The sequence below is a fragment of the Pezoporus wallicus genome, unplaced genomic scaffold, assembly GCF_028554395.1.
Source record: "Pezoporus wallicus isolate ANWC-B61680 ecotype Strahan unplaced genomic scaffold, APGP_CSIRO_Pwel_v1 contig_6966, whole genome shotgun sequence".
NCBI lineage: Eukaryota > Metazoa > Chordata > Aves > Psittaciformes > Psittacidae > Pezoporus > Pezoporus wallicus.
Genome location: NW_026639746.1, coordinates 3,774,934 through 3,919,112, shown reverse-complemented (window position 1 = coordinate 3,919,112; position 144,179 = coordinate 3,774,934). Strand labels below are relative to the sequence as shown.

The 144,179-nt window shown below is 38.2% G+C and overlaps 2 protein-coding genes across 4 annotated transcripts; both read right to left on the bottom strand.

Annotated features, from left to right (window-relative positions):
- Positions 1-3,236: 3,236 nt before the first annotated feature.
- On the bottom strand, positions 3,237-16,556 carry GPR37 (G protein-coupled receptor 37). The gene is made up of 2 exons (XM_057415821.1): positions 15,833-16,556; positions 3,237-4,540 (listed from the first exon to the last, which is right to left on the bottom strand). Exons 1-2 carry the CDS (start codon positions 16,517-16,519, stop codon positions 3,722-3,724), a joined length of 1,506 nt encoding a protein of 501 aa, XP_057271804.1. The 5' UTR covers positions 16,520-16,556; the 3' UTR covers positions 3,237-3,721.
- A 41,394-nt stretch (positions 16,557-57,950) lies between these two features.
- On the bottom strand, positions 57,951-124,235 carry POT1 (protection of telomeres 1). Of its 3 annotated transcripts, XM_057415754.1 has the most exons (20): positions 124,079-124,235; positions 118,237-118,370; positions 113,957-114,029; positions 112,156-112,247; positions 109,536-109,646; positions 107,030-107,077; positions 105,788-105,902; positions 94,170-94,300; positions 87,502-87,792; positions 83,091-83,246; positions 77,031-77,191; positions 75,314-75,402; positions 74,177-74,221; positions 73,754-73,910; positions 69,818-70,023; positions 66,960-67,095; positions 63,838-63,935; positions 62,187-62,278; positions 59,882-59,987; positions 57,951-58,855 (listed from the first exon to the last, which is right to left on the bottom strand). In XM_057415754.1, the coding sequence occupies exons 2-20, from the start codon at positions 118,357-118,359 to the stop codon at positions 58,743-58,745; spliced, it is 2,343 nt and encodes a 780-aa protein (XP_057271737.1). In that variant the 5' UTR covers positions 118,360-118,370; positions 124,079-124,235; the 3' UTR covers positions 57,951-58,742. The 3 variants fall into 3 exon arrangements, with proteins under 3 accessions (XP_057271737.1, XP_057271738.1, XP_057271739.1); XM_057415755.1 differs by lacking the exon at positions 124,079-124,235 and having other exon boundaries at positions 109,536-109,633; positions 118,237-118,299; XM_057415756.1 differs by lacking the exons at positions 112,156-112,247; positions 124,079-124,235 and having other exon boundaries at positions 118,237-118,368.
- Positions 124,236-144,179: the final 19,944 nt, after the last annotated feature.

Sequence of the window (144,179 nt, the reverse complement as noted above, 5' to 3'; positions counted from 1 at the left end):
TTAACTCACATTTCATGGAATCTAGTTTGTCTCTAAATGCCATAAGCACAACATGACAATCTCACCATGTAGTTTACCATCATACAATTTCTTATGAGGAGATGCAGGACAACATGCTTGAAAATCTCTACATTGTCTTTAGAAGCCATCTCCAGAGCTGCTGGAGCAGCAACTGTGGAAGTTTACACATCTGGGTCCCAAAGACAGAACAGGAGCCAAGCAAGTCACTGAGGTCATTTAAGGACAGGAGTTATTCAAGGTTGGATACACGAATTTTATCTTTGAAGGGGTAAAATAAGAGATTTCTTCTAACTGAGCAATGTTTTTCAGTAATCTACCATCTGGACTTTGGCTTCCACAAAGATCGTGGCTATGAACCCTGATCTCACTGGAGAAACTGGAACTCATACTAGAATTTTATGTGTTTTAATTTCTTAATGAGACCTAGGCTGGGATGGTAAGTGTTAATGTATTAAAAGTTCACATACCTGAGAGGTATAAGTCTTTCCTGCCTCACAATTTTCAGTTCCACCACTCTTACGTTGATCACCATGTTCTACATATTTCTCTATTTTACATAAAGGAATTAAACCTTTGCCATAAACATTTCCAAATCCTCATTCATCAGTCTATTAAATGCCATCTTGTTAAAAGACAAACGTCTTACAGAAATGGATTCTAAACAGACAGAAATTGCTTTTAAGAATATTAAAGAAAATAAGAAAACCAAACACCAGGAAAATTTCAAGAGTTCAGAGCATCAGTACCAAAAACAGGAAAAGCAATGCAGTAGTCTATATTTAACTCTACATTCATCAAGACACACCTGCATCAGAATGGCTGCACAGTGCAAACCTGCTAATGTGGGATTAGTTTAACCAATTTAGAGAACAAATTAGAATAAAGGTTGTCTCACATGTCCAATTGCTATGGAGGTCCAAGGCAGTGGGAAGAACCAGCTGTGAAAAATGCTCTTTCAGCAGCAGAAAAGGCAAAGTTACACTGGGTACAAAGAAGCTACATTGAATACAAAGCTGGAGAAGGTTGCACCGCACAAACAGGAGGATACATTTCCAAACACGGTATTATTGATCTTCAAAGTCTACCTTCTACAATGACTTCCTAATTCTCTTTTTTGCTATTTGATTAAATTTTTTTACCCCCATATCCATATTGTGGAAATATTCCAATGGAGAAGCAATGCTCTGGGACACGGCATTTAACATGGGAAAGAGCAGCAGTCCTTAGCAGCGTTTACACATACCCAGTGTAGACTGGAAAGCTGGAAGCACCTAACATCCCAGGCAGTGATCATTTAATATTCCCATGTAATTTCTCTATTTTCTTTCTTTATATACAAATATATAGATAAAAGTTTTAACGTAAAGAACTGTTTCCTCCTATTCTGCTGTTCTTTTCCCAGCTCCTTGAGCCACTGCTCATGCTGGGACTGAAAAAGCACCTGAGAGAAACAATTCAGCAAGGAACAAAAGGAGAGGTTTTATTCCCATTCTTTATAAATACTGATACATAAAAAACAAAAGTACAAATCAAAATGCAGAGATGGGAATAAATATTTGAGGAGACACAGGCATCACAGTGAGGAAGGAGATTTTGATTTTATCTTTTCTCTTTAACCCCTTTCATAGTTTATTAAATGTAATCAAATATTAAGTCGATGAAGGGTTTATAAAGAAAGAACAGTTCCCCCATCTTCAGAAGTGACTAACCATGTTACAAAAGGATTAAAAAAAACTCAGGTAATTTAACAAGTCTTAAACAGAAATAACTATTTAAATTTAGGCCTGTGCTTAAAGCAGATTGCTTTGCTAGGGCACACTGTCAGATTCAAAAGTCAGAAAAAAAACTCAAGTGGATATATGTTTGGATGCATATTCAGATTAGTTCATTTCAACTGCTTTTCAGTTGAAACTGCTGTATGTGAAAATGGTGAAGAAAAAGAATTACTGCTTGCCCGAGTAGATACAAAGATTAAACATATTAAGTCCAGAATCTACAAATAATAATTAAAAAAGACTCCTTTCCAGAAGTTACAGAGTTCTTTCACATATTTAGAGGCAGGTATCAGGATGCAAGACTACATCAGTTATGATCACTGTTAATTTCAAAGGACAAACGCATGTGATTTTACTTCTGCCCGTACTATTGCAATTTTATTATTTATTTAATCATATTAAAATATAAGCTAATTATAACAAAATCAGTTCCTTAGCATGTGTCCACACTTCAGTGTGGTGCTCAGTGTAAATATAAGCCAGCTTTCCTGCCAAGAACAGCCTGTCTACTTCAGCCAAGAAGAGAAGCAAATAAGCTCTGCTGGTACAGATAGGCACTTTCCAGTCTCCAGCCCAGCTTGCCTATAACAACTTTAGACTTCACTGTATCACACTGTTGCTGGCAGCGTTGACATATCCTCATTTTAATAAACCTGTGGACAGCAAAAAGCCATCCACAAAACACACCGTAGTTCTCAAAACCAGCTTCAGAGCCGTGAGCTGCTCATGAATAGCACCCTCTGTGAGAGCAACGTGATTTATAATTGGTATACAGAGCCCCTGTGATTAATATTCATGCTACATCCCAGAATAAATAGGAGATGCCAGTCTGATCCAAAGCCTTCTGAAATTGATGGAAGCCTTTCCATTGACTGCAGTTGCTCCAGGTCAAACCCCAAGTGTCCAAGTTTGTTTATACCTTTTAAAAAAGAAGGAATTCACTCTCCACATGTTTCAGTCCCTCACATTTATTGTCAGCAAACCTCTGGCGAAAGAATGCTCTTCCCTGCAACGGGACTCTTACTGAAGGAGCTATACATACAGAGACTGAGGACATAATCTCAATGTTAAACCAATAGCAAATTGGAAAGAAACTTGATTTTGAAACCACACAAGACAAAACTGAAGTGAGAAAGTGATCCTTCTTCATAAGAAGTACAAAACAGCTCAGGTTTTTGTATACCTTCAGGTTAAGAAGAAAATTTTCAATGAGGCACACTGAACCTTCATAATATACATTTAAAAATTTCACTCATGTAAATCTAATTCCATTATAACCATCTTGCTTAAACACTGCAATTATAGCTCCCAAGGGTAAGTACATGAATAGTAAATTAAATATGGCCATTTAAATTACTGTATGCAAAGATTTTTTTTACTTTTTAAAAGAATTTAATACTACTTATAGGTGTCCTTATTAAATGCAGACTGGCAATGAAGTTAAAGAATAAAACCTCATTTATTTTTATGCTACTTTATAAATGTTCTGAAATCCAAGTCCTCTCACAATAGTGTACAGTAATTGGATTAAAATTACCTTCAAATAATTTCCACCACATCTTTTACATAAAACATCTTGCAAACCCCACAATGTCTATATAGTCATTTTACAGTGATTATAAAAAAAAATACTATGGAATTAAATAAAAGTGGATTGATATGGATTCTCCTTCCCAGACAATAAAATCCTAGCACCACACAAAATATCATGATTTAAAACTGAGTGCTGGCTCCCCTTCTCTCTTTCTTTCATTTTAATAACAAAACAAATTATTTTCCAAAGCATGACTGTTAATAAGCAGATTCGTTTCTAGAGCAGTTTTCAGTAATCATTTTGCTTCAAGAAGAAAAATATGAAGTAAAAAAAAAAAGGAACAAAAAGAAGAAAACAAAAAAAGATACAGCAAATAAAGTTCTAGGGTCAATTAACAGTGAGTCCCCACAGAGGCAAAAGTGGACATTTCGCGACGAATGGTACTGAAAGGGGAGAGCTCCAGTTCTGTGGTGTACTCATTGTCATTGTCATCACTTGTCACTGTTGAAGACTTCTGGATGCATTCATCGCAGCAGCAACAGCAACACTCCATAAAGGCCCTGCTGAAAGGTTTACAGAGGCAGAAAAGAAGAACTGGGGTAACACAGGACTTAAAGAACAAAAGGAACTGACTAATGAGATGGAGGAGGTCCATAGTCTGCCGAGAGACCCCTGTGGACATGTAGGCAGTCACAATGTTGCAAATGTTTTCAGGAATGATGCAAAACCCATACAAAATGGTCAAAGCCACCACTGTGCAGTTCATCTGACTTTCCAGCTGAATTTGTCGCTTGTTCCCCCTTGTGCTAGCCTTTTCTGCCCTCCTGATTTTCCTCGCGGTTACCAGGGAGCAGGTAATAGTGAAAAGGGTAGGCAAACAAAAATAGCAGCCAAAGTACCACCAAAGTCTTGCTCCATCGTAAGTGAGAGCGAGCACATAGATGGTGTCGGGCAGCGCGGTGGATATCTTGACCACGCAGCGCTCCCCGGGTGGGCTGCCGCTGTACTCAGGGTCCTCCTTGGCCAGCTGGCGCAGCACCACCTCTGGCAGCGCCAGCAGCAGCGCGCCCACCCAGATAACCGCCAGCTTGGCCGTCGTGGAGGTGCAGTTTTCAATCATCTCATAATACATCTGCACGTTGGTGGCAGCACGGAATCGGTCGATGCAGAGGGCGCACAGTGTGAAGGTGGTGACTCCCAAAGAGGCTACCTGGAAAGGAGAAAAGGGGATGCAAGTTAATACAGATGCTGTCATAGAATGGCTTGGGTTGGAAGGGACCTTAAAAATTACCTAGTTCTAACCCCCTGCCATGGGGAGGGACACCTTCCACTAGACCAGATTGCTCAAAGCTCTCTACATCCTGGTCTTGTCTGGGAAAAACAAACAAAACAATAAAAAAGGAAAAAAGGGAAAAAACAAAAAAAAGGACAGCTATAAGGATACAGTCCAATATTCAGTTGAGTGGGAAAACTTCCTTCATCTCCTTCAAAAGCCCCCTGGTCCCCTGTTGATGGCAGTCATCTTAGAGATGGAAGAAGAAGGCCTGAACTCACTCAGGCTGGAGAGGGATTTAATGTATTGTACACTGGGTGAAAGCTTTTACCATTGAGCTGTTCTCTGGAAGAAGGGACTATGCTCTTCCATAGTTAAGAGAGAGCTCAATTTGTACTCTGAAACATTAGTCAAGTTTAGCCCCTTGACTGCGACAGGCAAAAGAAAACCTAGTTTAGGGGCATTAGTGTAGTACACAGTTAAGCACCATGGTGCCAAGCACAATCAAAAGAAGCATCATGGATGGAACTTACATTCCAGTGTTTGCTGAACTACCCAGCATGCACCCCAAAAGAATACACCCTTCTGGTTTTCTGCCTGCACATATTGATTTCAGCTTGGGGACACCCTCTCCCGGAAGCCCATGCAAGAACCTGTGCAACACCAAGCAAAAAAAAACCTGAGGAACTGACCAATACGGAAAACTAAACCCCTTCTTCCCCCCATTTTTCTAAGGGGTGTTTTTCAGAAAGATCGGTTCCACCACAGGGGCTGGAATTTAAGTGAAAAGGGGAGAGATGGGAGAGTTTTCCTTCAGCAGAAGTATGGATTTAGGCCTCCATCACATGCTCATCAAGCATGCAGGGGATCATAACATCAAAATCTGCCGTCATCTACAAAATTTAGGAACCCTGTGGATTAGGCATCTTCTGAATGGAGTAGGATCCAACAGCTGTTTTTGTGGACTTAGGCTTTTAAGTGAAATTCTGATGGGATGTAGGTACATAAAAGTCATCCCGTGAGTTCAGAGAGACTGTATCCAAAAACTTCAGACTTCCAGAGGCTGTGCAAAACCAACCTTCACTATAATACTTAGGCTTTGAAATCTATCTTCAACATTTCCTTTAGGAAAAAATCTCAGGGAAATCTAGGTTTAATTTCACAGAAAACATCCTGTGGGGAAACGTACTGAAAGCCAGGAGAAATGGCTTTGTTGTTTAAATGATAATGCTGTTGAAATGGATTGGACAGAGCTCTCAATTATATACTGTTCAGGAGCAAGTACACTGCAATGCATATGTTCTCCAGCTTTAATAATAATCATTTTATGCATGAATAGAAATGTTGTACTGTCATGAAACATAATTTCCTATCATTTGTCCTATTTATAATTGAATTTCCTAAAAAGAAATTTGCAGGAAGACTATTTGCATTTTGGCCTAATCTTATTTCCAATAAATTGAGCTTCAGTTCAGATTCAAAGCAGAACTCCCATTAACTTCAATTCAAGAAAGATTTGGTGCCTTGTTGCATTCTAATTCATTTATTTTCTTGTGTTTGCATGCTTGTGTTGTGCTGAAAATGTGTTGATGCAAAAGAAAATAAACTTAAATAATACTCCTAATAAATGTAAAGAATGCTTACTTTTATCATGAATAAAACATGTCTGTGCAATTAACTGGTAAATCTAGGGTAATGTTAGGCAACTCACTATAATTTGGCTTACCCAAATTTGATGTGCAATGATGCATTAAAAAAATTGTAGAGGTAAATTTAAAAAAAATAAAATACTTTCCTATTTCCACCATAATTTGAAGCATTCCTGTTCATACATCTCATGTAAAAAGTTCTGCAATTATGCACAATTATATAAATATATCATTAATTTCAGCCTTCAATATTTAACAGCCATATTAGACTGCTAAAATTGAGTATCACTGAAAAATATTAGGCTCTTGGGATTAGAACTGTCAAACATTGGCTTAGCTGAAGAATTCTTTGAAGCAGCTTCCTAAAAGATGGAATGAGTAAGATCTCGAACTAATTAACTTGCAGGAATATTTAATGATGACAAAGCAGTACGGTAAACATTTTTAATAGACAAACCAATTCATTTAGGAGCTTACACTGTCTGACAAGATTCAAAGAAAGCTTGGTAAATATAATGAAAAAAATAAAAAACATTAAAGAAAAATTACAGTTACAGGGAACTCTTAATGAAATCATAAACTTAGAAAATGAAGATAATTTTCATGGATTGCTGCCGAGTCAGAGTTTTAAATTAAAGACTATTGACTTCATTGCAAAACACTGAAATGTGTGTGCAGTCTTCAAACTCCTTAGAGTGACAGCAACACTTTAGCCAGAACATCCAACATGAATAACAAAAGGGTCAGCTCTCTAAAGCTGTGGGAGACAGGGAAGTAACCGAGATTCAGGAATGAACAGGGACTGAAATAAAAGCCAGCAGATGAAAATTTGAGGTTTTTCTCTCTCAGCTCTCATGTGTCTCCCCCCCACCCCCAATGCACATGCTTTTGTTGCTTTAGCATTTCATTGCAAACAGGCTGCTACACGGTGGCTAAGACATTAAAACTCTGCAGCTGTTAAGGCTGGACTAATGAAAGAAGACATGTGTACTATGAACAAACATAACCTACGGGGTTCTTGTCACATTAATTGACCAACAATGTGGAGGTTTAAGACAGTGAAATAGAGCAAGAAGAAAGAACAGTGGAAGTGGGCTTTGAAAACTCCTCTGTGGATTTACTGATGAAACAAGCTAAACAAAACTAGTGTTTCTCTGGAACAGGCAAAGATTTCCTGTTTTCTGTAGATTAAGGGAGTTAGTGATGCTATGGAAAAACTTGCAAAAAACAAACAAATACTCCCGCGCAGATGAACAGGGATTCAATCCAGATGACTTGCTTAAAGGCAGTATATTTAAGGATATATACTGCATTAAAGGCAGCATATTTAAGAGTCTGATTACTTACTCCACTCCATAGACTATGAGTAATAGTCAGCAAAATCAACGGGTGCTGCTCAGAGCCTATGTGGGCGGGAATTGGGACATGCATTCTGCATGTTCACACAATTTCAGTTTAGGGGTGTTTCTTCATACCAGTCATACTAATAATTAGGCTTAAGCTGAAAACGTGGAAGAAGCCAGAAAAGTTTCCTTTTTAATCTGCTATACTGCCCTGAAATAACCACAAAATAAGGTAATTCATTTGATGAGGACTAGGTAAAGAACAAATTAACAAATCCTGAAGTGGTGTGAAGCTGGGTGGAGTTTAATGGTGCTCTTCTTGTTGTAACAGCTGAGTTTCTGATATGCTGATATGCTGTTGCAGTCTGAATTCCAACAACCTGGCAGGAAATGAGGCAAGGCAAGGCTCACCAGTTTTCGATCATCACTTAGTTGTCTGATTTATTTCCGTACAGTCCCTATGAAGATTCTACTTCAGACTCTATAGACACTAAAGATAATGCCAGTTTTCATCTTTTCCTTACTAGATGAAATCAGGAAAGTCCCCAGGTTTCTAACTGAATGATCACCAATCTGCTTTGAGGAGGTGGTGGAGTAACCCTTGCTCTGAGGAGATGCCCACACTATCTGGGCAGAGAAGGGCTTTTGAAAGGATTACCAGCTACAGCACATACACACAAAAGATGACATTATAGTTACAAGAGACTATCTTGATATTGTTGCTCCTTTAAAAGCATTGACGAGGATATTAGTGGGCACTGTCGTGCTCCTTCTAGACACTGCATAAGCCTTTGGTCATTAGCTTAGCAGCTGTTAGTCAACTGTGTCAAAACTCATTTGGGGAACTGAGACCAGAGAGAACAGTAAAATCATGAAATGCTCAGCTTAATTGCATCAGTTCTCTCTGTCCAACCAACATACCCAATTCCCCTTTCACAAACACTAACAATTACTGAAATGTTCTCAGGCCTTCCCTGACCTGTCCTACTTATTCTCCTGGCTGTGGTCCCACAGCTCTTGGCCCTGACCTCCAGGAGCAGAGCCTCTGGCTGAGGAGGCAAGCTGTGCAGATGCAGGATGGTGAGCAACACCAGTGGAAATGAGACTCTGAATTTTGTCTAATATCTGCTTGACAAGACAAAGGTAATGAAAACAAAACCAGAAACAAGATCAGAAAAGATGACTTGGGTGAAAAGGTTGAGGAAGACCAGATTCTGTGAGTGAAAAAAAAAGAGAGATTGGGTTACTCAATTCAGTAAGGTGAAGACCAAGAAGTGATATTACTACTATCTACAAGTAAGTCTACCTTGAGATATAAAATTGATTAAGCCAAAGGACAGTGAATATAACAGAATGGGAATCAACCAGCCATGACCAACTCAAAACTGGAAATGAGATGGACCATTAATCATCTCAGGCATCACACTCTTGAGCACACCTTCTGATGGAGGGGGAACAATGTAGACTGCGTTAATATGGAACATGATAAGAGTTATAAGAAATGGCTGCTTCTACCAGCTGAAGCTGGATTTTCTAAAACAGAATATTTTTTATGTTGCTTACAGTTTCTCAAACTACACAGCACTCTGCCTTCCTTTGTAACAAGCAGGATGGGTATTCACAAAATTTTCCCATTGTAATAGAAAAGCTGAACTACAAAAAAAGTTGATGACTACTAGCTCTAAGCTCTCAGTGATACCCTATAGAATCATAGAATAGTTAGGGTTGAAAAGGACATTAAGATTATCTAGTTCCAATCCCCCTGCAATGGGCAGGGACACCTCACACTAAACCATCTCACCCAAGGCTCTCTTCAACTTGGCCTTGAACATCACCAGGGATGGAGCATTCACAGCTTCCGTGGGCAACCCATTCCAGTGCCTCACCACCTTAATAATAAAGAACTTCTTCCTCATACCCAATCTAAACTTCCCCTGTTTAAGTTTGAACCCGTTACCCCTTGTCCTATCACTACAGTCCCTAATGAACAGTCCATCCCCAGCATCCCTATAGCCCCCTTCAGACACTGTAGACTCTTTATACTCATTACTATTGTATAAATGACTAATTTTTCCCACCAAGCCATTATACTCTATCATCTTGCTACAGTTGTTCTGTACCCACACTCATAGATTTAGAGTCTGTTAATGCAACATATCATGGTGGCTCTTGCAGACTTGTCAATTTTGCCTAAGATAAAGTTAGTACAGCCTGCAGGTTTTGTGCTACCCTACACTTGCAGTACAGCATCCAGTAGTAAGACTGGACTACCACAAAATATGAGGTCAACCCAATTAAAAAAAAAAAAATATTCAATTGTTTTTCTAGATTTCTGTTTTCTATTCTTTCAATTAAAAGCCTCCAAACCTGAGAAAAATGGTCATTACTATAAAAGAACAAAAATAAATAAATATCTCTACTTCTCTTACACAAAGTGCTATTAGGTTTATGCTTCAAAATAGGTAAGGTTCACTCAGTTAAAACACTCCTTGAAACAACCCAGTTGTGGCAGAAGTAATTCCATAGCTAACTAGTACAGGAGCCAGAGTATGCCTCTGACATTAGCAATTAGCTTAAGCATCCTGGATGAAAATCTACATCACCTTAATTATCTAGAAGACAAGATGGTAGTTCTTGAAATCTCTATCACAGAGATTACCTACACCTGTGGAGCAATGGGTACAATATGGTTGTTTCCATAGTACTATCAACACTCAAATCAGTGTTTCTTACTCTTATGTATATCTCAAGAGTGATAGTGTTCAGAATCAGAATCCACTTCCAAGAGCTGCTTTTGAATTTTGTTGGAAGCGAAAGCCAACTAGATCATCAGGACACTGGAAACACTCATAACTACACTATATTCTTATCCAGAGGGTTGGAAAACTCACAAAACACAAGAGGATTTAATTTTGGCTCATTTCACTATTTATAATCTACCATGTTATCATGTAAGCAAATTTCATTTACTTTTTTTTTTTTTAATAAATAAATGAGTCCCATTTTCCACTGAGTATCAAATTCCCATTAAGCTACACAAGGGACTCCTGCACTAATTATTAACAACATGGAACTACTGCTAAAAATCAGCCCCTTTCTCCTTTGCAAGAAAAATCCTGTCATATGGAGAAATGACATCCCAGTGCTCAGAGCAGAGTCAATGGTGCCGGGATAGCAGATGTTGCTTTTTCCTCCCCACATATGTAACTGAAATATTACTGACCCAATTTTAAACCTAGTCTGACACAAATTCAGTTCCATGCTGAAATGCCACATGCAAAGTTTAAGCCAAAAGCAAATTTTTATGGACAACTTATAAGTCCCTAAGAACTGGGTTTGCAGAGGAAAAGAAGATTGATAGAAGCACCATCATGGCAGCAACTGTCACCATGCCATTAATACCTAAGGGACAGAGGTATATTAACACTCCTGCTTTAAACAATTATTTACTCCCCAATAAGTGCTGAAGATATTCTGTACGGTAACAGACACATGCAGCCACTGCCCTACAAAACTCCCAGTATGAAGCTTTGAAACTGCGTACCCGTCTAAGGATCTCATCTACAATCCAGAGGACTTACTGGAGGCTCAGGAGCCTAGCTCTGAGTGAAGTCAAAGAAGAGACATAAAGAGGATACTGCACAGCAAAAGACAGAAAAGACAGATAATATGCAGCTTTTATAAACTCCCATAAAAAAATGTATTTGCTTCCCTAAAGTGAAACGTAAAATAAGGATCTCCTCTGACAGCCTTGGAACAGGCAGAGAATGGCTTCTCACTTGCCTCTACTCAAGGAAAAGAGAAAAAGAGGAAAAAGCCTCCCCTCAAATTGCCCTGGAGGTTCAGCTCCAGGGAAAGACAGTAATTCATATCCCAGGCCGAATCAATCCTTTTGCTTTCCACTAAAAATACTAATTGTGATGGCTTTCCTGAGCTGGAAGGTACCCACCAGGAAAAGAAGTGATGCCACAGACTGATTGCCAAAAGCACATGCAGAGACCGGGCATCAGATTTCAGAGGCTTTCAAGAGTCAGCTCCAGAGTCAAGGTCAAGCCAGGCCCATATGCATGACAAGGTCCAGACGAGGACACACAAACTTTGTCTTTCTCTTCCTTGTGAGGGGTATGAAAAAGGAAGATGCGCTCATATTTATTAGCACCAGCGCAGGGCTGAGTACCATCACTGGTCTCGAGAAATTGTTGCTCTGTGCTGGACTATACAGGATGGTAAATCAGCCTCTGCAAACCCTCATTCTAAACCATTCACCAATTCTAAATTCTTACTCCACTACAAGTAGCTTGTCCCAGTCTGCCAGCATAGAAAGTGATGCCTACTTTCATCAACCCCTCTCAAACTCATCAAGCTTCTAGTGTAACCTCTAAAAGCAGAATGCACACAACTCAAGCAAGCTTCCTTTTAAAGCCCAAAAGACCGTTTCTAGTCCTAGTTGACACAATCCATTTGTCATCATGAGCAAGCTGCTCTGGGTCTTGAACAACCTACTTAAACCTATTTAACCCCTTCACTACTGGCTTCCAGCATTGAAATAGAAAATAAAAATGCTACTTCACAGGACTGCTGTATTTAACAACTGTGAAAAACTACAGATTTTGTCTACATGTATACTTCTTTTTACTAAGCTGTAGCATAAATCTCTAAGTAGGCTACTGGAACTATATTGTTCTGTACTGTGTTTTTTTTTCTATTCCCCTTTATCCACCCCCCAACTCTTTTATTGGAAAGAGTGGATATGCTTGAACAAAAAGAAAAGGGCTCCACACTGGGAGGGCTTGTGGAACAGGAATTAGCTGAAGCCATTGTCTTCATATTATCATTTACCCTATATCTCCTGAGTCTGAACAACACTGAGCAAAGTGTACTGAAGACATCAACACAGTGTGCAAGTAAACACTTCAGCCACCCATGCCTAAAACTAGGTGGCTGAACCACCTGCAGAAAAGTGGCAAAAGGTTAAGGACTATTGAACAGAGAATTGAAACCGCAAAGGAGAAGCACAGCTCCACACATCCTTATGGGCTGAGTAGCTGCCCCAGTTGTCCTAATTCTCTTCTCGTTCCCTCTCAGTGCATTTAAAACTGCCCCTCCAAGACAGGGTCAAGTGAAGTTCCTGGTGGAGATAACTTCATCTACTTCTACTAACCATGTGTTTTGCTAGTTTCGTTCTCTGCCAGTTTACCCTCATCATCTAAAGAACTCATGAGAAGCACAGAAGAATTAATTTACTCAGTTTCTTCCTCAGTCATGGCTGAAATGACTGCTTAACGTGCTCGGTCACAGCAGATCTTTACCAGGTATGGGAAAACTGCCCTTTGAATTAAGTACTGGGGAGACCTTCTACTGCTGGAAGCTCAACATTTACCTACAGGAATGTGCTTGAAGATATCATAAAACATTTTTCCCAGGCCATATACATATGTGTTATCTATCACTGGCAACAGATGCTTTGTTGAAATTCTGCACAATACCCATCAAACAGCACAAATAGAAAAACAATTGGCCACATGAAGCTAAACTAAGAAAACTCACAGTTTCTCACTTGAAACCTTTAAACACAGTACAAAACATGCTTGAATAATGTTAAAATGTTGTGATCAGCGTATCACTTGCTCTGGATAATCAAACATCCTCTGTTGCCTAGTTGTGAAAGTACAGACTGTAACGACAGAGTACTCAGGCCAGTGTCTTTGATGTTTAAAAGGGAGAGGTTTCTGGATCTACAACTCTGGGTTTGACACAGCTCCTTAGACACAGCGCAGGGAGGGGAGAAGTGGCATGCAGAAAAAGAGATTCAAAGCACGGAACAAAGCAACACTTAACAAAACACTGGGCTAACTTACAGAAAACACAGATAACAGCTTAAAATTTGTCCATATTCTGTCTGTATTCCACAAAACTTTAGAAACCTCTCCTAAAGAGGTTAAGCTGTCTACAGCTTAACTCTCAAGGTATGAAGAGGACTTCATCCTCCTCCCACTGTGTGGAAGGGGCTGATCCTGCCCAGGTGAGTTACAACAAGGGAGAAGACAAGAGTTTTTAGCTGCCAGGTGAGCGTGCTGCTGTGAACAATCCCTGACAGAGCACGGAGGAGTAGCTGCTTGCAGGGCAGATTTCGTGACGTGCTCTGCAGCTTCATCGCTGCTGGTGGTGTCACTGTCACTGTGTAATGCCCGTGAGGTTAGAACATCACTAGGAAAGTGACGAACCTTTGCTCTACCAGCCTTCGCCATCTCAGCGGGGTCAAATCCTAATTTGTAGAACAGTGCCCTTCTTGCCAAGCTCGAGGCAAGCTGTGGAGGGTTGCAAACCAGCACTGGTGCTCAGTACCGCCACTCATGGCTACAACTTAGAGGGGAAATCCAGACTTTTACCTACAGCTCCCGGGGTGATGAATATACTTTACATACTTGAGTATTACATTTAACAACTACTGAATGAAAAATATACAACTCTGGGAGCAATACAGAACCCCCAAGGCTGCAACTTTTTAGATCTGTACCTTACATATAAATTAATTTCATTTCCTCAGGAAGAAGGAGAATTTTTCACTTTTACACCCCAGTAATAATTAACCCTAAGACCATGCCACTGGTCCATCATGACTGAATCGGTGCCAGTTCTTGAATAACGCTTCAACTCTAAGTATCTACAGGAAAAATAAGGTGTAATTGATGTATAAAGGGGGGGTAGCAGCAGCTGAATGTTTTTCAGATTACAGCTTTGGAAACTCCATTTTACTGAAACCACTTTCAGTTTGACAAAGTCTTTAGTGCCCAAAGCTGCACAGCATACGCAACTAATTCTGAAGAACAGCGTGGCCATGCACATAATATCAATTACTGATCTTTAATTAGAATTAGCATCCAAAGAATTACTTTTATTCTGTATGTGAATGCACCAAAACCACGTTGGGAAGTGTAAAGTGTCACTCTAGGAAAGTCCTGAGAACCCTTGATCTGCCTTACCTACTTTAATTGAAATGGTTAGACTGCAACAGAAACAGTGTTACTTATTTTATTGGTTAAAACAGTAGGAAGGACTAAATTCAGAAATTTTTAAAGCTCCTAGTACTACCTGTTTCTCAACAAACACATACTTACTACTTCATGTCTTCTTAAATGCAAATAGATAAAGTGGACTCTGAGTTTTTCAAATGTAATGTTATATTACTGGCCTTGCATACATCTAAGCGTAGCACAGCTCCACCCTTTGTCCGACACCACCAGTAATAAAGCACATCACATATGAAAGAAGTAATGACAACTTAGTGGCTACACACATCACACATCTTTCTAAACTCTAAAAAATATTGGTTCTCAATTACATATTACCATGTACCAATGTGCTGTTGAAACTGATATTCTGTATTAATAATAAACTGGGGTTTGTTTTGGGAGGTGGATTTTGTTTGTTTTTTTCCCTTATATCTCATTCTTGGAACAGGAGAATCAACAGTTATTTCCTCAGCTTTCAGTTACTAAATAATGTTGAACATAAGGTTTTGGGAATACAGAAGAGCCAGCCAGAATTATGGGCTACCACCCTGCAAATAAATAAGGTGGACAACCTGAATGCTGCCGGCAGGACTCAGGCCAGCTGGCTGAGAGCTTTCTCTGACAGAGCTTCCGAACAACTGCCAAGAAGCTGCCGCTTAAATCCTGCTGGGGTCTTTTTTATTATTAATATTTAAAATAAGCTAAATAAATAACTGTAAGATTTGAAGGCTTAAGTACAACTTAAGAGCATATACATCCCATTGCTGGTCCTGTCTGCAATTACCTTACAAGCTGTCCCCAGTTACGCCCTCCATCCGCTTTCCTGACTCACTTCACCTTAGGGAAACAGGAGAAAAAAACTAAAAAAAAATGAAAGCTCATTCTGAGAGGATTTTCGCCTTTCAGGATCACAAAGAGCAAGGAAAGAAGTTTGGCAGAACTCGCGCGAGTGGAAGGCAGAGCCAGCCGCGCTCAGCCTGAGGTTATAGAAATCCCCCGGTGCTACGGCCACGGCCGCCTCCGGTCCAACCGGTGCCTCGGGGATGCCCGGGAAGCCGAGACCAAGCTCGCGTTGGACCGCCCCCCCCCGGCTGGCAGCGATAAGGGCGGGCACCCACAGGCAGCGAAGGCCGGCGGAGAAGCTCGGGAGAGCAGTGCTCGTGGAGGGAAAGGTGCTCGGAACCACGTCCCCTAGAGCCATGCCCGCCCACCCACCACCATTACCTCGATGTACGGGACGATTTTGCAGGAGAAGTCTTCGAGGAGCCACTTCTTGGTGAGCTCCTGGAAGATGACCAGCGGCAAGCAGAAGAAGACAATGAGGAAGTCCCAGAAGGCCAGGTTGGCCAGCAGGGAGTTGGAGATGCTCCGCATGTAGTAGTTGTGGCAGACGATGCACATCACTGCCATGTTGCCCATGATGCCGATGCCGAAGATCACCACGGAGAGGCACATGACGGCGTAGGCGCCGTACGACTCCTCGGTTAGCGGGTAGAAGGGGTTGCGGAGACGGGCGCGGCGTCCCGTGGCGTTGCCGCGGCCTCCGGAGCTTCCCTCGCCTCCCGCCGAGGCGTTCAGGGGCAGCCAGCGGGGGCCGCCCGCCGCGCCCCTCCCCGCCGCCGCGCCAGCTCCGCGGTCGCTGCTCCGCGCCCGCCGCCGCCCGGCCCCCTCCGCCCCGCGGGGCGCACCGCTGCCGGCCGCCCCCGCTGTTCCGCCGCGCACGGGGAGACCCGCGCCGGGGACAGCCGCTGCCGCCCGCCGGCCCGCAGAGAGGGGCGTCGGGGCTAGTGGCGAGCGGGCGCGCTGCGGAGACGCGGGCAGCCCGACGGCCGCAGCGGGGGCCAGGGCGCAGACAGCCCAGGCACCCAGCACCTGGCAGAGCAGGGCGAGGGGAGTGCGGAGGGGCTGCATAGCCGCGAGGCGGGGGGGCTCGTATGCTTCCCTTTAGAGCCGGCGGCCGCGCCGCTCGGCTGGGATGGGAGCGGGAGGCATGCCCGCCTGGGTCCCGGGGACAGCCCGCCTCCCCGGGGCCGGGGCAGCCGCGACGCCGCTGCCGCCGGTGTCCGCCGCTGCAAGTGACAGGCGCTGCAGCTGCTGTGATCGGAGCAGCGTGGAACCTCTTCTTGCCGCCTCCCGGGGCAGACCCGGAAAGTTGTGTCGCTGTCTCCGACGCGCCGAGTTAATGTAGCAAGTGCAGCGCCGGGAGGACCCCCCTCCGGCGCTCCGCCCTTTCCCGGGACCGCTGCCTCCTCGCCAGCAGCCGCACCGGCCTCGTGCTGCCTCTTTACATCCTGCCTCCGCTGCGGACAGTTGGTGGCTCTATTGGTAAGGAAAGGTCCCTTGTGGAAAACACTTCCCCTCCTCGGGTGATCGCAAACACTAATTCCTCCTCTCCTCCAACCTCAGCGAACACAGGTTGCTGCGCGCAGCTTAAGGTGTTTAGGAGCTTTGCGAAACTCTTGCCGGGGTTATCACCGCGCTGTCAGAGCGCCCGCACCGCGCCGGAGACCGGTGACAACGGCCGGACCAGGGCGGCAAAGTTGCTGTTGAGCGCCGGGCGGGCGCAGCCGCGGGACAGGCCCCTCGGGGCTGCTGCTGCCTCCCGAGCCGTGTGGGCTCCCGCAGGAGCGGGGCGGCAGGGGCTGGTGTGGGGCGGACTCCCCGCCTGCTCCCGCTCCCCGCGGCTCGGGCTCCGCTCAGCCCTGCGCGGTGCGCCTCAGCCTGGCCCCACCGCGGCTGCCGGGGGCGCGCCGGGGAGGCGGGCGAGAAGCGCTGCCGCACGTAGTGCGCAGGCGCCGCCCGGCGGCCCGGCGGGGCCGATCGGTCCGGGGCTGGGGCTGGGGCTGGGGCTGAGGCTGAGGCGTCTCCCGCACGGCGATGCGGGAATGAGCTCAGCCGGCGCTCCCCGGCCCCCGCCAGCAACCTGCCCGTGCGGGGGTGCGCCGGCAGAACCCGCTGCTCCGCTGTCAGCGCCCTCGTAGAGAGGGGCCCGCAGCCCCCGGGCGTCTCTGCACCTTCAGGCGCTCCGCACGCTGCTGGCGGCGCCCTGGTCTCGGGGTCTGGCCCTCGGCACGCGGGAACCTCGCACGCCAGCAGGAACCGCTGGCGGTGGGAGCAGCTTCGGGCAGCCAGGTGAAGAGCAGCCTATGAGCGCACCTCGCTGCGGGACAGAGAGCGTGGTCTGCGGAAACGGACGATCCCGTGTGAGAGCGCAGCGTGCAGCGGAGTGGTGCCCTTGAGGAGATGGGGGTCAGAACATCAGCGCTGCACTTGAATAGCGTGAGAAGCACCTCCGCGAATTTTCGAGTGGAGAACATTCATAGACCTGGAGAGACAGGTCTGCGTTTCTTTGCTGTTTTTAAGGTTTGTGTATGGTCTAGCTTCGTGTCTTTGTAGTCGGATAAACTTTCTCCTTGTTTCTCTGGTTTTATTTAATTCAGGTGACTTCTCAGCTTGCCGAACTTGGATACAATAAATATCTCACTCCACATAACCTTAAAAGAGTCTCTATCACCCTTGTTTCCATTTCTAAGAGTTTTAGTGTAGCTTATTACCAACAGGTTTAAAAGTTTTAAACTTTACCAATAAAGCAGTTGGGGAAGCATTCTTTCTCCCCCTCAAACTCAGCCCTTTTGATGTAGAGATCAGAAATTTAGTCAAAGCTGCCACAGCTCCCCATTTTAGGGACTGAAGTCAGGACTGTGGGTCTAATAGTCCTGTAAATTCTTTTCTTGCAGGCCAGTTTCTAAAGTCTTAATATCCCAAGTACGAGGGATGTATTTGTAAGTTGGCTTACCATCTTTTTTTTGTGTGTGTGTTAATGATCAACAAAGAAAACCACATAAATCTACAGTGATAAAAAATACAAATACACATCACATACATAAAACCAACTTGTCAGATGCAGTCACAGAGATTAGTACCACTTTTTCTCAATGGGGTTGAACTAATCTGTAGCGTAAAAAGGATCCTTTCATACTGTTTATGTGTAAAAACACAGTTGTACAGATTCACCCACCTGGTGGAAAGGCATGGTCTACCTCAAGGTACTCACTAGGTTGGCCTTGATGTCAACAGAGGAAAAAGTTCCTTCCTGAGGTCATTTATGTGATGCTCATAAGTGTGGGGTAGAAATTACTGTCTGGAAGTGCTGCTCACACACACCTACCCTAGCAGGAGCTTAGAAAATTATTCTGAACGAAAATTACAACCTTTCAATGGCTAAAACCAGTGAGTCCTCTCCTATCCAAATCTAGGCGTTACCCAGAAAACACACAAACAGGACACATAGATAGCTTTCCCTTCACCATACACATATAGTTGAGGTATGATTGTCAGAACAGGCATTTTATTCTTTTTCTTCCTTAGCAATGTGTCACCTCATGAAGTTAAGTGATCAAGATAATTTTAAGACTTCCTAATAAATAGTAAGTTTTATGTAATAAAGGTATCTATGAATAAAAAAAAAAAACAACCCACACACAAAAAAAACCACCCAAAAAACCCCCCAACCAAAACACACAAAAAACAACCCCTACAACAAACCCTACCAGGAACAGAAAATAATGATAAATATATTCAACCATTTTTTCCCCTTGTATTTTTCTCCTATTTGTTTCTTCTGAGCTCAGGTGGTGTATAAAAGGAGTTAATGATAATGAGCTTACATTTACTGTGCCTTTCTTCCTGAAGAGTCCCAAAGGGCCTTACAAACAGATACGACAAATTCACTGCTTCTTCTTAAAGGATACTGAGGAATATTGCTTCTGGGTTTTATATGGAAGAAGCAGACAGCTAGCAGACATGCTGCACTTCTGCATGCTTCTGCAAGAAATCTGGATAATGAATAAGAAGGTTAAGCAGTGCTTGATTTACATCATTCATCCTTTAATGGTGAGATAAGGAACTATGTGGTACATAGGTTTTCCAGTGTCAGCATTCCGCCTGCTTTAGAATAGAGAAAATTGATTTCTAAACACAATAAAGTCTCATAAATTATTGTTCTCTGCTTACATTTTGTCACATTTCTCTTACTTCATTAAGTATTTGGCTTGTTACAAAGAACAGCACATCTCTCCCAAGATTGGATTTTTGTAGCTTGTAGCCATACAACCACCCTGCCTGGAATGGAAGAGCTTGTTGTAGTTGCACAGGCATAATGCAAGTGTTCTGGGCTTTTGTCTGATTAAAACATTAACATCAAAAGGAATCAAGGGAATGATGTTTTGTAGAGGTTTCTTACCTCAGAGAGATGCACTTATGTGGTAGGTGTATCTGCACCTCACCATAATTAATTCTGCCAGTCTAAAAAGGTCCTCTTGCTGGCTTTAGAAACACTTAATTCACATTATCATAGTCCCCTGCTTACTACTGCTGCTATCTTAGATGCTGAAAGTTAGTGTCTGAAGGTTGTGTTTTCCCAGTTTCTTTGGTCTCAGATATTTAATTGACATTTTGCTGCAGTCCATATAATTTCTGAGTTGTTGGGTTTGAGTGGTTTGTTGGATTTTGGGGGGGGTGTGTTTTTTTGTGTAGGTTGTTTTGTTTTTTTTGGGGGGTGGGGGGTTGTTGTTGTCTTTGTTCTTGAGTTTGTTTTTTAATATTTTTGTGGGGGGACCAGCACATGTCCTGTGTCTTCCAAATAATTTTGGTACTTCGTATGATAAGATTTTCCTTTAGGATAAAGCTCCTACTCTGCCATTTTCTGATACAGCCTCCAGTTCATTCAGGCTTTCACAACTCATAGTCTGCTTCTCTTCTAAAGGAGTTGTACATGTTTTGACAGTCTTTCTGCCAATTCCTGCATTATAAATAGTCTTACAAACCAGCAGCAGACATTTATATTTATAACACATAAAAAAAAAAAGCATTTTTCTCTTGTTAGATGAGGGAACTAAAATTCAGAGATGTTTTTTTCAGCCAAAATCTAAAAAAAGAAACTCAATAAACATGTTCTTACATGAAAGAAAAAAAAATATTTGAAAGGTTTCTAAATACATTTTTTTTTTGTTGGTGGTGGTGTTCTACAACATTTGATTATGATAAAGAAATCAGTAGGCTTTTAATGGCTGCAATTTTGGGGTTTTGACATCTTCAATATTCATTATGTGAATAAGTGATTCTCTTAGCCTGAACACGTTTTTGTGTTGCAGCAAGAAGGTTGCTGTGCATTTTACCTCTTCTCGGGGTTCATATTCAACAGTTCATCAATGAAGAAGAAAAAAACACAAATTAGTTTTGGTTTTAAACTACAGTGTGCTCAGATACCACCTTACACTCCACTCTCCTTCCTAGTTTAGGCAAATGTAATAGGACAGCTTTTTTCCTATAGGAAAAAGACTGATTTGTTTATGCTGTATTCTTACATCTCACTGGGTTTTGATGCATATAACCATGTCATGAAAATCTGAGTTCAGACAGAACATAATTTTTGTGCTGTGGTATCGTTGGGATTTTTATTTCAGACAGACCAAAATTCCCTAATCAGTGAAAGGACGTCTGTTGTTGAATTCAATTGCTTATATGGCTGGGTCAGGCTCTGTAATAATAAATAAATGTTGAAAAGTTTAAAATTGAAATTCAAGAAGGAATACAAAGTTTAATGATAATATTGGGAATTTCTTGTAGTTGCTACTCTGATTCTGCATTCATTGACCTCCATTAGGAACGATTACTATGGCTCCTGAGTATAGACTGCTATTCCTGTCCCGTTCCACATCTTAAATTATAATGCTTTTACTATTAACCTTTCTCTTTTTATGAAGTTTGAGTTCTATTTTAAAGGGTAAACATCTGTGCTTGTATCATGTAGTCCAAATAGATTTGTTGTTTGTTATCCTTGTTTTGAAAGATAACTTCTAGCAACCCTTCTATTACTATTAGAAATTAAGAGACAAGTGATCTGTATTACATGAAAAACTAAAATGTGGTTAATACTTGCATTGGTGCTTTTCTGTACTATTTTATCCAAAAGGCAGAATGATATATAGACTACCTAACAACATTGAAGAGAGAAGTCATCAATTGTTTTTTTTTAAGGTTAATTACCCAGGGAATAAGTTATATAATGTGGAGTTGTAAGAAAGAGTACCTGTTATTAGTGAGTATCCTTGATAGACCATAGGTTAAGACAGTGAGGGTGAAGCCACATGAGTCATGTCCATATACATCAAATTGTTCTACTTCAATCTCTCACATTGATATCATCCCTTTTACCTGTGAACCTCTTCACTATTTTTTGTGCAGAAAATGCTCAGACAGATAAAAAGTCTCAAAAATCTACAATACCAGAGGTGAGATGCAAAGACTTTTTTTTTTCCCTTTGCCTGGTTATGAAATTCAGATCAAGAGAAAATAATAAAACCTTTCCTTTTTAAAAGTTTATTCTAGATTTTCACTGTATAATCAGTAAGAAATGTAGAAGGGCAATACAAGTCTTACGGACACAAGTTAAATGTTGACAGACTTTTAAAGTGGTAGCTGGTGTCAGCTTTCCACCTAGCAGTGATTTTTCTGAAGTGTCCACCACTGTGAAATTTTTTTGATCATTGCATTTCAGAGAACTCTTTGATTCTGTTTGTTTGTCAGTTGGTTGATTTTTATGTTTGTGCTTGGGGATTTTTGTTTGGTTGGTTGGGGTTTGTTTTGTTTTGGTTTTTTTTTGATAGCTGCATTATGCAAAATATTTTCCCTATATTTGCCACAATCCTTTTAGTTTCCCCATGCAGAAAAATGCCCATGGTCTTTCTCACTTTCTTGATCTCCAAGTCTGACTATTTCAACTCATTGGGATTGGAGCCATAAACCCTGAAAAGCGCAAACTAGCGTTCAGAGCTTCAAGTCAGATTGCCCTTGTGATATTGATAATCGCCAGGAACCACTACTCCAGTTAGCCACTACTTGCCCTAGTTTGTTATTTAGTGCAAAGTGAAGTTCAGGGGAAACTAAGACCTGAACTGTGGTGACTTCCAAGTTGTGGACAATTAAATAAGGAAGATCTATGAGGCCATAGAATAGGTTTCACAGCTGGAGTGGAGAACTGGATGGAAGAATGAAAGCTCCACCATTTCCAGTTAAAACTGTGCTGAGAAATTCCCAAGAATTGGCAGTGGTTCACAGATCCAGACAGTTTTGGAAGCACTTTTGCCCTTGCTGCCAGACTTGTGCCAGACTGCCCAGCAAGCAGCACCTCTCCCAGTGCCACCTGCAGTGTCGTTAATACGTATCTTGGAGTGGCTGAGGTAGTCAAGTGACACCTCAGTTGCTGGTTTTAAGCAGAAGGTGCAGCTATAAAGAGAAATTAAATGAGGGCAAAAGGAGCTGAGAAAGACTGTCAAGGACAGAGAGGGAGAAGAGTCAAGAAGGCTCACAGAAAAAGTCGTGAGTGAGGAAGAAATGATTCTCTGGAGAGAATATGAAGAAAAGAGCAAAAGGAATAAAATGAAGAGTGAGAGTGTGGTGTAGAGGTCACCTCATCCCTTGAGAGCATGGAGCAGGCAGCTTTAGATCGTCTGTCCCTAACTGCTATTGTTATGTCCCAAAGTAGTGGTCTCCATCTCTGCCTCCCATGTGCAGTTCAAAACTTTTCTCCAGTTTGGAAAGCTAAAATGTATTTAATTGTAAACACTTTAAATCTTACATTTCCTGCATGTACAGAGGATTTTCTCCCTTCCTGTGCCACATTCAACTACTAAATATGCAGCCCAGACATGCATTAGCTTTTGTGTGCAGTGAAGAGCACTCCAAACCTTCTCATTTATGCTGCCCTTTGTTCACAAGGGCAAGTGTAGGCCATTGCTTTGTCTATGCAAGATATTTCTGCCATGGGCTCTCCTAATGCAGTAGCTTGCTGCTGTCCTTTCACTTCTATTTTTTAAAGTTAGGCTTAGTTTGTTATATTCTGCCTACAGTTACTTCAGCTGTAGTTTCATTTGCAGAGCTCATTTACACGGTGTTTACCTTTTCTTCCAGCTTATTAATGAAGTTATTAAAACAAGGAACATCTTTATACCTTGCAGTGGACCCACCACATACTTCACCAAAACTTAGTGCAATCCACTGCCATTACTTATCAGCCAGTGCTTGCGATCCTTCAACCTGTTTTCAATTTACATGACAGTGCTTATGTCCAAAGCAATTTGAATGCATTTTGGGAGATTTAGTGAGACACTGCATTAAATCCTTTATTAAAATCATGCTGTGTATCTTTCATCCAGGATTTCTGCAGTTCTATCAAAAAAGCAATCACGTTTCCTTGGCACGACATGTTCCTTATGAACCCATGCTGCTTATTGCTTATCGTCCCATTATCCTTTGAATGTTTAGAGGAGTGTTTTGGGGTTGTTTGTGTTTTTTTTTCTGTTTATTTTCTTTTTCCCCTCAGCAATTGTTCTGTTCTTTCACATTACAGAATATGCTTGAAATTAAACTCCTTGTTTAATAAACCACTCTTCTTCCCTTTATTGATGTTTGAGGGTATACTTGCTATGCTATATGACTTTTCAGAAATAACTTTTGAGGGCTTAGTGTTTTCCCTGTGTACTGAGGAATGCCTTTAACCTGACTAACAGGATGGATACAACTGCTTTTCTCACTCGTGTGCTATAAATAGCAATTCTTTATTTCTTGTTCACCTGGTTTCAGCTGAGATAGAGGTAATTTTTCTCCTACTAGCTGGTACAGTGCTGTGTTTTGGATTTAGTCTGGAAATTATGTTGATAACACACCGATGTTTTAGTCGTTGCTCCGTAGCACTTACCCCAGTCAAGGACTTTTCAGTCTCATCCTCTGCCAGTGAGGAGGGGCACAAGAAGCCAGGAGGGAGCAGAGAGAGGAAACCTGGCCCAAACTGGCCAATAGGGTGTTCCATACTGCAGCACCTCATGCCCAGTATATAAACTTATGCACCTTGGGAGAGACTTACCACTGCTTGGGTCAGTCTGGGTACCTGTCAGTGGGTGGTGAGCAATTGTGTTGTGCATCACTTGTGTTCCTTGGGTTTTATGTCTCTCTCTGTTTTCGTTATCTCCCTTTTCATTGCTATGATTATTATTGTTGCTGTTATTATATTTTACTTTATTTCAATTCTTAAGCTGTTCTTATCTCAACCCACAGGTTTTACCTTTTTCTGATGCTGTTCCCAGGCCCAGCGGGCTACTGTGGGGGGTGAACACATGGCTGCATGGTACTTAGTTGCTGTCAGAGGTTAAACCACAGCACTTGTTTTCTGTCAAACTTTCTACTTTCAATGAGAACATATAATAAACACATATATCTAGAATAATGAGTTTTGCCCACCTCTCTCCTACCAAATTAGCCCTACTTTTTTACTACGTTTGCATTTATTTCTTTCAACAGTCCCTTTTTGTATCAGTGACTTGTTCTTGGCTTTATCCTGAAAGCCATTGAGCACTTTGACCATGCTTCAATGAAATTGTAAGAATATATTTACTTTTTGTCATGCAGATTTTTTGGTAAATATTCATACATTCAGGTGAAGTACAAGATTTTATGCTTCGCTGTTGCTCATGCAAGTCATCTTCTGTGGTTCGTCTTGTCCTTGAATACAGGCCCACTTTGTATATTTTGTTTGCTTTCTTCTTAATAAGTAAACATATCGCTCAGGGGGGAAGAGTTATTTCGAACTGTAGGCTGTATTTCATACACATTATCCCCTTCATGTAATCTTTGCTCTCAGTTAAGCACAGATCCAGATTGTGTTCAAGTTGGTGAGAATATTCCAGTTCACTGCAGTGAATTTGTATCACATGCTTAGCTGTCAAATCTCATATTTTGTTTTAGTTGGCATCCTCTTTTCTAGTTATTGTTTTGTTTTTTCCTTCTCCTTTATTTTTCCTCTCACTTCTATATCTCATGATAAATTGATAGCTTCTGAAAGTTAGCAGTGAATAGGGAGATCTACTAACTGTATCTCAGCAGCTGGAGGGTTATTTCTTGTGCATTTCCATTTTATGCCTTTGTAAGGGACATATCTGTTACCTCTTTTAGATGCAACTCAATTTTCCATATTAGCGTAATTTTCCGTATTTGTTTTAAAGACTGAAATTCTTGCATTCTATACCATTGCTATATATACCATTTTGCTAGCATCTCTTTATGAGAACGTAGCATAAGGTCCCTGGTAATGTCAGCAGATCATTGAGAAGGGGCAGTCAGGGATGCCGGCTCTTCTGTCACTGGTCCTATGGATCACAGCTGTCTTGGACCTCACAAAGCTTCTGAGAGTGTTGGTGAAAGCTGCTTGTGGTCATGCAATATTAGGCTATGCTTTTTCTACCTAAATAGCATCATCACTCATGTCTCTTTAGGTGGTAACCTCAGCTTGCCGCATGAGCTGGTATATTCTTCCCTTAAAATCATCAGCGAATACCCTAATTTAAGCAAGGACCATTGTTACCAGAATGTCTCTGTCAAAAGAAATATCATCAGAAAGCCCCTGTTAGCCATTCCCATTAATAAATTGTAGGATGCTTTTTACAAGACTGAGGCTATCTTGACATTGAAAGTGTGGTCATTTCCCATACCAGAAACATCTTCATTTGAGTGGTGGGTGAATCACTTGTACAGTGGGACAAATTTTTGGCTGTGGCTGTTCTTTGCTAATCAAGCCAGAAAAGACACAGGGACAGGGTTAACGTTAATTGCCTTTAAGCTACTTTGATTCTAAAGCTTCTAAAAAACTGCTTTGGGGTTCAGGGATACTTACAGAAATAGTGCTTTGGGCTGTTACCGGCAGCCCCTTTTCCTCACAAGAGGTGTCACAGAGCCAATCCAGGTGACACTTGGCAGTCAGCATTTTTTTTCCTATTAGGGAAATCTCACTTGTCTTGCTGTAGCTGCTTTCTAGTATGTCTACTTCTTAGCATAAAGGGACCACCAAAAAAAAGGTCAAGGATCTAGTCTGGTCACTGTAAAGAGCTTTAGAAATGTACTATCCATTTCCCAAAGAAATTAATTACATAGGAGCCTGAACAACAGAGAAATGTTTTCTAGAAGGAAAGTATACTATTGTTGCAAGAGGCGATTAAAATAGTTTTAAAAATAAGAATTCAAAATCCATCAAATAATATAGAATCCCCTTTTAAATAACTATGGCTTGAAAGAAAGCTAATGGAATTTATTTTCCTCTCTAGGTTTACTTACAGTCTGTAAATTGAGAATTATTATATTCTAATCATGATATGAATGTTATCTGGTTTGATATGTTGGTTTTTTGGCGCTGAAGGGTTTTTTGGTTTTCTCTTAGCAGCCCCTGTCAAACTGTATTTCATTTGGGTGCTGGCAAAATGTTAGCTTACTGTATAGTGAAACATGTGCGTTCCATGTGAAACACACATAGACGATATAGCCTGAGCCTGGCTGAACTGTATACCTCAGTGTAAGCTAGGGCTTCTGTCACATCCCGTCCAGCATTACAAAGGTGAGAAACAGAAGGAGTGATTTATGTGAAGAATTAAAAAAAAAAGAATTAATATTTATATAGGAAAAGGCTGTTGGTATTTTTGAGACTGAGCCTCTCTGAAAAGCCCTCACAGTTCAGCTCATGTCACTCACTTGAACACTGCTTAAAATGAGGGGCTGCTCTTTTTAACCTCTTGCAGGTCAGGCTTTAGCTGGAGCGAGGAAACACAGAGCACAGCCAAAGCTGCCAGCTTGTTAGCGTGAGAATTCTGCCTTCACTGAAGTCTTTGGATTAATGACTTCAGACAGACAGATGTGAGACTCGGAGGCCATGCGTGGGGGAAGGGGTTTCTCGTCACAGGACCCTGCAGTGTTCTTGGTGGAGAGAATGGCTTTATTCCCTGAATATACAGGGTGGTGAAGGAGCAACTGTGAAAGAAAGCTGACAAAATACAAAGAAAAATACAAATATTGCAGGTATCATCATGCCGGGAAGTAATGCACAGCAGTTACCCTGAGTCTCTCCAAGAAAACCCCGTGCTTTCTTTATGCTCACTTTATAAATCCTAACCCAAGTCCCCAACATCTGAATACAGTAATGTTACCAGTGCATCATTGCTAATGGAAGTGATCTGAGTGAGTTTCCCATGAGTCATTACTGCAGAAGAACCGATTTCTTTGGGTTAGAAGATTTTATAAACCACTGGATCTGTCATAGCAAATCCATCAAGATTATCCCAGGAAAGCACACTAGCTTTCCTGTGATGCTATGGAAAATAAATAATATCAAGTAAAATCTAAATATCTTCATCAAGCACTTATAAATTATGGGATACCCTTTAGGTCACAGTATGTGCATATTACAATAAAATATTTACACACTCTGTGACATCTGTGTAGTACAGGAGAGTATGATCTTGAATAGCATTTGAAATGCAACTGTGCACACAGAAGAGTAAATAGAAATGTTACACATTATTTCATAGAGTGCTTATAAATTATGGAAATACAGAAATGCATAACACTGATATCTTGAAATCCATGTAATAGATTTTTTGTACAGATTGCATAGTCCAATTCAATATTAATTACATATTTATAATGCTCTATGTTGTAAATGCACATATGTACACGTAGTGTTCCACACAAATATATGCTCTGTCAAACACTAAAGCGTATATGTCATGCTTTCTATTTTGTATTGGATGGTAATGTTAAAACCAAGAAAATATAGGCATATTTTCTGTCTAAATTCATAATGCTGGGAATAGATAAATGGGAACAGATGTGATGTAGAAGGAATTTTATTCTGGAGGGCTGTCATAACAGAATTAAGCTATCCATCTGACTTCATTTTCAGTGGTAGAATCTTTCAGCAGTGGGTGGTGTATGAATGCAGGGGCACACCAGTTTAGAGCTCAGTGAGTGTTTCTTAAATATAGCCAAAGTAACGCCTGGTGGAAGATTTAGAAATAATGAGCAGCTGATGCAAAATAAAATTGCTGGGTGGACATAATGTGTCACAATAGTCCATCACACTGAGATAATGTACGGCTGCAATGACATTAACTGCTCCAAGAAGAGTCCTGTGATGGGGTCTTGGAATAACACAACTGAACAAAAATAATAAGCAAGTTTCTGTTAGCATACACTGGAGACTTTGAGTACCTTTGCCAAGAACACGGATCTTCTCAGGTTTGGGTTTTAATAACTCCTGATGTGTTCACTTAACAGCATCTTTCGGAATTTCCCATGGAGGAGGCCCTGCAGCTACAAGGCCAGAAAAATATGTCTTGCATCATCAGCATAATGATAATGCACTGTCTTGTGCTCAGTGATGATCTCACCAAGAGACTCCATATTTACAGCATGGGAAATGGGAAAGGAGCCTTGAAGGGTGCCACATTTCACATTCCTTTACTCTGACACATAATTACCCAGAAGAGCCAGTTATCTTCCATTTTTTAGACAGTTGGAGAAGGAAAGATGCTCTTATGTGTAAGACCTTGAGAGATACAAGCTCAGTAGCTGGCTTTGAGAGACCTCTTTTAGTGTACTCTTGAGTAAGTGCTTCAGCTGGCTGCTATTTGGTACCCCTAATTTACAAGAGGATCACTATTTCTGGTCTTCTAATTGTCTTGATACTTCTAGGCCCTTGACGATGTGACTGCATTGCAGCAAATACCTATAAAGTGTCAGATACACATTGCAAAGGACCTGTGTGCAATACCAAGCTGCAAATAATGAACAGTGAATAATGAACAGTGAATAATGAACACTACTGGAGAACAGCTTCAGAAACACCAGCCATTTCCTAAGGCTGCTAAAAATGAAACGTTATGGATTAGAAATATAATTTATTTAAAAATTCCAGGAAAGTCAAGATGATCCTAAACTTTTTTAGGGACAGAACAGGTAATCACACCTATAATTAATTCTGACCTTAAATTTAATTCCAGAGTTTTTCCATTTTCCTAGAAATGACCAAAATTGAGTAGGTTTATTTCCTTCAGGCCAAATTTTTGGGCTATTTTCTTGGAAAGTTCCCAGGTAGAGCATTAAGTAAACAATCTGTTGTTTTGATCACTATGAAATGCTGACACCTGTTTCCTTTGGAAGCTTTCAAGCAGAAGCTTGACATGGATTGCAAAAGGGCTGAGAAAGAGGAGGTTCTCTTTTATCGTTTCCCTGAAATGTTATTCCACCTGAGCTATTTTTTCTCTTTGCAAGATTCCTGGTGCACATCCTGTTTTCCCTGCAGATGCTTCAGCACTTTGACCAAGCCACTCATGTGCCATCACCAGTGTTGGTGCACTGAAAGTTCACTATCACAAGGAAACAGCACCAAATCAGGACTCTCCCTGAAATTGCTCATCCCAGTTGCAGGTGCCATGAAGATTTATCTGGGTGCAGAGACAGCAAATGAGAGGAAGGAAATTCCTTCTTCTACCATTCATATTCTTACTAATCTCCTTGCTCTAACCAGAGATCAGAAAAGAATCAGAGAAGAATCTCAGCATCAGAAAAGAAAGGAAGGAAGACAGGAGTTTTGCAGGGGAGGTAGCTAGGGGGTGGAGAATTGAGTGGAAGGGGACAGGAATGAAGATAAGGTTGAGGGAATGACGACTCGTGAGTCTGGAGAAGGGGGAATGGGACAGGAGGCTGGGAGCTGGCAGAAGAAAGAGGGGATGGAGAAGGCCTAGATGGGGTGGGAAGAGGCTGGGCAAAAACTTCTAGAATATGGAGTTGAGCTTGGGAAATGGGTTGGGCTCTGTTAGTACTTGGATGGGAGACCGCCTGGGAATCCCAGGTGCTGTAGGCCATGGCACACATACAGAGTGTGTTTTATCCACGACCACGTCTGATCTCAAAAGTTAAGCAGAGTCAGGTTTGGGTCTTTTCTAGGGTTAGACAACAATATAGGAGGACCAGGAGATTATCCCCAAGGCTGGACAGTCATGAGTGGCAGGGTGTGTGGGATAGTATGGACAAGTATCTAGGCCAGTGGCCCTTCCAGTGCTTTGGAATTTCTGGATTGCAAATTTCTGAACAAGTGCAAAATCCAGAAAAATTAGTAATACACTTAAATGAGGTATGTTGTCATCCTGGCCATACCAGAGACGGACAAATCACGGCAACATGTTGGGGCTTGGCCTATCCTTACAGAGCCCTGTTCAACACCATCCAGCACCTTCAAAGTGAAAAAAATTTCTCTGGGTCTGATGACAAAACAACTGACAACGCAGCTACTCCAGCTCCAAGCACAGCAGCTACACCAACCCCAGTGACAAGTACAGCAGCTACTCAAACTCTGGCTACAACAGACAAAGCAGCTACTCCAACTCCAAGTTTAACAATTACACATCTTTCTTTCCCTCCTCGGGTGGTCAACCTATGAAGGAGACTCCCTTCCTGAATCTCAGCAGCCATTCGCTATGCAAAACATTGCTCTTAAACCCCCTTTTAATGGGATAATGGCCTTCCACTGATGCCACCCACCCATCAAAGGCCAGAGAATTGTGCCAGAAGAGTAGTTATCTCCCATCAAGGGTCTGTCACAGGAAACTCCCCTCCCTACTCCAAACATTTCAGTGTCATAAAAATACTGTGGATGACATTCAGAGAATTTAAAAGTTGCAAGCTCAGAATATATTTCACTGAAGGCTACTTCCCCATTGTTAACTGCCTACCGACTGTGCATTATTGGGTTGCTTAATGTATTTAATTAAAACTAACTGGGCTTATTTTGACAGCAGCCTTCCATGATCTAGACCCTCCACATCTCTAGATCTCCTCTGAGCTAGAGATTTGAAAAGACTTGTTCCAAATTCAGTGCACACTTAAATGTGCACTTCCAGAAAGAGCAAACTACCTAAATAATGACTGCTTATCCATGGGCTTACCTCACCATATGTTCCATTTCTTATGCTAGGTCACTTCTGGAGTTCAGAAGAAGAATCCTGACCTTTCTAGAAGACACCTGCTTTGGATGTGAGACTATTTTATAGCACTCACATGGTCTTTCTAAAATGTACAGAACTTTGCCTGGCAGCAGCCACACATATTCCTATATTTCAGACGTATTAAACCACATTTGAAGTGAAATTTTGTTTTAAGCATGAGCAAGATGGAGCCAAATTTAGCATACCAGCTTCAGTCACGTTTAGTTCAGCCAAGGGCAAAGCTTCTGATCAGGAAATTAGAAGACTAAATTTTCAGGCTTGATTGAAGCAAAACCTGTTCAACTGATTTTGCTTTAGCTTTCCAGACTTTCTTATGGAGACACACCATGCAGATCTGAAATGCAAAGGGAGCTTGCGATAAAGCTCTGGGCAATCCTGGAGACAAGCTTGAGCAAAAGCCATGTCATAGTTAACAAGAACTGTTACAACATACACTGTGATGGTGTAGCACAAATGTAGCACTATGCTGAATAGGGATATGTTCAGAAGGAAGGCAGGGTGGTGTAATTCAGCATTTGCCACTCATAGAAAGGTGAATCATCAGAAGATAGCAAAGACGTGGGGTCAGGACATCACTTTCAGCCACCCACACAGGAAAAGGGAGCTGAGATACCAGGCGTAGAAGAGAATTGAGAAAAAAAAAAGAAAATCTGCTGCAATCTCAAGCAAAAAATACACAAAACCACAGAGGACAAAAGGGAGCTCCTAAATCTTCACCCATCCTGTGCCTTTGTTGTGATCCTACATCTTCACTCTATTCAGGTCTCTGAATTGGTCAAGAAAGGTGCAAGTATTTACGTTAAAAAGGTTCATGTAGAAAATACTCCACTTAGAAATTATTCCAGCCAAAAATATTGGTGGCAGCCCTCCACAGATACAGAAGTATTCCAGAGGCAACTCTCCCTTTGTTTTGGATTACTTACTATCAGTGTCAGTGTCAAGAGCCTGTTCTGGGCACAACAGGAATAGAGGAACAAGAAGAGTTCTTGCCGGGAGCTTCTGGTCTATGTGTACCTGCTGCAGGCAGGCAATGATGGACCCCGCAGGAGCCACTGGCAGCTGTTGCAGAGTACCAGTTATACCCCTAGGATCTCAGCAGTGCTGAAGGTCCATCATCAATACATGTAGCCAGACACTGCAGAAGCAGCCTGTGCCCTTTTCTCTTGCTGGTGTAAGGGCAGGACCTTGATGCACCATAGACTCATGGCAGGGCTGCAGTTGGAGTCTACCCCTCATGCGCACACATGTGCATACACACATGTGCACACACGCAGAGGGATACATTCTGTCTTTGGGTATGCTGCCTCTGATGTACCCTGTCAGGAAATTACTCCGTGCGACTGCTGGTGATGAAAGCAAAAGTATCAGTCACCAAAGATGGGTGAGGAGGAGCTGCAGGTGAAATCAGAAGAGGTGATGACAGTGAGCACTGCAGCGCTGGTATCGTGTGGCTGTTCTGTATACCCTGCTGAAACTGCAGCGTCCCCCAAGGGACTGCCAGCTCCTCTAACCCCGTACCTGCTGCATACAACGAATACACGCTGAAATGGCTTGTGAGTCGTGTGAAATAAAAGATCTCGCCTTTGCTTCTCAGCCAAATGTGCTGCTAAAGATCCTTTTCTCGAGTCTCTATGGCTGGTATTCACAAAGGGAAAGAGAGGGGAGTGGTCTTGGCTGTCAGCACAAAGGAGAAGCAGCAGGACCTTGGCAGCAGTGAGAGATATTTACAAACCTGAATGCTCACATCTCCTACAACACTGCCCTGAAACGATATGCTGGAGAAAATAATGAGAGCCCTGCTAATATTTTATAGACCCACCTGTTAAATGAGTGGCCACCTGATCAATGTAATGCATTTTTGTTTCTGAGTACTTTTTGATATATCCGCATGTTCTAGAGTGCCTTTTATATCAGACTAACATGGGCTAACAGCTTGGTAGATTATCAGAGCAAGCAGACAACAATTTAGAAAATTATTGGTGCCTATTAATACAAGAATATTAACCATAATGGCAGTTGTGTATTCATGAAAGAGCCAGAGGGCAAATATGTGGTACCTTCACATAACAAAGTGTTTCAGCTGATGTTATTACTGATTACATCTGGATTCATATTTTTCAGAACACCTGTGGTCTTTTACTCATGTGCTTGACAGCAGATTTCTAAAAATATATTTGATGATGCATGCTGGTACCAGCCATGTAATTTCTGCATTGATTTGTTATCATAGAGAGTCACCATCAAGCTGGATACCTCAGCTCAGTGTGGCAGAACTTTTAGGAATGGTAAAGTCATTTCATTAACATGTGCCCTAGTGCTTTATTTTTTGAGGACACTGCTGACTGCACACAATACACACACAGAGTTATGAATGCTGCATTGGTCCTATAGAAATATGTCTATCAGATTTCTGCTAACTATGACATTTTGTGTCACTCAGGGGTAGTGGTACATGGCTTTCTATAACTGAGATGCTAAGTTCCTAGTTCTTGGTGGTTTCCCCGGCCACATATAATCACAGGACGTGTAGGAGCAGCTTTTCTTCTTTCCTGTTACCAGAATGTTGCTACTTCTGGCATCTTAACATCTGGGTGTTGTAAGGGAAGACTAGACAAAGCAGTCGTGTCCTAAGCTGCCATGGTGAGATACCAGTATGGCATCCTCTTCTCTGGAGCTGGGGACTGCAGAAAGACTTGCAAAAAACATCATTCTCCAGGAACGAGGTGAGTTAAATAATGACTGGCTCCAGCAGACAACTTGCATAGCACGTTTCTAAAATTCTCCAGCAAAGATTTCCCAGCCTTTTTGGGAATAGCCTCAGAAAACACAGGATTAGTGCTTTACACTGAGATGTCAAATAAACCTCTTCTGGACTGCGTAAATTTAAAGGCCAGGTAAGGGGAGCAGTCCTGAGGGGACATAATAAACTTGCAGAAAAGTCTTTCCATTCTACATGCTTTTCTTTTCTTTTTTTTTTTTTTTTCCCTCTAGTGCTACAAGCAGTTGAAAAGAGATGACCTCTCTCTTAACAAGCAATCAGGGATGTTCAAGGGCTCCTGGAAGATGCTCCTTCTTGCTGACCATGCTGTTGAAATTTTTACCTGATATGATTTGGCATGGTTGAAAAAATAAGAAAAGAAGAGAAGTCTGACATAAAATTGCTCTTGAAATGTGAAAGGGGGAATGGGGAAACAACACATTCTTCTCTTTCCCTGAGGTCACAGCAATAAATTCACAAGGGTTTTTAAATCCCACAGCAGCTTAGTCAGAACGAGTGAGAGTTTTTATCCATTTCTGTTAAGATGTGGTTTAAAAAGAGAAATGATGTTTCATGGGATACTTTGCCAGTTCTAAAAAAATATGCTCACCTTTTTGCAAGACTGATGAAGTTTGAGTACCGTCTCTGAATATCCTCTGAGGATGGTACCCTTATTACCATTGAAAACTCAGCTATCCTGCTACAGGAGCTTAAAAATTAAACTGATGAGCTGCAACTGAAATATTTAACAATACGATATCAAATGAACTGCTCAAATATGCTGCATCTTAGCAATTCATAGCTGTAACTAATGGAAAATATAACAACAAGTATTGGAGAGATTAGTGAGCAGCATGAAGTGTGAGTACTGGGGAGGGCATATTGAATGGCAGGAGAAATGAAGCAGCAAAGATAGATAATTAGTGAAGGAACAAGAGACTTTGGGATCTCTAAAGCTGACAGCATTAAATGTGTGATCCAAACCAGTTGAAGTGGATGATATTGTAGTAGTAGCAGCCAAATTTTCTGTTATATTCTAATGGTTAAAGTGCTTGGACAGGAAGAGGACATTTTTCAGACCAGTGCAGTTTTTTCATTCCTTTGTGTAGTCAAGAATATAGAGTTACAGGAACAAAAAAGAAGGAAGAAAATGTGGCTCCAGAAATAAGGGATTAGACACTCATCTTTTGTATCACAGGCTAGCGACTAGTACCTTCTGTGGGGAAATAACAACCCTGTGTTCAGTTCCCTTCTTGGAGTCATTCAGACACCTATCTTCTGCTACTTCACATCCTAGGGCTAGGAATTTCCTGGAAAGCAAACAAACATAACCTCTACCTCTGCTCCCCAAGGCATTCCTGCACATTACATTACCCACTTGCTGAGGAGTAATCCTGAGCAGCTGGGTGAAAACCCGTGCTGTAGAAGCCTTCAGGTTATTGAACAGCAGTTGAACAGCTTGCTGCCTATCGATCTACTAGCAGGAGGAAGCGCTTCTTGAGCACTATTTGCAACAGAAATATGAATGTGGATATAAAAGGAAAATTATTTGGGATGGAGTGTGTGAGAAGCTTTGACAGCTGCACTCTGAAATGGGGAGCTGCAGTCCTGGCAGTCCAGAAACCCTAGGAATGACAGAGTTCTGCTGAGCCCCTGCTGTTCTGAGGACCTGAAGGCTCCATTCAAAGATTCAGGTATTCATCTCTGGCTTGAATACAGGACAGTACCTTAAATGGGCATTTCCCAGAGCTAGAAAAACACATAAAAATAGGAGAGGGATTTGACAGATCAGACACTTGATCTGACACTTGTTTGTTGTTGATGTTATTTATTTTTCATTGCCTCCAGGCTATTTTTGCTGTTTTTACTCAGGCAAATAACCATGAGTGAAATCAGAGTCAAACTGTTCAAATTTAGCCAAAGACTGTGGGTTTGCAATCATATTTAGTTATTTGTCCATATTGTGGAGCTCCCAAATTGATGTATGCATATAATTATTTATCATATTGCTATTATTGCTTTGACTGAGAGGAGGGGAGAAATAAAACTTCACACCAAGATCAAACAAAAAAGGCCCAGACATAGGTATTAGACAGCTTTGAAGCTCCTGAAACTCTTTTTTCAGACCTCATAAAAACTACAATACAAAAGTGAAATGCAGAGGAGTTTGTTACAATATATTTGTCATTAAACTGAGTGAATTACAGCAATACTTGCAGAAAAATACTGTACCAAGAATAGCACATAAATATCAATTTTAAAATGCAAATATTAGTCATGAATCTGTTTTATAAGAATATAACACTGCTTATCTTTTTTCTTTTTTTTTTCAGGAAAGACCTTAAAATGTAACGCTATATCAATTATTTGTATATTAGTAATAAATAGTATGTGCTGAACAACATTAGGTTCCAAGGCAGAAGCAAGGGATGGCTATTTCTTTAGCCTGAAGAACCTTTCTGTGTAATAATGAACACAATTCTTGTGTTTTTCTTCAACCCAATATAGACACAAATTGAGCATTAAAGAGTATTTTGCAGGCAATTTATATCGGGTTTTGTAGCTGATTTTGCAGGAGGAGAATTTGCAGAGAAATAAAAAGTCTGTTAACATCCATAAATAAAATTGCCCAAGAGTGAAAAAGGATTTGAAAGAGGAGAGTGTCATTCAAAATTATGACAATCACTGCAAAAATTGTTCTTTCTGTATGTTCCATAACAACTATCGCTCAGCATGAAAGTGAATTTGTTCTTTGTTACAATTCTTTTCCTTCAATTTGTGTCCAAGTTGGCTTGTCGAGTTAAACTGATGGGTTTCTGGCACCCACATTTCCACTTTGGAAACTGAAGAGAAAAAAACACAAAAAGAGTAATTTTAAAAAATAACTTTAACCTTACGTTAAGATTACAGAATAAAAATGAAAATGGAGGAAGTTGCATTTGTGTCCTACCAGTTTCAACAGTGTCTCCCTAGTCTGAAGTTGCAGTGTTTCTATGAACTTGAAGAGTGTTTAATTTTTTGCTTTATCTTTTGCATGAAGAGACACGTATGTGGAAATGAATATTTAGTCCCCTATGAACTTCTTTTACTAATGAACACAATGTTGGGAAGGGAAGACAAGAGTGGGGGGATGCTAGGGACCTAAAGAAGTTATTTTCCATTTCCTTGCTTCCCATACAGAAGATGTTCAGTGGTTTTCAGGAAGTGTTTAGCCAATGCAATCTATCCAATTGTGAGTTTCAATTTACAGTGCAGGTGATTGACTGATGTTGCTAGCTAATGTAGTGAATATGTTTCTGTGTATGTTTCATCTGTGTGGTTTAGGCTGTGTTGAAATCGCATCAATTTGCAGTGTTAACTGTTATGCAGCATAAATAGGGCCAGCATGGAAATTTGAATTGGGAATGAAATGAAAGGAGACAGAGATAATTCCAGCTGTCACTATCAATATTTCAAAATGTTGTTTCGTGGGGCTTTTTTTGTTGTGTTTGTTTTTTGTCCTATCAAGTGCATACTTCTCTCATTTTAAATACTAGAAGTCTAGTTTGGGGCAACATATGGATAAAACAGGAAATATTTTTTGACTCAGATGTGGCTCCCCCAGGTACCACAGGTGGATGAACTGATGTTCTGACAGAGAACAACCAAGGCTACCTGTATTCTCTCCCACACAGAAGGCACTTGCTGTCTGCTACTGATACTACAGATAAAGACATTACCGGTATACAAACAACTTCAGCACATTGTGACTTTCCAACTCATACTTTAAAAGCCTTTAGTGCAGCCTCCCTGTGGGAACAGATCTCTAAGTGGGCACAAAGCTTTTGCCAGATATCAACAAATAGTCAGGATTTGGGAGAAGAATTATGTGGTTTTTAACATTACAATTTATTTATATTTTCAGAAAAAGATTGTGGCATTAACACTACTAAATGTGTGCAGACACATTTACCCATAAAGGCACCAGAAGATTCAGGTCCTTCTCCCTAGATGAGGTGGGGATGTAAAGCAAGTAGCTGGAACATGCTGTTAGGCTGAAGGTCTGCAGAAAAGAGCATTTCCCCTGTTCTTATCATCTCTAGTTATCTGTTTTAATCTTGGAAACAGGAGAGAGCAAAACAATACATGCTTCACAGGCATCCCTAGCGTATCCAGCTTAGCTGCACTTGCTGCGTATTTCTCTTTAACACACTGATTTCACACATCCCCATCCTAAAAAACGCAGGTAATAGCTCCCTCCCCTGCAAAACAGAAGGTATTGCTGAAGCCATAAAGGACCAATCTTGTACCTATTCCTTAAGTGTTAAGGGAAAATCAGCCTGTTTAATTGGATTCCAGTGGTAAATTGTGCTTGCCGATCCATTTGTACAGTATTTCCTGTATTTACAGCATGTAATTTGTGACTTGGTTAGACATCTCAGTTGTAAATTCACTAACAAATGCAATAAGAATCTTTAAGAAACACAATTGAAACAGCTGATTAAGGAAAATTTTTCTTAAGAACAAATAAATTTTGCATCTCCTGGACTTCTCTAATTAGAGGGCTTATGCATTCATCCAGTAAAGAAATTATAAAAGAAGCATCAGTTTCATGTTTAGTATGTAGATAGCATAATAATGTAAGAATATAAATACTGTAAGTACTGCAGATGCTGGGTCAGTCCATCTGTCATGGACTTGTCCATCTATCTTGTCTCAAAAAGTATTTGGTGTCTCATGCTTCAAGAAGAGCATAAGACTTGCATATACAGACAACAATCTTTCCCTAAAAGAAAACCCCAAGCCCAATAAACCCCACTTTCCTGAAAGAACTTAAGAGTTCATTTTTATAAATTCCAACACCTCATGTGTTTACAATAAAATTTATGATGCAGTTTAACAGATTATGAATCCTCTGTAAGAAGTATGGACTAAGAAGTAAATTAATGGTTTTACCAAAGATGAGAAGTGGTTTAGGTAATATTTTCTTCTTCCATTTGCTTAACGGGTGTTTGGAAATATCCATACAAATTGGGACCCCTGGATGCAACAGCAATACAAATAATAAATATAGTGTGTGCATTGATAAAAGTCCCCCTCTTCCCTAGTGCTAAGATTAGAAGTATGAAATTACAAGAAAAACTAGAATGGATTAAAAAAAATACATGTATCTACAATAATAAACTTCTATGCTGTTATCCAGCAAATCTGTAAAGGCATTTTAATGCTCAGAAAAAGGTGCAGAGGCAGATTCAGAGCAGCAAGTGAGAGGAGGCTATTTCCAGAGGTTTGCCAGCCAAAATATGGCAATTCTTTTTCTATCTGTCCATCAGGCCACAACATATTTTGCATCTGTTTTTTTAAGGTACATCTGATTTGGACTGCTGCTGATGTTAACAAGCATCGCATTAAGAGTCCATTTCTCCTTCTACATGCATTGATTACACTGTAAGTAGCCCACTTCCAATTCAGGTCACCAGTATCTGGTCTGGAGTGGCCCAAAAAAAAGAGTTTGAAAGGTATTAACCAGCCACTTACCTAAACTATTCTAGTTCAGTTGTATTCTTGAGGCAGGCTCAATCCCTCACATCAGAAACATTTCCAGAATTATGAAGTTAAGAAGACTAGAATTTTGAGTGTACTCTACTCATATCTAGGGAAGTTTTGCCATTAGCTTCTTAGGATTAAGATCCTAAACAGCAAGAGCCCTGGTGTAAATGGGCAGGTCCAGCTGTGTGGTATGAAAGCCTGCTGACCCCAGAATCAAAGTGAGCCCCTTCTGCTGTGGAATGAGTGGAAGGAGGGAGACACTTGGATTTTAAAACTGAACAAAGAAGTTTATATGTTGACCTTAGCTAGAAATTAATATGAGTTTGCCAGATCCCCTGCATTTTGCAGGCCCACAGTTGTAGAACAGACTATTAACCTTGCTATACAGCACTTGCTGAAGAGCCCATTATTTTTACTCCCACTAACATGTTTCTTTTGATTCTGAAACACTGATTATAAAGAAGCATTTCTTTAACCTTAGAAATTTAAACATTGGCTCTGAAAACATCCTCCTCAGAGTTACACAAATGGGAATTGAGTCTGCTTTATTGAAAACAGTTACTAAATGCCAATTTCAGACACTTTTGCTTGATTTTCTGAAGAGAATCTTCACAGTGTTTATGCACATCATTCTCAACATATGCTTAATAATAAATAATGTGCTACCCACCAGTACTAAAAGAGTAGATCCAGACATATGCTATTTTAATAAGAAGCCACTAAAATAGTCTGTCAAATATGGATGACAATCATTTTCCAGCATCTGATTTGAAAAATACCCAGACATGTTTAATGCAGAAGCAAACTGCTAAGCTTCTGGGGTTTGACTGTGATGTGTGGCACAAGTGTCTGTGAAATCCTCACTCGTGCTGTTGGAAAACATACACATTTGTTTAGAAGTTGGCAGAAGGAAACTGACAATTTTAAGAACAGTAAAAAGATTGTGATGAGCTAACAGGATTTATCTCTATTCTCATTTCTATGAGAACTGGCTACTAGGCAGGGTGCAGGGTATAAAGCACTTTAGGTCTCCACCTGTCACTCCTGACGCATAGTATTCTTTGACTTTGCTTCCTGGCGAATCTTCCCAAATGACAGAGATGCAACAGGAATTAAGATCAGATCACAGTCATTACCAAAGAAACTTGGTGGAACTAGTAAGAGGGAGTTCTTCATGAATTTTTCTTTATTTCCTTTTTTTTTTTCATGCAGAAAATATTTTAAAACACACAATTTTTGCTGGTTTTTGGTACAGTTTTGGTGGGTTGCACATTGTAATTCTGGAGTCTAATTTGTTGGCCACAATAAAGGGCATAACCTTACTGAGACTGATTATGCTGCCAGTTTCTTTCAAATAACACGCTGGCCCATAGCTGAGAAGAGTATGTAAATACACAAATATATAAATAGCTTGTAGTGTGGCATATCTGATCTAGCAAAGACAAAATGGTAAGAACAGCTATTGATATAAGAAGCCAAACCCATTTTATAATACAAAGGAAGGCTTTTTTAAGAAGATTGAATAGATGGATGGCCATTTAGTTTATTAACTGTTGACTTAATATATATGGTATTTCATTAAAAAGAAAGACAGTAATATATAACTAAGAATGTTTTCTTCTTTTGCATTATAAGACCCAACAGCAAACTGTAATGGGATATGCTGAGATTTATGAGGAGTGGCTTGGTTTGTTTAGCTTGGACAAGAGAAGGCTGAGAGGGGACCACATTGCATTCTACAGCTTCCTCAAGACGGGCAGTGATGGGGGCACAGCACTGATTTCTCTCCGGGGGCACAAGGAAATGTATGAGGCTGCGTCAGGGGAACTTCAGATTGGATGTTAGAAGGAGATTCTTCACTGATATAGGCTTCCCAGGAAAGTGGTTACAGCACCAAACCTGTCAGAGTTCAAGGTGCATCTGGATGTCACTCTTAGGCACACAGTTTAGCGAGGAGCAGGGAGTTGGATTCGATGGTCCTTATAGGTGGGACCCTTCCAACTCCAGATATTCTATGATTCTATGACTGTAAGCAGTGTGACATAACAGAAGAGTTGGTACACTCGCCACAAAGTTACAATAGGAACTGTAAACTCAAACTTTTTCAGTTTTCCTCCAGATGTAATTGCAAGACAATTTCAAGTCAATTAACTGTAAAACTCTGGTAAGATATAGCCCTGTCTCTCCAACAAAAGCTGAGGGAGAGTACAAGAAACAGCGCTATTGAATAATGTTCTTTGATGTGCCTTAATGGTTTAGGGATGTGCTGTGCCAGAGAGTTCATATTTCTGATTAGTCAAGAATAGCTTGGAAGTAGGAACTGCTAAGCAATTAACAGTGAACATAAATCCCATCAGGAATTAAGACAGGCATGCTGTTGGTGAAATCCAGGCCTTCTTAAAATCGAAAGCAAAATACAACTATTGATTTCAGCAGCACCAGCAATTTATTGACTGCATCATTTACCAGCTCATCAGTGATTTTGTCCTCGATCTGTTTGCTTTTCTCATTCTTAATGCATCCAGTGTGAAATACACCTCACATTTCATGCTAGAAAGGTGGTGTGACCAGTGGCTTTTTCAATTCACGAGAGCAAAATGTTGAAAGTTTCAATCGATGGCCTAAAACCATGGCTAAATTCATGTGGTGTCTCTGAAAATGAGGTGGTGGTAACACCAACATTGGCTATGAAGCTATCTTTGTTGCCTGTGGCCTTTGGAACTGAAAAACATTAAACCCAGAGTGAACTTAAGAATTATTTCATCTCCTGTGTATTGCCTGAAAAGTCATTCCCTGTGATACTGCACAAAGAACCCTGGGTTGGGAATAAAACGAATGGTGGGCTTGTGTCATCACTGCATTCAGCTCAAAGCTGTCTTCTAATTGTTTTGTTGATGGCAACATCCAGAAAGTTCCTAAATGTTCAAAGGAAAAGTGAAACGTATTGTAGATTTTTCACAGGTCTTTACACTACGAAGAGTTATGTGCATCATTAAGCTTAAATTGATTTCCAGTGTTTGAGCACCAGCCTGGAAAGTGGATCTAATTAGTGTCTGCAGTTATTTAAATAACAGTATTGAATAGCTGGGTTGCAACAGTTACCAACTTGGTTCAGAATTATGCTTCATCATGGAAACTCTTCTTGTGCTCCTAAGACACGAACTTTGAACGTTGAACAAAATTTTATTTTGCTATTTAAGCTGTGATAGTTTTGTCTGAGTACTCAGTTTAGAAAGAAGCATTGAAAACAGAAGCTGAGCCACAGAGAAACCCGGCTGCTGAATAACACATCTCATAGGAACCATAAGTCTATATTTATAAAAGGCTTAATTTTGCCATGATGCTTTGTGAAAAAACAATGGTCTTTGGATGTTTTTTTCTGTAGCTTTGTGCAAAGCAGGCAGAAAACTGACCTGAGTGCTGCCTGTGCATCTCCAGGAAATGCAAATCCACTGTAGTCTAAATCACAACTTCTTTCTCCATCCTCAGTGAAGAAGGCATTTTGGGACATAAAAATTGGTAAGAGGGGCCTGGGAGAGCTGTGGGTCTCTGTGTTCAACAAAACAGTCCCACAGGAGCTGGCAAATATTATTGCACACACATTTCCTTTCAGAGTGACAAGGCAGATTTATAACTAAATATTTATGTCAGATTTCTTACCTAATCTTTCACCTTCTGAGTATCCTCAGTTCCTATTGAGGGCATGTGAGGTACAGGAGTGACCAGCCAATCACTCCCTCCCTGTCCCCTGCCCCAGCCACCCAGTGGGATGGGGAGAAAAATTGGGAAAAAGGTAAAATTTGTATTTTGGATAAGAATAGTTTAATAATTGAAATTAATAAGTAATAATAATAGTATTATTAATAATAATCATAATTAAGAAATAAAACCCAGGGGGAAAAAACCTTCCAGTGATGCAAAATACAATCTCTCACCACCCATTGACCGACGCCCAGCCCAACCTGAGCAGCAATCAGCCCCTCCTGGCCAGTTCCCCCAGTTTACATCCTGGTCATGACATGCTGTGGTACGGAATAACCCTTTGGCTAGTTTGGGTCAGGTGTCCTGTCTCTGGTTCCTCCCAGCTTCCCATGCCCCTCCTTACTGACAGAGTATAAGAGACTGAAAAGGCCTTGATAAGGATAAATGTTTTTTAGCAAGAACTAAACCACTGGCGTGTTATCAGCATTGTTCTCAGACTAAAGTCAAAAACACAGCACTGCACCAGTCGCTAGGAAGAAAATTACCTCTATCCCAGCTGAAACCAGGACAGCGGGTTGCAAGCTCAACAGAAGCAGCAGCAGAGCTTCGGTACAGGGCTAACACCAGGGGTGTCACACGTTTTCCTTGTGTTGTGGTTACGTTTGCTTTCTGAAAAATTCATATTTAGGTGGTTTTTTTTGTTTTTTACTCTCCACAAATCATTATGGAATTATAAGGCAGAAAAGTGTAATTTCAGCCTCTGTGCTTTGAGTGATGTTCATCTAATTTGCAATCACTTAATTAAGGTCTGACATGGCTCAGCTATTCTTTACACTTATAGTGGCTGGCCATCTGGGCTTCAGGAATAAATATGCACTTTAATGGCTGAAGTACTTAATAAAAAAAAGAGAAAATGAAAAAAGAGAGAAATTAAGTCAATTCTTTCATTATGAAAATATGCTGTGCCTCCTTAGTGCTCAAAAGCAGATGTCATTCAAATTCAATTAAGCTGTTTAATGACCCGTGTGCTTATTATTAACTTGACTGAAGGTTTGACACAGTTAAAGTAAATACAAATGGCTGGTAAGACTTTAGCTTCTCATGTTTCTGCTTTTTGCTACTTCGCCAAAATACCCACTTCAATCTGCATTTTTTTCTTATGATACATGACAAGTTTGCACTGTTTGGTCTGAAATCAGGGTTTATGCAAATTTGTAACAAACATATTTTTCTTATTTTCACTTCCAAATGTGTAATTCTGGTCTCACAAAGAATGTGTCAAATGATTCAAATGTGAGGCAATCATGAATTGTTATTGGTTAGATAGACAGTAAAGCTCCCCAGGCACGATCTTTGTTTAGTGATTTAGCTTTTTTTTGTTAGTGACAGATTGGGAGAGGTATTAAGGCTGCTTTTCCTCTGTAAACAATTTCTTATGCCAAGTTTTAGAACATGTTAATGAAAACAATATATAAGTTCCTACTGCATTATTATTAAAAAGACTTGCAACATTCACTGATTATTAAAATATTCAGCACTTCAGTTCTTATAATGTGCTTGCCCTTCCTTGTTTCTCTCATCCTCCAGACTTTTCAAAGTAGCTAATTATTGCTTAGTACTTATTACTTACACAAAATTCAGAATGGATTATCTCCGTGACAAACTTAAATCCATTTTGCAGATTTCATAGCCACAAATGCACTGTGAGGTGGCTCACCCAGTCTTTCCCAATAGAATGATGAAGTTGTGTTAATTAGATGTAGGTCACCCTGGCTATGCAGTGGCCTTCCACATCAGCATGTACATACTAACTGTGGCTGTGCTGCATAACTTAAGCTCACAGTGTTCACTGTCCAAGTCTTTTTCCTGACCTTGCCATGGGCACTAAGGTCAGTTACAGCTGGTCAAAGCAAACATTGTTAGGAAAGGTGTAGGCATAGCGAGTTCTGCCTGGGGTTGGGTGAAAGACTAGTTGAAGATGTCCCTGCTCATTTCAGGGGGGTTGGACTAGGTGATGTTTAAAGGTTAATGTCCCTTCCAACCCAAACTATTCTATGATTCTATGGTTCTATAATGTTATCCTCTTTTTCTCCACCTCCTCTGCTTTCTCTGTTTATACTTCTGTCAGTTTCTCTGATGTTTAGGCAATACAGTCCTACTGGATTATTCTAGGGCACAGTTGCTCCTTAAAAAATATGCTTTTCTTTCCTTGGTTACATTCTCCTTGCTCATCTGGCTGAAGTCTCCTTTATATGGACTCAGCTGGGTAAAATCTCACTCTGCCTACTTTGAAATTCAATATGACAAAGGTCTTTTCATAGGGCAAGGCTACCCACATCTCAAAAAGGATGATGCTTTGTTCACGAAACGCAGTAATTATTCAACAGAGGAATCAGTCTTTCACTTGGGGTACTTCATAGGAGAAGGTAAACGTGTCCTTCCAGTGGTCAGAGCTGAAAGAAATCCATGTTGGCATCGTTAGTACAGTTCTGAGCTTGGTCTGATCATTCAGTGTACTGATATGTTCCTGTGGCCTTTGGTCAGCTCAGTTAGGGTGATGTATGGCCCATGGAGCACTGTAAAACACTATGGTTTTTCAGTCTGAAGAGAAGGGCTGATATTATCTAAGATTCTATGAATCAATATTCTTTTGAATCATTCCATGATTCAATATTATTTTTTTAAACCACTCTGAAATTAATGAGACAATTTTGAAACTTGAACAGATCTCCAGGCTTCTTCCAATGCAACAGATTTTAAGAACTAACCATGAATTCAAACAGAAAATAAATCCAAATACTTTGTGGTACACTACTCAAGGATTGCCCTGTCTGCTTGGTCCTTCTAGCCGTGGTTACATATCACTATATGTTCATCAGCAAATCCAGTTTAAGAAGTTACCTCCACCGTTTCAGTTAATTATTACTGTTCCTTGGTTCTGGTAACCCAACATTTTGTGCAACTGTTCCCACAGCTTCACTTTTGTAATAAAGTGGTCACTATCTAACATTTCTTTTTAAGGAAATTTTTATTTAGGTCAAGACATTTATAGATTGCCTGGAGAGCTTCTATGCTTAAACCCAGAGGAGATGATAAACTCTTGGAGAAGGGATGTATAAGAACACAGGTGGGTACAAATATAAATCTGGAAGTGGATTTAGTGCCAATAAAATAACAGCTTATGTGGAGAGAAAGCTGCTTCCCCCTACCTAGTAATTCACTGTAATTTAAAAATTGAAAGTTCTCAGTTAAGCTCTCTTTTTATCATGTTTTGATGGAGAAATTCTCAAAAATCAGAAGGGACTTGCAGAACAGGACAGTAAGGAATAGCTGCCAGGCTCTTAATGGCCCCTGGAAGCAAGAAATAAGTTCCACTGGTGAATGAACCCAAGACTTATTAAAGACAAAACCTCTGCCTATTGTCAGGACAATCCTACCTAGGTAAGAGTAGATAATGAAAAGGAAAAAGAAGTCACATTTTCTATTCAACAATGAAGGAAAATGCACAGATTTTCAAAGTGCTACTTTGCCCTTCTTTGGAGAGAAGGAGAGAAGAGGTAGAAAGAAAGAGAATTTAATATGAAGATGTTAGAAGTCAGACGATAATGACTAGGTTTAATAAAGAACTTCAGCTCCTCAAGATTAGCCCTGTTATGGACACTTACATTCTTAAAATCTCAACTAAAAATGACTCATGGGGAAAGCAGAGCCAGGTTATATGTGACCTCCTGCTCTTGTAGGGCAGGACCAAGAGGGTCCTAATCTCTGCTCTATGGACTGTTTCTGGGTTTTATGAAATAGTTGCTCAACATAGATGTATGTATAGAATTAAACTTTTATTGAACTCAGCTGTAAAATATTTGTGTTCCTGTCTGCAGGTCAACATCTGAATGCAAATGTTTTCCCTGAAATCAGTATGAGGATCTTGAGCAAGTGTCTAACACAGCTTTTCTTTTGGCCTACAAGAAGACTTTATTTTTTTTTTTTTTTTTGTATTGAGCATACTTATTCTTTATATTTGTGATGATTTTCAGAAGGTTGCTCTTAAGGTATATTGTGTATATCTTAAGATGTTGTAGAAACTAATTCATCAATTTCAGTGTTGAATCTCTTGTGGACATCTGTCATCATCAGAAGAAACACCTTAGCAGGTTATGACACCATGAATGACCAGCTGGGACGGTAGTAAAAGATTTGCTGTTAAAGTAAAAGGTTAAAACATTCTCTGATTTTGAAAAGTATCTGTAAAACTGAAATCTTGAAGCTGTATGTGTACTGGAAGGACTGTAAGAGCATAGATGGTGTTTCAGGAATCTGTTAAAGCCATTGTAGGACATGGAGTTAATGTGCAATAACAAGGACAATGAAGAGTTTTCCTGGCTGTTATCCTCCAAAATTAACATTCTTCTCCTATCCCCAAAATTAAGTAGATGATAGATAGATAGATAGATAGATAGATAGATAGATAGATAGATAGATAGATAGATAATAAAGAAAATATCTAAACTCAGTAGTTGGGAAGCAGAAACAAGATGAATACAAAGCAGCACAGGAATTGCTCCTGCAGTCTGCAGGGAGACAACCTGAAATAACAGTCCCAAGACATTTGATATGCACTCATTTTCGCTATGACGAGTTGATGAAAACAATATATGGTCATCCTTTTAATGACTTTCCTGTTGATGAAATCACACTAGAAGGAGAAATCATGTTGCAAAAATTTGCACAGTCCACTGAAAATGGCAAATCTTTCTGGCAGTTAAGAGGAGGCAAGTCTGAGCTTTCCCAAGGAGCTCTGGAAAACCAAACATTAGTACAATTTTTCCTATAATGGCCCCTGCCTGGACACTGATTTCATAGGTGTTTTAATTGCTAAAAACCTAAGACACATAGTAACACTGCCAAAATGGATGGTTGCTCCCTACATCTACATAGTGTCTAAATCTCTTCTTTTTCTCTCTCCCTGTAAAAATTAATTTTTAGCTACATCAGGGATCATACAACCCTACTACTACCAGCATGAAGGAGAGCTTGGGAACTTACAAGCAGAGGAAAATGAAGGATTTGTCTTTTTGGTGGCATCATGGACTTGCTGGGGCTTAAGTGATTTATGAAGTTGCATCTTCAGAAAGAACTGTACCTGTGCAAATCCTGCTGATGCAGAGGAATTTCCATGGAGGTGTTTGTTAGAGAAAGCAGCCATTATTTCCAGGATCCAGTGGTGATATTTCAAAATATCAGTGGTCGTGCACAAGAGCAATGCAGCAACCTGGATTCACAGTACCCAGACAAAATTAGGAGGACCTCCCATCTAATATTAAGTATCAACTAAGCACTGTCATTATGGAATCCTTGAACCCATGCCGTCCTTACCAGACTGCAAAGTGACTGCTATATTTCCACAACATGAGTTTTCAGAGTGGGGCAGCATTTCAGAATGCAGTCAGGTAAACCAGAAACAGAGGCACCTTTACAGAGTCCGGTATCAGACCAAGGCTGTCAGCTCCTTTTTCTATTCAGGTGCACAAATTCCATCTGTGTTCTTTGCTACAGATGAAGCAATTTTAAATTAATTCCTGCAGGAGCACTAAACCTATTAAATATATACACACAAGCTCCTTTTTCTCAAAAAGGTAGAATGTGAAGGATAGCTTATCTGTTAAGTGGATAAATCTGTTAGAAGAATTCTTTTCCATGTATCAAACCAACACATAACAGACTACAGGGTTTGAGATATAAAAAATGGTTTCTACATTAGAAAAAATTGAGCTCTTGCCTTTTGCCAGTGAAATAAGTTTCAAAGTTCTTTTGCCTGCACCACTATAATAATTATACTTACTTTCCTGTGATGGCTTTGGTAAGTGCACCACTCTAACAAGATTAACAGTTATAATCATGAAAGATTTTTGGTGTGTTCACATAGTTTTGTTTTTAAGGCCAAATGTCTAATTAGCAATCAGTTGGAGCAGTTTGAGGCCAACAGTAAATCTTTGCTATAAAGTAAAGTATGTTTAGGTTTTCATTCCATTTTCTAAAAAGTCATACATCGGCAAATATGATTCACATCGTCCCGCCTATTGGTAGTGTAACTGCTTTGAAATTGCCATAATTACACAAGGGATGATTAAGGCTTATTGAGTAAGAAAGCAAGAAGAGGGCTTATCTCCATATTTCCAGAGATAAAATTATAATGATCACTCATCAGCATTCAAAGAAAGGCTATGTCAATCTCAACTCAAACTCTAAGAGTTTGGCATAAAAAGGTGTTTAATTTGCTTAAAAATGAAAACCAACACTGGGAAAACTTTCAAAAATTGTTTCCTGCTTTACTTGGATGTGCAAAAAGAATGACCATGAAGTTGTAAAGATCCAGTTCTTAGCTATTTTTCATATCCACAAAGCAGGATGCACGATATCAAGACTCTGGTGTATAATCTCAGAAGGTAGGAGATTTTCCTATTTGTTTCAGAAGCAATAAGTGATGAACTTCAATCAAACTTGGTTTTCTCCATATAAAATAATTTTCTTGCTATAGTTTTAACACAGAGGAAAAATCTATTTCATATCTCGTGCATGATGTCCTGTTGCTTCAAGTCTGTTTCCTTAGGAAAAGCAGTAATTCACTAGTGCTTCAGAGCTTTGAATGAAAGCCTCTAACAAAGTCATCTGGTAAAGCCCTTGCCACCTCTTCAAAAGACAAGATGAACAACTCAAAAGTGCTTTTAACAACCTCATTACTTTCTCAAGTGGGAGATGAGCAGTATTTGAACCCTTGGCCTGCAGCAAAGCTAAGAAATGAAACTAAATTTCTTGTACTTGGTGGACTTGAAATGCAGTGGCAACTCATCTGGGAAAATGGGTGTGATGAGCTGGCCTGTAGCTGCTACGTAGGTTCGCTATATTAACTGTTACCCTAACAACCTTTCTGTAACATCCCCCCCATTTTTCTGTTTCATTTATATGTTGCATCTGATCATAAATACACACAATCTACAACACAGAATGTCTCCATATGTGTGTCTTTGAGAGGCATAGCACACGATTCCCAGCTCTGCCTGTGATCCTGGCTTGACTGGCTTAAAAATGATGTCCATTAGTCATATGTTTTCTGTCCATGGAGATCAGCTAGCAAATGCTTCAGATGCACTCCTAACAAGATAACATGATTGCTTAGGCTGAGGTCTTGCTCTTTTAAGTAAATTACAATGAAATATAGTTGCAATTGTGATTGTCTAAAGGCAATTTTTCTGATTAATCCTTGCTCCCTTTCAGCTTGTTGTGTCAGAATTTATTTTTTCATTCCTGTTCTGTTTTAATCTCACTTGAAGGCCTCATCTAAGTTTGAAGTATGACCACAGTGAACTAAAATGCTCCTCTACAAAAAAACCCAAACAAGTATAGATCTTACTCCCCAAGTATAGTATCTAACACATTTTGCATTCAGAGCTGTCAGTGTCAGACATTAGTAATTGCTTCAAATACTGACGAGCAGTTTCACCCGACCGCTTGTTTCACTCCTATGTCCTGAATGAATATCTGAATTTACTGGTACACCTTGGAGCTTCTTCAGTTTCATAATGCTTTTTGTATCTCAAGTGGCTGCAGAAGATTATAGTTGAATAAATGGACTGAACTGCCCAGATGATAGCCACTGCCTCAAGAAATACTGCAAAGGTTTTGACTTTGGATTTTTTTTTTTAAGTGGACACATGAGCCTATGGCAAAATGTATAAAAAACAACATCACAGTCTTGTTGGACAACACTGCAGAAGGACTCACAAAAGGCTTACTGGGATTGTCTTTATGCTTGTTTCTTCTCTTCATCAGAGCCAACTTTCAGTCATCATCCTCAATTTGTGTATCTTTATAGTAGGTTTCCCTTTGAAAGCATCTTGATGCAACCAGAACAATAAAGGTAAACAAGAAAAGCTCAAACATCTTTCAGACGTTTGCCAAAGAGATTCTCATTACAGAATAAACGGAAGAGCAAAAGGCTCACGCCTTCTGTCATGAAAATTTTATTTACATGAAAACCCCTGTTCCACAGTATCTTCAAATAATAATAACATGAAAATTAGGAGAAATCTGTGGAGAATTTCCCAGTTCCTTCTTGTACACATTTATAAACGAAGCAGCATTTTGTCTCAATGAGTACATACCTTTGGGGCTGCAGCAGTTCCAGTACCATGAAGAGATGTGATAGTAATTTGCTCAATCATTTGAAGCCCTTTCTGTATACTTGCATGTCGCTTACTAATAGATGAGTTAATGGCTAATAGTGCCACTGCCTGAAGCACAGCTGGCTAGAAGTGGCAACAGGTTGACTGATTTCTAAAGGGTTGATTTAGGCTTAAAAATACTACTGTTCTGTACTGTACAAGACAGATGGGTTATTTGTACAATTAGCCCTTTAGTGTTAAGTTCTTGTCTTGATTAAAATGCACAAATCCTCTATTGCCAACTAGCATTTAAGTTGTGTGCATCTAGTACAAGGAACGATATACCCTATTTAATAATGTGTTTTTCAAGTAGGTGAGAACAGCTTATTTCTGTCCCACATTATTTCTGCTCTTAATTTGGGAAATCGAGCCATTTATGGATCGTAACCAAACTTACATGTGTTTACCAAACCCTCACATCTCATCAAGAGCCTGGCTTTGCTCCATCAGTGAACACGCTAGAATTATTCTGGATTCTGGATTAACAACTTTCCATGTGATTTATTTATTATGCTGTCAATATTCGTGCTGTTCTCTTTAACTAAAATCAGGATCCCTCCTTGTGGGTCATGGCACGCTGCATGATGCTCCAGTGGGTGGTGGGGCTCGTCAGCTCTGTGTTCACTGGCACTCTCAGGTACAGCTTCATCAGCCACTGACAGCTGCCAGGTTTGGAATCTGGACTCAGCTTTGATGAGTCCCTTGGATAGTGTGCTCCAATACTCTATCTCAATAAAGCTATGGTTGCCAAAGAGGTGCATATGTATTTGAAGTGCACAAGATAAGGCACTCTACATATGATTGAATACATATTTAATACATGCAAATTGGTTACACATGCATTTATTATGTATACCTTGATCAGTTATGCTGTTATATAAAGCAGTTGCATGGTATCCAGGGTACAGAGGCATACACATGAGTAATCATGGATTACTCTGCTGATAAGCATTCAGAGGCTATTTTGAGTACACCTGTATGCATGAGAAGGCAACAAGCTCATATATCAAAAACTCTTTGTACAAAAATCTTCCAGCCACCTTACTACAGATAGGAAAGACTTCATGCAGAACTCGTTCATGAATATTAGTGACACTTCTTATCACGGGGTATGTTCAGGATGGCCTCTTGGAGCCTAAAAGAATGACAGCCTCCAAGCAGTGGTGTTCTTCTATGCTGACTTTGATGGTTAGACTTCAGTTCCAGTAAAATAAGACTTTGGGATTGGGAACCTAAATATGCTGACTGGGAGGAGAATTGCCTAAAGAATGAAACACTCCAGGAAGACAAGTTGATCTTCCATAAGAAAAAAAAGTGCTTCTCAGTACAGTGCCTCTTCTGCAGTCCCTGCTCTATTTAAGCATTTTCATTATGCTTTTCATCAGATTTTTTTTTTTCTTATTAAGATTCAGACCAGAATTCCTTAGAAAAGATGAACTACCAAAAGCACTGAACTACCACTGTCACATTTTCCCTTGTGTTGGTTTCAGCTGGAATTGATTTCCAGTTCTGATTTGCTTTGGTGTACGTGCTCTTGACAGGAGTATTTGGTGCAGATCTGTGCTTTCCTGACAGATATTAGCTGATGACTTCAATATTTAAAATGAGGTTTGAGTACCTTTGCCATCGCCACTAAGAAATGGGTTAAGAATTCCCTTCCCCATCACATCAGATCAGCCACCTCTTTACCCAGACTGAAAAGTAGGCCAGAGACATTCACATTTTTCCAGGTCTCACAGAAGAGCTAAACGAGCTTTGAAAACTCATGCTATTTTTACAATGCTTTGGTAAGCTTGCTGTGAATAGGCACTCTTGCAAGGTACCATTGTGGAATATAGTCCTTGCCAGATAAAATGATCTGATGTGAGCAGGCCCTGGCACTTGGTGAAGAGCAAGAATGTATCTAGTTAATGAAGAATGCTGTAGTTTTGCCAAGTGGATTTTTTCCACGCAGTTTTTAAATGGAAACCAAACAGACATCTCTTATTTCTAATAGAAACAATTTCCAGTAGCTGAACCGAGAGGAATTAAACTTGTTCAGAGACATAATTGTGACTTGGTAGTCTAGTTAATCACTTACAGATTGGAATAATATTCAAAAGGTTAATCATTAACAAATCATATAGATAATGGCAGTCAACAGATTTGCATCAGGATTTTCAAGTTACAATACCTGATTTTCAGAAAGGCTCTGTTACGTCTTTAAGGCTCACTCCTTGTTTTTTACTGTCCCTTCCTGTGTAGCTTCTGACCTTTCTCATCTCTTCAAATTAAGCTTTTAAATCTTTTTTTTTTTTCTGCTGCTTTTTCCTGCAAGAAGGACCCAAGCTGCAGCATCTCGCTAACAAATGCACACTGACCTGTAGGGGAAAAGCAATTCTTCACCTTTTTAACATTAGTCGGTTTACCCTCGACAAAACACAGCAAACAGGGGAAGTGTAAAGTAAACATCTCCCTTTAAGAAAGATTTTGCACCTTTAGCATAGTAAATGCAGTAGGAAAAGAGTATCCTTCAAGATGGAGTATCATATGTTTGTATGCCAGAATAACAGCATGGAGCACTGCTGTCTGGTGCAAACATCTTACCCCCTGCTCAAAACAATAAAAATCCCCTCTGGTAAATACACATCCTGCCTGTGACTGATCATATTTGTCATCTGAAAAGTTGCTTCAGAGGGGCTTTGAGTTGCTTAAGGGTCATTTGTAGACAGGAGAAGAAAGAAATGAAGTCTGTACTCAAATCTGTCAGCAGATTTTAGTGTTCAGTTTTACCACTCTTTTAGTACAAAATTCAAGCAGCATTTCTAAACTGCCATCGTTCAGAGAATTGCCTTCAGGGAAGTTAACACATCCATAACTCAAATCTACCTGATAGCCAGTCTTGAAAATTACAGTTAAATTCAGACTCAGTTCTAGAGACGTAGCTTGCACTTCACAAAACTGTATATTTTAACAGCGGTAGTCCACAGGCTTTACACACACAGGAGAAGGTACAGAACAAATTTATGCTCAAAGCTTCAGATTTGTAATAGAACAGTTATGGGACAAAAAAGAAAAAGTATTTTTTAATTTTCTTCTCTTTGCATATGTCCACATTAAGCCCACTTCCTCCTCATTTACTTGCAAAAATTCAAGTTAAAACAAGTACCTACTAAACACAGATTTATTCCTAGGCTTTGATTTGCTTGGTTTATGGAGGCTGATAATGCTGCAGTAGTTTTACAGCATTACCTCGGCAGGCATGCCTGGAGCTGTAGCAAAAAGAAGGAAAAACGCACTGTAGCATGGCTCTGGGGTGAAGTTCACCGGTAGCTTTAGCACAAATATGAGCTCATTAATTACAACTCTATTTTTCAAGCACTTAGGACCTGGTAATCCTTCATAAGATGGATGTTTCAACAAACCATAGTTCTTATGGGAATTTCAGGTACAGGAAATGCTGTAAACAGGAGCTGCAGCAAACCATCTCAGACTTTCTAGTATCACTTCTGCCTTTGCTAGTGTCCTCTGAAATTGTTCTTTCTTTCCTTCCTCCTCCATCTTCTGCCAAATTTCCTTGTTTCAAATTCTTAATATTCACTGTTCACTACACTTAGAACAAAGTTTCCTTGTGGCAAATTCTTACTTGAGATTTTTTCTCTCCTTCACTGAAGAAAATTTGCTGCAGTGCTTCCATTCCATCTGAAGAACTTGAACTTTTATACTTGCTTTTTCACAACTTCAATATTTGGTCTTACCCCTTTTTGTATTGCCCCAGCTCCTGACACATATTTACACAAAGGCTTCATCCAAAAGTAACCTAAACAGAGTAAATTCTTGTGGATGTAAAATACTGTGGTATTGAAGAGCTAAAGCTTCATCCCTGCTAACACTATAAACTCTCTTCCTTCTGTTGCAAGCCCCAGCTGTTAGCCTGTGGGCTCTGTTGTCTTTCCTGCAATCCCCACTTCCTGCTGCTCAGTAGCCAAAGGATTAGTATTAAGCAAAGCATTTCAAAGTCTTGTCTTTAAATCTCTGGATCCTGTAACAGCAAAAGCTGATGAGAAAGTTCAATCACCACTGAACAGCAGGTCACATAAAGGAATGACTCTTTCCTTCTGCAGTATATATTTATTTACTTTCCGTCTTTCCAATTGGAGTCCCAAGAGAGTGTGAGGCATCGAAGATGTTAAATTCAAATTACGTTAGAGAGACTTCCAATCATGTGTTTTTAAACCCCATCAATACGACTTCAAAGAGCCCAATCCCAAAAACATTATTCCACATTTATGTTCTTGTTTCTTTTCTTCTGAGAACTTCTTTATTTTTTCTTATTTCAATTTCACCACTTTTATACACTTACCTGTGTAATTGATGGGGGGTGGGTTCCTGTTGCTTTACTTTTCTTTTATAGTCGTATAAAACAAAACACAGCCCTTGCCCATGGGGATGTTGCTTGCTGTTCGATGTAATTCACATACCGTACAGATTTACCATTTAGCCCACGTTTCTAGTAAGAAGCTGATGCTTTGATGCAGTTATCCTGTATGCTGGGATGTATGTGTGGATGGAGGAAGACAAGATACCAGCAAGAAAGGCCTGGATTTTTCACTGGATGTGAGTGTACCAATGTTAATGTGATTTACTTATGGTTCAACTTTTGAGTGTCTTTAAATGCATGATCATCTATTTCAGGCTGGGATTTTTAACTATTAAAACAGATATTAATGTTTCAGAACAGTAAGTCACGTACTTGATCAAGAAACTGAGCAAGGGAAACATGACTCTTGTTTGTACTGAGGAAGTTGCTAGTAATGGCTAAAAGTCATTGCTGCCCAGGATGCTCAGCTTTCAAAAACTGGAGTCTCATGGTGCTGTAAGTTCAAGACACAGTGATCTCAATATTCCATCCATCAGTCAGCTATTCACAGGCCTCAGCATTTGCCAGGGTAAGCACCTGAAGGGCTGAGTCCCATCTCTGTGACTTCCATCTTTCTCTATATAGGCTACCAATGAGACACAGACATTTTCAACTGTCTGTGCACTAATTCCCTTCTATACAGTGATCTTTAGTATTGCCAAATAAATAATTTTAACAACTAATTAGAATTATTTCTATGAATTATATTTAGAAAGAGAATTAAGCATATATGTTTCAATCCAACAACTATAAAAACATTAATTTGGAGCATTTTCTTAGATGAAAGCTACTGACAACAAAGTTTAAAACCTAGAAACTAAAAGTACAAGAAAATATCAATATTTGTAAAATCTTTACTAAACTTTTTAATACAATAGTCAAGAGTAAAAAGTGAAGTGACACATACGCAGGGTTTTCTGGCAGGGATTTTGGGCAAGGGATGTGGTGAAATTGATACAGTTTACATTGAAGCTCAAAACATTCTTATTTATTATTTTAAAAAGACTTATTTAGAAAAAATGTATAATATCAATATTTGAGTTAAGAAAAATCTTAAAATAAAAACATTTCATTCCAATGTTTTCATATACTACATACAAGAAAAGCAAAAATGATTGCCTTTAATTTAACCCCTAACCCCTAACTAATTTAACCCCCTACTGAAATAATTTGGATAGGGCCAGTGTCTATATTTTTATAATAACCTGTTTTAACTATCGTTTGTTTATCCATTAATTCACAGATTCAGGCAAGCTTTCATAAGACAGTGCTCCTCCTCTGTAAGCTGCTTCTCTGTAAGCTGCTTGGTCAATTCCAAAGCTGTTTTTTTTACTCATTCTTGAAAGGAAATACCCTCTAACCACTTTTGATATTGATTTTCCCCATACACCAATCAATAAAGAACAATCTCCTAGTTTATGACATATAAACCAGTATAATTTTTTAGAGTACCAGAAAATTATCACCAGATATTGAGATGAAATGACAAATTGCATAATTGAAACAGCCCTGAAAAATAAAAAATTAAAATGTAAGTAGATTGTTATTCTGATAGTAGATGACAAGTATTCCATCTTGCTTCTGAACTGCCTTAAAAACCAGCTGTTTTAAACATCATGCAATTTTGCTCTGATGGAAAGCATTTGATTTGACAGTGATTTCTACGCCAATAATCCTTGGAGAAACATGTCCCGAATTTGTTCTACAGACTTCTGAATGCAAAGTAAAACCACTGAGTAATTTTTCTAGCCCAGTAGTATTTTTAAGCCACTAGATCAGTTCTGTAACTCTAAATTTAGTCATATAATCTGATTATGTAAGACAGAAAAGGCAGAAAAGGCAGATCTGGGCAGTGTAATCTGACAATAAATTCAGACAGACATGTGAGAGCCTTTGAAAACACACACCCAGCTAATAAGCATGCTAACAACTCTGGTACCCAGTAGGGCCACCTTAAAAAAATCATTATGTTCTAGTGAATGTCAATATTCATTTTACGATTTTACCTTACTTTCATAGCTTGACTTTAATTTTAGTGATAGTCATTACACGGTCACATTCATATCTCCATCAAAATTTACAGTAACTGGTGCACACAGCAATTACCTTCATGATTATCAGGAAGAGTTCTGTCTAAACGTATGTATCGGTGCAAAATCAAATTAGTCTAAAAATGGCCAACCTCCCCATCAAACTGGCTGAGAACAGTAACACATGCTTGCACAAAGCTGTCTTGAGAAGTTTACTGAAGAGCTCCTTTTCCTTATCTCTGCTGACCTTGTTTATTTTAAAACAGAAATGAACAAAGCAGCAACATTCTGACTGTACTTTCTGAGTAAAACACAGTTTAGAGTAACCTTATCGCTGCCTTCTTGAAGGACAGGTGAATACTAGACTGCCTACCTTGGCCTGAGCCAAGCAGCTTCCACTGAAAAGCTTAGCACCTGCCCTTGCACTCAGATCATAAGGCTGTATTCCAGGAAAGTAGTAAATACATCAAAGCATAATTTCCATTCACATTAATATACAAACTGAAACTTCATATATACAGGTTGAATTCCAAGAAAGGAACAAATATTTTTCATACAGTCTCCGATCCCAAAACAGGAAGTAATCCAGTAAGAATCCAATTAGCAACACATCACTATATAACATCTTCAACAATTGTAGTGTCAAAAATTTGGTAATAAACTTGATGATTCATTGCATCTCTGACATTATAGGACTTGATGAAGCATTCCAGCCATGGCAAGTCATCTATAAACAGAACCAAAATTATTGTTGAATACTAATTTCTATTTTTTATAGGACAGAAGTATTATTTGGGTAGGATCTTTACTAGGATATCTAAATTTATACAACAGTTAATAGGAAAATATATGAATTACTGATTTTGAAATTCCAATTTGTACCTTAAAATTTCTCATGCCATCTGAAATGGTGCTCAGTGACAAATTCCCAAGCCTTGCCCTCCCCACCCCAGCACCTCCCTGAAGCACTTGGTACCAGTAGTTGTACCACAGCAAAGCGCATATAAAGACTTTCCAGTGATAAGACACATTTCCATGTGTCTCAATGAGACAATGTTATTGGTCTCAAAGGTAACATCCTTGACCCCCTTTACAGCAGGGCCACTTTTTATAGGTATGGTAAAGACCCTAGCAGAGTTATGGTGGTCATTGACAGCCAGGTGCTTAGAGGGAATACATTCCAAAGGTTGAAGCTGTGGCAGGGACATACAGCTACTTTGGGTATGTGCAGTTCATGCAGAGCTACTTTCTGCCACAAGTGAAACACTGCACAAAACCATCTGTGCTTGGGTTTGGATTAAGTTCTTGCTCAATTTCCATGGAAGTCTGCTGCAGTAAGGGATGCTCTAAATCAGATGAGCATTCAAAACTAGAACCTCATCCAAAGCATGTGCCATGTGCCAAATTCCTTTTCAGTTTTCCCTAATGTGTTGTGACAGTACGAGGGTGTTCTGGTTAACTTCCATATGAATACAAATGACACGTTGGTGCCTGCATAGTCATGACTGTATTCGCATATCGCTGCATGCTACATGTGAATTTACTGAACCACTGCTTTTGTTTCTCAAAAGGAAGTCCTACTATTATAGGAATGTACTGAACAAATAACTGGAACTTTTCTTACCAACTCCTGCATTTCTCTGTTCTGAGTTTTGCCCATGCGTAATATGAATTCTAAGACTTTGCATATGCAATAGCAGACTGAAAGACCCTTTCCCTTCCCATTCCCCTTTTAAAATATCAGCAAGCTGACCTAATTTTCCTCCTGGAGGACAGAGTGCATTCATGATCATCTGCATCTTCTGCTGAAGAAAATCAGTAGTTAAGATTTCAGAGGCAGGAATTTTGAAGAACTTTTCCTGGAGGAGAACACAAAAGTATGAGGTGTTGGAAAAGGGATAAGAAATCATTAGCCAGAACCCTCACTGCATGCTTTTTTTATAATTAAGAAACTTAAAATTATCCAGATAGGCAACACAACAGAAGAACAATATTATTTCTACAACTGTTCAGATACAGAAAAAAAACAAACTGTCATAAAAATTAAAAAAAAAAAAAAAATCAAGTCTGTATTTCAGTACCCCTGAGTATTCAGGGACTAGAGCCACCCAGAGAGCACACATATAACTGGCAAACATTTCTCATAAACCTCCACAAGCAAACAGTGTTATAGCCAGAGAGGATGTTCAATCCTCCTCAACAGTCGCTCACCGCTGTGAGTAGAGCATTTTGAGAAGAACAAAGTGACTTGAAAACAAGGGGGGACTGTAATCTGGCTTCATACAAGTGGAGCCCCCTTAGCGCAACTATCATTTTTGGACAGTTTTAGAAACTATGGAGAAAGAAAGGTATCCTGCAGTATAAGTCTGATTGGAGGAGTGAGATAAAGAATGGAACATGCCACATAAACCTTTTCTGTGTATTTTAAAAACATATGCAGTAAGCATGACTCACAGAAGTACCATTTTATTTTTTCTGTTTGTTACCTGATTTTGTATCCCTAAAGACTCAAAAACTTCTTTTCTCAAAGTGAGCTAAGGTTTTTGATGGCACTTCTTTTTGTTAAAAGATACAAATACAGAATTATCTGCCTTTGTGTAATTTTTCTGTGACATGTTTTTTGGAAGTGATCACAATTTAGCAGATAATCCAGTAGCAACCTTGACAGACAACTACTTTTTCCTCTTACTCTTCCAATTCTTCTTCTGACTATAAAACTTTTAAATTCTTTTCCTTCAATGCCTTTTCCTATAAAGAGGAGAGGAAAGAAAAGAACCGAGAGCATTCCAGCAGAAGCATGACTGGAAATTAGTGAAGTTGCATTTCAAAGTATCCCAGTTCCTTCTCAGGTGGTGCTGGAGGACCCAAGTTTAGGCTTGGAAGGTACTGGCTTGTCTTTGAAGTGCCACCACCAGGAAGGCTAGCAGCTGGCATTTCAGAAGAAACTCTGGTTTTATTTTTCCTGCAGCCAAGCTGTAGTACTAAGCATTTAAGAACCTGAGCTACCCTGAAATGGAGATTTTTAGAATTCTTCATCAAGACACGGTTTAAAAATCTTTCCCCCCACTTTCTTTTTGCAGTTTAGTTTCTCGATATAAAAAGAGAAAAGGACAGTAGTAGAAGGAAAAGTCGACTAGCTGAAATGGGGATTGCAGTCTTTTACCTCCTTGGCTGCTAATACACTGTATTTAAAGAAAACACACAGGTTTTCCAAATATTTTTCCTTACAGTCTTAAAATTAACGGAAGAGTATTCCCTTCAAAGTCTCTTAGCATAATGGTGGAAAACTTGTAGAGATATATATATATATATATATATATATATATATATATACACACATTAATTAGCATTGTTGTGTGAAAAAAATATTCCCACTAAATTGTTTCTCTGTCTTATTTTGGATAAAGTTGTAATTCTGAAGTGCCACTACACTATTTTCCATTTGGGTAGACAGATTACTCCAAAGTGTATTGTGAGATCCTGATATTCCCAACTATGAACTGCTGGAATCAAAATGCACTTATAGAAAGACAAAAGGAATAATATAATACTAATCTATTTTATATTATAATTCTATTCTTTGCCAAGCTCTTCTCACTTTTTTAAAATTATTGACATACCATCTCAAAATTTAGGGTAGTAACTATAATGGGCATATGCATGTGTGTATAAAAACCAAGACAAACCAACCAAGCAAAAAAACCATAAAAGGTAAAACAAAAGAGGAAAAAAAACCCACAAAGTACAGAGCAACAGATATTTCTACTGCACACAAAAATACATCTAAAGGAGTAAATTCCCTAAGGAGGATGCCACACATATACAATTCATCTTCAACCCCAAATTAGAGATGTAGGAAGTAATGACCAGCTCTGGTTACTAAAAATTACATTCCATATATCTTCATTGATGGACATTACAGCACTTGCACCTGTCCTTGCAAAACACTGCAGGTAACATAGAATGAATATTTCTGTACATACACTTGCTATTTTGAAAACCAGTAAAATCCAAAGCCACATAATCTGTACAGTCTACTTTTACCTATATTTACTTACATAGTCAAGAAGGTATGCATCTAGTGCTCCTGTTCCATCAACCAGTGTAAACTTCATAATAAAAACATACTGGAGTGGCTCAATGCCTAAAACTGAATTTAAAAGAAAAATGATCAATTTGTGTCTTAGAATCAGTACGCAAGACAAACTATAACAACTCAAGCTGACAATAGTCTTCCTTTAACAGAAACTGACTTTGAAGACTGCCATTAAAAGTATAAATTGAGAAGCCAAAAAAAAAAAAAGGCTCTGAATAGCAAGAAGTGGTTTGTATTTTGAGAGTGCATTGCAATCTGCCTAGAAACACTTCAACAGATCAGTCTATGAACACAGAGAATTTTTTTTTTAAGCACTTATTCTCATCCTAGTAAAAGAAATGCTAATATTTGCTTAGATCTTAGATACTACCTTGGTAGGTTCCTCCTCCTCCTTTTATCCACTGAAGATTAAAGGAGACTTGTTCTTAATTCAGTGATAGTAAGCTGCCATTCCACCTGAAAACATATCTTCTGAGGAAAAAAATTCTTTCATATGATGCAGTAAAAACTACCAGGCAAAGCCTTATTCAGGAAAACTGCTGGCAGTTCTGAAAACATTCCAACATACGTAAATGACTGTAGTCATTCTCTCACTGGCAGCAGTAACTGTCATGCTGCAAACACAGAATATCTTAAACATCCAAAGTTATTGCAACTCTTCATCAGTCTTTTCTGGGTACATCTATTTAAACTGGCTAGTCATTTTATGTTCAACTGATCTGATATACTTGCAGGTTACAATTAATCTGAAAATAGAGATGATAAAAGAGTACTAAATAAAAAATAGTTTAAATGCAGAAAGCATTTAATGAATATTGCTTTCATTTTGAGAATTAAATGTCAATTGCAGATGCTGTAACACTGCCAGTTATTTTTTATTTTTATTTAAGCAAATATAACAGTTCATTTAAGAGAATCACTGTACTGCTCGAATAGTTTTTTTCTTTAATAAAACTTCTACTAAGCTTAGATACTACTAGATATTACAAATTAGTATGTTAGAACATGAATGGATAAGCATGAGAACATTCCTTTTCTTTAATGTGAAGTTTTAAGCTCTATTTTATGTTCAGCATTTGAATGTATTGCCTACATAAAGTAACACAAAGCATGTAACACATGTGCTACAGTGTAATTCCTTTAATTTAAATATTATTTCTTGCAGACTCTCTGGAATATGCTTAGGATCAATTATGCTTACAGAAGAAAAAAACGTCTAACTTGCAATAGCCATCTTTAGGTCACAAAAAATATATCTTCAAAAGGAAAAGCAAGACTAACTTTTAGGACTGCAAGCATGTACAAGTTTAAAACTGACATCTGCAACCAAAAATTCATCACATTTGTGATGTGCCACAATACATGTTACTAGGGACACCTATGGTAAAGGAAACTAACATGTAAAATCATTTAATTAATAGTGTGACAGTTTCAAAAGGAAACATATTATTTTAACTGGTAAAGGTGAATTAATTTTACAGCGTCATGCTCAAACATAACCATAAATGACATACTTCCTGTACAAAACTGTAACCCAGAAACCAAACCACTTCACATAAACACTTCAGAATCAAGGCACAACAGTAGTTCAGGACAATAACACGTCAACTGACCTTGTGCTATTTCAGTTGGTTCCCATGATGGTTGTTGTTTTTCTGCTACCATGGAACTTAGACTCTTGATAGGCTTTGGAGTTGAACACTGCTTGCACCTAGCATTTAAAACAAGATACTGAGACTAAGCAAACACTGATTTGTTTATACTAGAAGTTTCTGCACAGGAAAAAAAAAAAAAAAGAAATCTGATTTTCTTTTTGATTTGCACTCAGTGGGAGTGCAAAAGTATTTTTATTGCTGTTTAAAATAACTGTTTTACCAGATAAACGAGCTTTAGACCACACCAAACCCCTTAATACTCCTTTTGAATTATCCCTGCAGAGAAATAAAATGTTGGTCTGGAAAAGATCACCTCGGTGAACAGGAGGGAGGAAAACTGTGTATCTAAGGTGAGAGAGTCAGGGTTGTTCAGCCTGGAGAAGAGAAGGCTCTGGGGAGACTTTAGAACAGCCTTCCATTACCTAAAGGGGGACGGTAAGAAATGTGGGGAGAGGCTTTTTACAAGGCTGTGTAGTGATAGGTCAAAGGAGAATGGCTTTAAACTGAAAGAGGGTAGATTCAGATTGGGCATTAGTAAGAAGTTCTTTACTGTGAGGGTGGTGAGGCCCTGGCACAGGCTGCCCAGAGAAGCTGTTGCTGCCCCATCCCTGGCAGTGTTCAAGGCCAGGTTAGATGGCGCTTTGAGCAATCTGGTCTAGTGGAAAGTACCCCTGCCCACGGCAGGAGGGCTGAAACTAGCTGATCTTTAAGTCCCTTCCAACCCAAACTATTCTACGATTATAAGATCACTACATTGCTAAATATACATTCATATGCCACCACTTTGCTGTTTATCAATACAAACAACACCTAACTTTGTAAAAGCAGGAACGAATCTGAATTTGTAGCACACTAAAAACACAACAAGGTTAGAAGAGAAATTTGGCTTTACGCATGTTAAAAAATATTAACTATGAGTTATTAAAACAATGTTTCTTATTACTTGTATTTACAACAGTAATTATAAATTTTACATGAGACACAGCAAATGTTGTAAGTGGATAAAAATGTTGGAGAACTGTATTTAACATTGTTCTCATTTGCCTCAAGGAATAAAATTACCGAACAACTATTATTTTTTCCAAATTAAGCTGTTGCACTAGTATATTACAGTTAGAACAAACCAGACATTTTTTACCTTTTAGAATTAGATGCAAAATGTGTCATAAAAATCAAAAGCACTGGTTTTGTTCAAGTGATATAAAGTCAAGCTCAATGAAGCTACTTTTTTTCCTTTAAAAAACCCACCAAACTTCAATACAGTAACTGAGCCAGGGAATTTTTTATATGCACGTGTGTTTATGATTTTTATATTTATATATGAATACGCATGCATATATGCACACGCATAAATACTTATACAGTTATCCAAGCTCACTGCTATAGCAAAAATAAATTTGCATTTCATTACACTATCCAGAATCTTTTTTAGACTTCGCTAAATATATGCTAGTGATAAAAAAAGCACATGGAACAAAGCTCTGAGCTGTCACCATTCTTGTGAGGCTCTTTCGTAAACATCCTATAAACAATCATGGAGTATGTTCTAGAGAGTTGGTTTCTACAATACAGCCATTTAAACAGAAAACATCTGAAGGCAAATTGTCCTTAGCTGGGAAAATACATGGATTATGAAAGTGCAAGGGGAAATAGTTTGTACTGGTGATCAGTCTCAGTAGGAATACCTATATATTGTCTTTATTTAAAAAAATACCTGTAAACGGCCAAAAGAGCAAAACAATATATGGCAAAGAGAAATAATTATATGCATTCAGTTTTATCAGGGCCTTATGGGAAACTTTAGGGTCATGTGAAACATGCAGTATTTCTGCACAGAAATTTTTTTACTGCTTACAGGACTGAAGTAGTGCAACTCTGCTCTGCTTGAACTTACTAGAATTGCTGGGAAGGAGGACTCAATAGCTTGCATGAAGTAGATTCCCATACCTGAGCTTGGTAAATGCATGCTGCTGTGTGTGGGAGAACATACTACTGCTAGCTCTCATTGAGCAGGAGCACCGTATTGCATAACATGGCTCCAATACCAGACCTAGATGGATGTACCATATTGCACAGCCTTGGATCTGTGGAATTTAGAACCCCCCTGAAGTTGTCTTACAGTGACTGATAGCCACAAATAGGTAAGGCACTTCATAGTGTTGTGGATCTCAATAAATGTCAAATGGTTAGAAAAGGCTGTCCAAAATCACAGAATCACAGAATGGTTTGGGTTTGAAAGGAGTTCAAAGCTCATCTAGTCCAACCTCCTGCAATGAGCAGGAACATCTTCGACTAGATCAGGTTGCCCAGAACCACATCCAGCCTGGCCTTGAATGTCACCAGGGATGGTGCATTTACCACCAATTTGGGCAACCCATTCCAGTATTTTACCATCCTCATGGTAAATAATTTCTTCCTCAAGTCCAGCCTGAATCTCCCCTCTTTTAGTCTAAAATCAGCACCCCTTGTCCTATCACAACAGGCCCTGAAAATCCCTTATTTCTTCCCAAACCCAAGCTTTCTCAACACTAAGAATAAGAGAGAATGAGATGTGGATTGACAGCCTGAAATTATTTCCTAGGTCTCTACTTAAATATCGTGCGTGTACAAAAAACCGCCAGCATACAATTTTAAACAAACAAATGTATTGACTTTAGCCTAATGTGTAAGACCAGAAAATGTATTTAATGTATTTTTCTGGCCAGAAAATGGAAGATATGGACTAAAAGTGGACTATTAAGGAATTCTGCAGCCTAAAGAGGTTCACATGTGTGTTTTTGTCTCTGTAGCATACTGCCGTACCCTCACCTCACAGGGAAGACTGAACCTGGGACACTGCATCATTAAGGTCATAAAACTTATAGAGCAAGATAAAGCCCAGTTGCAGTTGAGTCCTTTGAAACAAAGTAGTAGTATGGCACTTCATCCCTGAGCTTAGTACTGATGATCACATTATGTAATCTGCATCAAAGAATCTTTGGGTAAGTTATGCCTTGAGCACCGTGTTTTGAATTACTGAAAAAACCTGAATCTATTTATTACTGCTGCTACTAAAATATCAACAAATACTTTTAACCTACCCATAATATTTTATGTTCCCTTGGAAAAGAAAAGGAACTGAAAGATCTAATAAGTCAAGATCATGTTCTGTGGATCTCACAGGAATAACACATTTAAATTTCTTTGTAAGCTTCCAGATTTCTTTTAATGTTCCACCTATTAAAAAAAAAGAAAAACATAGTGGGTTTTTTGAAACTGTAATCAAGAATAAATCAAACAACTTGCAGTTCCTGGCTAGTAAGATACTGATTTCAGGACCTTCAACAGAAATTGAGATCCACTATTGAGAACTGAGAAATTGATCCATTACCTTCTCACTCCTACTCAACAACAGACTCAATAAAGAATCAAAGATGGACATTAATGAGAGCAGATACCTTAATATCTTCCTCATAGCTATCATTGCAACCATGAAGTTGTATTTAGTTAGCATCATCTTCATATAACTTCTACTATGATTTTACCAGCAACTTAGAGAGAAAAAAAAACAAACTATTTGCAATTGCTCCTAAAATCTATTAATTTTTAAGTAGCAGTTTATGAAAAAGTAATAATTCAACCATGTCATAACTGACATGAGGTGGGAAACGCAGAACAACCAAATTTCATGCTAATTTGAGTGCCACTAAACTGGGGCCATGCTATGAACACAGAAGAAATTTAACATACTAACAGCTGGTATCCTAAGATTTTCCAGTTCCAGTGACAGGAAAAGGTTCAAATTTATTGTAAGTCACAGAATAACCTGCCTTCTGTCTCTATAGTATGGACTGCAGAACTGATTAAAGAATCTTTTTGACATTTCAGCAATTCAGTGGAAATGTGGTTAAATTTATTAATTTAAAACATAGAGAGCAGTTATTTGGACGTAGTTTAATAAAAATATATGATTTAATCAGCTTGTGAACAACAGCTAAAAAAGAGAGCAAGCTGTTTTAAAATAAATGTATTCTACAACTGTGTTGTTTACCACTAACTATAAGGTGCTTCAAAGAATTTATGACAAATAATTAGGACACTGGATTGTAAAATATTTATCACATATACTTATTACCTGTGCAATACAAGTGACAAGAAAATAAAATCAATAAAATTGTATTATTACTGGTGATTGAAAAATGCACAGCAGGAAACATCTTCAATAAACTTAACTTCTAGTAAAACAAACAAAAAAAAAACCCAAAGAAAACAGAGGCACAAATATTTGAAATGGCTTCCCAAAACGTTATAAAATAAAGGTCCTCCAAGTACAGTGAGACATATAAAGCCTCTCATGTATACTTGAACTCTCATTCAAGGGATTAACATACAAAACTCAGTTTTAACTGACATGGCTAAAAGGTCTCTAGAGTTTCAAATTTGCTGTAGTAAGAAGCTACATCAAGCAAATGTATTCTGGCTTCTAAGAGACTGGCATAAACCACAGAAAATTGGCAAGGATTGATAATGGCATGAATCACAGCGATCTCACATACAAATAATGAGGATACGCAAGAGTGTTAATCTTCATGTTAACTGTAACAGTTCAACAAGTTTGTAGCAATGGTTATAGATTCCCCTCACTCCCTGTGGAGGGCCACATAAAATTCTGTCCATTACCCAACTATTTACTCAATTCCAGCCCAAAAGATGCCAAACACTCAAAAAGAAGTCCTTGCTTCAGCATCATGATTATAAGAAAGAATACTGTGTTACAGAAGAGCAAATTGCTTGTGTTTATCAAATGGGCAGAATCTAGACTACATCTGTCTAATAAAAGTCATATGTTTGGCATTTGAGGGTTGTCTGTATCTGGAAAAGTGCTGGGAAAATTTCTATGGGGACTTCAAAATCTCCACCTCAAAAATTTTAGAGATAAATATTAAAATGGCATGTGGCTTCATGACCAGTGCTCTGGGAAAAGCATGAAAACACTCATTATGCCTTTTCCTTGTGCTCCAATATAAAGCATGTGTATCCACATACAGAAATACTTAGCTGCTGGCACTTCAATACTCGAAAAAAAAATCTACCAAGATTTATATATATATGGGGGGAGGGGTATTTTAGGAACACACAGTAGAAATAGATTATTTTTTCTTTTGTTTTCACAAAGATAAGGTTAGATTGAGGAAAAAAAAAGGAAATAAAACAAAAATCCAGCTTGGAACATAAAATGTCTAAAACAAAGCAACTATCAGAAGTAGTTGACTCTAGAACAACTATAAAACAGAACTATAAAACAGAAGGGGTTTTGTCATTGACCCTTACACAAAGGGCCACCTGACATATTCACACCACCACTTCAGCACAACTGAAGACTTTGTTTTAAACTCAGAATGGTGCTATATACAATTGTTTTCTATTCAAAACATTCCTTATTACTGCTAAATTGCTTTGTTTAAACAGTCAGTGGCTATTTTCGTCCCCCGAGGAAATCTCATAAAAACCAAAAATACTTCCTGCTGCAAGAAGCTCTATTAGTCTGAAACAACACTGACATCCAGAGGCTGACAAAGTTAATTCTAGGCTTGCATTATCAGAAGCTTTCAAAAAACTTTTCCACATTAATACTAAAAAGTTGTTTTTTTTCTTTTTGAAGACTCTGAGTTCTCAAATCAGAACTGAGAAAACAGTAAGCACAGCTAGAAAAAAAAACAGAGATGTTAATTTTAGCAGAAACAATAGTAAAATTATTGGTATAAAGTAGATCATGTAAGATTTTCACAGATGACTTTTTGCTGTTTGCACAACAGTAACTTAAAGTTCCAGTTGTTTGGTTTTGAAGACACCTTTATGATCATCTCTACTTGAATACAACTTCAACATATCTTAAGTTTATATATGCTCAGAGTGGACACCCTGTTGTAGGAAGTGATATATTTGCAATTTGTCTTACCTTCTATCATAAGCAATGAATTTTTAGGATCTTGAAGAATTTCTTCATGCCTTACAAAATGGATAGCTATTTTCCTTTGTTTCTGGTCTTGTGTAGTCCACATTGCAGAATCATACCAGGATGTGTTGTGTAATTCTGGGTTTGGAGCAGGAATGGCAGATCCTTGTAAAATCAAGGCCAACTCATCTCCATGTGGAACATCTTGCCTAAAACAATTTCCAAAGTGAGTAAGTAAACTCTAAAAGCTTCTCCTTAGGCAATGTAGCAACAAGGACAATAGCACTCTGAATAAATATTAAAACATAAGAGTTAAAGTATATACAGGAAAAATAACTGGTTTATATCAGCTTAGACATTTGTGGTTGTATAGCAAATTATGACAAGAGAATTAATTTTTGTGTTAATAAATTCTCTAAGTAATCTAATTTTAAGATTATGGCGCAGAGGCAGCCTTGCGACTTCATCCACATGTATGTAAATCCATGCAAGAAAATAAACTATATAAGCTTTATATGATTTCAGTTGGGCCTGAATCCATATTAAAAGGGCCACATAAATGCATACCATTTCAGTAGAGTGGAAAGACTGTAAGTTCATATAATTTCAAGTTTTATGCTCTAGCCTATTTTATTTTGCATATCTGGTGGGTTCGGAAGGACAGGCACACAATAGCTTCATGTATGTCCTGCAAAGGGAAAATCTGCAACTCCGCACCACCACAGTTTCTTTCTTATTCCGTTAGAATGTACCATTTGTACATTTCCAGTTGTTACTCAGAGAAATAATGCAGGTCATTCAAAATTTTACCAATATTGCCACCAACAGGCAAAAAGCCAGTGGTTGGCACACAAAAATGCCTTTGAATGTTTTCTCCTAAGCAAGACAGCGCTTCAGGAATATGAACCGTGATAAAAAGACAATGAAAAAGCTATTTCAGAAATCACTGAAAGAAAGTAGGTGCCAAGCTTCAGAGTTGACTTCTGCAGATTATTCTGACAATTTCACTTTCAAACCTAAGAGCAGCTGCTTCCACCAGTAAGCAGGATAATTCCTGCCTCTGAAACCAGATGGTGATAATTCTTCTGCTGTGACTACAGAACTGGCACACAAGAGGTCTTCCGGGACCTGAACTTTCATTTCATGAACACAGTGCTGTTCATGTGAACTCTTTCCACTTGTGTTCCTGGATTACTATTTTAAATGCAACAGCATTAGACCTAACATAACAGGCCATCTTTCTAGATATACTCATTAAACTCTTCCAGCCTCTACAGCCAGCCTGTAGATTTCCTGCAGAGGCAGGAATGGAATGAATTGGTTTTGAACTAAGCTACACATGAGGGTGGAAACTTTCATAATGTGGACACATTAATAAAACTATCCACATATATTGATATTTTGCTATTTACAGAGAAACTTCCAGTCAAAGTCTAAAAAAACCAAAAATAAATCTCTCAAGGATTTTATATGCCAGGTGTTATGTGCATCTTACTGCACCAAGTGTTAAAGAATCAAACTTGTATTGAACGTCATTAGTTCATACTAACACAGCATACGCTAAAACAGGAAACAACTTCTCCCCCAGCAGAACATGTAGGAGAGAACTATGTCTCTAAATGTTTCCTTCCTGGGCCTCTTAACTCACCCAAATCCAGGCTGCAGTACAGATCCACTAATTTTCACTTTGGCATAAGGATAAAGTTCATACAGAACAAAAAAATTCTATAAATTGTATCTGCTTATTACAGAGTTGGCAAATATATCAAGAAAGTAAGGAAAGTAGGAGAGATAGTAATTTTCTCCTTTTTATACCTGGTAATAACGACCATGTATGCTGTGAAAATGATGAAGTATTTCCTCTTACATTAGCAACCAAGAGAATGTTATAACAACACCTGATAAGGACCAATATTGTTAAAGGGGCAAGCATACGACTTAGCATCCAGAGAAGGATAGTAGAGGCATTTTCTTGTCTCAGTAATATTTGTATGTAACATATTTTCACTGTACAAAAAATTTTAAAAGGTTAGGAGAATGCTACCATGCCATCTTTTAAGGAAAAGAGTAGTTTAATTTCACCAGTAACAATAAAACTGCTTGCTTGGGACAGATGCTAGGCTAAGTCAGGCAAAAATAGTGACACAGGATTCAGATGATCAAGAATAGGACTGTATCACATCACTCAGTAGTTTAATCAAAACCAGGCCATTTCAAACAGACTTAGAATCATAGAATCACAGAATAGTCAGGGTTGGAAAGGACCTTAAGATCATCCAGTTCAACACCCCCTCCCTGCCATTGGCAGGGAGCTCTCACACTAAACCATGCTACCCAAGGCTCTCTCCAACCTGGCCTTGAACACTGCCATTCACAACCTCCCTGGGCAACCCATTCCAGTGCCTCACCACCCTTACAATAAATAATTTCTTCCTTATACCCAATTTGAACTTCCCCTGTTTAAGTTTTAACCTATTACCCCTTGTCCTGTTACAACAGCTCCTAACAAGTAGTCCATTCCCAGCATCCCTATAGCCCCCCGTTCAGGTACTGGAAGGCTGCTATGAGGTCTCCACGCAGCCTTCTCTTCTCCAGGCTGAAGAGCCCCAACTTCCTCAGCCTATCTTCATACAGGAGGTGCTCCAGTCCCCTGATCATCCTCGTGGCCCTCCTCTGGACTTGTTCCAACAGTTCCATGTCCTTTTTATGTCGAGGACACTAGAACTGCACACAATACTCCAGGTGAGGTCTCACAAGAGCAGAGTAGAGGGGCAGGATCACCTCCTTCAACCTGCTGGTCACAATCCTTTTGATGCAGCCCAGGATACGGTTGGCTTTCTGGGCTGCAAGCGCACACTGAAGCCGGCTCATGTCCATTTTCTCATCAACCAGCACCCCCAAGTCCTTCTCTGCAGAGCTGCTCTGAATCTCTTCTCTGCCCAACCTGTAGCTGTGCCTGGGATTGCTCTGACTCAGGTGTAGGACCTTGTACTTGGCATGGTTAAACTTCATGAGGTTGGCATCAGCCCACCTCACAAGCGTGTCAAGGTCCCTCTGAATGGCATTCCTTCCCTCCAGCGTATCAACCAAACCACACAGCTTGGTGTCATCAGCAGACTTGCTGAGGGTGCACTCAATCCCACTGTCCATGTCAGCGACAAAGATGTTAAACAAGACCGGTCCCAACACCGATCCCTGAGGGACACCACTCGTTACTGGTCTCCAGCTCGACACTGAGCCATTGACCACAACTCTTTGTGTGCAGCCATCCAGCCAGTTCTTTATCCACTGAGTGGTCCACCTATCAAATTGATGTCTCTCCAATTTAGAGATGAGGATGTGGTGTGGGACAGTGTCAAACACTTTGCAAAAGTCCAGGTAGATGACATCAACTGCTCTACCCCTGTCCATCAGTTCTGTAGCCCCATCATAGAAGGCCACCAAACTGGTCAAACTTTCTTTCATTTTTAGAAAAGCAATGATAAAACGGTCAGTGAGTTGACCCAGGTCAGAAAAAAAGACAAAATACCAAGGTTAATGGTATTTCCCTGGTATTTTTGGATCTAGAAAATATGCCCTCTCTGGAAGATACACTTCAGTGAAAGATACTTTTTTCATTCATTTGGAGACTACGATACCTTTTTGCATATCCTATTTCAAATCTACAATATAACTTCAATATGGGAAAAACTGCACTGCTAAATCTGAAAAGAAAGAAAACTTCTTTCTTCAAAAGCACTCAAAGGACTCTGTAAAAAAGGAACAAATCTGATATTTTCAAATTTTCCTATTACCGGTGAGTTTCAAATCTTTGCTCAAAATGAAATACATTTACATTCAGCTCATGTTACACAAAAAAGATGAAAATACACTAAAAATTTAGACATCCCAAAACCTACAGAACAATTCATAATTGCTTTTATTGTGTGAAACACTTACAAAGAGTTGCATTTGGAACAACGAAGTTTAACAGCCTGATAGAGCTTCTGGGGTTTATAAGTTCCCAGCTTTGCTCTAATGCGGTACTGCTGAGGAGCCGCGCTGCTCAGAATGGTTTTCAGTTCTGTGTTATTCAGATCCAGATGACTCGTTAATACTGTAAAATAATGAAGACAAAACAAAAAAAGCTGTGCATACCTATTAAACACCATAATATGTGTAAGATGGGAAATGGCCATTCCAAGTATGCATTTTCTCTTACTGTCCAGCTTCCCTTCCCAGTTACAGCCTCAATTTATCAATATAACATGCTACTACAGTCTTTCAGGTAAATCACAACAAATGTTGTTGAGCTGATGTCTCAAAAATATTTTTGTTATTTAGTAAAAGTAAAATCTATGTTTAGGTCAAAATGTTTCCTACCTGTAACAGGTAACTGCTGATACCTCTTCAAGTCTGATTCAAAATCTAAAATAAAGAAGAATTACCTAATTATTTTCATTCCTTCTTTACCATGTGGGCACACAAAAACAGATAAGACAGGCAGACAGACACATATATAAAACCAAAAGCTGAACAAAGGAAAATGAAGATCCCAATAATGTATGGAAACAATACTGCAAAAGGAAAATGCAAAGTAAGCAGCAAACATTAATTATGAAAAGTTAATATATTTGAGGAGAAATTAGTGTATACATTAAAAAAGCAATGCCCATCAAAATGAACACTTTTCAAATGCATACTGTGAATGATACTGCTAACATAAACTGTATTTATTTCCCTGTAATCCCTCTGGACAAGAGCATAAACACATTATTCTAAAAGCACTGTGGACTGCCTAGGGCCTTCTCTGAGCAACCTCTACTACACATGCACAGTACAGTAAATATGTGCAAAATTATTTCTAAATTTGCAGTGTTATGGTCTAGACATCAGGGATTTATTCTTGCCTTTTTTTCAGAAATATCCGTGTCACAGTATGTTAATAATGGCTAAGTACCATATGATTTTAAAAGCTAGAAGCAAAGACGCAAACTATGTGCAAACAGCATTAGGTTTAATTCATTTTTAGTTATTCTGGGTTTAAAATACCACTAGAAGAATAATATGGGAACTGTAGAACTGTCTGTAAAATACTACTTTTCCATGGCATTGCACCTTGCAACTCTGCCACTGAAACAATTTTCCATCCAATGGCTTTACAAGGGCTCCTCAAACAAGCAGCTGTTTAGTAGTGTTTTCAGTGTCTGCCTCTGAGTAATCCCCCTTTAGAGGGAATTAATCAGTGCTTTATAATCTAATATAGTATGAATAAGACAACACCTGTGTTTAATAATTTATTCACTGCCTCCTATGAAAGTATTTTTCCATGTATATGAAAGGCTTCAGCTGCAAGACAGGTTAGGGTAATGTCAATTTCCAGTCCAATAATCCAAAAGAATCCTCTAAAGCTTTGTGTCTGAAACTAACATTATACACTTACAGAAGGAGTAACTGTGATCTTATCTTGACCATGTATGTGTTAGAAGAAACAGCATATCAGCTTTCAATTCTTCCTACCTGCATCACTGTAAAAATAGTCACGTACTTCAACTGAAGACATGCTTTCCATATCCTGACTGTCGGGCAGATCCACCGATTCTAAGAATCTATAAATAAATAAATATTTTATATTCTATGTAAGTCTCTCATATATATATACATACACACATATACTTATATGAAGCCTAGTCTTTATCAATACACAGGTGTAATGTTCAGATATAAATTTTCCAGCTGAGACATAAATTAAATTGAGCTGGAAGTTGCAGGTATGTATATTAATGATGAAGATCAGATACTCCTTTCCAAATAATTTCTGGAACTTTAAACACAATATAGTGTCAAAATAAATCCGTACAGCTGGAAACAGAATTTCTGATTTTGGGTACTTAGCCTTTCCTGAGGAGGGGGAAGGAAGGGAGAGGAGAGAATTTATGACCAGTGGAAGAAGGGGCAGGCCTCTCAGGAGGATCTCAGGATGCCATGAGGTTATGCAGGGAAAAAATTAGAAAGGCCAAAGCCCACCCAGACCTTAACCTGGCTACTGGCATAAAAGGTAACAGAAAATGTTCCTATAAATACATTAGCAACAAAAACAGGGCTAAGGAGGACCGACACACTTTATTGGCTGGAGGACAAATGTAGTGACAAAGGATGAGGAAAAGGCTGAGGTTCTTAATACATTCCTTGCCTCTGTCCTTATAGGAAGGCCAGTTGTTCTCCTGGTATGCAGCCCCCCAAGCTAGAAAACATGCTCAGAATGAAGCCCACATAATCCAAGGGGAAAAGGTCAGCGACCCACTACACCACTTGGATACACACAGGTCTGTAAGGCCAGATGGGATCCATCCAAGGGGACTGAAGGAGCTGGTGGACATGCTCACTGAGCCACTTTCAGTCATTTATCAGCTGTCCTGGCTAACTGGGGAGGTCCATTTGACTGGAGAGGCTGAGGAAACTGGGGGTGTTTATCCTGGAGAAAAGAAGGCTCAGGGGAAACCTTACTGCTCTCTACAACTAGCTGAAAGAAGATTGTAGCAAAGTGGATGTTGGTCTCTCTTCCCAAGTAAGACGTGACAGGACATGAGGAAATGGCTTCAAGCTGAACCACAGAAGGTTTTGACTGGATATTAGAAAGGAAGAATTTCTTCACTGAAAGGGATGTCAAACATTGGAACTGGCTGCCCAAGAAAGGGGCTGAGTCACCATCCCTAGAGGTATTTAAATGGATGTGATGCTTTGGGACATTGTTTAGTGATGAACTTGGCAACATCAGGCTAATGGTCTGACTCAATGATATTAAAGGTCCTTTATAACCTCAAGTATTCTATGATTCTTTATGCATATAACACTGTTCAGTAAAACATTTATATTCTATGACTCATTTTGAGTATCTTTAAGTCTCACCAATTTCAAATGTGCTCCATTTATTTGCTTAACCATAGATTTATCTCTAAAAGATTATATGCCAGTACAGAAGAGAATAAATGTGATAATTATTACAACACTATAGAACAGAAATCTCAATACCTACTGTATTTTAAATTCCAAAAATTAGCCTTTATTTACATAACTCCCCAAATACTCTTCATATCAGTGGTGCTAAAGATGTATGGTGTTCTAGAGCTTCCGGTTCTTACATATTTACATTTCTAATCTCTACAGTTGTTGCATTAGCTTAGAGTTTTCCAGAATCAGCTAGAGAAAAAACCCCACCCCTACATATAGAACTTACGCTTTTAGATCCTTAACATCCGGGTTACTTTCTGGTAAGACTCCTATTCCTCGACCATAACCAGTACCTCCATGAAGATGAAATTCTAGATGTGAGGCATCTTCATTATCAGGACTTGCTTGTTTTGTACGAATACTGTAAATTCTCAGAAAACTTCCAATCTGGGAAAAAAAAAAAAAAAAATATTGGTTGCTTACTTGGACTGAATCACATAACAGCTGAGAATTTCAGGGACCTCTGGAGAGTGCCTAGTACGACCCCCATGCCCAGAGCAGAATCAACTAGAGCAGGCTTCTTCAGTCTGTCTCCAGCTGGGCTTTGAGTGTTTCTGAAGATGAAGACCCCAAAACCTCTCTGGGTGATCTGTTTGCTTTGCTTTATCAGACAGCATTAGTGGCAGCAAAGGCTGATTCAGAACCAGCACAAGCGTTCTTACCGATTCCCAAGTAGACTTCAAAATACAGATCAAACGAGCCAATATATTCCTTTCCTGAGGGCACAATTTGTCTTCTATATTCACAACACAGCCCTCTGGAGACTGCCATGCTGTGATTTCTCCATGTATGCTCACACTCAGCAGTTGATCTCATGTCCATTACCATGCATGGGCTATTATCTGTTCATGTTTACATGCAAACACATCTGCTTACCCAGATTTCTTTATCTTGTCTTACATTACGGGTAAGATTTTTTTTCTACACCAGGATACAAGGCAACATGTTACAAATTCAAAAATTCTGGCACTGATCTTAACTCTGTTAGATTTTGTCCTTGGGTACATGGAGCACATCTTGTTTTGCTTAGAATCACTTTTGTGTTCTCTAAAACAGTTTGTCAAGTTATACAAATGGACTTAGGCTAACTTATACAAGTACCTATTAAGAAAGAAGTTATGGAGGCATGAACATCAAATACATCTTTAACTTTGCTTTTATTTCAAAAAACAACTCCCACTATGCCTCCCTCTCACCTCCCCGAAAGCCTAAACCCAAACCAAGGTTCTAAAGGTAGACAATCTGGAGACTTAATTACATAGTTAATTTTCCTTCAATGTGTCTTAAAAGCCTTTGAATCAAATTAACTAGCACCCAAACCCTTTTTCTAAAGTATAACCTGAGATCCAGCTGATAGATGGCAAGCTACACATTCAATAACCTGAATTTATGTTCACTCTAAGTATCTGTAAATTGCTCTATACAAATGATGAATTACTTTAAATTTAGTTCAATCAACATTAATATTACAGCAGAATTCTGTTAAATCTTACTTCTGTTTCAGCTCCTGCTTTAACCTGTAGAAACCTAAAAAGTATCCCTATTAGACTGGATTGGCCAGGCCCTAGTACGACATTTATAAATGAATATATATATACATAAAAGCAGTTAAGCAACATTTATTCTAGAATCCTTCTCTGCATCAAGGAACAGGCTATGAGTATATAATGCTGGTACCAAATTGCTCTTTTAAACAATAATCACACTGAAAAAGGCAGCATACTTTCAAACTGAGGCACCAGGGACATAAGAAGCACACTTCAACCTGCACCTATTTTGCTTCTAGCATGGAGCTCTTATAAGAGTTTTAGTTGATCTGCATCATTAAGGGGCTGCTCATTTTGTTCATTCAAAGTGTATCAACATGACAGCTTGTGCATTTCGGTGGCAGTTCAGAGGCTTATCTAAAGCCTTTTTTTATCTTACTCAGGTGTGAAATTTCATTTAATTATGTTGAATATTCAAAAATGCAAGGGACAGTTGTATTGTAAAACTGATCTGGTGACTATGATAACTGCATTTGGAGAAAGCCTTTTTTTTTTTTTTAAGTTCTTAGCAAAGTTCAACTTATCAAACAACCTTATGTCAATTTAATTGTGTCAAAATATTCCCCCCCCCCCCCCCAGTAATTTATATATAAGTGGGAAAAAGTTGATTATAATTGAAGAACTTTTTTTTTCAAAAACCATGTACGAAAAGTATTTACTATTTACTGTATGCAAAAACATAAAACATTAAACATGGGAGGAGAGAGTCCAGAAGGCAAGAATACAAAGTGCTGGGTTTGTCTTCTAGAGTCGTGTGCTGAAATTTATGCAAGAAGCCAGCCAAACTGCATGTCTTACTGTCCCGAGATTTATGACTTTAAAAATATCTTCCTAGTGCAGTTTCTGTGAGCTCCTTTGGGAGGCAGCATTGCTTACTGTTAACAGGGTGAGCAAATGTTACCGCTGAAAATGTTACCGTATTTCTGTTGTTTACAGAATGCCTGCAGACCGAGTACACTTCATCTACCTGACTGAGAAGAAATTATAACCTTCATTAAAGTAAACAGCATGATTTACAGAGCCACATCTAAAATCTACTACAAAACCAACTCCTTACTTGACTACAGCAGTTCTGCTTATGAATTACCCACCTCATTTAAAGCAAGTTCAGTTAAAATGAAATTAAAGCAGTAAGGACACATTTCTTGCAGCAATATGAAATAGAATAAGACTCTATTTGCAGTCTAATTCAAGTATGACTATTTTAAGAATAAATATTAAGGTTAAAAGAAAAATTAAGAAGTTGCATATGCAGTTCCCTGTAGTTAGTCAAATAAAACAACTTCCTAATTTATACCAAAAATTCCCTTAATTATTTCAAAAAATATAGGGTTGCATTAATTTTTAAGGCACTGATGAATTTGGAACAGTCATTTATCATGGTAGTTAAATGTTCACATCTGGCCACAAAGAACTCATGACAAGAGGCTGTCTTTATTTACAGGAATCACTTAAAATAATCTGTACTAATTTTATGCCTATTTTATGGCTTATTATATTCAATGACATTTCTCTGTCATAATTTCATCATATCAACAGTCTTAATTTTATTGACTAGATTGTGCCCAACTTTTTGCAAATGACAGGAAGCATATACACAGCACATGGGTACAGTCCTTTGTAATAAAAAATATCAATGTAAAACCATTAAAGGGTTTGGAGGACTTGGGGGTGGGATGGTGGTGTGGTTTGTTGTTTTTTTTTCCTCTTTTAATGAGTACAAAGACGGAAGAGGGGAAAATACCATGGACAGGTCCAAAGAATGCTATCCAGGCCTGAAAAGTAGGAAGCTAGAAGTTATTGCAGTCATGTAACTCATTTAAGTTGCATGTTGGAAACGTGACTCAGACACCTGAAAAGCAAACAAGGCTTCTTAGTCCAAAGTACTATCAAAAAAAGATATTACACTGTATACAGAAGGAGGAACAGCTGAAAATATTCTAATTCTGCATTTGAAGACACATAACATGAAGCAAATACTGTGGACCTATGAACTAGGATTGGTATGCATACTCAAGCTTAGTTGTTTTAATTGTACTCTACAGAAAATGCAAGGCAACACAAAAATGATGGTATCAAGCCACAAGAGGACAGGATCACATATTCAGTGAATGACAATACATAAGGAAATTTCTAAGCCACTGTAGACAGTTGGACCCCTGCAGTGCGCTGAGTGAGCACTGATGCTCACTCACCTTGATGCTTACCATCTAGCAAAATGCCACAGATGGAGAAACCCATGGCACAGTTCTGTTGCAATGCCAGTGAATCCTGAGACCCTCTGGAAACATCAGGATGAGAAAAGCTAAGAATAATGAACTACAGCCTATGAGGAGCAACTGTACCCTGAAGAGTTAGTTGCAGGCTGGGGTTCCTAGAGTAAAGAGAAAGCTTCATGCACTCCAGGTAGCCAGAGGAAGAGGGAAATTCAGGAAAAAGCAGTGATCATCAGTGTCTCTGCTTAGCAGCTCCTGCTGTTGTCTTTATGCCTCAGGAAATAATTTCCTTCAGAGATGAGATTTCTGAAAATTCTGTTTGTGTTCTGTTAAGGCATCAAATGTTGAAAGCCACAATCTTGCCCAGCAGGAAATGGAGGCAAATAAATATAGGGGACAAAAAGTCTACTTACAGTATCAACTCTAGTGTTCCTTCAGTATTACTAAAGTTCCCTCCACTGAAAATTGTAAATATTATTTGACTGTTTCAGAAAATGGGATGAAATGCTCCTGTCTTCAGTGTTCTCTGGATAGATAATCCAAAGAGTGAGCTTTTAACAAACTCTTGTAGGAATATCCCTGACACTGTGCTCCAGGATTTGCTAAAATTTCACTATAATACATTACATATGTTCTCTAGACTAGTAGTGCTTACTCAGATCTTCCTTGTCTGAATATTTTTTTTTCCTCTCCAATCTACTCTTCTTAGTATCAAGGCTGCGTAAAACTGATTGTTCCTACATAAAACATAATTTCAGAGCTGCAACTGTCATTGCAAATGGTACATGATAATATGGTAGAGTGTAACCTAACACTTCGATAACAATTTACATTAAAAAAGGCAATTTTAAGCTACTGTCAAATGCAGAAGAAACATGAAAAATAGTGTACTTTTATTATTTCTGAAGCCATAAGCTGGCAAAGCATTTACTACAGTTTCTGTCCACAGCGTTCTCTGCATTCACGTTCAGGAAGGTGCACATGCACACACCAAACACTCTAGCTTTATACACCTACATAAACGATTTCTTAAAAAATTTTCACATAACATGACCCTGGAATAAATATTAATCAGGTTAATATAGAGTATTTCAAATATACTTTCTCATGACATAACATTATTTCTACCAGTATTTTAAACCAAATCTCTCATTAAATTATCTATTTTAGGAAAAGCCACCCCAAATTCTGTTACCTTTAGATTATTCTGTGAAATAAAATTAATTGCACATATTGCAAGTTGAACATACGAAATCTTCCTGAAGTTTAACTGTTAAAGATCAGTGCTTTTTCTTTAATGACTTCATTAAGACAATCCACTAAAAAGCAGTGTTAAAAAATGATCTAACTTATACATCTTGCATGAGTGAAACTACTGCAACTTTGGACACAGCCAGGAGAACAGTCCATGTTGCTAAGTAGGTCAAACTAGGTTTGTTACTTTCCTTTCACATTAGAGCTTCTGCTACACAGTGCAGTATACAGCAAAGCCACAGATGCTTTAGAGGTAAGAAAGAAAAGGTTCATAGAAAAGAAAGACAGCTGATGAAGATATCCTATGTGAGAGATATTCAACAGGGATTCCTGAATACAAATGGGAGAGTGCAGTAAAGGGAGTATCACCAGATACTCAAGAAAATATGTTTTATTACTTTTTTCCTTTAGTTTTCAAAAGACACTGCTTCACTGGAATATCAGCTGATATTTATATCAATAGATTACATCAGATAGCAAGAGAAAAATTCTGGAAAAGAAAATGCGAGTAATGAAATACTTCTGTGACTGAGTTTTGTTATGAATTCTTACACAAGGGCAACTTATTTTGCTATCATTTACTTATGAACAAGCATTAATATATCAAATTGATTTCATGTCTGCTGATAGTCCCAGCCTAACAATGATTATCACTTACCTTTATTTTCTGGTAAACTCCTTAAAAATGATGCTTGGGTACACTGGGGAAAGCATAAAATGAAAGATGTATTCTTTGCTAATTTACTGTATTCATAAGCAAGATGGCAGTATTGTTGAAGATCAAATGTTTAATTATGTTGTTGTTTTCTCTATCTAAGCATAATCAGCATTACTGACACACTAAATGAAGATTGCACTGCAAATTGCAGAAGTTTATAGAACAGAAAATCTTTTATTGACTTTAGAATTACTGGCCTTTTTGGGGACTACAAGTTTAACCCCACTTTATATAATTTAAAAAATTAAAGCATAGAATACATTTTCTGAGTGCATTATTTTCACAGAATTCTATATGGTATTGCAGTGTCTGAAAAGAACTGCTTAATTGGAAGATTTTTTTTTCATGGCAATTTTAGGATAATGAGGCTGTTTCACACATGTTGAAGGGATTTTGCATTCAAACAAAAGGTATGGGAAATACAATGAGATATAAAGGCGAACATCTGAAATGAATTAACAGTGTAACTGAATTGATACATTTTCTGAAGTGCATTCTAAGCAGAAAATAGGCCACAAAATGAGAGTTAGAAAAATCAAACAGTACATTACCTTAAGTGATCTTGCCAGATGTACATGGTTGTCATAAACTAGAATGTCTACTGTTAGATTTTGCAGCCGACGAAGAAGAACTTTTTCTCCTTCCAGGTCCCTTGCTTCCACAGGAACCTTCCATGTTGGGTAGGGACATTTTGTGCCATCCCATACCTACAATGCAGAAGAACTATTTCAATATACCCAGAATACTGAAGATTGAGATTGTAAATAACTTTTTTTTGACAAATTTGTTGTTTGATTTGTAATTGATAGCAATAAGAAATCTTAACTGGAGTATTAAAGTCCTTAAATAACTTAAATTTGATTTTATTATTTTTAATTATCATTCCTTAGAGAGTATAAAATATCCCTTACAGAGAATCTGATCAAGTGTTAAGACCTGGGATTTGTTCATATTATTATTAATAATAAATAATAACAATAACAACAATAAAATCTGTGCTAGCAAAACCTCAATTGTTTATCCAGCAGTTACAACCATTAGAATTCTTCATATGCAGAACTGTCTATATTTAATATTTTAATCCTGATATAGGGTGTTTTTTAACCACTGTAGCTGCAGCATATGAAGACTGTGTACACAGCATGTACTCCCTTAATTACTGAATCTCCTGCATCACTATAAACTGCCAGTTATCCAGATCATGTTAGAAAAAAAAAAAAAAAATCAGTATTTAACATATATTTAATTACAAGCATTATAAAAATTGTTTGCCTAAAGCCAAGTTCTTGATACACTTAAGTACTGAAATATCAGTAAGAGTTATTTTTGAGCTATCAAAGTTATTGTGAAAAAAGTAAGATTACCAACAGACTGGAACCTGAATCTTAATACTTAAACCAGACATTAAAATTTCAGTGGTAACTGCTTATGGTTCTGTAAACTGTGGTTTCCTGAGTTCCTGATGATAGTCTCTTCTCAGAGACAAGATAAATAATGGTGAAATACTGGCACAGAAATAGAAAAAATCTAGAGGCATTTGGACTATAAGACTTCAGTGCTGCATTTCATAGCATTTCCTGCATATAAATTCAACAGAAGCTAATTTTCAGACAGTTTATGATACCAAGGCATTTTGTCCCATGAGTCAGGTGCTGTAGAGGGGGAGAAGAAAAGACAAAACTTCATTTTTAAAGGGTTTCTACCCCTTATGCTTAACTGCGGTGGATCAAAGATCCACAGGAAAAGACCTAAGAATCAGCAGAGTCATGTGCAAATACACTGATAATAACTCATGGTTGAAATACTCATCCAAATCAAGAGATAAAAGGGGAAACTGTTCAGTGAAAATGTCCCACAACATTAATTTAATGTTCCCAAATAAGAGTGTATTCTGAAGGACTCAGATGGTCAGGACAAGGTGGTACATGCTGCCATAGATTAAAAAAAAAAAAAAAAAAAAATCTATTATATTCTGATCCTGTACCATGAAATGCTTAAAACCACCTTTGAAAGACAGGTTGTCCACTGTTTGAACTATCAAACCTTCTCCAGAACTGGGCTTGAGAAACACAGACTTAGTGCACATGCATTATGAATTTAGTCACTTGGACAAAATAAAGAAGTTTGTTAAGTTTCCCATTATTTTTCAACTGGCTTTACTTGGGACACTTCGGTAATTTCACATTTAGGAGATCAATCTGACAAATGGATTGCTGAATGTTTCCTGTGAAATTCAAGGATGACTACTTAGCTTTAAAATGTCCTTTGACAGAGGAACTAACGAGGCTAGTGTTGGGGCACCTTTTGGTGGAATTTATAAGCCAGAAAACTTTCTTTATCAGAAAAAGAAAATCCTTAGGAAAGTATGTGGAGACAGTGTTCTCACGGGAGAATGGATAATTGGTACATAAACTCTGAATAATCCTGAAAGATACAGCAAGGCCGTGAGAGGTCCAAGGAAGCTTAAGCAAGCAAGATAAGAAGAAGCTAGAATTCACTGATGTAATGAGAACTGTGGACTGTTGGCAAGCTTTCGAGGTCAAGTTCCCACACCTGTGCTTAACCAATTATATGCTAGTTGCAAAGGGTCTTCAGGACATGTATCCAATCATAATATGCCAAATCACTGTAAGTGCATGTAAGAAATACTATTTAAGGGGTTAAGGCTTTGTAATAAATGGCTTTTTGTCTGATCATATTGATCTCTGACTGAGTCCATGTATTTTCTGCGGCAAAAGTAGTTGGCTTTGTTTTTTATTTGTACAATTATTAGCTCTCTACCTCAGGAACTTGCCAGCTTCACTGTACTCAAATTATGGATGAAAACACAAGAGCCCTGGCTTCAAAAACCAAAAGTGGTCTAAAAACCAACACTGATTAAGTTCATTCTGGATAGGAAACAGCAGATGGTTCTATCAGTAGTTATGAACAGACTGGAGCTAAGGAATAGTTAGTGGCAACCTTTGTCCATCACGGTGGGCAAAACACTGAAATGGGAGAGACAATGAAACCTGTTGCTCTCTTCAGCAGAGCAAGCTGTGTGATACAGCTTAATGTCAGCAATTTAACTGACAGACAGAAGGAAAGAAAAGACTAGTAGTAACACTCTTATGAAAGACATAAATGACAGAAGTATTTCTAGCATGAGTTTTTTAGTGTCCATCACTTTCAATAACAAATACTCAGAAAAAGGTAAGTACTAATGCTCTTTATGCCATGTCACCCCCAAGCTGTGCATATCCCAATTTATCAATAATAAAAGTTATGCTATGAGTGATGCACAAAATCACTGAAATTCATTTAAGTTCTTTGAAGCAATCCCCACTAGTTACATGAGCTCAACACTTAAAAATAATCATTATGTTTTATAGTATAATCAACCATTAATATAACTGATATACTTGGAATGACATAATAAATTTAAATCATTATTACAAAACATATAACCAAAATAATACAATATTTAATGACCATTTCAGCTGATACTACATTTGTTGTTTTTCTGTTTCAGTGGGTTTTTTGCTTGTTTGTTTGTTGGGGTTCTTTTTTTCTTTAGCAAATGAAAAAAATAGAGATCTGTCTACAATTTTTAAAAAGGCTTCTTCTATTGTGACCAACATTTGAAATGAGAAAGGGATGCTTGAGAAATGAGGAAATTACCAACAGCCTACCAATGTTAATATACCATTTTTAAGCTTGTCTGATGTATTTTAATATGGATTGAAGTATTAAATATCTTACACCACTAAAAAATATATGGTCAAAGGAATTATGTATCAGAGAAATTGATCTACTGTTGTCCGATATCAAGCTTTTACCTTCCTAAGCCTATCCTAAGTCTTCTCCCCAAGTCATTTATCTTTACTATACAAACCTAACAAAATTGACTTCAGATTTTACAAAGAGGGTAAAGCAATATTAATAATTTACAAAAGCACTTGTCTCTGTCCTTGTAAAGAGTCCTTCAATGCTGAACATATACTTATTAACGAACAACTTCATTACAGTCCAAAGTTCTGAAATTTTACTGGGTCTTATTAAACATCTATTTCATAAGGGATAACTAAATGGAAATGTTTGTAACAGCAGCAAAGCATATTACAGGATGACACTTAAGACTTGTTTCTACATAGTGCAAGCATTTTGCTCTGCACGAGAAAAATCTTTGCTGCTTTAATGAAGGAATAATGAATTGTGCTGTTTCTAAAAATGTTGTAGCAGTACAGCTTAATACATTAGAACCAATAAATAATTTTACGAAGTCATAAAATGAAAATAACAGCCTATTCTTCACTGATATTTTAACAAGCAACTTCTAAAAGAAAAAAAAAAAAGAATTTACAAAGGAATTTCAGAATAACACCAGACTCTTATACCTGGAGCTAAACCCAGGAAAATTACGCAGACCTCCTTTTTACTTAACTGATATTAAGGATCACCCTGGAAAAGATGTGTGGCACTTTGCATTTTATATTTTCAGTGAGCGATGATCCCCAAAGCATTTTTGTACGATTAAAAACAGCTACCCAAAATCAATCCACCAAAATAGGTAATATAATCTATTCCTTAGATAGTGCTACTTACTACATTAACTGTATCCAGCAGATCTAGAAAAGAAGCAACAATTGCTGCTAACTAAAACACAAGGTTGAAATTTAAAACTAACAATATTTTTCAACTTTAAGAAGTCTTGTTATATTTATCTACAAATGTTTGTGAAATGCTGATCCATAACAATGCCACCTTACAAAACCTCCGTAAAGAAATGTATCAGATGAAGAACTTTAAAGCGAAATGGGATTTCTATTTTGTTTACATGGAAATAAAATGGTCAAGGATCATCAGTTTACTTAACCTCAAAATACTTATCTACATAACATTAAAGCAATGAATATGTCTGGTTTATGAAAAATTGAATCACAATGCCTTAATAAATATAAAAAAATATTATTAAAAAAATACCTTTAGAAGAAAAGAAGATCCATCCACTTTTGCTTTTCCTACCAGCTGGCAAGTGAGATCAAAGAACAGCATTGGCTGAACACCAGACAATTTTACTGCAGGTTCAGAGATAGAAAGATTACTGGCTGCCCAAATACGTAAATCTTCTACTGTTTTGTGTTCTTCATCCACGAAACTGTACCCTTTGCTAGAGGTTCGAGGAACTATTGGCGCTCCTACACTTCCATCAAATGTCAAGGATGCAAATCCTCCACTGGTAATTCCCTGCATCTGTCCATTGTATTCCCTGATCTGTAACAACATATGAAGAAAAAAAGAAAATGGTTACATTGCACTGAAATATACATACATTTGTTTTATCACATGCATGAAGAACAGACCATTGATCACTTTTGTTCCCAGTGCTATTAGGAGAACAAAGTCAAAATAAAAATGAAATAAAAAAAGGAAATGAACAGTAACAAGAAAACAAAGTGAATAAGCAGAAAATACAGACTAACATGAAAGATTTTTTTTTTTTTAAAGAGGCAGACTACCTGTAAATACACAGCATTGGTAGAGAGCATTCACATATCTCACAATGTTTGTGTGGGGAACACATCAGGATTGTGTTTACAGATGGGAAAACTGAAGCACAATTTTTAGGGGTCATACAGCAGAGCGATGGCAGAGTAAAGTTATTATGGATTCCTCTTTCCTGCCTCTCACAATAGCCCCATTTCCTGATATTATGGAACTGAAAAAGAAAATACAGCTCTAGAAGGTTTTTTTTTTTTTCCCTATAAAGTAGCTTTCACAGACTGAATTATGAATACAGCTCTCACAACTACTCTTACGTCTACTACTGTGCACATGGCAGATCCCCTCTATCCTGATTTAGTTGTATCTGCTACCATATAAAACATGGTGTTTAAAGTCTGAAGAGTTCCTTCAAGGATCTAGTTTAATCTTCCTGTTCCCTGTACTTATATAAAAGCACTGCAGAAAGCAATCATCAGAAATCTCAAACTAACTGTTTTGATCCATCTCTTTAATTAAAATTTACTTACCAAAAAAACAAGACTTCTCCATATAGCACTTGTGAGACAATACAGATTAGGATTCCTAGTGCTCAATTTTCAAATGCTTGAAAATCTACTGATTTAAAAAAGCAGAATCTGAAATATGTGACAGAAGTTCCAAACAGCAATATTTTTTTTTACCAAAACATTGCCAGTTATTTAGGCCTACATTTTATAAGCACACTTAAATTTAAAAAGCACCCAAATCAAGTATTCCTTGGAAACAAAGTTCAGTCCTGGTGACAGGAATTCCTTTAATCCCTGCTACTTTAACATAATGCATAAATACATTAAAGACAATCTCTAGGACAAACTTTCATTTACTTAAGTATTCTCCAGCCATGAATAATGGAGCATATTAATTCACAGAACCATAGAATTACAGAATAGTTTGAGCTGGAAGGGGCTTTAAAGATCATCATAAATGATTTTTAAATTTTATTAAGCTAAGGGAAAAGAGCTAATCTAAGACTTGCCTATATCACAACTCCCCCTCAATAGATTTTGTGTCATTTCTAGAGGGCTTGGGGATTCTTTCAAAATAGGTAGATTGGGAAGAAAGCAGGGGAGGGGGCAGCAGGCGATTGCTTTAAAAATTCCCTGAGAATTTAAATAAATTCAATAAATAATGGTTCCAAACAAGAGTATCTTCTGGCACAAAACCAGAGCAGATACAATGTATTTGGCTTTCTCTAAGCAAGCAAGTAAATTCAAATACATATTGCAGGAGTGTTTGGCATAGTTTTTATGGACTAAAGAACAAAAGGTGAAATGCGACCTCAATAAACTGTATGGACAATAAACTCTAGTGATCTCTATGGGGTACAACTCTATCCTGAATATGCTCATTGAAAAGAAGCTAATCTTGAAACACTTATAAATAGGTTTACAGCAGCCCAAACCACTTGAACTATTTTTTTTCTTACTGCAGCTGGTGTTATTCACCTCACTCAATGAAAGACAAAAGTGCAATACTAAGTAATGTATAAAGCCGGAATAATAGCATCTTAAAGGTAGTTTTCCATCAAAACTGATCGTTAAATTGCAGAAGCAAAGGACTATTATGAAACCACTGCAGTCACCGATCATCTTTGATTATCAAACAAATGCCTTGTAAAACAACATATACTGAGCTAATGTACACATTCTTACACTAAGAAGAAAGATTTCCTAAAATAAATTTTACTACTGATTTGCGGATCAGGAATTCAAGACAATATTTTGAATTATGAGTACATTAAACTTAAACTTGACTATTATTTATACACATAAAATTATTTCAAGACATCTAGCTGTGTTGTGGCTTGCTTTTGGGTTTTCTTTTTGTTCATCTGTTTTTTGAATTATTTTATCATCTGAAATTCACTGTCCAAACTTCTATTCCAATGTGAGTATACATTCAGCTGATGACCTCATTGTAAGGCATCTTTTACCTAAGCAGAAGTCAAAATATATACTTAACCAGCTTAAACAATTTCTGTTCTGATAATAATTTTAAAAAAACAGTACATATTGTGATACTGCTTTAGAAACATTCGTCAGAGAAAGCAGAAGAGTGTATCTGACAAAATTCTAGTAAAGTAAAAAATGCATGATTTGGAATATTCCCTACATATTTAAGACATGACAAAACCTAGAGAATTAAGACTTGAAATTGCTGCAGAGACTGTATTATACTGAGGATGTCCTACAATAGTTTATAGTAAGAGGTCACTGCTTTGGTCTTCATTCTCAAAGTGTTCCAGATGAGTCATACATCTCCATAATGCTGTGTATTTGGGAAAAAGACCCACCAAAACACATTCTAGACAGTGACAGGATCAGACAACTAGTGTATGCTGAACAAGATGAACACCTAAAGAAGAATGTGCTTCACTTTTCTCTGATTCTCAAACATTAAAATGGAAATCAAATACTGATTCACTTCACTGAGAGTGAGGAAATAAATTTTTGTTTGTGAATCACTCAGAGGTAATAAGGAATATTAGAGAAAAGCCAATGAGGAAATTAACAATTCTATCATCATGGCAGGGTTCGAGTAATACAAGGCAGAATATATGTCAAAACTCCCAAGTCAAGTGAGGATAAAGTACTGCAGGTTTAGTTAGCACCAGCAGGTTGCCTCATCCCTCTCTTTAGTAGCTTAAACATTAGGCATTGAGTCTAAGATATTAAGAGCATCCACAGTTACCTATAGAAGAAAAAATGTTCCAAGAAAATTCCACTTGCGATTAACTCCTTCTTTGCCATGAAGATAGAGGGGGCTAGACAATCAGATCACAGGCTTAGCTTTTATACTGTTGGTTAGGGGGATCCCCCCCACTGTCATCTCTGCAGAGATGACAGACTGAGGCTGAAGGCCCAAATACAGTATTGTAAATGACTAAGTACTATAATTCAGAAGAAATCATCATAAGATGTCATAAAAACACACTTCAAGGAATATTAACTGGGATTTAATTAAAAGTGGGTAATCTTTCAGTTCTATTACAAAGACACTTAAAATTTAAATTCTCTTCAACAAACACTGAGCAAATAAAATTTTTCTCTACCAGAGTGATCCCAACAGAATCCTCTCCATTAAGTTCGTATTAGCCCTGAACCATCAGACCTTGCCAATACCTGTGTTACTAGGAAGATACTCATTAGGAGCTGAGAGTGTAGCTGAGAGCAGTCATTTTTAAAATGTGTTTGCTATCAATGTCAACTTCTTCAAAGACTCTCAAAAGCATATCTGGGACAGAGATATGTGAATTCATGCTGTAAGGACTATGTATTACTGTCCTCACTGGTAAGAACAGCTCTGGAAGGCTGTAGCCTCTAAAACCCTCAATTGCTGCCCATTCAGCAGGTTACGAGAAGGTGACAAGGCCTGAAGACAAAAGAAGACAGTTAAGAAGTAACTGCAGACAGTGTAATTAAAACTCTGACTTTTCTCTCTTTTTTTTTTTCTTTCAAAATGAAAACTGTGTGGCACAGCAGTCACAACTGCTATGCTGGTGCAAGACAGAAAGAGGTCACTCACTTGCAGCTCACTCCCAACAGCTGGCACCAGGCTTCTATGTCAGATTTTTACCTGCTCAGATCAGATATGAAAATTCCCAAAGTAGCTGTTTTTTAGCCTGGAATGAATGAAGACATTCTCATCCAGAAAAAGACAACTTAGTGACTTCAGATCATTCAAACTTAGAAAATAATTAAACAAGCTGTCAGTTTAAGCATCTGAGGAGACACAGATTGTGGGTAGCTGGAGGTCAGCTAGGGCTGGAAACCACTTAAAACAGCTGTGATGAAAAAAGCGTATGTGGGAGGGAATTGACAAACCCACCTTTAAATAATGAAATATCATCTTGGAGAATGAAGAAATACCAACTGACAGGAATTTTAGAATAATGTCCTCCAAAATGTAATGCCAAATCAGAACAGTGAAGTTGCTTACATGTGCTATTTCCATAAATTTCCTTAATAAGTTTATATTAAAAAATAAAGAGTGGAGTAGAGACACTATTATGTTTGCATAAGAAGGTGCACACATAACTTCTATGACAGTGATCTTCATGTTTTCTAACCTGTTCTTTCCATCTCGAAAAAAAAAAAAAAACGCAAAAACCAAAACAGTGTTAACCTACCACAGACATACAATGTTTCAATTCTTTTAATCTGGCTCCTTTTTACTTTCTCCTTTCCCACACATATAAACTTTGTATTTTTATTTAAGAAGCAATAAACATGTTTCTATCTCTACTGAATTTCAGAAACAGTATCTATGTAACACCCTCCTGGATAAAGAGATAATTTAAAATTTACCATAAGACTCTCTCATCTGAAGTCACAGAATCATAGAATCATAGAATAGTTAGGGTTGGAAAGGACCTTAAGATCATCTAGCTCCAACCCCCCTGCCAGGTGCATGGACACCTCACACTAAACCATATCACCCAAGGCCTCGTCCAACCTGGTCTTGAGCACTGCCTTTCCTAAAGAGCCTGTAACCTTCCATTCCAACACTCCAGTCATAGGAGCCATCCCGCCATGTTTCTGTAATGCCTATTATATCATCCCCCCGTAGATGTGCACACATCTCTAATTCCTCTTGTTTGTTCCCCATGCTACGGGCATTTGTATAGAGGCATCTGAGCCAAGCTCCAAATGAAGCCAGCTCACTGGCTAGAGCAGCTGGGATATCTCTACAGTGCTCCAAGCATTTATTATAGGTGCTGGCAACTGACTGTATAAATACTTACAATGGAGAGAGAAATTAACTAACCTGGTTTGGGCTAGTATAAGGGCTCTTTAAGGTCATCTTTATGTATAGAGTAGAATTAAACTATATTTAGATTTTGAAGCTTGTGTTGCTAATCAGTACCTGAGATGTGCAGTTAGTCTTGAGAGTTCATTGATTTGACTTTGATTTTATGAGGATTATCAGGGGACTGGAGCACCTCCCATATGAAGACGGGCTGAGAAAGCTGGGGCTGTTCAGCATGGAGAAGAGAATGCTGCATGGAGACCTCATAGCAGCCTTCCAGTACCTGAAGGGGGCCTATAGGGATGCTGGGGAGGGACTCTTCATTAGAGACTGTAGTGATAGGACAAGGGGTAATGGGTTAAAACTTAAACAGGGGAAGTTTAGATTGGATATAAGTAAGAAGTTCTTTCCTGTTAGGGTGGTGAGGCACTGGAATAGGTTGCCCAGGGAGGTTGTGAATGCTCCATCCCGGGCAGGGCTCAAGACCCGGTTGGACGAGGCCTTGGGTGATCTGATTTAGCGTAAGGTGTCCCTGCCCACGGCAGGGGGGTTGGAACTAGATGATCTTAAGGTCCTTTCCAACCCTAACTATTCTATGATTCTATAATATGCACAAATAACTGAATACTGTTTCTGAATCTTAAGTTCTTTTTAAATAATCTCAGTGGTACAAATCTCAATAACTGGCTAAATCTTAGCACTTCTTACATTTATTGTCATGGGGTTTTCTTTTTTGTTCTCCTGCTATGGCATATCAAAATGTACATGCTTAGCACTACTGATCTTTACCGCTTTCATCATCCTTTTGTATAATCCTCAATTTCCTTGATCTCTCAGCAGTATTTAAATATGCAATTTGTTTTTTCCCATCTGGCTTCTTTCAGGACATTTGCTTATTTCTGCTGTAATTATTTTAAGCAAGAATAAAATATATAATTGTATACAGTTACCTTGCAGATTAATATGTAACACTTAAAATCATGTCTTTGGTACTATTCTGCACCTCTTTAAGTACAGTCAAGCATTATAAGACTTCCGTTCAGTCTGTGTAGCATGGTCCCTCTTCCCTATACACTTGCAGCAGGCTTAAGAACAACATCCAGCAGAAGCAGGACTAAAGCAACAAACACCGTTTCCTTCATGGCCTTTGATACAGGTAAATAAGGTAAGGCAGGAAAACACCAAAGCAGCAACTAGACATTGTACACTAACAACCCCAGATAAGCTGTTTAATCGATCAACTGCTTCATCTAATGTCTCCATGTGTTAATTTCAGTACATGAAGAATTAAATTATTTTTACAATCCTCTCACTGCAACAAAACAAGCACACATACCCCCCCACATACTAGTACATACCTTTATTCTATGAAATCGGACAATATCTCCAACTTTGTAGATTTTTGGTAGGGAATCCAGATTTCCACTGAAAAGAGAGCATGTTAACTTCGCATTTGATGGGTCCACGAGTGTTACAACTGAGCAGAAATCTGTAAAAGATAAAAGTGAATAAATTATACGCATTATGGAGTTATTAATACACAGATATTAAACATGGGATAAGCAGGCATATGGCCATTTTTTTCTGCTATGACTTCCCAAGTCAATTTAGTCACAATAGCATAACAACTGAAGCGTGGTCCATCTTGCCAACAATTAGCCCAGACAACTGAAAATGAAATAGGTGATTAAGCTCAGGTCTGTGAGCCAGGAACACACAAAACTTTTCCTTCTGTCTGCAACAGGCATGCAATTTTTTCAGGTTTCAATTTCTTCCTCTATAAAATAGGGAGCATATATACAATCTTGTACAATCCTGGTCTCCTGAAGAGGCAATGAGTTCTGCAAGTTCTAAAAGTAAACTAAAGCATAAATGACTTATCTTTCACTTTAACAAAATATGCAAGATATGTACTCCAAGGATACAGCCCCACAGCAGTAGTCAAAGCACCGTAAGAATCTGAAATGTGCCCTTAACAAAAGGACTGAGGTAACGGAGGAACCCACACTGGAGAAGAGGACATCACACAGAAAGGTGCAGATGGGGAAAAGAGTAAGGAATAGAGTAGGTGCTAACCCCAACCTCCTGCACCACCGTTTGCTACCCCAAGAGACACAGTGTAACCTGCAACAGTAACACTGGAAGTGGAGATGAAGAGGGAAGGAGAGGTGCCTAGAGTCAAGCTGAGCCTGAGAGAGGTGGAGGGAAGTTGTTTTCCCTTAGTGTAAAACTATTTCTCTTTTTTGTTTCTCAATACCGGAACCAGGTATGAAATGTTTAACTGGAAATAAATAAAATTACCCATGTCAAATCTGTTTTGGCTGTGCCAGGCACCTTTTCAATGCTCAAAAATTAAAACCATAAACAAGTAACTCCCCCCCCCCCCCAACGTCCCTTAGCTGTAATTCTACAAGGCAGTTCGTGATAATGACAGCAAACCAGAGTTAACATATCTGGGAACTGAATAAAGGTATGATAGTGCCAAAACAAATTCAATAAAATCTTCATCATGCATTTTATAAAGATACAGACACAAACAGTTGCCAGACAGCTTTGAAAGAGAATACTGGCAGCCTACTACAACTGACAGATTCGCCTTGAATAACAACTACAGGAAGGCAGTCAAAAAAAGACAATTGTTATATGTAAATTTTGTGAACAGATTTCCCCACCACAAAGACAGGTTAGACTGGATGAAAATACATGCTTGTATGTGCACTGCCTATGCCTTCAAAAGAAATACTCTACCACTTCCAGCAAATATATTAAGTTTTGCTATCACTTAAAAGTTTAAATTCACCAACAGTTTGAGTGACTGAAGTGTTGAAAGAAAAAAATCAAGTGAAGGCTTACCAAGAAAAATAAAACTACTATTCCTACAGATAGAAAAGCCTCTAATATTTCTATAAAACCACTACTCTTCTTCAACAAGATTTTTTTTTACACAAATTCAGTAGTGTTAAATTCTCATCTGTTGCACTCAGGAGTTACTAAGTGTCGCTCTTTAGCATGCTTACACCAAAGGCATAAGGTCAAGTGTAATATAGCACCTATTCTGATGTTCTATGCTAGGATTAGCAGACATGAATAGAGTCTAGCCAGTGGCTGACAAAACTGCAAGTATTTACTACTGTAATCCAGAGATGGATTGGTGTATTTCTTTGGGTATGAATTATAAAGGTTAACTTAACAGGTCAGCTGCAAAGCAATATGAGTAAAATGAGAAATTAAGAATTAAAAAAAAATCCCATGCAGTTCACAGATTTAAAATCCTTTGAGGATACAGGATAACACGTTACACTGCACTGATATAATCCAACATGGCAACAAAGAGTGGAATAACAAAAACATTCCACATTTAAATTGTCCTTACTTTCTGATGCTGTGATTATCTATTCTAGTCAGTTTCCTACCTGCGAAGCTGCCTATTTAAGGGGGGAAAAATTAACACTCTCTCTCTATTTTCTGTGCAATTAGCATACTCAAAAGACTAATTATCACCCTACTCAAAGTATCATAAAACTGTTATACTTGGTTTATACAGTCACAGAACACCTTGTATGCAAAATAGGTTCTCTGTTTCTGTGATTTTTGCCTTCCATTCTCAACTACCACCTCAAAAAAATCATTCTACAATAATTCTAATTAAAATAAAGTTATTCAAGAACAAAGCATAAGGACTTATTTTCTTCTAAAGAAATCTTCATCCAGCAAGTCCTTTTTGAAGGTTAGAAAACAAAAAGCTACCTGTCTTTCCTTCTCTAGCTGGAAGGTGAAAATTGCTTTTTGCTTTCCATACAGCATTATAGTTCAGTGCTTGAATTCACTTTTCTGCACAAATAATGACTCAAACCCTAAACAGAATTGCAGAATTTAAGTAACATCCCAGTGTTACAAGAAACAATATAATAAAATGTCATTGGTCAAACTTTCATTTTTTTCACAATATACAATGATGCAATACCCTCAGTTACTCAGCTAAAAAAAAAAAATATATATATTTATATATATAAAGTTTACATACTGGAGTCAATTTTCCTTTAGTAGGTAAGCTTACTTCACTCATTATCTTTTCCTGTTGTGGTTTAAGCCCAGCTGGTAACTCAGAACCACGCAGCCACTTGCCCACTCCCCTCCTTTTCCCCTCACCCCTTCCTGGCAGGATGGGGAGGAGAATCAAAAGAATGTAAACAAGATGGGCTGAGATAAGAACAATCCAATAACTAAAGTATAATATAAAACTGCTACTACTACCACTAATAAGTAAAATAACAAGGGGAGAGAATGTCAAATTAAAAAGAGAAGGAAAAAAAACACCCTCAATAAACAGCAGTGATGCACACCACAATTGCTCACCACCTGCTGAGCAATACCTAGTCTGACCCGAACAATGGTCTGGACCTTACAGGCAACTCCCCCCAGTTTATATACCAGGCATGATGTACTGCGGCATGGAATACCCCTTTGGCTAGTTTGGCTCAGGTGTCCTGTCTCTGCTTCCTCCTGGCTTCTTGTGCCCTTCCTCACTGGCAGAAAATGAGACTGAAAAGTCCTTCATCAGGGTAAGCGCCACTGAGCAACAATTAAACATCATTGTGTTATCAGCTTCTCAGACTAAATTCAAAACCAGCACTGCACCAGCTACTAAGAAGGAGAAAAATAACTGTTATAGCTGAACCCAGGGCATTTCCTACCGAAGGGAAATGCTACCGCTGATAATTTTTACTTCCAATAACCTGTGTTAAAAAAATGACACAATGGATGCATGGTTTTCAGCAAATTTATATAAAAGTTTTTACTTTCATACTAGACTGACTCAGCAAAAGCACTGGTTTTAGGCTGACAATATACAGAATGCCAAACTGCACCTACCGTTTGTTTGGATTTTTTATATATACTTAATTATTCTAAAGAGGTATTCCCACTCAGGCTTAAGATTAACATCACATGAGGGACTATCAGCAATGGGCAGCTATCTGCAAGGATGCTTCTAACACTTCAGAACTGGCATTATATCTCATAAAAAAAACCCCACAACTATTCAGAGAAGCAGCTTTTTTAGAAAAGAAATTTATGCAACAACAGGAATTCTTTATTACTGCAAAGACTATCTTTAAGAAAGTATCAATAAAATTCCAAGTCAAGACAGAAGAACTTTACATTAACTACATGGAGAATGCTGACCTCCAAACTTCTAGGTCCTCACTGTAGTTTGAAATATCAATGTTCTATATCCCCATAACAGACATTGAGAAACTAAAGTTTCCTCCACTGTGATGATGGTTTAGGTTCATCCTTCAGATTATAGCTTTCTTTTTATAAATATCACAGCATTTCCAGTCTTTTATGGACTCTTAGGTAAGTCATCAGCATGCTTAGAAAGTCAGCATCTCTTCACAGTGTAGACACACTAACACACATATATATATATATTACAAAAACAAAACAGCAAAACCCCCAAAACACATGGATTCACAAATTTATTTTTCAGTCCTTGTAAGAAAACCAGAATTGCTGCAAAAGCTTTCCAGATCAGTAGTTACTGATTTCATGGGAAGTCATTTAATACTTACTGATTAAACATTTATTTTAGTTTTATTCAGCAATTCCTAACAAAGATGCTTATACAAATTTTTAAGGTACAAAGCATCAGTCTGATTATGACTCTCTTTTTGGACAATCACATATGTATTCCTGACTAACCTTTAAGTGAAAGCCCACTATTCTGAATCAATAACTCACCCCTGCAAATAGATAAAAAGGTTTTTGGCCATGTGTTGTCAATGAGGGACTCAACTAGAGATTGCCTTCTGTTTCTTTTATTTCAATGTACATAAAACAAGAGAGATCAGTGTAGCAAATTAATCTCTTTTCTAAACTTCACCAAACATTAATACTGTTTCCAAGAATTACTGAGGCTATTCAGTACTGAACTGGTGTTCAGTAACACCAGTTAGCAGCTGAACCAGCTAACTTATCAAATATGTTCAACAAAACACAGGAAGAAAAATACTACAAATGTACACACTCTCCTATGTGTGTATATACATATATCTGTACATATACACAGATACTGCAGAAGCCCAAAACAAAACCTCTAAAGAATCAAACTGAATTTGTTTTACTACAGCATGGTATTTCTAACATGGCTATGCATTTAAGAGATACAAACACTGAGTAACTACCAACAGCATCTACCTAAACAGATGCTTTAATGCCATGCCATCATTTGTAAATTGCAGATCAAAGTAACAGCCTTGAAATTTCTTTCTATTAACTATTTATTCAACTGTTGAATTTTTCATTTCCTTTTAAATTTTTTTAACTTTTCTTTATTTTTAATATTAGCTGATAGGAACTGGCAATTTTCTAAAAAAGAAATACACACACAACCCACTGTGATTAGAAGGGAACAGAACATTACTCTCATCTTTAGGCTCCAGAAAGGAAATCATTATCCTTACCTCTATAAGAGTTTTTATTTTGTTCTGCAGAATTCAAATACAACCTCAATATTTTGATTGGGGAAAAAAAAACCAAAAAAAAAAACCAAAAAAACCCCAAACAACTTTATAGAACAAAACTACTGCAGATTTAACTGAGTCTTCTTTCTCAAAACAGACCATCAAATACAACAGTCTGTGATTGGCTTGTTTTGCACTGTAAGGTTGGTTTGCTATTGCTTACGAAACTGTTTTAACTGAGACTGTCCACATGCTGTAACTTCATGATTTTTCAGCTACATAGCTTTAAACAAATGATGGGCTGAGAGTTCTGATGAACTTTACACAAGATCAAATGAAAATTGTAAATAAACATTAAGGCTTCAAAATAACCTTAAGAATCTGATATATGGTTCTTAAGTTGCATTTTGGCATGTAAAAAGGATGATTAGAATTGTTCAAGGTTTTTAGAAATCTATTTTTTCTGAAGTGCTACCCTTTATTAATTTCCATTCTAAGAAATATTTTGTAAAAATAAAATACCCTCCACCTGCATGCACAGGTAGGCTAAACTGAGATTTTACTTCAATATATGCCATAATGAATAAACTGCATATACCTGAGAGAACAAGCTAGGTGGAGGTTTCCCCAGGAAAACAGGTTTTTACTCATGACTTATTGTTAACCAGCAGCAAGGATTATAGAAAACATTGTCTATTATCTGCAAGAAAAAGAGACAGAGTTGGAAAAGCAGTAGCGTAATATTGCAATGTCCCCAAAGTTTTATGGTGAAGCACATAATCTTTATAATCGGATGCTACAAAAAGGCCAAAGCTCTTTTTCTTTTATATTTGCTGGTTTTACTCAGACTAAATACTTGACATGTCCTTGAGAGGGGTGAAAGGAGAGAATCACCTTTGTTTCAAAATTTAAAATACCTAAGACTTTTAAACTGTTTGGGAAGGAAAGCTAGAACATAATTTCGAACACTTCCAACCGACCTTCCAGAAGACAGAAACCCATCTGTCTGTTGTACCAAGCAGGACATGAAGCATGTCCTTGGACAGTTTTTAGAACACATAAAATTCTTATGTATAGGCATTCCAAACTAAACTGAGCAGCTGTCCTGGGTTCAGTAGTAGCAGTCATTTTTCTCCTTCTTAATAGCTGGTACAGAACTGTGTTTTTGACTTGCAGCCTGGGAACAATGCTGATAACACCGATGTTTTTAGTTCTTGCTCACTAATGTTTACTCCGACCAAGGACTTTCCGAGTCTCATGATCTGCCAGGGAGGGGAAGCCAGGAGGAAGCAGAGACAGGACACGTGACCCAAACTAGCTAAAGAGGTATTCCATACCACAGCACGTCATGCCCACTATATAAACTGGGGGCAGTTACCCAGAAGGGCTAGATTACTGCTCAGTGGGGCTAGGTATCGGTTGGCAGGTGGTGAGCGGTTATATTCTCTTCCCTTTTTATTTCCTTTATCATTATTATTACTGGTGGTAGCAGTAGTGGTTTGTGTTATACCTTAGTTACTGGACTGTTCTTATCTCAACCTGTGGGAGTTACATTCTTTCCATTCCTCTCCCCATCCCTCCGGGAGCAGGAAGAGAAAGGCGGGGGGAATGAGCGAGTGGCTGCGTGGTTCTTGGTTGCCGGCTGGGCTTAAACCACAACAGCAGCTGAAGCATGCTCAGTTAAAATAAGTTTCTCTGTAATACATGGTAATTTATTATCATACTGAAAATTTATTTCATCCATCAGTGTCTTAAGTTTTGTCTAAAGCAATAATAGTAATCGAAATGATGAATATTTAATTACAGATTACATAAACCGACAAGGCTTTAATTAGGTCCCACTTGCTTTCAGTGGGAACACAGTGCAGAACTTCAGCCTTAAGCTTTAATATATGTAAGAAAAAGCAATATTTCATATCTAGGTGCATGTCTATCTAGGGAATAAAGGCCCACATGGATTAAGTACAGTGACTCTCCTCCCATGCTTCCAGCAGGTGTCATTTTAAAGCTATATGATTCTATTAACAGAGAGTCAGAAAGAGAATGCATTAGCACAAGATTGTGCCATATGTAAGGAGACTACAGAATTTTCTGACAAGAGACATTTCATGCCCTGACAATTCAGAACAATCACTGAACATTTTGCACCCTCTCAAGAAGATGTAATTCTGGATCGGGGGGGGGGGGGGGGAGAAGGCAGAAACCCCACAAAACCAGCCAAATCCAACTCTGAAATATTTAACTGAGTAGTGAATAATTCAAAAACCCCAAATTTTTGCAATAAAGTAAAATCACAACTACCTTCATAAATAAGAAACTTTTGAAATTGTGTCCTTGATCTCCACTGATTCTGTTGTGTTAGCTTTTTTTAATGCTACCAACTGAAAATACATAGATATATTAGAAAGATATATAGTTATTAATGACATCTAGGCAAGAACTAGTTGTTAAGTAAATCATTTTCCCTATTAAATTTCTACTACTTATGAAACTGAAGCAATTAACTTGTCAAATAACTCAGTTGCAAAAATCTGTCCTAGCTGTTTCAGAGACATATTACCTTGAAAATCAGTACATTTAACTTTATTGTTTCTACTCATATGGAAAGAATGGCTGTCTTACTAATTTCCAGCAATCAGTGCTTCTCTAAGTAAGATGTTCAAAGTCCTTGTGTCCCCAGAGTCTTGTTAAAGCAGCTGGACAAATGACAGATCTAGACCACATGATCCTTCAGGAACTGCTCTTCCATGATTTACTCAAAGAGTAAAACTAGTACTTTCTACATTTGATTTATTTTCTTCTTACCCTTCTTATTGTCAGCAATGTGAACAAAGGAAAAAAAACAAAACAACTTTAAAAATGGGGTTTTGTTCACTTCTTTCCTTTTAAGCCCAAGTTTTAAACCTGCAATATTTTTCAAGAGGAAAGTACTCCTCTTCACCACTGGCAATATCCTGAATTACTGTAGATAAAGCTAATCTTTTCAGGACCTTATAAACACAGCTAAGAGATTTTTAGAATTGTAGGCTGGGAATTATCAGTGACAGCTCAAATTCTTAAGTAAATAAATGTATATATTATATACTAACTATTGTAAGACTGACAGCATTTGAACAGATCTAACATAAGCAAGCGATCACTAGACATCACCACAAAATGAAAATTTTGAGAAGCTTACTACAGTGACAGATGTGCTGCTTGACAGCCTGCAGAAAAGACCAAATAGAGTAACTTAATATTGAAATAATTTACCAATATTTTACGTTAAAAACAAAATACTTATCTCTACTGTGTACATATGTCTAGACTATACTTGCACCTTTACAATGAAGTCTTTTACAAATTTTAGTGGCACATCAGGCAGGAAAAAATATCTGTGATGAAACCTCTCACCCAAAGGAAGGGTTTTGTAAAGTTTTTGGTTATTCCATTTGAGAAGACATAAAGACTGTCTGTTATTATTGTTCTTCTTAAGGTAAAGAAATTTTTAATTCCACTAACAATCATATCTTCACAAGTTACTTGTTTCTCAAGATTCCTTCATAAGATTTATCCTTATTTTACTGTAACCCAAAGAACAGAAAGCCTGAAATATCCAGAGAGTCCCAGCATGTGTGCTGGGTTGACCTTGTCTGGCTGCCTGGTGCCCATCCAGATGCTCTCTCAATCCACCTCCTCAACAGGACAGGTGGAGAAAACAAGATGGAAAAGTTCATGGGTTGAGATAAAGACAGGTTTCCACCATGGGCAGGACAGACTTGACTTGGGGAACATTGATTTAACTAGTTGCCAATAAAAATGGTGAGAAACAAAGATTAAAATACGTATTCCCCCCATTTCTTTTTCCCAGGCTAGACTTCAGTTCTTCACATCCTACATCTCTTCTTCCCCCAGGTGGTACAGGAGAAAAAGGGAATGTAGGGTTATGGTCAGTCCACAACAGCTCCTCTTCCCTCCTATACCTTACTTCTCACACTTTTTTTGCAGAAGTTGCAGTGTAGATAAATTCGCTCATCTGAGTTCTCCTCTGCAGGCTGCAGGGGAATCTTTGCTTCTGCATGGCTGCAACTTCTCCCCTTCTTCTCCAGCTTTGGTGTCACTGGGCTGTTCCTTTCACGTTTTCCCTCACTTCTCACTGCCATGCAGTGTTTTGCCCTTTCTCAAAGGCACCAACACCTTGTTCCAGGGTCTCATCCATGCCCTGCAGTGGATCAGTTGGAGCCAGCTGGAACACCCACCTAGCTGGAGCACAGACACCTAGCATGCCTTGCTTTCCCCTTTTTGATCCTTTTTCATGCCCCACAGCCTCAAATCCTTTTCCTCAAGCCCCTAGCAACCTAACATCACCCTTTCACACCTATCTGGGTATCTATCTCTGACCTTCAAAAGAGATGCCTCTGTCTTTGTTTTAATCAATAGTTTTCAAATATTAAGTACTCTTATTACTATTACTTCTAAGCTAAGAGCATGACTCGATTTGCTGTACATGTGGCAAACATTCACACACTTCTTTTAGTATTTTATGAATGTTTGTATTTCTAATTAGATGCAAGAACATACTTCTGTTTCCAATCTAAATGCATTGAGTTCCTGCACATATTTTCACTTACCATTATTCCTCAACTACATCTAGGAATATCTGTTGTATTGTAACATTCATAATGTAAAATACTTGGAATTTGTACTTAAAGATTTGCAATACATTGTTTAACAAAAGCCTAATGTATCAGTGACTACGTAAAATATTGTAATATTCACTTTAAATCTCAAGAGTAAAAAATAACCCCAAATATGCACTGTATTTGCTATAAAAACAGATGGATCGTTACTGGCTCGGTTCTCAACTTAATGACATCTATTTTTAAATGTTAATGTTTTAATTAGATGATTCCATATTCTTCAGAATACTGTTTATGTTTCAGAGTTATTCTGGGAAACACTACTGCCCTCTCAACACTGAGTAAGAATGTAGAGCAGAAAGGTTTTCTAGGGGCAAGCCTTATCATCTATGATAAACACGAAAGGGGACACATTTTGACAACAAACTGCATCGAAAGCACAGAACTGCCCTGCTGCAGACACCAGAGCACTGAGTCCAAGTGGATTGGGTACATGTTTCTTCTGGTGACAGGGTCAACACTATGTACAAATGCTGATGAATTTCCAAAAGCTATTCATTAGCTTGTGGATCCAGTTAATCGAATACATTATTGAAAAATCCTATGTTGCTCTGCATAACAACTCTGAATGCTGCCTTTATGTCACCTGACACTTGGTGTACCATAGCCCAGAGAGCTGCACATATCTGTCTTGCCTTTTCTGTGGATGTTTGTCCACACTTGAGATACAGGTACAGCAAAGCCAGACTTCAGCTACAAGTGAGAGCAAATATTTCCTATCAAAATGATCTTTCATAGCAGTATATCTGTTCATCTAGAATACTACTGCATCAAAGGGAAGCCATTAAGCATGCTCACAATGCAGACTATCAATATAGTTCAGTTGAACATACTGAAACCAGCACACACACATTTGCACTGCCCTCCGAGATGTTCCTCCAATTCATACACTGTAAACTGACTCAAAACCAAGGCTGAAGATTGCTTCATCGCCAAAGTTGAAGTTATTAGCTGAACCTTAGTGGGACTTGGAAATTTTTTGGGGTGTACCACCATGTTTGCACAGCTGTCAGCTATTTCACTTACATTTCAAGCTACCTAACTGTAAGCAAACCTCATTCTAGGTTTCTGAGTTTTTCATGCTCACTTCTTAAATTTCTGCATTTAGAAGCCAAATTCATGGCTATTGACATTCAAGAAATTTGCATAAGTAATTTAGACCATAAAAACCAACAGTTACCATCACGATAAAAAAACAAAAAAACCCAAACAAAACCAAACCAGCACATTAAAATGCACAGTAACTTTACAATAAACAGAAAATATTTTGATTAATTCTGAATCTGAGTAAGAAATTCTACTGCTTAATCAAATTCATCAGGGATATCAACTAGCTGTGTACTTACTAAGCACCTAGTGAAATAGTATAGTCTTCTATCAAAACTCGTACAATCAGTAAGTGTTCACAGAGAGAAAAATGATTCAGTTGTACTGCTTCTACATTAACAAATATGCTGGCAGCACATTTATAGGCTACCATAGCACATCCTGTCAAAATCTCAAGGAAGAATTGCACTTAGTTACACAACAATCCTTTCCCACAGGACAGGTGCAGAGATTTTGCACCTTTTTTTTTTTTTTTTTGCACAGGTCCTTTTCCCTGCTTTGTACTGACAGTATTAGCTTGATAAATACTTTCTTCATTTGCTATCTCCACCAGTGTGCCTAAACAAACTTCGATACCCCTTACCTATTTGTTGCTCTGTTTCCTGGATGTTAGCTGAGAGCCATGACTAAAGGATCACCTCAATTTGTTCTGGTTTATTTATAATAAACATAGTAAGAATAGTTCTGTTTAGAGGAGATTTTAAATCTTTTGTATATAGTACATACCAGTTCCTTTGCTTATATATGGAGGCTTGAAGAATTTCACAATGCCATACAAATTCACTACGGTTCCATGTTTAAGATGATTCAGAGGAGTGTACACATATTTGGGTGCAACAGACTGGAAAGGTGTGATACAATTAGGGAACAAAAGAAAATATTATTCAAACCTTCTCCCCCAGAATTTTGTCTTTTAATACCACCCACCCTCAGATATGCTTTATCTGATCATACTTAAAAAAAAAGAAGTTATTTCTTTCTATCTTACTTAGACTCTCTGAACATAAATATATTTACAGGCAATAAAGCACAAAAAAATCCAGACTTATTACCATTTCCTTTTGAGATTGCATCTTCCTTACAATAAACTAATCAGTTAACTAGTTTCAGTACATGAAACAGGTGAATAATATGGATGGAAATTTTTTATAGATAGGTTTTAACATGTCCATTCAAAGGGCTTTTTAATGCACATAAATAATTTTGTAATCCTTATTGGCAGTGTCACTGCACAGAATCATTGTCTTGTGGTGGGAAGTATCTCCCTCAGTCACTGGGTAAGTCTTCCTATTAAAATAGCACACTTGTTGGATTAAAGAAATTAAAGACTACCTTCTATTGTTTAAGGACTGCTTTCCTGACATCTTAAGGTTACATTATATGCTGATTACCTTGTCTTTTAAGAATACGAGTTCTGCCAACCTGACTGAAAACTCTTTATAAAATTAACTCAAATCCAAGCTGTCACTGTCATTACTGAACAAACAATAAAATTCCATACACTAATTCCTATGCCTTTAATACACTTTAATACACCATTTTCTGTTGAATCTTTATTTAGACATATAAAGGTTTGTTCCAAATGGTAATCAAAAGTACTGTTAAGACCAGCACCTGAATTCTGATTTTAAATCAAAGGAAGATTTATATTTCCATTTTTTTAAAGCACAAGCATACAATCTTTCTTAGAATGGTTACCTTTCTAGTTTAGATATTCCTAAACGAACATGCAAACCATTCTGAGATAGAGAGAACCTGTAAGTATAGAAAAAGTACTACTTTTTCACACTTTATTCTTTTTTCCAGGCACTTTATTTGCAAAATTAAAAGCTAAACAAATGACTGCTGGGATGAGAGTACGGAGTAAAAAAAAAAAAAAAACAAAACAGGAAAGAAAAAGAATTTTACATTCTCATTTATATGCAGTTAGCCTCACATGGTTTAAAAACATCCTGAATATAAACTTACCACCAGTGCAGTTTTTGAAGCAGCAGTTGTTGTTTGTCTATTGTAAATCTGAGGAGAAAAAATAGCAAACTCTCTGATTAAAAAATTGAAGGCATTGGAAACGTAACAATATTTGATAACTCTACAGCAAATATAATGCTAAGGCAAACACAAAGCAGCAGTACAGAGAGTTTTGCTGTGTGAATCACCTATGAAACTAGTAATATGTTTTTATAATGAAAAAAAGAAAACATTTACTCCAATTACACTCAAACAAAGCTACTTTAAGCAACATATGCTTTCTAAAGCAGAAATGTACTTAGTTGAATATAGGTCAGGTCACATTAAAGAGTCAGCATCTGAAAGTCAGAGGCCACAAATTTAAAACTGTACTTGCTTAACAGAGAACTTAAATGGATTTAGGTTCTGTACATGTCAATGCTTAGAGCATTAGATCTACTTTTAGTGACTCATTACCCTCCTTTGGGGGAAAAAATATATATATTAAAAAAAAAAGAAAAAGAAAAAGAAGAAGGTCAAGGCAAATTCACCAGAATGTGATAAATTCTATTTTCTATTTAAAGGTGGTTCCTAAGCTTCTAGAGCCATACTTGTAAGCCAGACTTATCTTCAGTGTAAGGTCTTTTAAGGACCCTATTGTGATGATTTGACAATACTAACACCTAACCACCCTATAATGAAAAACACTGGGCTCAGATGACACCCTGACGCAACACTGCTGTCTGTCTGCTTGAAGCAGGGTCCCACTCACAGCTGCATGTTGCCTGCTAGGGATACGGTTTTGCTCTTCACATTCAACTGCATTTCTGAAGTAAGTTTTACTTTCATTTATTTATTTTAAATAGCTGAGTGAACAGTTATAATTGAGAAAGTAAATCATGCAAAAATTCAGACAATTCATACTAATTTTAAACATTCAATGAGTGTGTCAGTAAATTAAGTGCCATAGGTTCCATTCTGTGGTCAGTGATGAGACAAGACACCTCCTCCGCCTCCTCAGCACAACCTAGACATTCAGTGAGCTGCACATCTTCCTTCGGATTGTTTGTGAAGATGTGCTGCCAATACTCAAGTTGTGCCAAAATTCAGGTGCATTTAGACACATTCACTCAGACTCAGGGCATAGCTTTACTATCCAGTATCTTCAATGACATATTTTCTCTACCTTTACATAATCAACAGACAATGTCATGAAACAGTCTGCATTACAATATGAATTAATTTCGTTTCTCATTGAGCTGCATTCCAAGCTTTAATTATCTGTAGAGGTAAAAAAATTCCTTTCTGAACCAAAAAATGTATTTTCTTAAGTGTAAAACTGCCAGACAACAATTACACAAACATAAGTTCAAACCTTGATATGAGCACAGGATTTATGTTAATAAGAATTTTTATATGAGATTTCTGTGTTTAAGTTTTCATAATTATTTCTAAATTTGTTTCAAAATCTGATGGATAGGCCCAAAGGAATCACCATAAAGCCGTATTGCTCTCCAGTGAAGGTGCCTATTCTTTTTCACTGACTACAGAATGGAGTTCACAGGACTGTCACCAAGAGCTCAGTTCAGTGCTATCACCCTTCTTTTTAACAGCAGTAGACAATTACAGTGATCAAAATTGTGCAACACTTTCTCACCAGATGTCCTTAGCTGTTGGGATAATTTTCGTAAGACATATGAAGTGTTTAAGCCCACTTAAGTGTTCAACAAAGTTGTTGCAACTCTATTACCATTCCACACCTCTTTCCCTCCACTACAGGTTTCCAAATGTAGAATAATATCCTAAATCCTTTGGTATTTAAGCTTCTGTGATTTTTTTAAGTCCTGTAACTTTTAAAATACTAATGATTAGACTTAAAAAGGGTAGGAAACGTCTCTTGAAGCAAAGACACAGTAGCCACAACAAACATGCACTGCTGATTCATTATCACAGGCACAGAAGCAGAACAGGGTATCTCCACTCCCATATCTCAACAGATGGAAGCATTTAAGATGAACAGTACTGATATAAGAATAGTACAAAAGAACTATTTTTCTCCTAAAAAAAAAGAGGTGTAATTTTCCTTTTTAAAAAAAAAAGAATCTAGGAATCCCTGTATTTCAAAGGCAAGGAGTAACAATGAGAATTAAAGCAGTACAAACTCATGACAGACCTAAGACCATTCTTGCACCCTCTACCTTGCCTGCATTGTTGCAGCGTATTGTGCATGAGAATGGCTTAAACAGCTCTAGGGATCTATCTATAAGCCAACTAAGGTCAATTTTCTGAACTCAACAAGTAGAAACTTACCTGGGAAGCCCTAAGACAATTTAGATCTTGCATGGTTAGGGTAATTATAAAATTGGATGCACCCACAATATGTCCCAGTTGTTTCATGATGAACATCCTGAAATAATCTGTAGCATTTCAAATTCTAATAGATTTTTTTTTTTCCTACTGTAATGCAAAACGTTTATGTTCCTATTTGCACGAAAAAAAGGTAAAAAAAAGTTTGGTACCCACGTACATAAATGGCTGATCCAGATTCTTCAGACACCTCCAGGTGGCAACCATGTCTACCATCCTCTCGTGCTGTAGGCGATTTTGCCAACTTAAATCCTGCAACTACAACGGTGTCCTATGGGGACAGGGTGATAAAACAGATGATTACACAGGCTGTATCACGTACTCTAGCAATGTGAAATTTCCCCCTAAAGTCTTAAGACATTCAAGAAACAAAAATGCTGAACAAATTTTAAACACTGCCTTGAAGTTTTTTTATTTAGTTCTTCTACCAGCAGAATTCATCTTTTTCAGACAATGCCAGAAAATAGTGTTGTGGGTTTTTTTTTTTCAAATTCTGCTAAAATTTTCACACTCTTGATGTTACTGCAACTGACTGCTAATTTTGACAATGGCTAGATGGGAAGAGTCATGGCAAATAAAGCAAAAGAATCATTCCCCTTCAAATATACTCCTATCTGGGTAAGTTTAGCTAAGCTAGAGAAGGAATCACACATTGGATCAGCAGTAACAAACATTCTTTTCTCAGAGCTTATTTCCTGAGCCATAGCTGCACTTTGAAGAGACTCTCCTTGTAGTTATTTTCTGGTTTGGCTGGATCACCATCTTCCAATTTCTTCCTTAAGGGCCAAGCATGTCAATCAATAGGTAGGTTTCTGCTAGCAAACAAGACATTTCTGGCATCACTCCTAAGATTCCAGGGCAAGAAGCAATTTCATTTACACCTGCACTTTCACTTTGGTATAAAGTTCCTCAGATACTACGAAGTGAACAAGAAAATAATGACTTAAGGAGTAAATCATTCAATGCCTGCAGCAGCTCACCTTTTAGTAGCAACCAATTTAAAAAAAGAAAAAAAAAGGGGGGAGGGGAGAGAAGATAGAAAATATATTTAGAAGACAGAGATGGTAAGAACGGTATGTGATCAAAGTGCTGGGAACTCAGATGCAATGTAAAGCTCCTTTATATCAACTCATTTGGTACCAGAACAGTACAGCAGGGCTGTACCAGTATGACCCATTCCAATAAGCATATTAGACTCAATTTCTAGATGACTTCTAACAAAAGCTCTTCCATAAGCTTTTACTGAAGGACTCTGCTCATGTGTTAATTTGATCACAAAGAGTCTTCTGATTAAAGTTGACAGTGTTGGCCAAATATTATGCTACGATGGCTCCTTTTTGCTATTTCAGTAATCTGACAATGCTACTCTAAATGATTCAAAATCCAAAACCTTTGTGTTCTGTACAAGAAAAAGAAATGCTGTTAGCTTAAGTGACAGTGATGTATTTAGCTATTAAAGGGTTTTGGAAAAAAGAAAATACTGCAGAAAAGAAATTTAATCAGTCAGTTTAATACGTAATAAATCTGCTTTGGGCATGGTGATTTTCAGGTAGTGTCATAAATAGGAACACAATATATGTTTTGATTAAAATATAATATGTTAGTCAGATAAGTGTAAGCCATACTCAGAGCTAGTAAGTTAAAATAGGACAAAACAATTACACAACTCAATATTCCTTACAAGTGGAACACACCGCCCTGCTAACATACATCTCATTCTTTCCAGACAAAAACACACTCAAACACAGGCTTCAGGAAACTCAGCTATTTTGCAGAAACCAGGCATTAGCATGTGTCTTTCCTTTCACTGTACTGATGCTACTCGTGTTCCTTCAACAGTGGAATCAACCTTCAGCTAAAAAGCTATGCCCTGCTATATGTTATTCCCATTTCAGCATTTGATTAGATTGCAGGCTGCACAAGATGCTGGGACTTGGCTGCTGAGTCAGGATTGGAGCTCTGTACAGATGACTTCGTCTTGTTCTCCTGTGCCAGAGGAACTTTAGAATTACACAGACTCAAGCCTTTACACAGGTTGATAATTAATGGAAATGGTTTTTGTTAATAGTATTAGATCAGTGGTGATTACTAGTGATGTAATTTTGACTAGTGATGTTATTTTTGACATTCAAAAATATCTGTGAAAGGACTGTGCAATTTCAAGGAGGAAAAAATCCACTAACTTCAAAGTCTAGTTTTACACGTGTAAAGAACAGGTATATTCTCAGATTTCTTGCAAATTCATAGTCAGCTTTGGCAGATTGTAACTTGCAGTTGCTAAACATGCCAAAAAATTACAGAATTTGCACAGCACTTTGAGATTTTATGTTTATTGGTGAATATTCGTGTCAAAGGAAGACTACTACATTGCATACATATAAGCACTAGGATTTGACCAACATTTTTAAACAGCAAGAAGAAATCCCACTCTCCTCATTCAAAATAAGTGAGAAATAAAGGAAAGACAGTATTTTCCCTGATTATTATTGTTATAGAATCAGAAGACTCTCAGGAGAAGGAACAACATGGCTATTCATGTTTTTGGGATGACTTCTCTATCATCCATATTCATGATCCTTTACTTGCTAGGTAAACAGCACTGACAAAAAGAATTGCTTCATTTCAACATTAATGTTAGAAGTAATTTACATAAACAAGTACTTTGGGGGTTTTCCTCTAGTTCATATTTATATATTTGAACTGATCTATACAAAAACAAGAAGTCAACATACATCTGTGAAAAAAAATCCAAAAATAAGAAAAAAATATATATATTTTACCCCAGGGAGTACAACTTGTGCACAATCCTCTGCCATTTTTCCATATATTAAAATATTGATGCTGTTGATCCGTGAACATGAGTTATCCGTATCTACAGAAAAGAAAAAAATCCAGAAGTGATTGCCATCACCATACCTTCTCCAAAACAAAACAGTAATGATAAGTGATTTACAAAAGAAAAAAAAATGAACCTACAGTCCAGCACTTTTCATTCAAATTAATATACAAAATCATTTCAAATAGCTATACAACTTCTTTTATGTGCTAACTATATATATGTCAAGCAGAACATTCCTCATAGGGATGCTGGGGATGGACTCTCCATTAGGGACTGTAGTGACAGGACAAGGGGTAATGAGTTAAAACATAAGGGGAAGTTTAGATTGGATATAAAGAGGAAATTCTTTACTGTTAGGGTGGTGAGGCACTGGAATGGGCTGCCCAGGGAGGTTGTGAATGCTCCATCCCTGGCAGTGTTCAAGGATGAAGCCTTGGTTGACATGGCTTAGTATGAGGTGTCCCTGCCCATGGCAAGGGGTTGGAACTAGATGATCTTAAGGTCCTTTCCAGCCCTAACTATTCTATGATTCTATGATTCTAAGAGGACCATTTAAAAGGGGAAAAAAATTCTACACCAGTGTACATTAAGAAGAAAGTACAAAGATTTCCACTTTGACACAGATCATATTGTAGAACTATATAAACTGGAGATACTCCAGGCTATAAACATATCAATAAACAGCCTTACAGCAAGACTGATGCAGAAATTATATTGCTAAAAGAGTTTTCTACCTTTTACTGTTTCAGCAATAATACAAATGATTTAGACGATTTTAAATTTTTTGGGCTGTGGAAAACGTACAGAAACTCTTGGCCTTTCCAAACAGCAAGATTCACGGAAGTTTTAGGTCCCTCTCTGGGAATCCTGAAACCATCCAGGAAACTGACTCTGGTCCCATCAGCCTCATTTGCCTCCACTAACACCAGTCATAAGTTGTATCACCAGGTCCGATCTGCACCCCCAGCCTGCTATTCAGTCACAGCCACAGAATGTGTAGAATCAGAAAGGCTCAGAGAGAGCAAGTGATGATTCCCTAACCAGTGTAAAGAGGGAGTTGAGAAGGAAACGGAAAGATGTGGAAAGTCCCTTGAATCCAACACAGGCTGCTGACTAATGACATCCTCCTCTTTCCTGGCTGGAGATGGTGATGAGCTTTGGACTTAAGAGATATATTATTTTTTAGTATCATTGATTACATGATGAACAACTTAAGTCTTTCAACGTGTTAATGTGTCTACTGATATTTAATACCCAAGTAATCAGGTGAAATTCCATTTTTTACTGCTTAGATTGAAACAGAATGAAATACAAGTATCAACTTACTGACCTATATTAAATGTGCACTTACATAGTATATACTGTGTATATACTATATATAAGTATAGATGGTATATGGTAACTATTAAGTGTTCATTTTTCTTAGTCCTTCCTTATGATAAGCAATTTAAAAATACACTACTAAATCTGCACATATAGCTAATGCACTTTCAGAACAGTACATTAAAATTCTGCAACAAGAAGTCTACCGATATATGAAGACTGTATTGCTTCCATTAACTTACACAACATAAATTTAACATAATCTATTTTTGTAGAGAACAAAAATTTTTTGAGAGTATTTTAAATATAACATTTTACTGAATACTAAAAAGCAGGTACTAGTGATGTAAGAGCATATGTCACAAAGGTGTCAAGAAGTTTAATAAAACAAATTTAAACCGTATACTTAAATGCAGTACCTTGAAGAACGACCTTGAAAAAGTCTGTCCCATCTCTGAGTTTTGTTACCGGGTAGGAAAGAATAACTATTCCCTAAAAAGTTAAAAATAAAATAAAATACAAGTGTTATGAACTAAGACTATGTACCTCTAAGTTACTGAAAGACTGATAACAGCTGAAATACCTGCAAGCTAAAAAGGTGGAATAGAAATAAGTGAAAGTTACCATCTGAATTCCAAAAAAAAAAAGTTAAAAAACCCCACCTAAAACCTGCTAAAGACAGCACTGAAGAGCAATATTCTTGGTATTTAACAAATGAAATATTACATGTCTGTATTACTTAGATGTTGCTGATTAGATGATAAGCTTAGACTAAGCAATGAAACAGTAGCTATGGAAGTACCTTTTACTGGTTACAATAGCACAAAGGGTACAGTTTAGCACAAAACCTGAAAGGTAGCAAGTACAGCCATTTCTCAAAAAATACTGGCAAAGGACTACAACATATATATGAAAATGAAACCACAGTCAAGGTAGAAAAGATGCATATGAGGATAAATAATCTGTGAAAATAAAAACCTGTACAGCTGAGGTAACAGTAATGTAATGTTCTGAAGCTATAGTGACCTATATAATTTGTCAGTAATACAAATGCTCTAAAAGACACAAAGGTTCTATTAATTATGTAAAAACACTGTCTTTATAATGAAGTTGAAGTTACAATGAAGCAAAAATCATGGATCAGTGCCTTCAGTGATATTAACACCTCTTTGGAACAAGTACATTTTGTTAGAAATATGGTAACTCATCAAAAGAGCTTTTCCTTCAACAGCAACAAAATGTCAGACAACTTTGCTCCTCCACAGTATGACACGTAAAACACTGTATCCCACTCAGGAATAAAAACACAGAAATTGGTTCAATAAGGGAAAAAAAAAAAAAAGACGAGAAAAAAAAAAAATAAAACAGATTCTGTAAAGTATTTAAGAGAACTACATAAACAGCACCAGAAATAAAAGGTTTCTGATACAGAGACTGCAGCAGCAATCTGTATAAACGCACAAAAGGAACATTAAGAGGAAAGTCAGGTAAATCATAATTTTACAGTACATATATTCAGTAGGAAGTTTGACTTAAATGTTAGTAACAACTTCTTAAACTAAATATGCAGCAGTGAATTGTTATTGTAGAGGCTTTTCAGAGTAAAATTAGTCCTACAACATGTTGACTAGGAAGAATCCAAATCAAATCCAACAGTTTATTTTACTGTTTTATAAAGAAACAGGCTCCACAGAATATCCTTTTTCAACCTAAAGTATATTTTAATTTTATTACGCTAAAAAACCAGCCATGTTTACTTAGATTTAGCATGTACCATATTATTTCTTTTGATGCAGTAGCAATGCTTCATTTAAAAGCAAAATGAAGGTCAAAAATCTATGACAAGTTTTTAACAGGGAAGTTCCTACTTTTCACAGAGAAGTCTAGTGCGATTTGTAAGGAAATTTAAGTATCAAATACTTATTTTAAGAATCGGCATCCACAAAACACTGTTCTGAGATTTGTCTATGAACACTTACAGAAAGGTTTGCCACATGTTTACAAAATTCAACTTTGTTTAAAATGTCAGGTATTATATATAATTGTTCTTGCTGAGATTGTCTTAAACTGTTCTCACAGGTTAATAAACTACAGACTTTGTCTTGTAATAACGTCTTTGCAGTGAAACAAAATCACCTAAGGAACACTGTATTTACATATTTTCGTGGGGTTTTTATTTAAGAAATGTCAGTCAGCACAGATATAGACTGTTTTCTGACCATTTTTTACTTTGTATTTTTTCTTTTACATTCTGGCATCTTCCAAAGAGTTTTCAAATTAAAATAGTTTGGCCCCATCACTTTCCTTTGTATCTCAAACACCTATGCTCTAGCTCTCTTCCTCAGCGGAAATACCACTCACCTCTTCCTCAACATGCTTGCAGCTCGTGGCTCCAAGCTTCAACAAATCCTACCTTACCAAAACCTGCTCAAATTCACTCTTCTCCCACAAATCCTGCACTGTTTATTAAGCCCATCAACAAACTTCTTCCAAAGCCCTCCAAATTCCATATACCACTAGATTTAAACTGACAATGTGCATTTCCTCTAGCAAATCCATCTCCTTCTTTGCAGTGGCTTCCTTCCTCAGTCAACTTCAACAGCTGATTTGACAGCTGATTTTCAGGTTTGGGTCAGCTTTGCCACAGGAAAATCCAGAGAACAATGAATTAACCGAAAAGGCATCAGGTTCAGTTAACGAACACCATGACTGAGGATGTATGACATTGTTTGTGCTGTATTCCTATAAACTTAAGTTAAAATTTGTATTATTCAGAGGGATGCCAGAAAGGCAAAAAAGTTTCAGAAGAATATAAGGACTTGAGGCACACAAACCAGACAGGAGCATCGTGGATGATCTTTGCTTTTTTTCCAGAACACACTTCATAAAAAACATCCCCTTCCCTTCCTCAAAGCAGAACCTGATCCCTTTTTTGGCAGGTCTAGAGTGACAGTGTGCTGTGCCACAGATAAGATAAATTAATATCAGTGCATTCTAAGGTTGACTTCAAGCTCAGCCTGCAGAACTGGATTTTTCTACATATTTAATGGTGCATTAGCACCAGCTTTATTAGCTCTCCAGTTGCACTGGTTTTATGCCAAGCTTTTAGCTACCTACTAATCCACATCAGCAGCAGCATGAAGTTCTCTTAACATAGGACAGAAATCAGAGAAAGAGACCTCTTTCAGCAATCAACTGTAACACTGCATGTATGTTCTAATAATGGTAGCAATTGTTCTGCTTTCCTAGTGGAAACATTTATTTTGGCAGAAAGATTTTCTAATTTATAATCCATTTCTGTCTGCTTCAACATTTCCTTTGTGAACAAGAATCCCTGCTCTTCCATGTGAGGGGTGCTTGCAGACATAGCTGTTAAAAGCAGGAAAGCCTATACGCCCTGCAGATGAGTGGGGACAGAAAACTACACTCTGAGGAATAAAATCCCATTTACCAGAAGCACTAGTTATTGATATTTCCATTTGTTCCTTTGTAAGACCTAAGGGAGGCTGGATCATTCTTGGTCAAATCACTTCCTATCACACTCTACTGCTGCCTGCTTCCTAAAAGGACAGTTTTGCTCCTTTGCTTTACCTAATTGCATTACTCCTGGCATCTCTTTGACACCATAATGAACCAGCCCAGAGTGGGAGTAGGAGCAAACTACCCTCTCTCTATTAATATGGATAGTCTTCTGCCAGTATATTTCCAATGAATGGACTCAATCACAGGGTTAGATAAGAAGCAGAGCTGAAACTGGGAATACACAGCTGGGGAAGCAAACAGGGTTTCTGGATACAGAAAATCATTAGCCCAGTTCAGCTCATTTTTAAAGGATCTGTGCCAACTTTTAAACATTCAAGCCACCCAAGGTTTTCTACAGAATTTCCTCTTCTTCCCTCAGCTTTTTTTTTCTTTTTGTAACAGACTGAAGGCAGGCACAGGATGATGCTGACTTCTTGCCACTTACCTGTCAGGAATTAAAAAGATTTTCAGAACCATTCATAAAGAGTTAAACAGGTTAAAAAAGAAAACCCTCAAGAACTAACACTCCGTTTTACACAACATATTTAACGATGTGAAAAAAAAATCTATTTCATTACTACACTAGGATTGTAATTCCAATCTGAAATATACTTGGGACTACTGTAAAATAAAAATACACACTTGGTAATGCTAATAAAGCATAATTCTATCTTGATGCAGATAGTTGCTACAGAGTCCTCCTTCCACCAAAGTATATACTGAATTGCTTCATACAAGAAAGGAAAACTGCTTCAGAAGTCATTACTCTGAAATCTGATCTTTAAAAAGACAATGATGCTTGTTGCCTTTTTTGTTTGTTTGTTTCAAACAAAATGCCACTGAACCTTCCCCAATGCCTCCATTTTCAGCACAGCTTTCTGCATAGCAATGGGGTTTTAAATGGGTTAGAAGCTTAGCAACTAGGAAAACCTCTCATAAAATTTAAGTCTGACCATGTAAAACGGAGAGGTGGAACAGTAAATCAGTGAAGTCAATAAAAACATGCAACAAAGTTCAACAGGGTCATAATTCTGCATAACTTAGAGATATGCAACAGATGCACACAAAGAGACACAGCTGCAGCAGGTCACCAACTGAGCTGAAATATGGAGTCCCCTCATAAATACACCAGTAGCTATTTCAAAGTAAACCAAAATTCTTTTTATTAGTATGTTACCTGAAAATATTTGTTGGTATGATCAAAGCCTTCTTGCAAATGTTTCAAATCCTCCTTCTGCAAATGGCTTGGTAGCGGAGGTTTAGATCTTCCTTTGATGATCTTCAGCAACTGAACAGGCATAGCTGTTTTATCTAAACAAAAATAATAAACAGATTCCTGAAGCTACTCATATTGTTCAAATTAAGAGTTACTGGAAGTTGCAATTTACTCAGAAGCAGAGTATTTATCTATTTTGTAATAAGAAAGTTTAGCTATGTAAGACAAAATCGTCAGAGGGACTGGCCTCACCTCTTAGTACCATCAATAGCAGGAAGAGAGAAAGTAACATTTCCTTAGCAATAGACAGCCATCCAAATTACTTTATTTTGCAAGCATTCCATAACACTGCAAATGGCAAGAAAGTGCTACTTTATATATGAATTCAACAGGTAATACAATGTGAACATTTTATACACAGAAAGGCATATTAAAACCCAAGCACTTTGAATGACTCCTTCCCCAGCATGTCATGGATGAACAGTCTCTATATTCAGCTGTTTCCCTTAAAGCCAATTTGACTGCTTTGAACCCATGACAACATACAATTTGTTTCTTTGTAACATCCAACCCAGTATACATAAAATTAGGAGGCCTTACAACATTCAGAAGACACGAGAGGCTCCAGGAATCACTATTACTGCACAGATTTTGAGCAACAGAAAGATCTTACCAAGTACTGTTAAGATCTTGACTACTAAGAAGAGATGATTCAAAAAGTTTATTAGCTGGGATATGCACAGAAAGAATTCATATAGGTTAACTGGACAAGAATTAGCTACAGTTACAAACCTCCATCTCAGTAATCATCTGTGTACCATGTTAGTCTGTCTCAAATGCAGAGTACGTTAGCTTACACCTAAATTGAACAACAAATTTAAGCCTAATTACTTAAGCTTTTGAGAGTCTTTTGTCTCCTGGAGAATTTTACTTTTCTGAAAGGAAACCAATAACAAGGAAACAAGAACAACTATCTGGAATGGACAGCAGGGCAGGGAACTTTAACACATCACAAAACAGAAACACAGTCTCTCACAAGCAGACCAATACCCTGATGGTCTCTAACCAATGGCTCCCTTGGAAGACCCAATGAAAAAGCCTGTTTTTTCATTGTTGCATGTTTTTATTGAGCATGACTCAATGGTATGGAATGTCCTTACAGCCAATTCATGTCAGCTGTCCCAGCTGCATCACCTCCAAACCTCTCTCAGCCTACTTGCTGAGAGGGAGAAAGCCTTGGTGCTGCTCAAGCACTGTTCAGCCACAGCTGAACTACTTGTGCATCATCAAACCTGGTTTAGTCACAAATCCAAAACACAGCACTATGCACGCTGCTATAAAGACAGCTTCATCACAGACCAACCCAGTATATCTCTAGAACATATCCACTAGGATACAATGACAACCCATGGAAGGGACCCACACTTGGAGCCATTTGTGAAGAACTGCAGCCTGTGGGAAGAATCCACATCAGAGAAGTTTGTGGAGGACAGTCAGTCGTGGGTGGGACCAAATGCTGGAGCAGGGAAAGAGCATGAGGAGGAAGGAGTTAAGCTAAGCTCAAGAAGATGGGAGAGGTGGAGGGGAGGTGACCTGAGATTCTTTCTTATTTCTCATTCCTACTGTGATTTGATCAGCAACAAATCAATCTAATTTCCCCAAGTTCAAGTCTTTTGCCTACGATGGTAAGTGGTCAGCCCACCACAATGCAGAGCTGGGAGGTACATCACCAGGCAGGGTTCAGTTTCCACTTGAGCGGAAGGAAAGGTAAAAGCCTGATGCAGAGGTGCAGACACTGTTCCGTCTCTGTTGACTGCTTTAACTACTGAAGTATTAGGAGCTAGAATTTCTATAAAATATCACTAACTGATGCCAAAATGATGGCTTGATCTCCACATTTTCAAACATGAACCAGAATAGCCTTGTCATTAGCTTACTAGGATTTCAAAGCCTCCAGTGTAAAGAGCTACTAGAAGTGTCACAAAGCTTATCAGTTTAAAGACTCTTCTACATTCTCTATATAATTTTATATATTATTCTATATATATTTATAAAGACATTATATTCTAGCAGGCTAAGAAGCTGATCTTTTCCACCCAGAATCAGTCAACTTCAAAGTTAATCAGTAATGTTGATCTTCATCCAGCAACACCACAATGAGCTACGGAGATATACAACACAGCAGATTAACACTTTTACGTACTCCTCTCTGTTACAGTACTTGAGCAATTAAGACTTTCTTGTTTGGTTGGGGGGGTTTCCCACAAAGATGTCTAACAGCAAGATGCATTCTGTTACAATGCAAACATCATACTTAAAACAAAGCAAAGACACGAACTGAAGTTTTAAAACTCTCTCTGATGACTACCCTCAAATTCCACAGCTCCTTTGCTTTCACTTAAAAAGAGCTTTTGCCATTTATTTCAATGGAACAAATATTCCACACGTGCCTTCAAGTTTACCAAGGGAAGTTTCTAAAAAGGAGCCATATGTGGGCTGATGCAGTGGGACCTGCCCATATTCTTTACTTACTATATATTCCTACGACTTGACATTTATGTAAATACCATTCAACTAGAAAACAATTTTTTTATTTTTTTTATAGATCTTCAGCTTCTGTACATATAAAACTAAGGTCATGTATTCTAACTGCTAAGCACTGGAACTCCCACATTCTCATTCTCTGCAATTGAAAAACAAAGATGTGAGTACCCAGCTCTTAAGAGCCATAAAGGTAAATTTTCCAAAACCAAACTTATACAGCACTGGCTTCCCAAACCTATAGGAAAATATGTTTAGTGTAGTGCTTGGTGTTCACAGCTCTCCTGAATAGTATCTAAGTGAAAGTAAGCGTGACATGTAACATCTTGTGTTACAAAGGCTGACTTTGTAACACACGTTCCCACTTCAGTCTTTTGAGCTTGCTGTTCAAGAAGCCTGTGTCATAAACAGAGCTATTCATAGAATCACAGAACAGCTAGGAAAGGACCTTAAAATCACCTAGCTCCAACCCCCCCTGCCATGGGCAAGGATACCCCACATTAGACCACGTTGCCCAAGGCTCTGTCCAACCTAGCCTTGAACACTGCCAGGGATGGAGCATTTACACCTTGCACTTGGCTTTGTTGAACTCCATGAAGTTTGCATTGGCCCATTGGTTTAACAGAACTAAAAAAATAATAAATAAATAAATAAATAAAGGCCTGGAATTAAGATAGACAGCATTGTGGGACCCTCCTGGAACAGGAGGGACACACAACACACACAGTAAAGGGAAAAAGGCAGTGTAGCACCCTAAAGAGAAAACTACGCTACCTACTTAAGTTATTTGAGGATGGTTATGGGTTGAAATTTTTTTATGCTGCTCTGTCCTACCCTTGATTTTCTACCTTTTTTTTTTGTAGATCCTCAAGTTTCTGAGAGCAGAACAATCAACTAGTTCTGTCTTAATTGCCAACAGAACATTAATATGTATTCCAACCCATCTTAAACACCAATACACCAGAAAACAATTGCCTAGCAGAAATCACTTTGAGCAAGGGTTAACCTTCAACAGAAATAAGTCATCATTTTATTTTTTATTTATTTTTATTCTGGAATGAGGACATCATTCCATCGGAATACTGCAGTCACAGGATGCCTCTATCTCTATGTCCAGAAGCAAGAGAAAAATTCCTATATCTGAAGGACTTTACCTTATTCTTCTCACTTGCAGCTCGAGAGTTTAAACATCCTCAGACCTGAACTAGGCAGCTAGGTATGCTCTAAGGTATGTGCACAGAAACAAGAAAGCTTTCAGTTTCACAGTCTTAAGAGTTCACACAGAAAATAGAATAATTACCATTTCCTTTTTAGGTACAGTACAACCCAGATACAAGCTCTGAGAGCCTGGTAACTTCAATGTTAAAGACAAAGCATACACCCACAGGTTTATGCACATACAGAATCAGACAGTGGCTCTACTAGAGGTTTAAAGACTGCAATTTTGGAGCCTTGCACTGCAAAAAAAAAAAACCACACCTGTTCATTTAAGTCTTGTGATAGCCTCATATCTTTTTTTCTCTAGGCTTTTTAAGCTTTCATAATAATAATAATTAAAAAAATCATTATCATCTTAAATTATGTTTGGAAAACCACCAGAATTTAAACTCTCAGATAAGCTGCATCACTCTTCACTGCACTTTGAAAATCATTCAGAAATGACAAGGTGCAGTTGCAAGTGAAATTATCACCACAGATCCACAAACAATACAGAACTGTTGACATGAACAGCAGCGCAACATGACCAAAAGACAGGAACAAAGGAAAATAGGCCACATACAAAAGGCAAATTTGTTCTTATCATCAAGATAATGCACCACTGTTTCTCCCCTTCATCCTGCTTCTCCAAGCAACACGAAATAGCTAATCTTTGTATGGCAATAAGCATAGTAAAGCAGTATGAAGATTTTAAAGGATTTCAGAATAAAAAGCTGTAGGTAGCAAGCTCAGTATACAAAAATGTTCCTATATACTGTCAAAGTTAAACTAAAGGTACCAACATGCCTTATAATAACCTAAAGCCCCAGGGAACATTCTAGCAGTGGAAAACATTTTATTAGCCATGACAGGCAGATCAAGTAAACCTCCTGTTAGGCCCAGGAATCACTCCACCTACAGTTTGAATATACAAGTTAGTGAATTCTTTTGAGCAAGAAGAATCACTAGCATTCCGTGAATATCTATTGACTGTTCACATATGATAACAAATCAGAAGAAAACTCATTTTGCTCATAATGGAATGATGTTCCATAGACCTCATATATGAGGACAGATGTGGAACAAGTAATATAAGGAAAATAGGGTGACAGTCAGAGTTAATATCTTGGGTTTTTTTCCTCACATATCAAAAGAAATAAGCATTTTGTGGACAAGGAAAAGAGATCACAAACCCCCATTGTCTTTATTTGCTGAATTAGTCCACCATATTGGTCATCCATGTCTAGTTCTCTAAAACATTACAATTCTGCTATTTCCTTCAGCAAAAAAATTATCAAGACATATTTAAAAGAATAAAAAAATAAATAAAAATCAAACTCGGCCTGTAATAGCACCCTAATCTGTAAAATGCAAGACAAGCTTTACCATGTTTAGTTCACACTGCCAAAAACTAAACATATAAATATCATAGACAATGGAAGCCCGCTGTAAAAACTTCAAACCCTTAATCCTGAAAAAAACAAGACTGAAAAATAAGCATATTAATATTCTCCATCTGGGCTCCAGCATTAACTTCATGGAGGAGGTAGTGAAAGTTAGATCTGTTCTTCTGTTATGGTTTATCATCACAGTGCAGCCATCCAGTGCACAGGATAGGAAGTAATTAACAACTTGCCTGGATTATTCAGATGCAGCCAACATTTGAGCCTTAACACTTAAGACAAAAATACTCACTACTGAGTCCTGACTCTACCTCTTACATGACAAATGGGCTATTCCACTGTCGTCTCCTCTAGAACACAACTTTTCTTTAAGAATTAATGAGAGGTTAGCTTTGGGGCAGAACAGTAAAGAAAACACAAAAAGTGAGAGGTAAATTCGAAAGATTACTCCCTCTCTACAACCAAAAAATACTTCAGTGGAACATGAAAATGACATACAGGGAATTAATGGCATCTGGGGAGAAGAAAGGTGCAGTAGTCAGAAGCATGAGGAGATTCCACATCTATCCAAGCAGATGCTATATGCAGAGAGACATATAAACTCATTCTACAAATCAGAGAATAAAACAGAGGATTGGCTGGACCTCAGGAGGAAACCTCACCAAAGTTTCAGGAAGAATGAAGGAATAGCCAAGAGCATCAGCATCTTATTGATGTAGTCAGTCAAAACGGTAGATATCAGAAGGCCCTGCAAACACAAACACTAGTCAGTGCAATATTTGGTATAAATATGTAAAAATTAAAACATACAAAATAGACAATGCCTCATTTTAAATATGCATACTTATGTAGATACTGATATACACTCATGACACAGTTTATGTGAAATTTTCTTATAAAAATGAACACTTATACCATTGAACAAAACAGTACAGGACTAGCACAAACTCAACCTGCTATCAGTCACAACAGAAATCTTTCATTTTATAGCAGTATTAAAGAAATCCAGAGGACCATTCACAAAGAACAAAGTTTGGAAGAGTCTAGAATTTTTCTAATAGCCTAGAATTTTGTAACTTGTGATTTCTTTGAGAATTCTCAAGAGAAGAAAAGACCATGTCAGCTAACTAAAACAGAAGAAACCAAGTCAGCACTGTGACACATCTTATTCCCTTAGCTATAAGGATCTAGCTTGCTGTTTCTGCAGATCTTCAGGAACTTACATTCTGGAAACAAGTCTTAGGCTATTACTCTTAACCACAGAGCTGGTACTTATTTTCACTAGAATACAACTAGAATTCTAGCAAAAACAAAACAAAGGAAAAACAAAAACACAAAACCCCAAAACCCCAAACCAAGAAAAAAACCTCGCAAAAATAACCACCGACAACCCAAACAAAAAAATCTCCCTTATTAATTTTAGATTAAAATTTACTAATCTGATATTGTGCAAAAGAGGCCACAACCAAATGTTACCCAAGAAAAACAGCCTATTATACTGCCATTATCTGAACAATGCTTCAGCTATCACTGAAAAACAAACAGACCTCAGGAAGACAGGGCCACAAACAGTGCAACTAGAGTCAACCCAGCAATTACAAAAAGCTGAGATCTTTAAAACTAAGAGTTTAGATGCATTAGCACATGCGTATTAACAACAAAAGTTTGTATTTTTTTTTTTTTTTCTGTACACTCAGTACTTATGAAGGAAAGAAAAAAGGAAAAGCTCCTAATCCTAGAAGCACTGCGTTTGTCAAAGCTGGGGCTCAATCCCCGCAGCAGAGGCCGCTTCCAGGCCAGCTCAGGGACAGAAGATCGGCGCAAGGTAACTGCAGGTCTCACAGAGAAAAGGCAAACCTAGCAAGACGCCAGAGCCACTTAAGGCCAGGGCGCGGGCTCTACCTCTCCCGTGCAGTGGCCAGCGGCCAGGCGGAGTCTCAGAGCTACGACAGCCCCTCTTCCACAGCCGGACCGCCCGGCCGCTCGCTCCCCTCAGCCCCAGAGAATGGGCAGAGCATCCCACGGCGCCTCACTCCCAGCCGTGCAGCCACAGCACCAAAGATACCTGTCTCTGAGAGAGGAGCGCCCGTCACGGCTGTCAACAACCCCACTTCCGCCCGCTCGTGCCGCACAGCGCGATTTGCGCATGCGTACCTGCTGCGCTGGACGGGGTGCCTGCCGTTGGGCGCGCTAGAGGGCGGAGCAGGCATGCGGCCTGGAGGTTGGGGTGCGCTGTCTTCCCCGGCTGCGCGGCTAGGGGCGGGGATGGTGGGAGTGGAAGGGAAGGCGGGAGAGAGAAAGTATCCCCTTAGCAGGGCCCGCCAGCCTGCCCCCGAGCCCCGCTGTGCCTCCTTGAGACCCATCAGCAGTCGTGTGGGTCCAGGGCAGCCGGCGAGCAGAGGGAAGGCCCGAGGCTGCTGCGCACCCCACCTTAGGAGGGTGCCCTGCGCCCGTAGGAGGCGGCCCGTTATTGCGGAGCTGGTAAAACGGGGTCCTCGACGGAATTCAGGAGCACTTAAAACTCTCACTTGCAGGAGGTCAAAAAATATGGGGGAAAAATGCTCTGCTTCCTGGCTGTGTTTGTTCGTTGTTTAAATGGCAGGAGGCATCAGGTCAGGCTTTGAGCAACAGCATTTGTCTTTTGTCTCTACACGGGATCCCTCAGGCTTACTGATGCATGTTCTACGAGCTGACACCATGCCAAGATGCCGTTTGCAGTACTTGCCAATTCAAAATTACAGCACACATGGCTCAACATCGCAACAGCAAGGCTCCTTCCTTTAGAGACTGCAGCTTTCTCTCCAGTACCTCGAAGAAATGTCTTCTGCCAGCCAGAGCTTGCTCTCCCCTTTCTCCTCTCTGCAGCTCTGGGTATCTGGGACAGATTTCCTTTTCTTGTTTCTCATCAATTAGTGACTTTAAAAAAGTCCCACTGGAAATAATTTTCTCCTTTCTCTACCTTTAAAACTTTTCCTTTACAATCCTCCCCCTATTTTGCCACTGTTCTAGTTAAGTCTCTGAAGTGTTTTAGTTGAATTTTGAATTCAAATTCGCTTAAAAATTGGAACTTAAATTCATCCATGTTCAGGAAGCCTCTGGAGGGGGATACACTGACATTTATGTTTTGTACTTATTTCCATTGTTGCCAGCCTTTTCTGGAATAGATTTCTTTGATCATCACTGTTTTCAGTAGATCTTGATCCTATGCCTTCCATTGGGTATTAATGTAGCATGCTTGGTTATAAGCAAAGAATATTGTTAAGACCTTGTTATACACACATGATAAAAATAGCACACAGTTGAGCTAAGATGGGCCTGGGAATTTAAGCACACCTGGTTTTCTGGAGGGTTAATGATCTGCTTGTCTGAAGAGCCAACTACAGTAAGAGTACATAGGCTGAGAAGACTGGTGTCACTCATCCATGTCCTTTGCTTCCATCAAAAGATTTGGAGAAATCAGCCTTACTTGTAGACTATTAAGTTACGTCAAGTGAGTATTCCTGGTGGGGTATTGTCTGTCCTGTCTCATGGCTTCTGTTTTAAATCTACATTTTGAAAACAACAGTTTTGATCACAGTTAAATATTTATCAGAAAATAAGTTGATAAAGCAGCAAAGAATACAGTCAAGAATAAAACATTTTTAGAAACATTAAGTAGAAAAAAAAATAGTGTAAAATTTAAAAGAGGGCAATGTGAAGGAATTCTACTTTAGCCCACTGAAGTGCTGCTCTTTTCTGTTCTAATTCTTTTTGCATGCCTGTAAAAGATCTGCTTAGCAATTATAATTATGGTGAAATGAAATCATGGAAGGCTTATGCATTATAGATGAATTAGATTAAAATTGTTTGGAAGTTGCACTCCTGAGTAATTTAAATGGTTACTTGATCTTCTCATCTCAAACCTATATGTATATAATCAAAAGAGAAAAATGAAGGAGAAGAGGCATATAAGCAGAATTTTGACAAAAGAAGATAGATCCCAGTTTTATCTGTCAACAGAATAGTTGTTGGTTCTGTCAGAAATTTAGCCTGAAATCTTTTTTTTTAGTTTTGATACTGGTTGTAGGGTTTTTGGTTTTGTTTTGTTTTGTTTTCTTTAATTATAGTCATCTTCTTCTTCAGCTATTAGTTTTTCTTCAAGAAATTATCCAGTTTCTGTCAGTATAATATTACAGTTTATATGAGAATTTAGATGAAAAATATATTGAATTACATTACATCAGACAGTGATTATGTTCTGGTATGTATATACTGTATGTTCTCATGCTATTTGCAGTGATCTTTAAATGTGCTGCAATTTATATGTATCTTAGTAAAAAATAATATCTCTGTAGAGGAAAAACCCCAAACCAACCACTCCGCTCAACAGAATTCTGATCTTAACGTTGGTTTGGTATGTAACTTTCAATAAATCATGTTTAAAGCTTTCACTACTAAATGAAAGTTCATAAATAAATAACAACATGATAGCCTTATTTCTTGAACTTGTGTTTTGAAAAGGGGGTTTGCAAAGAGGGTACACAGGCAACAGTTGCTTGTACTCCTAAACAGTTAAGGAATCCTCAAAAGCCCCAAATGCAACTGAAATTGTGATCTCACATAATGGTGAAATTAATAATAATAATAATAATAACAAAAATAAAACCTTTCCATTCACTTCAGCAAGACAAAAACTTTCCCATTGAAAATATATGCATCAGAAGACATTGAAGCAAAGCTTTCAGAAATAGATTTATACATTAAATCAATATGTAGTCACAGAAGCTCCTGAAGACTGTTCTCAGAAAGAGGCAGGGAACTAAATAGGGGTTTCAGAAACTTGTGTCAGGCTCATGGGTTTTTTCAAATTTTTGGAGTAACTTGAAAATACTGGGCAAGATTTTCAATTTTTTATTTATTTATTTATTATTTTTTAAATATGTTGCAGTGGCAGTCAAGTCCACAGCAATATTGAAAATTCTATCAGTTCAACCTTATTTTCCTCTGACATCTTAGAAGACAATAGCAAGAGAATTGTCCCATAGGAATACAACCTATCTCTATTAGCAGCTCTCCTGGTATAGCGTTTTCCGTGTTCAGCATGAGACATTTCAGGCTACTGAGACAGTGTTAAATGTGAAGTATATACTCTGATTCTAAATAATGTAGCTCTCAAAAAGGATCAGCTTTCATTTCATTTGAGAGCTGTTGTAGAACTATTTCCAAAAACATCCACAGCTAAAGACAGCACTCAATTTTTTACTAGACTTTTACAGATACAGGCCAAATTCAGACAGTTATGGAGCAAAGATCCTTTGCAATATATCTGAAATGATGCATTGCTTGTTAGAGTTGATAGGTTAATAGAAATAAAAAATCCAGATTTATTAAAATTAATAAATTATTACAGTATAAATGTTTAATAATTTCTAGGTGATTTCCAAGAATGCATTTTGACTAATTGCATCTTTTTAAACATAGTTCATGTGCAACGAACCACTACAAAGTGCTTTACTTAAATGATTTTTGTTCTCTAAAGGACAGTCAGGTCCATGAATTTTTGTTATTGCTGCTGGCAAACCTGAAATACAGAGGCCAGAATTAGAGTCTTTTGAAATCAGTATACTTGAAATCAGAATTACTTAAATAAGTAATTCTTCACTATTAGTATTATACTAATGTTCTATGTAATTGAATCTCACGTACATGGATATAGCTTATGTTGATGTAAAAATAAACAGAACATACATTTAGTAAGTATTTAATGGATACATTATGATAATTAAGGGAGCAAGATTTGCAAAGGAGGATAAATCTTTTATTAGACCGAATTCCATAGGTTATAGATTGTGCAAGTTATATGATAGCAGTGGACCACTTTCACAGGTTGTTGCTGGTATTTCAGTACCTCACTCACATAACAGATTCATGAGTCCCTGACCACAAGAAGCCAGCTGTAAATAACTCTCTTAACAGAGTAGTGGGTGAAGAAAGACACATTCTGGTCAGAAGACAATTTTCTCCTGTGTCTAGGTGATAAGGAAAAGAAATGGGAGAACATCCAGGGAAAAGCAAAAAGCTGAATGTAAGGCAGAGGAGTGAAGAAGGTCTCCACTATTGTGATTCCTGAAACTTCTTTGCTTGTGGCAATTATGTGGTTCAGCAAATCTAAAATATATCTTCAGTCCCAAGTTCTCTTATAAAAGATGGTGATACATGGAGTCACTCTCAAAGGAACAGTTCTTATACCTACTGGCTAATTCAAAGCTTACTGGGGTTTTCAGCATTAATAAGACAGGTATTAATAGAATATAAATAGTTATTAGAGTCAGTGTAAATTTTAGAACCCAACCCAAAGATGATTAAAGTCAATCTTAGTCTTTCTGTTGGTTTCAAGGGTTTCCCATTCATAAGATCATCACAGATACTGCAGATTAGATTTTTGTTTGCCAGTATTAAGTCTGCCTCTTTGTTTAAAATGAGACATTTTTCTTTTCTAAATTCAATACACTCTTTAAGTATGCTTGCTCTGTGGTTGTGTATTATTTGCTTAGCAATACTATTTTATTTTCTAATGCGGCAGCTACACAAAAGCCTTCTGGTGAAATGAACAATAACAGAAATTTGTTTTCTCTTTGCATAGTAGTTTTTCTGTATTTTAAATACTCCCTACTCTAAGAATGTAGAAATACTGTTCTTTATTCTAAAATCTCATCTGTCTGACTAGCTATAGAAGTTTGTGTGTACTTCCTTCACTGATGCTTGAAAGCTTATCCTGACTAAGAAAGCTCCTGCAAAAATAAATCTAATTTATGTAGTTTACCAAAGAGTTGATGTGTTAGTGTGACACATGTCCTGGGAGTAAGATAAGGAAAATTTAAAAGAAACCCCAACACTTCAGAAGCACTGGATCTTATTTTTTTTTTTTTTTTTTGCAACCACAGTAATAAATCCATGAATATAAGATATTTTTCATAAGAAAAGTATAACATTCATAAGTACAAGACAATGACAAAGAAAATGTCATCAGTGAGGTGTTTAATCTTTTATGTGCTTGTACTTGATGTTAGAGCGTTGTATGCCCATTCATTACAGGTAAATTTGGTAAATGTGCTTCAATTGTCGACAACAGAGGACAGGAACCTAGGCATTTGTTTTCAAGGAAGTCCTTGAAAGAGCTTATTAAAGGGTGAAATTGTGTGAGCACAGATAAGTAAAACTATTTCTGTAAGAGCTATTTTAATATAGTGAAGTGTTTCTTGCTCTGCTATTTTCATTAACTGAAGCAATTGCTTTATATATTAAGAACTGAAAGGGAAGTTTTTTTCTGACTTTTTAAACAGCATTCTTTAGCAACCAGTTTATTTGGAAAATTCAAGTTCTTCAGTTTCAGGAATGAAAGTCTGACTTTGGTTATTATCCCAGGCATCATTGTCCTCCCTGTGGAATTCTATAGATGCCATCATGAACTGAAAATCCATTTGTGTTCTGCAGTGCGATGGTAGTCTCTACCCTGCTAGGTTTACAGTCAGAATACACTGAGACAATTAGTACTAAAGTTAATTTATAATGTAGTGAGATAATTAAAACCAAAAAAAAGTCAGGAAGCAAGAGGAGACTTGAGAAGTTACTGGGAAACCCATTCCTTACGTTACTTAGCTTTCACTGGCGTGATAATGGTGTCAGTTTTCTAGATATCATTGCATTCTTCAGCCTGAAGAAAACTTCACTACATGAATTATAATTTAAGGAACCCAAGACTTTTTGGTGTATATAAAAGCACAAAGAGCATTTGTTCTTTTTCTTGAAAAATCTTTAGCTGTTAGGGCTCAATTCTGATAATTTTGTCTTCAGTGACTGTGGTGGGATAATTAAATATCTACCTATCTATATAATTTTTTTTCCTGCTTTTTTTTACATTCTCATTTTGGCTTTGCATCAATATATTTTTAAAAAGTTATATATTTTGCTTTCAGCAAGATAGAAGGAAAATTAAATGAAAATCAAAATTGTGTAAATAAAGGAGGGGAAAGACCTGTGGCTTAAAGAGAATGACTTTATCGCTAGTCATGTTCACCTCCTGTCCTGAGACATCCTGAAGATTTTCTAAGAGATCCTTAATTTAAGTTTTAACTCAAAGGACCTTAAGTGGTTTTCAAGACCTGGAAGCTAAAGCATCAGGCTCTTAACCCCTTTTGCTTCAGTGCTCTGTGAAAACCTGAACAGAAGTTCTTCTACCATGAATGGCGAACTACCCTATCTCAAAACTTTTATAATTTTGAAGATGTTTGGTTTTAATCTTCCAGAATTTTTTATCTGCTTATTTTCTCAGGCCAGATGATTATTTTTTGAAACTTTTGTATTACAGAAGAACAGAAGCAGAGTTTACCAAAACATGGTAAACATAAGCATTTCTTTACATTTGGAAACAGCCAAAATATTCAGACTGAGTCAAAATATTCCTTTTTTTTTTTTTTTTTTAACCATGACTGACATGAAAAAGAATCCCTCAGCAGCTGAGTAAGGAGGAAGCACAGGAAAATTTTCTAACCTGTGTGAAAATATCTGATATAACAGTTTATTGATGATTTTGCACTCATCTTTACTTCTAAGGTTTGCTTAAGAATGCTTGTGATTTCATCATTACTGGCCAAGGTTTTTTTGAGTTCACCTGTGCGGTACTTTGATGATTTTTGTGGGACTTGAAACCACATGGAATTTTGTGGCAATAAGCATTCTTTGACTGTGTTGAGACCTTATTTAGCAGACTACTGAACTCTTGAGAGGTACAGCATGAGCTGAATTTCCATAAAAGTGTCACAGCAGATATTCAGGACCTCCAGAATTATGAGAATATGCTGGTATATTCTCATATCCTCAGCAATGGAGTTCTTGCAGTGGTCTCTTAAATATAGCACACCTGGGAAGCAAGGTAATCTGAAGAAAGACTCTTAAATAATATCACATACCAAGGATGTTGCTTCTTTGTTGTACTACAAAAATATTTTGTCAAATTGAAGAAAAGGGTTTTAAAAATAAGATACAGTCAATAGGGACAAGCAAAAGACACTACACTTAATCAGAAATTGTCAACTGCATAAATACATGAGGAAAAACAGTGGGCTAAGTGGCAGTCCCTTGGAGCAAAAAGGAATGAATCACAAGCTGATTGTGGGTCAGCCGTGTCATTCCGTTCTGGAAAAGAACAAATGACATAAAAAACCTGTAAGATACGTAAAATAATCTTTCTGTTCAAGGGCTCTGATAAACTGAAGTAATGTGTGTATTTTCTGTCATGAAACTTCAAGAAAAACATAGGTCAGTTGGAGAGGTTCTGAAGGACATCAGCAAGAATGATGAAAGGCTTAGGAAACATAATTTCTAAAGATGAATGGAAAGATCTGGGATTATTTAGCCTGAAGTCAAGAGTATGTTTTTCTCCTGTTGAGTCACGTGGTAAATAAATAGGAGCAAAGAAGAAATAATTGTTTCTGTGTGTCCATGGTACACAGGAGAAGTAATAAGCTTAAATTACAAAATGGATTATTCTTATTGGAGAATAGGACGGACTCCGACAAAAAAAGATGTTGAGGCATAGAATAATTTTTCTGAAATCTGCATTACTAAATGGATCTTTTTTTTTGACCAGGTTAATAAAATATTTCGTTTAAGTTGCTGATCTGTCTCAGAGTAGATGGATGGATAAGATACTTTCTGGAGGTCATTTCAACTCTATTTGTCTATGGTTCTATAAGATTTGGTATGAAACTTACTTAAAATTTTTTCTCTTCTTAAAACTGTATTATTCTCAGCATTATTCTATGCCTTTTATGTTAGCGCAAAGCAATCACTGGCCAAGGATGGAAGGCTCTTTACATGCAGACTGTGAAATATTTATGATTTGTTGCTTTTTTGTGACTTAGTATATATTCATTGTATTTGATTGGTTGTGGTTATTATGTGCTTAAAAGCTGTAATTTAGTTTCATTTTACACAATCTTGCGTGATTGTTCATGGCCACCTATTCCTGCTGCTTTAGTTCTTTGTTCTTTTTTATATATTGACAGTGTTATTCAGTTTTGTGGTCTGTGTGTTTTAATGTTATTGGTGCGATTGTAATCTTTTAGGTAACTGAAAAATCTAAGAAGTGCTAAGTGGTTTCAAAAAGAAAATTTAAAATCTATTTCATAATTTGATTGGTAACAAAAAGGAATAAATATTCTAGACAGAATTTCTGATATAATTATATGTGCATTCAACTGAACTGACTAAAACTAGGTGCTCAACCAAGCATCTAATTATTTTGAAAAACTGCAGATGAATGCTGCATTTGCAATGAATATAGACAAGGATTCCTGATACCGATTTCTGCATCTTTAAGAAAGCAGTCAGGCTTGAAGGAGTGTAACAGCACACCACATTTGGAGCTTGCAACTCTTGCTAATACAAATAGTCTTCTTTTAGAGGAGAAGGTCAATTTATTTACATATGATTATTAATGTTGATGTAGTTTATATCTGTAGAGAAGATATCTAAGATGGTATTTTCAAAGAAAACAGGACATTTTTCCAAGAAGACACACTAGGGAGGATCATGTAGATCACTTTTGTCTCAACCTTGGTGAATATGAGCATTTCTTTGCAAGTTTCATGAGAATCTTTTGTGTGATTCTGTTCTCAGAACATTATAATTGATCAAGCACTACATATCTGCATATGTCTTCTCTGTTTCTGAAATATTTACAACAGTGAGGATTTCACAAGTTCTAGCTTCTCTGTGACTTAGAGAGGTAGATTCTTCTAAACAAGGTGCGTTTCTTTTTAAGAGCAGGGATTACTGAAGAAGCCAGCAACATTACTAAAAAGATAATTACTAAGGAAGTAGTGGTGGGTTGGCCCTGGCTGGCAGTTGAGCGTACAAACTGTGTGCTCACTGCCCCCCACCCTCAGCATGGCAAGGGAGAAAATAGAACAGGAGCAAGGCAGACAGGAGGTCAAGATAGAGACAAAGGCGTCACTTACCAATTATGGAAACAGGCAAAATAGAATCTAATTGGATATTTATTTACTCCTTCAGGTATAAAGAGACAAAAAACAAAAAACAACAAAACCCCCAAGGAAAAAAGCATTAAAACAGGAAAAACACACCATTCCTTTTCCCAGGCTCGTGTCTTCACATCAGACACCTCCCCTCCCACCTCGTTATGCCTGTAGGCTATGCGTTCAATGAGGCAAGGAATGCAAAAGACAGGGAGGGGGTGAGGAGTAAGGGGGGGTGGTCTTTGCAGTTAGAACACAGTGGTTCTTTTTTTTTGCTGCTTCTATGCTCTTTTCCTTTGCACTGGCATGGGTCGTCCTCCACAGGCTCTGTCCCTTTGGGAATGCCTACTCTGGTATGGAGCAGCTCCTACCCCTCTGACCTCAGGGTTCTCTTTCTGTTTCCTTCCGATTCCTTCCTCCTACCTCTGTTCCCTTATTCTCTCCTTCACTGATGGGCTCAGCTTTGTCCTGGAATTTGTCCAGAGCCATCTGGAGCTGTGTCCAGCACTGTCCCTGACCTTCCACAGGGGCCACCTCTGCAACTTCCCCTTACCAGACCCTTGCCACCCCAACACAGAAACTTTTATTCATCCACATTGCTTTTTTCAGACAGAAAAATCATATCCCATCATCTTTAAGAACTTAATAAAATCATCAGAAATTTGAAGTTCTGCATGCTCTCATCAGCTTTCATAATTCCTTTCTTCTCAGATTGGCTAATGGCTTTTAATTAAAAAAATTAAATAAAATGTTATTTATAGCTATTAGTCTGACTTATGTGATATTCAACAGATATTGCTATGCATTGACAGAGATAATTTATCATTTATATTGATATCCAGCTCTAAATTTCTCTTGGGGTGGGCAGTTTTTTTTTTAAATTTATATTAGGTTTATTAGTCTAGCAAGTAGGAGCTTTATGAGAAACTACCACCATATTGCCCTGAAGAGAGCAGCAGCTGCTGACAGTAAGTGCTTTCAACCAGTTGAAGACAAGAGAAGGCCAGTGAAGTAATAAGGTCAGCCTGATGAGAGGCAGTTTTAGTGCAGCAGCAAATTAAGTGTTGCCAAGGTCAGCAGTCCAATTTCTTAGTGAGTCATCTGTCCATTTTCCTGTTGGTCTGACAGGACCAACTTCACTTACTCTCACACTCTCCATGTGTGAGAGTAAGTGAAGATGGAGAAAAAGCCAGAAGGCATGAAATGTGGTGGACAAGATTTAAAAAAAAGGATCATAATGAACAGTGTAGCTCATTACCAGTATTGGAGAAATAGCCAATAACCATTCCAGAGAATTCAGATATCCCACAGCTACTGTATTTGGCTAAATGACAGTAGAAATCACAGAGATAATTAGAAGGAAAAAAAGAAAAAAGGTAAAAAAGGGCTGCAGTAGTGATTAAAGATCAATACCTTGTACATCTCTTAAATCTGAATGTGCCATCATTACCTATTAACTCTGCCTTTTTTCTCATCCACCCTTCTTCATAGTAGTTTTATTGAACTCTTGGGATCAGAAGAAGAAAACAAAGAAATGAGGGTTTGTATATTTATTGGGTCAGCACATCTGGCCTCTGTGGAGAGGGCTTTCTACAGAGTTTTCTCATGACAGTGGTACTGCAGCTTAGCACATCTCACAAGTGGGAAGATACTGAGATGACAATCATGAAGTTCATAGGCAAGATAATAGCAAGACATTGATTAACTGGTAGTCTGTTTATGATACGGAGAAAACTCCAGGAACAAAAAATGTGAAGGAGATAACCAGTGGGCTCCTTTCTGTTCCAGGACTGCTGATACCACATGGAACACTAGCACAGTAATCTTTTGTGAGCCTCTTCAATTTTCATGACGACTGCTGCCACAGCCCTTAGGCATCCGGGCCATCCTTTGCTCGCTTCATCCAGCTGTTTTGAAAAATACGCCACTGCCCTTCTGTATGGTCCTAGTTTCTGAGCAAGGACCCCCAAGGCTATTCCTTGTTTTTCATAGGAATATAGCCAAAACGGTTTAGTCACATCCGAAAGTCCCAGAGCTGGAGCTCTCATTAACTCTATCTTTACATTTCTAAAAGCCTCCTCTGCTCTATTAGTCCAGTTTAAAGAGGGAGGGTTTCCCTTCAACAGTTCGTATAGTGGTCTTACCAGAACACCATCATCAGGGATCCAAAGTCTGCACCATCCTGTCATTCCCAGGAACGTCTGGAGCTCCTTGATGGTCGACGGTCATCGAGTCTGGCAAATGGATTCTTTTCTGGCAGTTCCAAGTTCTCTCTGTCCTCCTGTTATTTCATATCCTAGGTAGAAAACTCAGGTTTGGATTTGTTGGGCCTTTTGTCTGGATACCTGATAACTGTTCAGTCCCAGAAATTCAATAATCCCACCGTTCACTGGACACATTCTTCCTTTGTTTCTGTAGCATTTAACAGGTCATCCACATATTGTAATAGAGTCCTCATCTGAGCAGGTGGCTTTCATAATTCTAATTCTCGTGCTAACTGATTTCCAAAAACCGCTGGACTGTTTTTAAACCCCTGTGGTAATACTGTACAAGTTAATTGAGTTTTTCTTCCTGCGTCAGGATTTTCTCATTCGAAAGCAAATAATTTTGGCTTTCTTTGGCCAATGGTAAGCAAAAGAAAGTGTCCTTTAAATCCAGGACGGCAAACCATTTCTGATTATTATTCAATTTAGTCAGTAAATCATACGAATTAGCTACTACTGGACAAATACCCTCTGCAATTTTGTTGATTACCCTGAGATCATAAACCAATCTGCAACTTTTCCCATCATATTTCTTTACTGTCCAGATACGAGTATTATATTCCAATTCACATTCAATTAATAATCTATATTTTGAAATTTATCAATTTTTTTTTCATTCCCTTTGATTTTCTGATTTTAAGGGATACTGTTTTATTCTAATTGGGCAGGCCCCCCTTTTTTATTTCCACTTTAACAGGCAAAGTATTTTTTGCCTTACCTGGAACTTCAGATGCCCATACTCCCAGATATACCTGATTAAGGATTTCTTCTGTTTCAGAGAGGTCCTCCTTTTTGCTTTTCTGTTGAATTAAAGATAAACTCAAAACTGCAATTAATTGATTGTTTTTAACTCTAAATTCCATTTTGCCTTCTTTAAATGTTGCTTCTCGCCCTAATGATTTTAGAGAATTTGGCATGCATAAAAATTTATGCATTCCTATTTGTTTTCCCAGTTTGTACTCTAAAGGTTTCAGAAAGAATGCCTTTCTTTTTTCTTTTTTCTTTTTTTTTTTTTTTTTTCCTCTTTTTCTTGGTGGCCAGTAGCTCCCGCATCTGTAACGAATTCTTTTCTCTCTGAGTTAACGCCAAATAAGTTGCTCCAGTATCCACTAAAATTCCTAAAATTCCACTTTATTTCCTCTAGTCCGTAGTTTTAATTTAAGCAGTGGATCTGCTAGGGTAGATTCCCCAGGTCCCTGTCAGTCTAGTTCCAATTCCGTCACCCGAGCCACCCCATGGCACTGCGCCCCCCCCCCCCCCCCCCCCCCCGGGTAGTCTCACTTCCAATGTCCATACTCCCCATAGCACACACACCGATCCGTTTCTACAGAAGAGCCCACTCCCCCAACCTCTGCCCATCGTCACTCCTCCATGCTCAAACACAGGAGCTGTCCGAGCTCTCCCCCTTTCCCCCTTGGTTTTCACTTTTTTTTTTTTAATCGCAGCTGCTCACCCTGCTCCGCAGGGGCTGCAGATGCCTGCCTCTGCAACAGCACTTATGGTTTAACCCCTTCTCAACTCTGAATGTGAATGTGCCGCTTGTTGCCAGTGACAGCGATCTCTTCCTCCTTATCAATATCAAATAGGACAGATACAGAGGCTGCTTCTCTCGGAGGTACCTGTGATACATAATTTTCAACCTATCTTCCTGATTACTGTTTTTTTTAACTTTAAGCGTCTTTCCCCGATATCACAGGCTGAACAACATCTCTTCAGCTTAACTTTCAGTTTTTCTCTGTCCTTTTCCAAGGCCAAAATTAAGGAATCTGGCAGAGCTATACTAATTTTGCATTCAGTCTGTCACTCCACGTGATTTCTTAAAGTGAAAAACATATCTGCATACGTCACTTCACACCATTTTCCTTGCCCCCTCAAAACAACATTAATTGTAATGATGTATTATAGTTCAGAGTTCCATTTTTAGGCCATTTTTCCTGATCTTCCAAAGTATACAAAGGCCACCATCGGTTACAATATTTTACCAATGTTTTCTTATTTACCGAGCCCCCAGGAGACTCCCCAAGTTCCTTCCAATGTGCCAAAATGCACCCAAAAGACTCTTTTTCAAGATGTCTTCACTCTGCTGATTTTCCATTATCAATCTCACATTCACACACACACACATACACAAACGGGATCCCACACACTCCACAGAGTTACAAAACTTGAGACAAAGACAGAGACTAAAATTCAACCAAACAAACAGTTAATAACACTGTTATAACATCCTGTCACCAGTACCAAAATCATTACTGTAAAAAGCCACAAAATAAGACGAATACCAGTAGAATCAAAAGCAATACATCCTAACCCCTATGGCTCAGACCATCCCCTGCTTAGTTATAACAGTCTGTCACTGATACCATAATCACAAGACCAAAATCCTTATGTAACAAGCCACAAAATAAATACCAGCAAGATCCAAAACCATTTCTACAAGACACCCCCTGCATCTTTCAGGACCCAAACTTCAAGAAGCCCCCTGCTTCTTATGGGTGTATGCCAGTAAAATCCAAAACCATTTCCACAAGACACTCCCTGTGTCTTGCAGGACCCAAACCACAAGAAGCCCCATGCTTCTTGTGGGTGTATACCAAACGGACGCTAGCAGCTGGGTATACACCTTTACCTACGAGATTTCCTATCTCGATTTACAGAAGGCTTCCAAACCATGCGTTTGCTTACCAACCCAATTTACCAAACTGAGGTGCCCCCTGCACCTTACAAACTATATAAAAGAAAAGAATACCTTTTATGAGATGGTCCTTGTCTGCTCCCGCTGCAATCCGAATGAGTCGAGGGGTCCCTCTGGGAAAAATTCCTGAGGGCCCTAGGGAGCCCTGTCCTCAGCGGGTCCTGCAGCCAAGCAGAGAGGGTCCCACCTGGGTCGCCAAATTGATATGGAGAAAACTCCAGGAACAAACTTGCCAACAAAGTTTTTAAGCTGACAAGCAGGTATACCTTATTGCGGCGCCGGGAGACACAGGGGATAGCTCCTCCTAACGTGTGTCTCCCCATTGCCACACAAGCTGTCCTTTTTTAGCCGCTGGGCATACATACATATTCATGAGGCTACGTATGGATTACATATTTTTCCAGAAAGTTCCCCGCATGCGTACAGAATTGTGGTGGTGGTCTCTGAGGGTCGTTTACTTCTTCCAGTAACCTTCATCACTTCTGGCAGCCTTTGAAGCATGTGCCGTAGATGCTCATACCAGTTTAAATGGTTCGTTAGCACCAGAGACATAATAATCCTCCTACTTATCAGTTAGTTTAACTGTAGCCCATCCTGGACACCTGCGGTTCCCAGATACTCCTTATCCCTGTGTCCTGTTCTTCTAGACTGTTTTTCTTAGACTATGTCACAACTATAACAATTTATCTTGTGAGAATTCTCAGTATGTTCTCTAACTGTACTCTATTTTTTTTTCTTTATGTATCATGCACCTCAGTAATTTCCCATTGCTACTGTTACAAAGCCATCAAACTTAACGTTACTTAAATCTAATTCTAAAGGTTTCTATATTCCATTTTGTGATTTTGTGCCCCCTTGTTTCATTTACTACCATAATCTCAACTCTAAACTCAGTAATCACTGAAATACAATGACTTCCCACACGATGTGCTTGCAAAACAAAGTATCACACACTGCTCGGAATATTAAAAATCTATACTGATGTCAGGAATCAGATTGTTCTGGAAATGTTTGTTGCGTGGTATTGGTAAAATGGAAATTTTATCAGTACTGCCTGAAATGATAATGTGTGACAGGGCACAGCTTCCTGATACCAACAGGTGCTGCATGTAATGGTTGATGTGAACTCTGTATGTAGAGTGACATTCCAGAAATTAATGGATAGTTATAGGAAGTCATGAACAATTTTTTATGAATTATTCAACTGTCATGGCATATCTACATAGAAAACCGGAGAAAGGTGATATGAAGAGCTGAACTAGAAAATAAAATAGAAAAGGAGCAGAACAAGAAAAAGGAAGGCTATAAAACCAATAAAAAATACATTTAAAATTTTACTACCTGACCAGACATCTATAATTTACTGTAAATCTATACCAACTCCCTTACGGCAAAAACTAGGATGATTAAGAACTCCAAGAAAGGGGATACTCACGATAAGGTCTTAGGTTTATTGATAACTAAGGAGAAATATCCCTACAGTAGAGTTTAAAATTATATAAGGCTCTTAAAAAAGCCAAAAGATTCCAGTTATTGGTGGGTCTTGTGAAATTCCAGAGCTCGTCAGATAAGACTGAGTCTGGCATAATACTTTTCCTTTGAGTCAATGCAGTAATAATTATATTCTTTTTAAATGCTGCTGAAAATTGTTGAAAATTTTCCACAGAAAGGGGAAACATCTTCAGAAAGTAAGAATCAGTAACTGCCGTTGGCTGTTTGAACTGTAGGAACAGAAAAACAGTCTGGAAAAATAAAAACTGGTCTGAGAGAACAGATAACATAATCACCTGTTGGCTGTTCCGTTTGGAAAAATTAGCTACAGCTATTGGCTGCTCAAAGTTGTGGTGTCCCAGGGCCTCTTATGTCACTATGGTAGAAAAATGAGTTAATGTTTACCCAAAATGGAGTCTTTCTCTGAGAGCTTCCCATGCTGCACATACTTTTCCTAAATAGGTTGAATTTTCTGCACAAACTTTCTTGAAGATCCTGGAGTCTCAGTGAGGATGCCTGGCTGACTTCAGACTCTGTGATGTGGATCGTCTTTGCAGTGAGAATCTGTCAGTTATTCTGCTGGTCCCCCTCTGGGCCCACATTTTTGGGCTCTGTTTGTTTTGTCCTCTGACTTCTGGGATGGTTGGTTCCCCTTTTGGGATTTTTTGCCCCCCTCTGGGATTTTTTGCCCCCTTCTGAAATGAATTTTCTTGATACCAGTATTCTGTATCTATCTATCTATCTATCTATCTATCTATCTATCTATCTATCTATCTATCTATCTATCTATCTAATCTATCGTGTTTATAGGTATATGAACATGAATGTTACATTGTTGATACGTTTGCTTCATTAATGATGTTTCTACTACCCTCTAATAGTATATGCCTACTTTGTTGTTGCTGTTACTGGTTGTTGCTATTATATTGATTGTTGCTATGTGATCAATTGTAGTTATACTACTGATTGCTGCTATTACTGTATTACTGATTGCTGATAATAATTTGTAAGAGCTTGATACATCTTTTTTTTATAAATCATAGTTATACTGTCTAGTGATGCTTGTGGTCATCTGTAATAGGGCAAAGACATTTAGAGGATAAAGCCTTAGTGTCCTTGTCTATTATGAAATCCTAAGAACCCACAGTCACGATCTTTACACATTTGCAGACTAGGTAACCCTTTAGGTTGTGTCAGGTTACTGCCTTGAAGGATGAGGGGAAGGCAGTTTATCTCAAGTAAGGCTATTGATTTTATTTCTTCTAACAGCTTGTCTCTGAGGACAAGCTGATTAAGTACAGACTAGATAAGTGGACAGTGAAGTAGACTAAAGATTGCCTGAAGAGCTGGGCTCAGAGGGTTGCAATCATCAGGATAAAGACCTTCTGGAGGACAGTTGCTAGTGGCATGCCCCAGGAGTTCATACTGGGGCATCTTCATGCATCTTCATTAATGGCCTGGACAACAGGACAGGCCATTTGAATATGATTCTTGAATATGATGTAAAACTGGGAGGAATGGCTATGCTATCTACCCTTCAGGGAGACCACAACAGGCTTAGAGAAGTGGACTGACAGGAACCTTGGAGAAAAACCATTTCAGGGTAAATTTGTGAAAGGAGCTTCACCTGTGATCTCTGAAGAGGTCTGTGAAAGAGCCCGTCTTGCCACTGCTTGAGAAAGGAGGAACCTGCACAGTTTAGATTCTTGTGCCTGAAGTTACACTTTGTAAATGTGCATCTTTTAAGCAGCCAGCTTGAAGAGCCTTAGCACACAAAATCAATCTGACAGGAAGGATATTTTCTATCATATGACAACTGGTTCTCAAGAAGTGGAATACAGAGCTGAAATGACATGAGTTTTCTCACCATTGTCACCGCTTCACTCCTGAGTAGCACTACCTGGTGCTTGTCCAACCACTGTCCTGACAGCTTGTCAAAATGCTTCTTGGAAATAGCTTTCACATGATTTACTGCATCAAACAAGCTGTCTTTACATTCCAGTTCAACCTAATTTGTCAGTTATTCTGATCTTTTCATAAAGTCAACATTTCCATGAAGCAACCAATTCTGAGAAACCTGCAAGGAAACCCCCGGTGATTGCTTCAAGTGTGACTAATTTAGGAATAATGTGATATTTTTAAGTCTCAACAGAAGAAAGTTGCTCAGAAGATAGCAGGAGGGCTTCCTTAAAAATTATCTAAAAACATCTGAGAGTTTGCAACGCAGCAAAGATTTATTTTAGAAAATTCTCACTGGTCTAGGAAAACTCAGTGCCTCCCTTGAGGAAGTACTTGGTCCATATTTGTAAGCTCTTCTAGTGTGTGTTATAAAAATGATGGGGGTACAGTCTTTAAGCACACGAAAGAGCAAAAAAAACCCCTACTTATTTCACTGACTGGATAAACAATCTGAATCCTGCATAGTTTAAATATTGTCACCCTTTTGAAATCGTGTTTGCAAAGAAGTTTTCCACATAATAGTTTTTGCTATTTTTATTTCCCTGTTGCAGAGAAGAGAAGGGTATTAAGCTGTTATAATACATACAGCAGTAAAACAGAAAAAAGTAGGTTAGATCTTACTAGTTTTCTCTCCTGCTTCCTTTTCATGTATGTGATCTGTGTTATTTTAGTGAAATTGGTTTTTGCCATGTTTTAACAGAACCACAAGTCAAAAGAAGCAAAACTACCTAAATTACTAGGGGAAAAGAGAGTGAAGAGTTAAAAAGTGCAAACATATAAACCAATTCTGACTATATGGAGTTCTAAGCTGGAATTAAGTTTCATTCATGTCATTGTACTTTATGAAATGACATAGCTTATTCACAGTAGTATTGCATGATGTGATGTAGAAATTTTGAGGGATTCAATTTATTTACTGTTTACTGATTTAATCTCTTGCATAAAGTGGAGAAATTAGTTCAGCTTTTTGAAAACTGCACTGGCTTTTCCTGAATAACAATAGCAGGCTCTGAACAAATGCAAAGCAGATTTGTTGCTTAGCAGGGCAATATATATGGCATTGCTTCAGCAGACAAGAAGTGGTCTTTCACTGCTGGCCAAAGCAGCAGGACTTTTCAGTTGTTGGCAGAAGTATGAGCTCAAGATTACTTGACTATGTGGGCACAGAAGTGTAACTGATAGTCACAAAGTCACAAAAGTCCTTGGAGGATTTCTGGCAAAAAACAAGACTAGAAATGTGACTTGTAATCTTTTATACAATTGCTTCTGCCTCACACTCTCAGCACTAGCCAGCGTGCTTGGCTCTGCTGTGGCAGTTATATGTCAGAGAGCCCAG

Bases quoted from the DNA above. Each gene is read 5' to 3' on its own strand.
- POT1 (XM_057415754.1), bottom strand. From the start codon at position 118,359: ATGCCTGTTCAGTTGCTGAAGATCATCAAAGGAAGATCTAAACCTCCG. The intron at 75,403-77,030 runs GTAAGTTCTATA...ATTTATTTATAG, and splicing joins GATGTTAAGGATCTAAAAGC to ATTCTTAGAATCGGTGGATC. The intron at 70,024-73,753 runs GTAAGTGTTTCA...AAATTGTTTTAG, and splicing joins TGTTCCAAATGCAACTCTTT to GCAAGATGTTCCACATGGAG.
- GPR37 (XM_057415821.1), bottom strand. From the start codon at position 16,519: ATGCAGCCCCTCCGCACTCCCCTCGCCCTGCTCTGCCAGGTGCTGGGT. The intron at 4,541-15,832 runs GTAATGGTGGTG...TCTCCTTTCCAG, and splicing joins AAATCGTCCCGTACATCGAG to GTAGCCTCTTTGGGAGTCAC.